Below are 144,179 nucleotides of genomic sequence, written 5' to 3'. Positions count from 1 at the left end.
GGGAGTGGGTAATAGCACTGGGACAAGGAAACAATACCGCGAGCTACGACCACACGCCTGGGCTACATTGCAATAGCATTGAGATGCACAGAGCCACGGAAGGCGTGGTCTATAAATAGATCAGACCGCGTTCACCGCATGGAGCGAGTAAGGGCTTCAGTTCTGGACGGCCATGTTGGAAGTAGTACGGAATGTAAGCCCCGTTGAGACAAGGACCAGGAGGTCCAAAAGGGGCCTGATCTGAAGTTCATGACATGCCTGAAATAGCAGTGTTGTTGTAATCCCAGGAGTGCAGCTCAGATGCAACGTGCTCCTCTTGGAAGCAAGACGATGCAGAGCAACACAGGTTCGGACCCTGGATCCGTTCTTAGAAACATCTGGGTATTAAGGGCATTATGAATTACCACTTACAATACTGTGGCTATTTTCATGCAGAGTACCATATAAAGATGTAGGCCGAATTTACAAAAGTGTTTTACAGTGGTGCATACCCGTTAACAACGATGTGTAAACCAGGGCCATGAAATCTTAACAAAGCAGCACTAGCGTAAACTTTCCACTGGTGAAAAAATCCTTGAAAAATGTATCTTTTTTGCACTTTTCCAGTGTGTGCCCTGTTATACTATCGCCGACTGCGCTTGTCATGGTGAACAGGTTTCCTAATATGCCCCAAGCGGTGTCCCTAGTGCTAATAGCGTGCACAATTGCACAGGTACAAAGTTTCAGTAATCTGGCCCCATTGTTCACCCAACATTTGGCATTGGCATATATAGGGACACTTCAAAAAGAAAAGTGCAATGGTAATCTGCACTGTTTCTTTAATTTAGAGAATTAAATAACTGTGTTCACTTTATGGGCAAATCAACACTTTTAGCTGGTATTAAACCATATTATGAAAATATAGAGAAAGACTTTCAGCATGCTTCTTTAATAAACGTATTGCATTACTTTTGAATCATGTTGGCGATATACTGGCAAAAGGGGGTTATCTTGTTAAGCACTGACTTGTGAAGAAAGCGCATTAAATACAATGTACCCTAACGTTGGTGTATATTTTTCGCATTTTAAAAGCATGCGTGTATGCGTTATTCATATGTCCTAGGTGAGGATGTAAATGCACTTGTTTGGAACGTCTTTGGTTCTACTGTAACTATATGAACCCTACCCATATCTGTTTCTTGAAGAGATCCTTGCAACATTTGACATAAAATACTAATAGACCATAATGTCACCGTGTATTTCCTGCACTTATTTGCTTTATTTGTCTCTTTTTCATATGTCGGCAGAGCACAGGGGCACAGACATGAAGTCTGACCAGGCTATTGAAAGCATTGTAACTGCATTAGTGCACTAGTACACTTTGGAAATTATTTTGATATAGACTTTATGAGTTCAAAATCCATTATGGGCAAATGATTATGCCATGAAATAGCAGTTCAAATGGAAGAACATGAGTTATTTCTGGATGAACTATCAAATAACATTCCTAAGTTACTGTTCGAAAAAAGGCTTTTTCACAGCATAGTAGAGGATGCTTATTTCTTGCTAATTCCAATGTTACAAATAAATACAGCCTATCCCGGGGGCCTACTTAAAAAAATAAAAATAAAAAAAAACAATAACATTGTGTAGACTTTATGTTTTTAAATATATAATTCTTACGGAATAAAAGAACATTACATTCCTTATGCTAGAAAACATGGCAAATACATATTACTTGTAAGAGTGACTGGGCCTTGAGTATTTCAGATGAGTAACGCACTATATAGAGGAAATACATGTCAAATGCAATTAACCATACTTAGTATCGTGCAGGGCGCCGACTATATGTTTAGAATAATGCCATGTTGCTTTTCTAAGCATCTTCAGGCAGGGGTGGACTTTATTTCTCAGATGTCAATATTCTGATCTGTGCAATTCCCTACAATTTTAGTTTTAGAAGTGTTGGATGCGACGGGAAGCTAGGTCCGCACTCAACAAAAACAAAACAATAATATTAATAATGATAATAACAATAAGGATCATGATATTAAGAATGTTAATAATAATAATAATAATAATAATAATAATAATAATAATAATAATAATAATAATTGCCCTTCCACTAATGCAACAGAATGATATTGTTCTGGTGGTTGTTGTCAGAATATTAGGCAGTTCATATATGTTGCCTGATTAAGCCTTTGTGAATGTTTCGGTCAGTGGTTATCAGTAATTTCCGAACTTTCAAATAAGAGATTCAGAGCTAATCTATCGATCCACTCCCAGTCTGAACATGTGATGGGTAGTCAGCACATCTTAATTCCTGTACAGGCGGAGTATGCATGGTGTCACTCTCCACGTATTTTGCACTATGCAACCATGCAAAGGGGTGCAAAGAAGCTTGTGGGCATGCACACAGTGCACTTGTAAAGCAACCAACACTGATCTGGAAGCCCCCTTCCCCTTGGTGAATAAAAACTAGCACAGATCTGCCACTGTTGTAAACATCATGCATTGGCGAATTAAGATACATGTAAACATGTGAAATGCGAAACATGGTATTTTGCACTAATGCCCAAACTGCATCTGTATCCCTTTGGTAGGGATGGAAACACATGCATTTTTCAGTTAATCATGAAGGTCCCTTTACGGGACTCAAGGAATAGCTGTGGCCTGCAAATGAAGCCAGTAAGCACACGCAATCCTACAATGTGGAAAGAGAATGTTAACCTGGAAGTCATCAGCAGGACTATATGTAAGGGACGGAAAATGATACCGGTTTGGATTGGCTGGCTCAAGAGGTTTTTGTGGTGAAGAGTCTATGGGGAGTTGGAAATGTTCACAGGGAAACCCGCGTATACCTGTGACTGAATCAGGGTCGATAGTTTCACACCAGTAAGGTTGCTGCTCCAGTCCAGTATCTCAGAGATGTATTGGCGATATACACGAGTTATTAGATTTCCATGGGAGTGTTGTCTGCATCACACAATATAATTATGTGCTGTATATCAACTAAATGTGTTTCTACTCCAACAGCATAGATGAATGATTAATAACTTGAAACATATGGGTGTGCTTATGTAAGATAAGGTATTAGAGGTTACCAGTAGTCAATTTATTTTTTAATCTTCGAAAATGCCCTTTGTGATACTGCATTCACATTCCATTACTCAGAGCACTTGTGCCCAAACAATCTCATTAAACGAACATCCTGTGTCACAGATGGCCTCAAGAACACACCAACTATCAAGGAAGGTTCAAGGAATTGCATTTTGATTTGCAGTGTAGGGGCTCTCTAAAGGCTCAGTAGAGAGGCTTTCTAATCTAGGAATGGGCAGTCCCCCAATAGCCAAGGTATCCCTTACCCCAGGTTGGCACCTACATATCTGTAACCCCTACTGTCTAAACACTGCCAATCTCAAAATGATGCCCAAACAGGCAAACCTTACCTTTGTAAACTATCTCAGGGAACAATCCCGGGGTAACTACTTGAAGAATCCACAAAGTGATTTAACAGAGAAGTCTTCCAGCCACTCAAACCACACATAAGCTCTTTTTTTTATCACACTCTGATATTCCTCTCCCTGTCTCTCTCTCTCAGTCACTCCACCTGTCCTCCACCTACTGGCACCCCTCTTATTCAACCCAATGTTTATCCTCTCTCTACCTGACACTTCATCCTCTATCCCTCAAATGGTCTTCTCTCCAATGCTACCCCCCACCTTTGATCTTACTCCCTACAAGTCTCTCCGCAAACTCCTACTACTCTCCCCTCTGTACACCTCTACTACTCTCCCCTGTTCTCACTACTACTCTCTCCTCACTAGTAGTCTCCCGTCCATGTGTTACTAGTCTCCCCACAATGCTTACACACTGTGCACACCTTCTCCCTCAATCGCCCCAACAGTGACCTTTTTACTCTCTCCATACTATCCCCACCACTCCATTCATAGACACGCTCTTTCAAACCCATGTACCACTTCCTCTCACCAACCAATACCTCACCTTGCACAAAGCCTGAATAATCCACCTCCATGCTCTTCTGCGGTCTCCATCTGCCTTCTCGCTTGCTCTGCCTCCACCTTCCCGGGTCTCTTTTTATCCTTCCCTCTCACCCTCCATTGGCTATCATCCCAGCTGGTTCCCCACGCCAAATGCTAAGTGTGCGTGCCCCTGGGTAGGTGTTTCAACTGACAGAAGACATTTCTCATGTGCTGGTCTGCCTGGGTTAGTGAACGGCAGCCCGCTGCAGCTTAGACTGGTAGTTCATGTCAAACTACCCGGAAAAATATTGACAGTTCATGTTTGTGTCTACTCTAGGGCTTGGATCATTTGTCTGGCTCCAAACCAGGTGAGCATAATGTCTCTGTGGAGCGGTTTGAAGAGTCCTGCATGCGGGCTGATATCCGCATGCAGGCCTGCGTCACATAGTTGTTTCATATCATTGTTTTGCAAGTTTGAGTGTGGATCCAGCAATGTTTCAGAGTCTCTGTCAGGCTGCTGTCTCATCCTTCCATTGATTGGCTTGCTGGAGCATTTAGTTTCCTTCAAAACACAGAAAGAAAATGGCCAGCATCATGCATGGCATGTATGGGGTAGATAACAGTGGGACTCTATGTAAACATGCTGGCACAACAAGGGAGAGAAATTGGGCCCCTCCAAACTGCCTCCTTCCACCTATGTATTAGGGCTTGGTCTGACATCAGCTCAGCGAGGTCTCCAACCCCCTTACTGATCCTGTCTCACCTGTTGGAAATACATGTATAGAATTTGAGTGCCTTGTCCTCCCAGGTTAGCCCATCCTTCTTAAATAGACCAAAATATTCTGGGCAGACATTACTTGTATTTCTTTACACCAACCCTTATTTGATCATTAAGGAATTTAGGAAGGCATTTAGAAATATATATGATTGCATGAACTCAAATACACTTTTGCTTGCTGCCATACAATGGTTAGTCAGGAGATTAGAGAGCGTTGGAGAACATTAACGTACGTTTCTACAAAATATAGATGTAATCCTGCTTGGATTTGAAGGTTTTTTTGAAGAATGTATCTACTTCCCAAAACCCCATTGATCATCTTGCTGGCAAAGGGCATAGGTCTGGATGTCATTCAGCAGTAAACTAATTTGCGTTGTGACAGGTTTTAACTCAAACCTTCATGTTGCTTAAATGGTTTTTTAGGTGTGTAAATTGCCTAGATTGCCATTTCTCTTGCATATGTGTTTCGATGCCACTCTCTCCATTAGGAACTGAAGAGTATCAGTGCAATCCATACGCCCACCTGTTAACCTCACCAGGCATCTGCAGCTCAAGGAAATGGTTTGGAAAGAGTGGGATTTAGACAGGTTATTCCCAGAAGGGAAGGCAAACCTGTAAGGGATGCACAGTCTAATCTGTATACAATGAATGACCACACCGTCATACTAATACAAGCATTTACCACCGCCTACCCCTCCTTGTTTGTGAAAACTCCTTTCCATTTTCTGACCCTCTTACTTCACCCATGCTCATCCTCTTCTTTGCAGCAGGCTATTTTCTGGTGAGAGTGAGTTGGCGCAAAACACTCTTCGGCCAAGGATGTGGTGTGTTCAAACTACTACGATAGTGATTTGGTGCATTATAAAAAAGAAGTCTAACATAACATAATATTTAGGGTGGATCTCACAGAGTGCTAACATTGGGAGATAGCTCCAAGCGTGGCAAACATGTGCACATCAATAACAATGCCACATCCACATCATTCTTCTAGTTCAACCTCCTCTTATTTTATTCTTCAGGGATCTCTCAAGGGTCCAATATGATGTAAACATTATGTAGATGTTGAACATGTATGGGGTTAGCAGGCAATACAATACCATTCAGCATATGAATGGATTGATTCCATACCATAGAGCAAAATAGTCTCAGTTTGTAAATCGTTGTCTTCTCACAATTCTAACAAATCACAATTTAATTTCCTCCTCCTCATTTCTTACCCACACCTCAATTTCCCTCTACTCAGATTGTAGTGCCTGCACCCCAATGCTACACAATAGCATGTGTTTGAAAATATTCTTCTGAATACCATACCTTTAGTGTAGCTTTCACTTTGTGGTCAAGTGACCATGATTAATCAGTTATCCCCACCTCTGAGCTTCTCCACAAGATTTAAGAAAGCCAATTACACTGTTGGCATATCTCTAATGCTGTGTACACTGAAAGGTAGGGAATATCATAGTCTGCTTAGATTTTATACCACGCTCAACAATGGGATTCCTACATTCCTGTCCACACCTTCTTGAAGTATTATAGGTGACCAGCCTTTAATATATTGCCTCAATATATCAATATATTACACATGTTCTGTTGAACAAAGGAAAATCCTTTACAAAGATGGCCGTCATGGAAAGGGAAGGGAGGGCTGTATACGGGCCCTCTTCCCTTTCCATGGCGGGCTGCAGGAAGCAAGGGGAAGGAGCGGATAAGTTAAGCAAGGGGGAATGAAAAAAGGGGCCAGAGGGTGGAGGAAGATGGCGGCTGGGGGAGCTGGCCATCAGATGGCATAAAACACAGGCTTTCACTAGCTGTCCAAGTCTGCGTTCCTAGCCACCTGATTGGCTGGCTCCCCCTGCCCTGGTGTCAATGGTTATCAGTCTATTGAATTCTATGTATTGAGCAAAAAGATGATAATTCAAACAGAAATTACTAATATTATATAGGTTTAGAGATAGATGAGGTGGTCCCCGAGTTGGAAAATGTACAGGATGTAGTGGAGTGAGCTAAAGGCTGATTGTTAGGGCACACCCACAGTAATGGTTGTGACAGAGGTGTTGTTAGGATCTCATAAACTAGGAGGTCGAGAGGTACAAATCCAACCATTCAAATGGGATGTCCTTGAAGCTGAGCGATGAGAGGGTATATAGGATGGAAGGACGATCCACAGTGTAAACGTCTGCAGAACGGTCAAGTAGCATGAGAATGGAGCAGCCGTGTAATTGATGAGAGATGGTCAGAAAGTTGGGTGATATGCGTTAGGGTAGTTTAAATGAAGGATTTACCTGCCCTAAGGGTAACAGAGAATGGGCCACCCCTTGGCAAATTTGCAATGCTATTAAATGTACACACTTGCAGAGGAATATGTTAAACAGGGGTTTGCAGGGGGTATGATAAGTTATGATAAGGTGGAAGGGACAATCTCCTTAATTAGATGTTGTACAAATAGGTCAATAGTAGCACAAGATGGATTGGCAGAATTGAAGATGACAAGAACAAAGTTATGGCAGAAAAAGTCACGAGTCCACAGCGCTTATACAGTGATTAAGAAAATAAACATCAAGGCTGCGTGTATCTGAGCGGTGTGGGTGTACTGCCAATACACATCCACAGGAATAGATTAAGAAAAACAAAGATGTTCCCAGTCTCACTGCGCCAAGAAATTATAATTAGTTGTTTGTGCAAAGAAAAGCCTTTATTGTTTGTGCGAAGAGAAGCCTGACACGTGTTTCAAGCTGTGTACAGCTTTTCATCAGAGGCTTAGGTTGCAGCAATAAGAACTCCACATTGAGTAGGACAATGCCAGATACAGTTTTCAAAATGCCTCGCAGTTGCGGAAAGCTCAATGACCGCTTGTTTCAGTCTACTCGTGTTACCATTGCACCTAGAATTGAAGATGGGCTGGGGTTCATTGGGGACATGGTTGTCTTGCATTTTGGAGGAGAAGTAAGAACCAAAATCATCAGCAGAGACAGATGATGCTGGGAAGTGATTTTTGGGGGTGAAAAAATTGACTGGGGAAGCATCAACAATACTTGTTTCTGTTTTTGATCATCTGAGAGTATTTGCTGTCATTATAGTAAGATAAGTCAATAGAGGGCTTGAAGGAAGGATTTGACTTTGCCCATGTATGGGACATGGAGACATGAGCACACTTTCTCCTGATAACCTATCAATGTTCGATGGAATCAAGGCCCAGTCAATTTTCAGGCTACCCTCAGCCTCCTCCTCTCCTGGACTATTGCAACAGCCTCTTTCTAAATCTGCCTACCTCTACTCTCCGCCCTCTGCAACTTATCCAGAGCAGGACTGCGAGACTTGTCCTTGGCCTCAAGCCCAGGGATCGTATCTCTCCAGGACTGAAATCTCTGCACTGGCTCCCAGTGGCAGCAAGGATTATGTTCAAAACCCTCTGCATTGTCCACAAGGCCTTCTGGGGCCTGGGGCCCCGTTACCTTCAACTCTCTCTTCCTAAATATCTTCCTTCTCAATCTCTTCGTTCATCTGCCTCCAAATCCTTCAGGGTCAGTCGCTTCTCCAAGCAACAAGTTGGTGGTCGATCTCTCTCTTTGGCAGGGGCCTCCCTACGGAACCGCATTCCTGCCTCCCTGAAACTTGAGGGGAACCATCTGCGGTTCCAGAGCACCTCAAAACCTTCCTCTTTGCTTCTGCTTTCTCTCCCCCTCTCCCCTGCTGAATTCCTGGCTGAAACTGCACTGGATACCTGGCCATGTCAAGAGTTTTGACCCATGTTGAATCCTTAGACTGGTTAGATGTGGGGATGAGCTGTCGCCGCCGATTATTCTATCCCAGAACAAACTAAATCAATAGACTGGGTAGATGTGGGGATGAGCTGTCGCCGCCCATTATTCTATCGCAGAACAAACTAAATCAATAGACTGGGTGGATGTGGGGATGAGCTATCGCCGCCCACATTCACGCCAGAATCCAGGAGAACTGCGCAGTTGGCACAAGACCACTCCAAAGATACAACCTTCTTGTGGGGTGTTCCACATCACCACTCTACTGTAAGGATGCCATCAAAACAATGTTAAGCAAGGGTCCTATACTATCAAGCAAAAGACCACTCTATTGAAATGCAGTAATTCAAGACAGATCCCAAAAATGGATGCAATACCGGTACTCACCACTATCAGAAAGCCGGCGTTTTAAAACCACCAGACTTTTGTGTAAAACTGAACAGAGGAACCCAAACCAGGCCAAGGAAAGACTTGCTAAGAGGTGGATACAATGTAAAACTATATTCTGAAATGACTTGAAGGAAGTAATTATTTAATGTATATGTAAAAATTGTAAGTTTGATTTGAACTGGGAACTAAAGTGACATTTAGCTGAATTCTGCCTGACAACTACCCCCGACAGGAGAAACCTGCTCAGCCACTCTTCCCAGGCCTAGCTGCATCCTGCTTCCCCACCAAAAGGAGTTGACACCTCTCTGATTAGATTAGGGGAGGGGCACCTGCAGGAGGTTGCACAAAGCCTTGTCCTGGACTCAGGCAAATGTTATATTGGGGGGGCCGTAAAGTGGCTTCCTCTTGGGAGAAGTGGGAGGAGAAGTGCCTCTGGGAGCCACCCGAGCTGGAGGCGGGGGCAGACAGAAGCTTCCCCCATGTGCTTTGGAACCTAAACCACACCCATCTGGGCCAGAGCATAATTTTAAAAAGATAGATAACTCATAGTGCGGACTTGTCAGAATTATATAAGTAATATCATTATTCTTGTGATTTTTCTGTGCACGTTTTAAGAGGTGATAGGACCCTGTGGTGTATGCTGGGGGATGCTAGCGGAAAATAGGGTCTGACTCCAAATGTCTGCATGCTAAAAATCTGACACTTCATCAATTAATGTCCATACTTTTTGGTAAATGTCCGATATTGGTACACCAGTTAAAAAGCGCAAAATGTTGTCATTTTTGAATGCAAGCCCCCAGGAAGATCAGATGCGGACAAGCATGGACCATAAGGAATATATAATGTGTACATGTAATGTCAACCACTTGTGTACCTGGGACATATGTATTTGAATCAAATATAGATTTGTGGGCAAATTGACCAGGGGAGGATCCTCTGACCCATAAACAGACCTCATCATGATGACAATCCATTTCGTTCCCCCAATCATGGGAGAGGGGAGAACTGGGCCAATGACAAGTAGAGAGGGGCAGGCTCAGTTATGCCACGCACACACCCACTTCCAAAACACATAAAAAGAGACTGCTGTGACAGGTAGAGACATTCAATTCCATTTGCTGCGGAGCGTGCTGACCGACGACATCACATCCAGAAATCCAACACTTAGACTTCCAAGCTAAACAGAGACTACAGAAATTTGAACCAAGAAGGGCCACTGCAAGCAAAAGTATTCTCAGCAGGCCTTCAGAATCCAGCAAACCTAACCAAATTATTCAACAGCCAGGCGAGCTGTATGAATTCTCTGCCAAGAACTTTTGCTGGAACCGCAGACCAGACCCAGACCGCTGTGAGCAGAACCAGAGATCCGGATCGCTGTGAGCAGAACCAGTGCCTGATTGACCCACCGAGCAGAGAGAACCGCCGCTGGACGTGTTGACCAGATCCGTGATGAGGCCTATTTCAAATGTATATTGTGAGTACCTAGCAGAACTGTGCAGAACCCAATCTCTTAGTTAAAATAATCTAATTCAAACTATTTTAACCTAAGTAGAACTGCCTCCTAGAAATCGTGTCATCTGTCATTTTAAAGCTGTGAGCTGTCATCTGTCATTTTGAGTTTTACTTTAAATCTGAAAATCTACCTTCACAAAATCGTCCGTATCTCTGGAACCGTTTGTCCTAGGAATGAGATGGTGACAACAGAGTATAGCATGGCAAAGAAAACTACTGAAAACGTAGGCAAGTGTCCAAAATAGCAAACCATAACGAACCTGGGTGGTCACATTAGAATGCTATTATACAAAGTAGTGTAATAACACAGGTTAGCGTGTGCGGAACAGCAGGCAATCTATTCTGTTCTGCAGCCATGGCATATGTTTATTGACAATTAATGTTTCACCCTTAACAAAAGCTTTCTGTATGTTTGACATTGCATACATTCTTGGAAATATATTATCAAAGCTTTGTACTGGTGCAAGCATGTGAGCAAATTCCTTTAGCACCGATTTTACTGCTAAAATAATTGGGAATGGAGCAAACAGATTTAGCCCAATTTGAATTATCTAAACACCCTTACACAAGGGTAAAATGATATGTGTGATGACTAACATATTTAGTTTTATGTTATGTAGAAAACGTAGTACAAAAGAAGATTATGCTTTACTTTAAATAATATGGATTTTGACAAAACATGTTTTCTCCATTGTATATTATGAACTTATTCTCTCGCTTTTTAGAACTTGTGCAAATGTTAGATAATATGGTGCCTGGGGTGATGGGCAGTTAATTATGAAGGTAAGTAAGGTGGCTTGGAGTGAACAAACTTTCAATTGCACTGTTCTTCAGCCACATACAAATACCTATTGGCATGGACACTGGTAGAGAGATTATTAAAGATTTCTGCTTGTGCAAAAAAGCAGAGTAAATTTAGCACACATGTTGCTGCTGTGTTAATAGAGAAAGGTGCAAAGGGGTTTAGCACCAATCAGTATTATCTCAAATGTTTTCACCTGGGGAAAATAGTAGCGTGCTCTTTTATTTATGATGTGTGTTATTTAACACAAAATACATGTAGTAGACACCTTTTGTTGTATGTTATTTAGCAATCATAGTACAAGAAAACAGCCTGAATCATTTTTGCCTGTGTCTAAACGTTTAGAGATAATATGGATTGTGACAAAATCTGTTTGCTACATTTTGTATGGTCAGATAAGTTTAACACATTTTACCACCAGTGCAAATCTTTGATAATCTGGCCCCAGTTCTTAAAGAGACAGTGTAACACCTCCTCCAACCCGCCCAAACGCACAGTGTGACATCAGCTGACACAAGCACCACATTGTTCACTGTAACATCCACAGTCACCCCTGACCCTGCCACCAATAGGGGCAGTGCAGTATCCCCTGGCACCAGACAGTGAGTAAATATTAAGTTCTGAAAGTCTATTAGCATGTCACAGTGTGGCATCATCTCCCAGCGGTCCCATCAACAGTGCAATATAAAGTGGCGGGCTCTGCAGTGTGGGTTGAAGGAGGATACCAGGACAAGGAAGGACCTGAGGCCAGTTTAAAGGAACTTTGCACCTGTGCAAATGCAAAGTTACACCATATTAGCTAAGGAAAAGTTTGCAGTAGTATCAGAAAACATTGGGGCTGTATTAGGGCTGTTTTAGAAAATATGTGCACTATGGCAAGTGCATTTCTTGATGGCATAGGCAGTGGGGCAAAAATTGCCCTAATGGAAAAAAAACCTGCCTTGTCAATGCATGTTGGTATGTTGTATTACATGGCCTGTGGCAGTGGGTGTGTAGTTAAGTTGATGTTTCTCAACTCATAGAAAGAGCACTTTTTGGGTGGCTTATAACTTTAGCACCATTGGATGAATCCTCCAAACATTGCACATCAAGTACATGATTTTGTGAACTTGGGTGTGGTTTTGTTCAGGTGGAGGGAAGTTATAGGGGCGTCCCAACATGTTTGAAATCCTCATAGACACAATGGAAAAAATGGTTTGCTCGCGCCTTCAGCCCAAACCGCTGGACGGATTTTCACCAAAAGTGCTCCAGGAGCAAAGGCTTGGTCTCAAAAGCATGCTTTCATAAATTTGGCATAAACCTGTCCAGTCGTTTTTTTTTTTAAATTGCCAAAAAGTAGGTTAAAGAAAACTAGTGATATCTGGGTCTGGAACGTCTACTAATTTTCCGATTCAATCAAAAATGCATGCTAATTAGATGTTCAAAAATGTGAGGTGCGTCTGATTTTTTTAAACGGTCGCCATTTTGTATCTCTGACAGCCGCCGTTGTCTGCAGACAGCGCCGTGAGAAAAGGTGTGATAAATACATTGGGGAGATAGATTTTGTGGCCAAAAGAGGGCCTGGAAAGGGTGGGTGAGTGGAAAAAGTTTATAGGGAGCTTTTTTATGTGCTTATGTAATCTGTATTTGTGTGTTTGTGAAGAAAAACAAAGGATAATAGTGGGTATGGTAAACGAAACAGTACAATGGGTTAAACAAGATAGTTTAAAATCTTTAATTGCATACAATTGTACGCATGTATTTAATTTGTTGACCCTCATAAGTAGTATATTCTATGTGATATGTATGGCATAACATTAGTGTCTGGTACACTGTTGTTGTATTGACGTGAAATAATCATTGGGAAAACAAATCCATAGTGGATTTAAAAAAAAAAAAAAAGTACTATAAATATATACAGTTTTTTGTATTTATATAGTTTTAAAGAACAGACATGTTACAGAATAGTTGTGTGCGGTAGCATGGATATATTATGTGAGTGTAAGTGTGGTAGGATGCTTGTTTTAAGTGTGTTGTATTTAAAGGTATGTTTAAAGTATATAGGTATTCATTGTCGTATTCTAACAATATTGGACTTTACAAGAGGTTTTTTAGTAACAGTAACTTTAATTGCATATTTGAAGTGTATTACAATGAAAGGTATTATGGATGAAGTTAGATAACCATTGGTGTATTCAAACTGTCTTGTTTTTTTTTTTTAAATAGCTATTGCAGTATTATAGATATAGTTAGATACCTGTTTTGGAGTAAAAATAGTGCTGTTACATTCAAACCAATCACTTCATTCCTTGACATATGCAGTATAGTGGCCTGAAGTGGTTGTGGCACCAGTGTGGTATATTATGCCTACTGTTGTGAAGGTTTTCTTGCCAATAGATAATTTGTTGATGTGTAGAGCTAGTGAACTTACAGTTAATGTTGGTAAAATCTGCATTGCACATTAAAAGCATTAGCATGACGTATTGACTACGTGAGTTTATTCGTATGCTGATACAAAAAAGTAGCAGACACCCCTCTCTAGAGATCACATGACATGATAACCTGTTCTGTGTTTTTTTCCCACTTTGAGAGTCCGCAGCCATCGCTTTTAGCAGGGCAAAGACTGATATGCAAATGGGTATTTCCCATCTGTGAAAGGTACAGTGAGCAAAAAAGCAATGGGTGCAAACTGTCAAAGTGGGAAATAAACACAGAACAGGATACCATGCCACCTGCTATCTTTTTTGTTTGCAAGGACCTTGGGGTTGGTCACCCTAAGTTATCTGGGGGAACCCAGACATGGACCCCCTGCTCACTGTGCTCAGAGAGGCACAGCTCCACCTCACTGATGAGAACCAACAAGGCTGAAACACGGATATGGGGCTGCTGTTGGTACTCTTGTTAAGAAGGGAATTGCCATAGCATTTTGGTGCTGGACTTCCCATGTGGGCGGAACAAAGACTGATATGCAAATGGATATTTCCCATCTGTGACAGGTACAGTGAGCAATAAGCGATGGCTGCAAACTCTCAAAGTGGGGAACACCACAGAAGAGGTTATCATGCCATCTTCTTTCTGGAGGGGGATGACTGCTACCTTTTTTGAATTTCTTTTTCAAGGAACTTGGGGTTGCTCACCCTGAGTTAACTGGGGGAACCCAGACGTCGACCCCCTGCTCACTGCGCTTAAAGAGGCACAGCTCCACCTCACTAATGAGGCCCAACACAGCTGAAACTGTGTATGGGGTTGCTGTTGGTACTCTTGTTCAGAAGGGCATTGCCTTAGCGTTTCGGTGCTGCACTGCCCATGTGGGCGGGACAAAAACTGCTATGCAAATGGATTTTACCATTTGTGAAAGGTGCAGTGAGCAAAAAGCGATGGCTGAAACTCTCAAAGTTGGAAAAAAACCACAGAACAGCTTATCATGCCATGTCCTTTCTGGAGAGGGGTGCCTGCTACTTTTTTTTAATTCATTTTGCAATGAACTTGGAGTTGGTCACCCTGAGTTACCTGGGGGAACCCAGACGTCGACTCCCTGCTCACTGTGCTTTGAGAGGCACAGATCCACCTCACTGATGAGGCCCAACAAGGCTGAAACACTTGTATGGGGATGCTGTTGGTACTCTTGTTCAGAAGGGAATTGCCATAGTGTTTCGGTGCTGCATTGCCCATGTGGGCGGGATATAGACTGATATGTCTGATATTGCCTCATCTCTGTTCACATGGGAAGAGCTTACGACCATGTCAATGCCAGAGCCTTGAATCACTGACGCAATGCTACACAAATGTTGCACATCGGGGACAATCTAACCCTTTTACCAGGGAAAATGTACTTTGGGACAATTTGAAAACACTGTGTCTCTTTTCGGCTCCATTAGAAAATCATATTTTACAAATGATTTTGAATTTTAAAATTGTCATGCATTCATTAGTCGTTGGCGGAACCCGTGAGCTCTAATCTGTAACCTCGGACAAAAAAATAACAATCATTGTATACTTCTACCAGTACTGGCCTGGGATCGAAGACACTGCATTAAATTAACTGCCACAGCGACTTTTTGCTCACACAAATACCGCTTTGAACATGCATCTTTATTACATTATTGTCTCCTATCATTTCATTCCCTCTGCAAATATTGTCTATGGCAATTGGGTTTCTCTGTTTTTGTTTATAAGCGTCTTCATTGAAATATGTTTCTGTGCTGCTTGTATGAATCCATTCACCTTCACAGAAGTTTGAAAAGGTAATATTGATATTGCCCATGTTTAGAAGTACTTTTCGTAATGTATTGATTAATTTAGTTACTGGTTTCATTCTGTTTAATTACACGGCCTGCTGTAGCGGCCGTGTAGTTATGGTTAAGTTGCTCATCTCAAAGCACTTTTTGGGCGGCTTATAACTTCGCTCCCCCTGGACGAATCCTCACCAAACTTTGCAAAAAAAGTATATGTCTTGGGAGGATAGCTCAGCGCAACGCGCTTGCCTTGGAAGCAAGATGAGAAGAAGCAACACAGGTTCCATCATCGGGTCCATGCTTAGAAACCTCTGGGTATTAAGCGTTTTATAAATAACCTATCATATCATATCATATCATATCATATATGGCCCGCTCTGAATTGCTAAGTTTTGTGAGGTTTCGTCAAAGGGGGCATTTTCTTTTCCCCATAGAGTTAATGGAGAAAAATGTTGCACATGCCTACAGCCCAAACTGCTGGATGGATTTTAACCAAATTTGCGACAAGAGCAGCGGCTTGGTCCTGAAAGCGTGCTTTTGTAAATTTGGTGGAAATCAGTCCAGTCGTTTTTTTTTAAAAAACAGGCAAAAAGTAGGTACAAAAAAATGTGCAATATCTGGGTTCAATCTGCGGACCCATTTCCTTGATTGGTCTGCGGACAGACACCCAATCCACTGATTGGATGGTGAAAAGCATGAAGTGCATCTGATTTTTGGAAATGCCCGCCATATTGAATTTGTGGACTTTGGCCGATGCCCACGGATATCGCAGTAAAATTATAACAGCTGTAGGAAGAAAAATCTATTTTTTAGCACCCCAGGTTCCCGCTTTGGGAACCCGGGGTGCTAATGGACTTTATCCCTCATTGCAGGGGCTGCAATGGAGGATAATGGTTCGGAGCCTTTGTTATTTATTTATTTATTTATAACGCTCCAAAGCCCACAGGCATCATGGCACACACAGACACACTTTGCTTGGGCCGATAACCTGGGCTGCCTGGGACTGGATCGGGGGATGAACGCCACATTATTTCCATTAGCATAACAAACACTGCTAATGGAAATTTTGGAAAGACATATTGAGTCTATGTATGATCACGTGGCACTATCCGGAAAGTCCACAGTGATGTCAGACGTTCACGGATGTCAATGGAATACAAACAAGCGAACAAATATAGAATTTTTAAAAATGATGCTAGAAGGTGGGAAATGGCAGAGTTTTAAGGTGAAACGTAAACTGGACAAAAATGTTGCTATATTGCGGTAAGTATGATAATAGTAAGTAACAGGAAAATAGAATGCACTGGTAAAAGCCCATGGAATTCTCTGAATTCTCTGAAAAAAACTTTGTTAAAGAGACGTTATGGTTAAGTTGCACGAATAAAAAACTATACAATTCAATGAAAAAACTTTGTTAAAGGGACTTTATGGTTAAGTTGCACTAATAAAAAACTATGAAATTCAATGAAAAAACGTTGTTAAAGGGACGTTATGGTTAAGTTGCACCAATAAAAACCTATGAAATTCAATGAAAAAACTGTGTTTGAGGGACGTTATAGTTAAGTTGCACTAGTAAAACCTATGAAATTCACTGAAAAAACTCAGTTAAGGGGACGTTATGGTTACGTTGCATTAATAAAAACCTACAAAATTCAATGGAAAAATGTTGTGACAGGGACCTTATGGTTACAGGTAAAACCGAAATACCTATGAAATTTGCCAGTTATGGTAAGCTAAGCAACCATAACTCCTGCCACCACCGTGCACTGCTAAGACTAACACCCAGGACATCAAAGATGACATCACAATTTGTGAATAGGTAGGAAAGCAGCAGCTGTAATAAATGTGTGTTTAAGTGCATAGGTCTGAGGATTGTGTGGGTGTAAAAGAAAAATGGGTGAAGAAGTATGTGTAGGTGTGCTAAAGTGTGTTAGTGATTTGGAATGCAATGAGTTTGAAAGTTGTTTGGTTGGAATTAGGACCTCATGTGCATAAGGGTGGTGAATATTAAGGAAGTGAAATAGTGGTATAGACGTTTTTGAGAGATGCATGTTTTGTTAGGAAGTAGTGAACGGGTCATGTATTGAAGAAAAAGCAGTGTTTAGATTGGAATAGAAAGTGTGTGAAGGTTGCAATATAATGAGTAATAGTGAAACACAATGCTGTTGAGTTGAACAGAATACTCTTGGCTAATGTCCAGTGAAAGCACATTGTTACAATTACAGAGATATACATGCTCTATTAATGAACTTACTTTCTATGATGTGAAGAGTGTTTTTCCGTCGGTAGCTTTCTTCTGCAATCTTCTTTTTTCATGTAATTGCAAAAGAAAGTTAGTGGGTATATGTGGTAATGGTGAAATACTTTTAGTAAGAGAGATTGTTAGTTATTAAGGGAAAAGGAGTTAATAAACTTGTGTTATGGGTGGTGCAGTAAAGTATGTTAGCTAGGCTGTTAGAACAATTGGACTATGGCCCTCATTATGAGTGAGTTGGCCAGTCCAGAAATAAAGTGCCGATAAAAGGATACTGCCACCTTTTCTGGAACGACTCACTCTGTGTTTGTCAGTAGGGGCACTGTACTCCGGCAGGCCTAACTTGCCAGGAGTTCAGTCCGGTACTGGCAGGCTTTTCACTGAAGCACTGGCACCGTTAATAATGGTGCCAGTGTTTCAGGGTCCCCATTTCCACGAAGTTCTATGGGACTCCACGGGAATGGGAACATACTGTACCGCCACTGCCTGTGATATCCTGGTAGCAATGGGATGCTGGGTGGTAGTAACAGTAATATGGGGTCACCCTCAACCTGCCAGCTACCAGTAGGTTTTACTAGCAACCTCGTAATGAAGCCCTATGACTAGTGGTGTTTGGGACATTATAAGGAACAGTGCAAAAATGGGTGTGTACAAAAGATGCATATCTAGGTTATTTTTGTGCTGGTGATTTTAATAAGAGAGGTGGTGTGTTTGTGGTGCAAGGTATTTGTAATGTGTTGCAGTGTTTTTCAAGGATAGGGAAATTGTGGCATAGTGTTAATGCAATGGCAGATTGTAGTTGGAGCAGTGTTTGGTGTCTTATAGTAGTGGTTGGAGAAGAACAGTAGTTTATATGTAAGGTGAAGTGTTGTATATAGATAGATTGAAAGTATACACATATGTGAGAGCAGGTGGAGAATGGTGGTACTATAAGGGATGTAATGAGAATGTTTGGAAAGTATGAGGTTCATATGGAATGAAAAATGGAAAATGCTGTGTGTTTTCAAATAATTATTTTTAGGAGCATTTTGTTGAAAGTTAAAAACTGCATATGTGCATTTACAGCAGCACTGTGTGTAACTTTTTTCTAAAAGAAAGGAAAATCAGATGCAAAAGATTTGTAGACATTTTTAAGTGGAACTTGGAATGTGAAGTTCAATATTTTGGCAGTGCATTTAAGTAACTTCCACTTGATGTGACCAGGTGCAGAATGCTGCATTTGATAGAGTGGTTACAAAAATAGAACATGCTTATTGAGAACCGTATTACAGTGTAAGTGGCAGCAACCCTACTCCATTGAGAGCCACATGGGAGCAGGAGCTCTCGCCACCTCCCTTGCTCCAGGAGCTGCATGGGTACTCCATCATTGAAAGGTAAGCCCTTTGGGCTTGTTGGGGCTGACCCAGGAAAATAAGAAATATTTTTGAAAAATTGTTGAAGCGGTCGCCTGCTCCGAAATCATCTGAGGAGGTGGTTTTTTTTCAACTAAATACATCACGTTGACCTGGGGCTGATATTCCTCATATGAGGTTCCCCTCCAAACAACCTGACTTTAATTACCTTTAAATAAGACAAAGCCAATTTCAAAATGGCTGATGCTTTCCTCTGCGAAGCGAGCACCACAGCACACTCCTGCTGTCCATCCCTGATTGATTGACTGTGATCTGAAGAGCTAATCAGGTTTTCCGGCAGGCAGAAGCTGGCCCCTCCAACCCAAAGTCCTGTTACCAAGGCTCCTGTCTGTGCTGGAGTCATTCGTTCATTCCAACTACATTGAGAGCCGTGTGAGACCAGGAATTCTCTCCACCTCCCTTGCTTGCTGCATGAGTAGCGTGGGCACTCGATCATTGAAAAGTAAGGCCTGTGGGCTTTTTGGGGCTACCCAATGAAATTAAGAAATATTTTTGGTAAATCGTGTGAAGTGGTCGCACACTAAGAAAACATCTGATGGGGTGTTTTTTTCAACTAAATGCATTGAGCTGACCTGGGGCTGATATTCCTCATATGAGGTTCCCCGTGAAACAACCTAGCTTTAATTACCTTTAAATCAGGCAAAGCCACTTTCAAAATGACAAATGCTTTCTTCGCTGAAGAGAGCATCACAGCACACTTCTCCTGCCCATCTGTGATTGGGTGACCATGCTCTAAAGAGCCTTTCGGGTTTGCTTGCAGGTGGACGTTGGCCCCTCTAACCGAAGGCATCATCACCAAGGCTCCTGTCTGTGCCATAGTCTCTTCATTCATTCCAACTACATCAAGAGCTTTGCGAGAGCAGATCTCTCCACCTCCCTCACTCACTGCAGGAGCAGCGTGGCACTCCATCATTGAAAAGTAAGCACTCTGGATGGGCCTGTTGGGCTGACCTATGAAATTAAGAAATATTTTTAAAAATCGTGTGAAGTGGTTGCATGCTCCAAAATCATCTGAGGAGGCATATTTTCAACTAAATGCATCACACTGGCCTGGGGCTGACATTCCTCATATGGAGATCCCTGCAAAACAACCTGGCTTTAATTACGTTTAAATCAAACAAAGCTACTTTCAAAATGGCTGATGCTGTCCTCGCCAAAGCGAGCATTACAGCACACTCCTGCTGCCCATCTCTGAATAGTTGATCATGCTCTAAACAGCCAATCGGGTTTGCTGGCAGGCAGAAGCCAGCCCCTCCAACCCAAGGCCCTGTTACCAAGGCTACTGTCTGTGCCAGAGTCTCTTCATTCATTCCAACTACATTGAGAGACTTGTGAGATAGAAGCTCTCTCCACCTCCCTCACTCGCTGCAGGAGCAGCGTGAACACTCCATCATTGAAAGGTAAGCCTGGGTGGCCTTTTGGGGCCAACCCATGAAGGTCAGAAATATATATTTTTTAATCAGTTGAAGCGGTTGCATACTCCGAAATCACCTGAGGAGGTATTTTTACTGCTAAATCCATTGTGCCAAACCTGGGGCTGATATTCCTCATATGAGGTTCCCCGCAAAACAACCTGGCTTTAATTACTTTTAAATCAGACAAAGCCACTTTCAAAATGGTCAATGTGTTCTTCACTGAAGCGAGCATCACAACACACTCCTGCTGCCCTTCCCTGATTGATTAACTATGCTCTGAAGAGCCAAAGGGGATTGCCGGCAACTCAATGCCCTGTTACCAAGGCTGTGCCTGTCCGGGCCTGGGAGGTTCCCACCATCTCACCCCAACATAAACTATGCAGCAGCCTGCTGTACATCCTGCTCTCCCATGAACTTGGGACTCAGCACCCCTACAAACTGTTGAACCTCCAGTGAGTGATGGCTGAACTTATCATTTGCCTTCTCCACTAACACTCTGAACTTTTTCTGTGCATGTCTCACTTTACTTTTCTTCATCTACTCTATTGCTGCTCTGTGTTCAAATCTGAAATTACATGTGTGTATTTTACATCCTGCACCCTAATTTCACTGCATTTGTGCCTCATCCTTGGAACTGAATTTAGCTGGGTGTATTTTACATCCTGTACCCTAATATCACTGCATTTGTGCCTCTTCCTTGGAACCAAATTTAGCTGTGTGTATTTTATATCCTGCACCCTAATTTCACTGTTTTGTGTGCCTTTCCATTTGGCCCTCAAATGTGCATTGCCTTTTTTGTTCTCCCTTTGTACTACTAGGCCACCTGTGAGATAAAACCAGAACTGTGCAGTGCAGTCACCCTTCTTCTTTCAACTTTCCTCTGCCGCCCTAATGGCACGCACCATCTTTCCTATCTTCTCTAACTTCTACTCTATCTCCTACCCCCCTCTCTCACCAAGTCTCGAATGGAAAAGCACAAAAAAGACATCCTGCATGCAAACCCTGGCCTTTCCATTGCTTACACCTATGTCATTGCAACATCTAGAGAGGTTTTCACAGATATTCTTTTTTCTGTCCCCTCTCCTGATCTATGGACTCCTCATCTCATCTCTTCTCTTTCCCCTTTAATTTCCTTGCCATTACAATGGCACCAAGTGGGAAGTCCTCTTGGCTGGATTGTCATCTTCACATTGCATCATTAATGTATACCACACTGGCACTATCCTGGTTCAGGGTCCTCAACCCAATCTCCTTCTCTTTGCCCGCCTTCCCTCATTAATTTCCTACCTTCTGCTGACTCTCCCCCCTCCACTCTCACTGTTCCTCCACCTCTGACCGCAGTACCACATCCATGTCTTCCTCCTCAGAAAACCTTAAAAGATGGAGACCTCCTCCATCTGGGACACGTAAAGCTCGCTCAGCCAACAAACACCCTGCTGACATTTTCCTCCTTCTTGAAGACAATGACCTCGACATTCTCATTCTCACCTTGGTTCAGAGTTAGTTCAGTGCCAGCTCATTCAATGCTGTTGACTACCTCCTCTGTGACGACTTCAAGATCATTTCCAACCCTCAACCTCACCATGCTGCCAGGGGGTTGCCTTAATCTATCCTGTGTGGGTTCCTTCTTCCATCATACCCACCAACTCTAATCTTCCTTTGAGAGCCAGGTTTGCAAGCTCGTCATCTATCCCTCCTCCGCTCTGACCATTGCTACCATTTACTGGCCTCCAGGCGCTACCCCTCTGTTCCACTCAGAATGGGCTGACTTCTGCTCATCCTTACTTACAACCACCTCCTCTTGGGTGACTTCAACATCCAGTTGGACTCTCCTGCCTCAGCATTGACTCTTTTCATTGGCCTATGTGCCTCACTTTCTATCATCCTTCTTCCCTCCAGTCCAACCCATTCGGCTGGTCACACACTGGACGCCATCACCAACTCGGACCTTTCTCTCGTTCCCCCTCTGGTCACCCCTCTCTCTTGGTCAGGCCATTCTCTCCTCTCCACCCACCTGGGCGCCTTCGACCCTCCTACCGCACCCTCAAAAGCCCTGCAAACTTTGTTCTCTAAACATCTGCCCAATGAAACAAGTGTCAGCTGCGGCCTTTGCTTTAATCTTCATCTCCCTTTCCCTCCTTACCTCAGACTCTACCACTGACTCTGCTTTCAGCAACTTTCACTCGACCATCACCAATACTCTTGTCATTCTTGCCCCAGTCAGGAGGATCTGCCTGAAACCAGCCTCTAGTGTAACGTCTGGCTTAACACCAAACTTGCAGCCCTGAAATGAAAGTGCAGAGCAGCAGAATGGAAGTGGCAAACCTCAGGCTCAACCTCTGACAAACTGGCATGCCGGCTGCTCCAAAGGCAATACAGATTGTCCATCCGTGCCAAGAAAAGGGCCCACATTCAGGCACGGATATCTGGTGCATCAAATAACATGGCTGAAATATTCAAAATCTGCAGGGAGCTAGCCAACCCATCCACAGCCTCCTCCTCTCTTCCTTTCCAGGCCTTGTGTGCGCACTCGCCACATACTTTTCTACCAAAACTCAGGACATACTGAACACCCTTATAACTCACCCGTCAAACCCTCCCCACACCCTCTTGTCTCACTTGGCCACTCACCCTCATTCTTCCGCCATATCCACCTTCACCCCTGTCACATCTGAAGAAGATACCAGAATTATCCACTCTTTGAAGGCTTCTTCCAAGCAGGTTTCCCCCAGCTCGTCCAGAACCATCAAGGACAAAATTGTCTCTCTTTCCCCTGCACCTGCTAACTTCTCCAACCAATCTCTCGCTGCTGGTTTTTTCCCCTCTTGCATCAAGCATGCCCTTGTGTGCCCCTCCTGAAAAAACATTCAGCAGACCCAACCCTTCCATCCAACTACCGCCCCATTTTAATCAACTCCTTTTTGGGAAAATTGCTGTAAAAGCTGTTTTTGCCCTCAACTGAACTCACACACTGAACTTCTCGTTGGTCTGCACGAACATTAATCTGGATTCCAAGAATCTAGAGGCACAATACTGCTCTTCTGAACACCTGTGAAGAACTGCTCACATCTCTGTACTCCAAATGCCCTGCTGTCCTCATCCTACTTGATCTCTCCTCTGCCTTTGACACTGTCAACCATTCCATCCTCATATAAAGACCCCATGATACCCTTGGTATCCGAGATTGTGCATTGGAATGGCTGACCCCTTTCCTAACTGACCGCTCCTCCAAAGTAATCTTGGGCACCTCCTCCTTTACTACTTCCTTCTCCACCTGTGGTGTCCCCCAGCGATCTATACCCTCCCACTGGCTCTTTAACATCTACCTTGCTCAGCTGGCCCTCCTCATCTCCTCCTTCTCCCCCAATTTTCAGTGGTATGCAGACAACACTCAACTCTTTTTAAGACTGCCTGCTGACTCACTTGCACCTTCCTTCATCCCTGAATACCTATCTGCCACCCAGGCCTGGTGCAATTTCAACAATCTCTGCCTCCATGCCAGCAAAACTGAGATCCTTTCGATTGGAACCCCTGTCCCCTCCTTCTTCCCTTCTCTCTGGCATCCCACCTTGGGCTCTCCCCCTGCTCCTTCTTATGAAGCCAAAACCCTTGGAGTCATCTTGGACTCCTCTCTCTGCTTCCTCCCCCACACTCAGGACATTGCCAAGAAGTCCCACTTTCAACTTTTCCTTCTCAAAGGAATTCTCCCTTTTCTCACTTTCCCCAGAAGCTCAATGTTTCCTGAGCCCTGCTTCTCTCTAGGCTTGACTATTGTAACAGCCTCCACCTCAATCTACCTTCTTCCACCCTGCAACCCTTTCAGCTAATCCAGAATAGAGCAGCAGGACTTATCCTTGGCTTTAAGCCCAGTGACTACATCTCTCCTGCCCTAAAAAGTCTCCACTGGCTCCCGGTTGCTGTACGGATCAAATTCAAATCCCTCTGCATCATCCACAAAGCTGACTGGGGCCAGGGACCACACTGTCTGCATCTCTCTCTTATAAAATGCTCCCCTTCTAGATGTCTACATTCCTCTGGCAACAACTCCCTGCGTGTAAAGCGTTACGCTAATCAGAGAGCAGGAGGTTGCTTGCTCTCCTCAAGTGGATTTCTCCTATGGAACAGCCTCCTCCTCCCATTGCGTCTTGAGCAGGACCTCCTTAAATTGCGAAAGCACCTCAAGACTTTCCTCTTTTCCTCCTCCTTCCGTTCCTCCCTCCTCTTCTAATCTCACGGTTGTAGTAATTGGTGTGTTGGACCCTTATGAATCCTTGAGGCCCCTGAGTCTCAAACTCAATCTCCCTAGCTTCTGTCTTCCTTCCTCGCTTGCCTCGGCATACCTTCCGCACTGAAGAGTTGCACCTTTCGACCCAACAATGCTCCGGGCCACATAGCACTTCCCATACATTTTACTTCATCTGTGGCCCATCCTCAAGAATGGACACTTCAGCACCTACCCAACTGCTCTCTTCCTTGCTGCACTTGCACGTTCTGAAAACTCACACTGCATAGTAGGTTTGGGCACCCCATTCCCCCACTATCATCTTTTGTATACCATTAATTTTACTTCTTTGTATATCTTTAATTGTACTGCAATTGCTTGTTCCCTCCCTGTTTCCCTGTGGGCGCTTTGAAACTGAATGTATTTGCTGTATAAGTGCCAAACAAGCAAACAATAAATAAATAGATAAATAAATAAACCCTGATTTGTTGTATATATTTGTAAAAGTGTTGAATATTGAATATCACAGTATTTCTTTTTTTGTAGGTGGCTCTGAGTAGCAGGAGATATGTAATCTGAGAGTTCAATAGTACATCTGTAGTGTTGAACTGAGATGATGAGTTTCATGTAAAGTTTTTGGATGTGATTGTTGGATGGATGCGTGACTGTTTGAAAGCAGCCAATAAAGGAGTGTTAAAAGCATACAAGTAAAAGGGTAGAAGGGCTGCCACAGTAGTACACGGACACCCGCAAGTGCCTTCTGGGTGCTTTATGGATGCCAGGCATGGAAAGGGGACAGTTGTGGTATCCGCAGACATGAGAGGATCAGCCAATCATTTTCTGTGGTTGTGGTGTACAGGTAGAGAAGGTAGCAGGTGTTTTCTTTGTTGTGTGCTGTGAAAATGTCTGTGGCTATGGCTATGAAGAAGCAGAGTGTGTGGATGGTGGGAGATTCTTGGATCCATTCATTGAAGATGTAGAGGAGCAGCCAAATGCCTCTGGAGGAAGTCCTGCCCCCCTCCTGCCTATATGCGGGGAGCCAGAAATCGTGCCATGCATGACACCAGTGGCTGTGCCTATTCCATGGAGAGTCTTTGAGAAAAGGTATCCACTAAGAAAACCCTGATGCATCCCCGTAGAGATGACAATCTCTTGGTAGAAATCCCCAAAGGAATATGAAGATGAAAGAAATAAAAGATGGTGACGTCACAAAAGATGAACTTGACCAGGTGAGAAGAGTAGCTGAAGAAGAAGATGTATGGACCTTAGGTAATCTGATGACGAAGTAAAGAATCAAGTACACTTTCCTATGCGAAATGAAGATGCATGTGTGAGGAGCACTGCAGAAAATGCAAGCCGTTTATTAACTGTACAGATGCAGCAATTAAAGTAGTGATCATAGAAGCTAGTTATACGTAGTGAATAGACTGAAGTTGGTGGCACCATTGTATAGAATCTGAAATTCGGTGTCAAAACTTTAGTATTTTAAGCCAATGGAGAAGATGGCTGAAAGCTGTGTTGCAGCAAGAATGCAGCTGGAGTCAAGGTTGAAAGGCTGTCTGGCCTGATGTCAAAGGCTGGAGCAGCCAAGAACTGGTTATCTATCCTTGAAGAACAGTGAACTTGAGAGGCTGACTCATCCCTTATTAAGGTCCAAAGAGTTCCAAACATTTTATTCATGTAATACTATTAAATGCTAGAAAATTAGCCAAATTGTGGTCTCCTGTCAGATGGGCTATTTATGCAAATAGTAGTTGGGCATGCAGCTGTAGACTTAAGATTCCACATGCTCACACTCCCATATATTTGCAAGGCCAAGTTCGAAGACAATCTGCGTAGTAGAAGGCATGGGTTATGAGATATTTTGGCTAATTGGGTGGGGAGACATGGTCAAAGTGCACCCACACACACCTGGGGTACCAGCTTACATGCTGCTAGTGAGCTGAATTTTCCAGAAGGGCACAGCATGCCAACCAATTGTAGAAAGCCACATAATGAAGAGCCTTGTAGTTTGATAGCCAATGATGAGCTGTGTGTCAAATAACTGTTGAAGATGACTTGCACTATGCATGGCCATAAGTTGTTCACTTGACTTAAGAGACCCGATCACAACCTGTTCCAGTATAGAAAGTGTACTTAGATGTTCCCCTTGAGCGTATCAAAACCACTTGTAGAATTTTCTTATTTGCCACATAGTATGATGCCACGTATGAGTTTTTACTATATAAATGTGATTTTTTAATGAAATGATTCAAATGAGATTATGCTGTGAGATGTTCATTGATGTCCATTGTAACTCCCTGTTTTAGACAATTGATATTAAAACAGTAAAACAACTTTGGCTTTCCTGAGTTGGTTTGATTATTTGGTGTCAGAGTTACACTCCATCCCATCTACTGCACGATATGCTACTTAATTAAGGGCCATAATCTCAAGTGATAGCAATTGTAGGATGGTTAGACACATTAATTAAGTTACTCCAGTATTTTGGACAATCGGATATCCTCCACCATCTAGCCAGAAGATCGGGGGGTTTCGAGTGGAGAGCGGGTGAATTGAAATCGTGCATGACAAATCGAGATGGTGGACAGTGGCCCTCTTTGATAAAGTCCCTACCTAGTTTCCACAGGCGCTTTGCGGACAGAAGCGAATGTGGTCTGTTGGAGGAGGAGATGATACAGACGGCCTCGAGTCAAATGAGCCAATGGTGAGTAGACTGGCGGGAATGGCAAACTAAGGGAACAGGCTCGTGGTCATTTTAAAATTAACAGGAGTAAAGATAGAGAGAGAGATATCGCCTGAGAATCCCGACACTTGGGGGTCCAGAAGAAGTCATCTCACACTCCTGCCAGGGTTCCTAGGCTACTTATGAACAGGTTCATATAAGGATATTAGCTAAACTCTGTGATCAGAGTATTTATTAGGGGCGAAGAGAAAACAGTGTGATCATCAAGGTTTTATGCGCAAAGTCGACTATTCTCTCTGCGTATTTTTGTGAAGGAAAGGTGTCAAGGAGTGATATATGTTGTGAAAAAATTGAGATAAAAGTCAAGAAGTTATACTATCTATCGAGGGGAATGGTTGCTACCAATCCAGAGGTAGACAGAGATTATTCAAAAATAGAGTTTTGAGCGGTAATTGTTGGCGTATGCTCATATTTGTTGTTTTTGGTGAAGGTCATTTATAAAGTCTGGTATTGACAGTCAATTGAGACTCATCACAATGGGAGACATTCCTCTGATGCATTTAGGTAAGACACTGCCAAAGCACATGCCCAAGCTTAAAAAGTATAGTGCGGAATGGGTGAAAGGCACGGCAGATAAAATGTTCATGCCGTGGCCTTAAGGGGGATCATTGTCAAAAGCGGTACTGCAACACATGACCACATACTTGCATGCTGTGCACAAGGGGAAGACATTGGAGAAAGGGTTAGCTATTTTAAAGCTTTAGAAAATGTATCAGGAAGAGAGGGAAGATCCGCCACCTGAATAGTGGATGCTTAAACAGTGTAAGGAGGAAGGTGTTGAGGCCTCAGCTCCCCTTGCCTCACCCGAAGTAAAAGATGCTATTATGGAAGAAGTAGGGTTGTATCATATAAAGGAAAGTGGCGACGGGGTAAAGTAATCCAATATATGAACCGCCTGCGTATAGCAGTGACAATAGTCCAGAGGAAAGTAAGATAAAAGAGGAGATCTTTAAGATCATACAAAACAAGAAAGATAAAAATGAGCGATCAAATGTATCGACAGAAATAGAGCGACAGAGTAAGAGCAGGAAAGGAGAGAAGGATAAAGCTCACGAGAAAACACTCATGCAGAATGAATGGACAGACATTACTCAAGCTAGATGGGAAAATGATCTAGGAAATAAGGCAAAGAGAAGATCAGGATGAACAGGATAGAAAAGGCATGGAACGAGAATAAAGATTGAAGGAAGATGAGCATAAGAGAAAGAGCAAGGAGCAACGAGAACAGATGTATCAAAAGGAGCGAGAGAAAAAACAGAACGGGCAGAGGAGCAAAGAAAGTATGACAATAGGCAGAGAGCACTAGACAATAGGGACAGACAAGAAAGGAAGAGAATAGAAGGGGAAGCACAGAAACTATGGACAAAAGAATACAGAGATGAAGAGAAGAGGAAAAAAGGAGAGCAGAAGCAAGGAGAGAAGAACAAACACAAGAAGAGCATTAGAAGGGAGGCGAGAAAGCAAAGAGAATTAGATGAAGAAGAGCAAGCGGGAGCTTGATATTAATGCCATTCAAAAGTAGCTAAGGGGACCAAGTCCAGCAATACGATGGGACAGAATGGAAGAGTTCCTCCCGTCAAAGGGAGCAATGTCAGGCTTATCAACAACTAAAGGAAGGTAGCAAATCGGAAAGCCGAGGGAAGGGGGCTCAATTCCTAGTATTTCAATTATGAGAGGAAGGAGAAAAATCTGTTCAACCTAGAACACAGAGCCTTATCCTTAAGTAAACTGAACTTAGATAAGGGTGAAGGGGACGAGAGTCATACTAGTTGGGGACTAGACATGTCAGACGAGGAGAGTGAATCCTTCCGTGGGGATGAGGGAGGAGGTGCATGAGCCCCTTGAGGGAAGACTCTAGGCAGACACAAAAGTAAGATGGCGTGATCTAAAGCAACCTAAGGAAAGGACGCCAGATCCCATAGCATATCCAGAGCATCCCAGAGGACAATTGTATAATGATAAAGGAGAATCACCACTGTATGTGAGTAGGTTAAGGTCGCTACCAGCGAGGTCATGGACCATTGTCCTTGCTATGGATAGACAGACAATGGGAGCTGTTGCATCGCAGGTTGGGGATCACACAGTTTCCCTTATTGGAAAATGGGGGAACAAGACCGCAGGATATTCAATGGCCAGGGATGGATAAGGATAATTTAAGATATAAACTCCTGAGTTTGACATTGGGTGCGGGAAAATGATTCATGAATTGAAAAAAATGACAGGAGGAAATACATTGGCTATAGGTGACATTAAAGGTTCTCTTGGCAGCCAGTCTTGGGGAAAAAGCTGATAACATATGGTGGTGAGCAGGATATTCAAGTGTGAACGCACAGAACACAGCGCATGATGGACCACTGTTTAATAATTGCAGAGCAGATGTTTTGAGGGCTCTTAGGGTACAGTATCCTGACACATCAGACGTGTGTAATTATGTCATCTAAGATGAAGGAAGATGAAGACCCTATTACTTACATTCAGGACATTTAAGAGCATTAGACTCTTGAAACAAGGGAACCGTGGTAAAAAACTTTGGCATTATTTTACCACATTTTATGTCAGTGTTTGTCCGAGCAAGTACAGAGGCAAATGAAGAAGCAAGTGGGGATGGAAGCGAAACCATGGGCTGAAATACAGTTGACAATAGTACATCACTGTCAGCTATTACAGGAGAAAAACAGGAACAAAGATGAGGCAAGGAAAATTGAGGAAGATAAATTAGTTGAGAAGAAATTGTCAAAGTATGCCATAGAAGGGGTGGTATTGACAAGCAGAGAAGGGTTGGGAATATGGTACACAGTGGGTATATCATAGGTGAATAATTAGCGCATGATGAACCAAGGAGGGAATAAGTTCATGCCACGAGGCAGATGCATGAGCTGTAGAGGAAGGGGTGCATTCCAAAACAATCAAGTTGGGTTTCAAAATGCACAGAATGAGAATCTGAATGTGCAAGGAGGATTCAACCAAGGGGGACTAGTCAGACAGGCTCCTCCTGTATGTTGGACTTGTGGGAAGACAGGACACATTGGCAAGGGAATGTACAGAATGACCAATTTTCAAGAGGGGCAACAGCTTATCCTCCACCCTATAGCACACAAGCTAGTGAAGGGTTTGTCCAAGATCAGACCGTGTATCAGACACAAACGCAGCAAATGCAAAAGACACAGCAACTAGAGCAAGTGCAAATAAATCCACTTCAAGGACAGTCGAACCACGCCCCCATGCAGACACAGCAGTATGTAAACACGAGGCAATTACTGTCACCCAGAATAGGAGGTGCCAGGGAAGTAGTGGCAGGGCGTCCTTTTACAGATACAGAGGTATGCAAATACTCACAATTGGACAGCTCACAGGGAGACTTGATGTGTTCAGTACTATCAGTGGCACAGACCCCAAGAGGAACCAAGGGTTGATGTGACAATAGAAGGAACAACTTTTTGTTATTTAGTAGACACTGGGGCTACTTATTCATGTATACGAGAGGGAAATTATCCAATGTCGGGAATTGCCTTGAATGCTCAAGGGTTCTCTGGAGCTACGAGTTAAAATCCTTTTACTGACGAATTACCAGTCTCTATAGGAGAGTGTGACATGTCTGTTTCATTATTGTATTCACAACAGATGCTGGTTAACATTTTGGGAAGAGATTTGATGACAAAATTTAACATGACGATTTCTTTTACTGTTGAAGGGATAGTGTGTTGCATTCCTAGAATACACTACATGAATGTGGGTGAATTTAAAGTGGCTCTGTGAGGTGTGACAATAGAGCCAGATGTTTTTCTTTATAGGGTGAGCATTCTATTGACATGGCTACCTGGCTTAGTGGGAAAGACTATGAGGATACCTGACAAAATCTTGTTAAGACCACAGATACCTATGGGCAAAGAGGGGGACAGACTGTCTCTCTAGAATTAGAAGCAGCCATAGTACAAAGGGGAATGGTGATGCTTGAAGGAACAGAAGACGAGGGTAGACATTGGAGAACAGTAATAGCTCTTGAAGAAGGATGCAGGTTCACTGACATTACGGATGATGATATGTTTAGAGATGACCCAACAGACGATGAAGTAGTGTTCTTTATGAGCATCACATACTAGATAAGAATAGAGAAGAGCGAAATCCTACAACGAATGGCAATAATGCGGCAGTGTCCAGCATTTTTTTGACAAGGACTTGTAGAAGGTGCCCAGCGTCTTATGGACAACAGGCTGTTATGACGTAGAACTATTGAAGGGAATAGGCGAGTTCAAAATAAAGCTGAAGCCAGGGGTGAGCAAAACAGTACCCCATTTCTCGAGATGCCGATGAAGGTATATTCAAAAATATTTTAGCACAGATTAAGCAAGTTATTCTGGTTCAATCAGAACCATTGTGCAATACTGCAGTGTATCTTGTGAAAAAATCAAAAGGAGGGTTGTGGCGATTTATACAAGATATGAGACCGATTAACCAGATTGTTGAGGCAGAGTTTCCTTTTGTTCTTAAACCAACAACGATACTATGTAGTATCCCAGTGGAAGCACAATATTTTATGGTGAATAATTTGATAAATGCACTTTTCTTCAATCCCGTCGCACAAGGACTCACAAGATTTGACCTAATTTACATTCCACTAGACTCGTCTGAAAACTACTAGGCTGTCCCAAGGGTACTGTGAGTCTCCATCAATCTTTAACAGGGTCCTACAAATGGATTTAGGAAACATTGATGTGAAAAATGTTGTGATACAGTACGTAGTTGACATTTTAAGATCTAGCACTACAGAAGATGAGTGCAGGCAGGACTCGATTCAGTTGATGACTATTCTAGCAGACAAGGGATACAAAGTAGACAAAGAGTAGTTACAGTATTGTCAAGAAGAATTGTTATATAAAGGGCAGTTGATTTCACATGAGGGAAAAAGGTGATACCCGAAAGGGCTGAGGCGATTATGAAAACCACAAAACCAGACATGGTGAAACAAATGCAACAATTTTTTGGGCTATGCAAGTATGTTAAAGCCTGGGTGTGTGTTTACAGTTTGTTCACAAGATCCCTTTTGCAGGCTTTAAAGAAAGCACAGGTGAATGATGTTACCAAAGAATGGACTGTGGAAATGGAGGAAGGATTTGAGGAGTTGAAAAAAGCAATTTGCACAGCTCCTGTTTTGGAAATCCCCAATTATGCTGAGGAGTTGTTTTTGTTATTCTCTCACACAAACAGGACAGTCATAACAGCAGTTCTTACACATAGGACTACATTAGGTTAGGGAAAAAATCTCTAGCGTATTACTGTGGGATTTTGGATCCAGTTATGAAAGGACACTTTCCTTGTGAACAGTCATTGGCAGCTGCATTTGAGAAATCTACAAGTATTGTAATGGGCTGTTCTATGACGCTTTTTGTGCAACATGCTGTTTTTGCCATTTTAGAGAAAGCCAAAGGTACATTCACAACCCAGAGAGCTTCTGCTTATGAAGTAATGATTTCGATTCCAACCATCAAAATTGTCAGATGTAAATTAATGAAACCGGCCACATTTGTAGCAGAGCCAGTGGCAGAGAGTGGTCATGTGCATCATTGTGTGAATTATGTTGAAATCTATGATGATATATTGCACAGAAAAGAAAATGCTTTGTCAGGAAGGGAAATTCTCATTATTGAAGTTTCTCTCAATTGAGTGGAGAAAGGCATTCTGGCGCAGTTGTAGTGAGGCATAAATCGAATGGGGAATTTGAGGTTGTAGTGAGCATAAGGTTACCATCTCACTTTTCAGCACAAGCAGCAGAAATAGTGGCGCTCATTGTCGCGCTCAAGAAACACAAAGGGCAGGAAGTGATGATGTATAGTGACTCCGCCTATGTGACGTCAACCGTACATGCATGGCTATCATGTTGGAAAAGGAGGGGCTAACTCTGAGAGGAAGGCACTCCATTGGTTGAATCCTCCTTGCGCATTCAGATTCTCATTCTGTGCATTTTGAAACCCAACTTGATTGTTTTGGAATCCACCCCTTCCTCTACAGCTCATGCCTCTGCCTCGTGGCATGAACTTATTCCCTCCTTGGTTCATCAGGCGCTAACTATTCGCCTGTGATATACCCACTGTGTGTCGTATTCCCAACCCTTATCTGCTTGTCAAATAGGACAGGCTTATTAAGGCACTGCAGCTCCCAACAGCCATAGTGACAGTTAAATTTGCATTGCATACTAAGTGAACAGACTGTATCTCTTGCGGGAACAAAGCCGCAGACGAAGATGCCAAAAGGGTTGCATGCTCTTCAGATACATTGAGTTTTGATACTCAAAGTATAAGTAAGGGAGTACCACGACTATGGTAATGCGAGAAGGGTTTAATCATTGACCAAAGACCCAATTAATGGAGATTCAAGGAGGTGCACCACAGGAAAGCATGAACTATGGAAACGAAGGGGGTATTTTTTAAACCCCACAGAAACATTATTGTGACACGATAGCACTGGAAAGCTAGTGTTGCCAGTAGAAATATTAAACATTCACTAGAACAGCTGCATTAACCCACGCATGTGACTAGGGAGGGTCTTACTGCAACAATTGTGAAAGACTGGTTAGTTCCAAATCCATTAGAGCATGTTGCATTCCATGTAGTGAATATCATTGTATATCAGAAGTTTACACCTGGACATAGACTAAGAACAGGTATCTAATAGTGGTGGTGTGTCCCTTCTCCAGGTGGATTGAGGCAGGTTGGTGTACACACCCTGATGCCACTTGTGCAGCAATGTTTTTAGTAGGTGAAGTATTTCCAAGATGGGGTGTGTGTGAAGTGCTTCGATCAGATAATAGGCCACATTTTGTCAATTAAGTATTTGAACAGATAGGACTATTGTTAAGCATTAAACACACATTTTCTTCTGCTTATTACCCGCAAGCGAATGGAATATGTGAGAGACTCAACTGCCTCCTTAAAGAAAGAATTGCAGAGCTCAAGCTAATGTTGAAAAGGGAATGGTTTTATTGCTTGCCCTTAGCTTTATATGCCCTTAGGAATCAGCCTGGGTCGGACCACCACCTCACACCCCACAAACTAGTAACGGAGAGGTGAATGAGAATGCCTCTTACAACCCCATCGATGAGTAGAAGTGATGCCCAGAGTACTGTGCAGTTGCCAGGTGATGAGCTGCACAAGTATTTGACATATATGACCTCTAGCATCTCTCTCATTTCAGATCAACTCAAGCGTCAGGGGGGTCAGTCTCAGAACACAGATGAACACCATTCAGCAACCGGATCTTTTGAATTAGTAACAGCAGCTAGACTATTTGTAGGCAATAATACCATGCTAATCAGAATCTCCACTAGGAAGTGACACAAACCAAGATTTAAAAGTCCAAGGCAGACGAGCTTGGATTAATTTAAACAATGTGAAGTTATACACTTTGGAGACCTCACCACCCCCAGCTGTCAATTCAGAAGCAAGATGTAGAGGAGCAGCCGAATGCCTCTTCAGGAAGCCTCGCCCCCATCCTACCTATATGTTGGAAGGTAGAAGTCCCGCCATTCATAACACCAGTGGTTGTGCCTATTCCGCAGAGAGCCTTTGAGAAAAGTTATCCACTAAGACAACCTTATCTGATGTATCCCTGTAGAGATGACAATCTCTTGTAAGAGGTCCCTGAAAGAATATGAAGATGAAAGAAAGAGAAGTTGGTGACGTCACTGGAAATGAGCATGACACACTGAGAAGACGGTGAGAGTATATAGACCTTATGGAATCTGATTACAAAGTAAAGAATCGAGTAAACCTTCATATGCAGTTCTGTACATGATGTTAGCTAGGGCCATTCACAATACTCACCCCCAGGTAGTGTTCTGACTTTGTGTGGGGTGAGTTGTGGGGTCCGGTCTGGTGTGAAGGTAGCCAGTATTACTTCTGGAAAGTGATTGTCCAATAAACACCTTTTAGCGCCTAGTTTGAAAAATACATCGTCAATACTCCGGTTTGAATGCCGTATTTAAAAGAACATAATCAAGTGCTTGGGTAACGCTAAAATATGGTATTGCAACATGTGATATATTTCCTCTGTGTGCTGGCCATCCATGCTCATAAGAATGTTATACCATATTTCATTAATGGGACATATACATGAACTCGAGGTGGTCCGTGCCGCTATTGTAGTGCATAAAAATGCTCTATAGCTACTTAGTAAAGTCATGCATCGTGCGGGCAGCAGAGGGGCTGTGTTGTTATTCAGGGGGGCCGTAATGTTAATGACTCCAATCAAGCATTCCCACTAAGTCAGTGCCTTGTCTGGGATTGCTCAAGGGAAGCCCTTATTTATATATTTTTATGACAAGTTATAATCTGGATGATAAACCCTTGTATAACGCCCCTCTCTTAGAATCCCCCTGACCCCACTGAACCAAGAAGTAGGTTTGTTTTGCAAATTAAAAAGGTTTATTTGAAAATGTAAACAATAGATATATATATCACACTTTTATAATAAATTAATATTTGGTATCACACTTATGAGTATAATGTCGATCAACAATGGATAATGTTATACTAGCACACTTATTTTATTACTTAGGAGTTGGTACAGAAAGAACAAGGTAGCTGGGAATGCTTTATGGTTTCAAGGAGATGCAAAGATGAAGAAAAGGCAGTACAGAAATAAACTTGATATGATTTCAGCAAAAGATAATATGATTACTTTTTCTCTGACAATTCACTCCCCCCTATGCAATGTAAGGAGATGGAAGTAACACACACAGCATTCAGGAATACAATCACAGTACAATCCGAATTCAGTTCCCCCATAGCAACCTTAGAGAAACAGGGATGATTTTAAACACTGGCAAAGTACTTTAAAGGTGGTATGCAAAGAAGTAAAAAATATGCTAAAAATGATTTTAATTCCCTATAAGAGATTCAGGGTGGTTGATAGCTATTTTAAATTAGTTCAGGATCACTTTAGCAATGCTCTATGAATGATTGTCAGGTTGCAAACGAATTTCAGCAAAGGAAAGCAAGAAGCTGCTATTTTGACAAGTGAAGAAATTTGAGCCAAATCGGAAATCGCAGCACTTTTATCCGAGCCGTCGAGCGCGATTACGGAAAAAGTATAATGAAAAGTCGGTTCTGGGTTCTTTGGAAAGCCTAGAATCTTAGCTTTAAAATCTCGCTTCTAGCACAAACGGTTCAAGAGATACGGACGATTTTATGAAGGTGGTTTTTCAGAAATGAAATAATGATTCAAAATGGCAAATGACACTTTTACAGGTTTAAAATCGGAGAGGGAACACACGATTCCTATGATGCAGTTCTGGACAGGTTCAAATGTTTTGAATCAGATTATTTTAAGCCCAGAGATGGGTTCTGCACAGTTCTAGCTGGGTACTCACACTATAAATTTGAAAGGAATGGCCTCGTCTCGGATCTGGTCAACAAGTTTAGCTGCGGTTCTCTCTGCTCGGCTGGTCAATCAGGCACCAGTTCTGTTCACATCGGTCTGGGTCTGGTCTGCAGTTCTGGATACAGTGGTCGGTCTGGCACTCGGCACTGCACGGATCTCTGGTTCTGCTGGTCTGGATCAAATGGATTCTGGATATAGCACTGCTTTCTGGGTCTGGCACAGGGTTCTAGGCCAGAATCAAACAGCTCCGCCCGGCTGTTTCAATGATTTGCAAATGATTTTGAGGCCTGCTGAGAATACTTTTGCTTGCAGTAGGCCTTCTTGGTTCAAAGTTCTGTAGTGTATCTGGAGTCAGTCTGGATCTATGGAGTTGTAGAGTCTGGATGTGAAGTCGTCCGTCAAAATGCTCTGCAGAAATGGAAAATGAATGTCCCTGTCTGGCTTCCAGTGGCTCTTTTTATGTCTTTTGAAAATGGGTGTGGATGCTAACTTTCTATGCCCAACCCACTCACGATTTGATAGGTCAAGGATTCTCTGTGACCTGATTTGAGAAGGGATAGTGTGTCAGAGTGAGTCAGAGTTTTACAGTCTATTTAAGAAACGCCCCTTTGCTTTTGTTTTAGAAAATCATTTTCATAACTAAACATATTCCCCAAATACACAAGTGGTTGACATTGCATGTACATATCATATATTACTTTGGGTAGGTCTCTGTTCCAACTCTGATGTTTCTAAGAGCCAGGGTTAAAAAATGGCAACTTATTTTCGTTTTTAGTTGGTTTATCAATATTGGATTTTTACCAAAAATTACACAGATGTACACCATCTCTCTACACATATTCCAGTAAATTTTCATTTTTCTAGCGTGAACCCTGTGTCTGCAATCTCCATAATTCATGGGGTTTTGCCTCCGAACATGGTACAGAGTCCTAACACCTCTTAAAATGTGCACAGAAAAATCACAAGAATAATGATATTAATTATATAATTTTGACAAGTCCGTCCTATCAAGTGTGGTTTTCCAAAGCACATGGTTGAATTTCTGGTTTGTCCACTTCCTCCAACTGAAGTTGCTCACCTGCTTCTCATCCTGTGATTTACATGTCTGGTGTGTTCTGTTCGTACCACCCTCTCTTGCGTGTGACCCTGGGTGACTGATCCTGACTGATCCTGCCACCATCCTCTCGATCTCCCTCTGCCTCGTGGTTGTTGAAAAACGTGGGCATTGCCCCGTCGGTTCTGCTCCTGGTCTTCAAACCGCAGGTTTCTTGCTGGTCTGTTTGTGTTGCATGTAAACCACAGGATGAGAAGAAAAGAAAACCACACAGTTATGAGAAAATCTTTAGTGGTAAACCTCTCCAATACAATACTCTCCCCTGATGAACTTGGGGTATTACAAAAAGGACTATCTTTTGGACCAACCATGAAACATGACCCATTCCAGGTCAGAATAGAACTAACGCAACTTATGAGAAAAATGTGTCTAAAACAATTCTTTGCGAATAACATTACCACACCCACACAGGACACCACCGGCCTGCATAACAAATCTACATTATACCCTCCTCCCAATGCAATTACGCCAGAGTCCATTACGTCTGAGAAAGCAATAAAGAAATAGAATCAGAGGATCACACTCCCTTCTACAACTTGAGCAAAATCGAACAGAAGGCACTTAAAGACCTACAGAACAACTCTGAAATTGTAATAAAATCTGCAGACAAGGGAGGCGCCATTGTGGTTATGGGTAAAAATGAATATCATAATCTGGTCAACACCTTGGTTGAGGATAGAAATACCTATAGACAATTAGGTATGGACCCGACAAGTACCCTTAAGAACCTGATTGACCCTATAATTGAGGAAGCAGTCGCATAAGGCCATATCAGCAGAGTTTCTCTGTCCTAAATATCCTAGATGCCCTGCTTTTTATGCCTTACCTAAAATACATAAGGGTACCACACCCCCACCAGGAAGACCAATCGTCTCAGGAATAGGATCCATTTTAGAACCCCTGTCACAATTTGTAGATTTTTTCCTCAAAGATGAGGTTGTATCTATGCAATCTTACACCAAGGACACAACAGCTGTCCTACTTAACCTTGAATCCCTGATTCTACCGAGTGAGGACATCATTATAGTGGCAATGGATATTGAGTCATTGTATTCAAAAATACCACAATGTGAAACACTGAAAGTTGTTGAAAAGACACTAAGAGCGATGCAACCGCTCATTGAAATGCACATAAATCTAATTATGCAATTTGCGGAATTAGCACTAAGCAAAAACTACTTCATGGTTGACCAACGGCATTTTGAACAAATTGAAGGGACAGCAATGGGGGCAACATTCGCACTGTCATTAGCAAAGCTATATGTCGCCGACTTTGAAGAGTGACATATATATGACCAACTGAATCATATGCACAGAACATCTTGAGCTGGCGACGGTATATAGACGATATCCTGATGTTTTTTGCAGGAACTGAAACAACCCTACATGAATTCCTGAACTGGCTGAATGGACTAAATCTATACTTAAAATTCACCACAGAACATAGCAAGAACACTGCAACGTTTCTGGATCTTAAACTGACCAGACAAGGACACAGGGTGGAAACAACAGTTTTCCAGAAAACCACAGGCAGGAACTCATTACTTGACTTTACAAGCTTCCATCAAAGGACTTTATGTGAAAACTTACCGTTTGACCAGTTTCTGTGATTCAGACGGAACTGTACAACAAGGCAGGAATTTGACGCACAGGCAGAGAAATTGAGCCACCAATTAAGAGAGAGGAACTATCCCACAAGGGCAATACGACATGCAAGAAAAAGGGCACGCAATATACCTAGAGAGGTTACACTCGCCAAGCACCCTAAGAAAACCAGGGATGAGAACCAAATAACAGCAGTTTTTAGTCATTCACTCGTGGTTAACAGGATCAAAAAGGAAATCACGAGGCATTGGTATCGCCTCAACATTGTAGAAACTAAGTTAAGTACCCCCCTATTTGCAGTTAAAAGAAGGATGAACATAAGAGACAGCCTTGTACATACGTATAAGGAACTACCCAGGAATGACAACCAACCATGCCTCTGGCAGCACTCAAAAGCCACAGGACATGCACCCTGTGGGATATGCTCAGTATGCCAATTTACAAAACGATCTACATCCATTCATATAGGATGGAACGCACCATGGGAGCAAAGAACCTTTACCAACTGTAACACCACACACGTAGTATATTTGATTCAATGCCCCTGTGCTAAAAAATATGTGGGTATGACCACACAACCAGTAAGAATAAGAATCTGTGAACATAGATCTAACATCAGACGTAAGAGACTTACAGCTCCCCTGGTAGAACATTATATGCTCAAAAAACACTCAGAGAATGATATCAGTTGGACCATCCTTGAGAAAGTAATAGTACCAAAATGTGGGTGGAGGGAACATCAGAGCCATACTACTCAGACGGGAACAACAATGGATTTTTAGACTGGGTAGCCATCAAAACGGACTAAACGAAGAAATATGCTGGCAGACTTTAGCAGTCCTATGAAACCATAGCTCTTTAATAGTCCGGTTGTTAATGAAAGAGAATGTGGAATGCATGTATATCCGCACTGCAGTGCAACAATCGCAATCTCATCTGACTGATCAGAGCATGCACAAATTATCAAGGATAATTTATGTATTGCTACTACAACCCCAATTGATTGACTATATCACATATACTAAAGCAAAATGATAGTATTTAACAAACAAGTGCACATGCTCTGCCTGATTTAATATTGATGTTCAATTTATTTTGAATCTGTATGAAAAAACAAACAAAAACTAATCATAAATAAAATAAAGAAGAATATGCGCGTGCAAACTTGCAGGTACAAGTTACCTGACATGGAAAAACTATTCTGCTGCCTAGGCAGAGATAGTTTAGTAATTAAGATCAGGCATCCAGCACACAGGTGGTGCTGATTCAAGAACAACAACAAACACATCTAAGCTAATACTATAACATCCATAAACACTAAAAAGGGACTAATAGAGTGACGCCGCCACGCAATGTACACCAACCAACATAAACGTTGGACAACCAAGATGGCGAATGAGACGCTGTTTGGAATAGACACTGGTTGCCAAGACGGACACCAAACTCACAGAGGTAAGATCCGAAAGGAATACACCCCATGCGCCCCGCAGACCTCAGGGTCAGATTACATTAAGCCTGGCCCCCGGCATAAGATACGATTAATGAGAACCTTTCGCCTGTTTGTAAACACACACAGACGAGCGCCTCTTAATATTACGGCCCCCTTGAATAACAACACAGCCCCTCTGCCGTCCGCACGAGGCATGACTTTACTAAGCAGCTATAGAGCATTTCTATGCACTACAATAGCGGCACGGACCACCTTGAGTTCATGTATATGTCCCATTAATGATATATGGCATAACATTCTTATGAGCATGGATGGCCAGCAAACAGAGGAAATATATCACATGTTGCAACACCATATTTTAGCGTTACCCAAGCGCTTGATTATGTTCTTTTCAAAACGGCATTCAAACCGGAGTACTGACGTACGTATTTTTCAAACTAGGCACTAAAAGGTGGTTATTGGACAATCACTTTCCAGAATATTACCGGCTATCTTCACACCAGACCGGACCCCATAACTCACCCAACACGAAGTCAAAACACTAACTGGGGGTGAGTATTGTGAATGCCCCTAGCTAACATCATGTACAGAACTGCTTTAGTGCCCAAAGGGTTCATATCTTGAGAAAATAAGAATTCACTTGTTTCCATGTATAGATATAACCCAAATGAGAGGACCTTGGGAGCACAATCAGAACAGTTAACTCAAAGATTAACAGCCGCTCTCAGAGATTGACATATGAAGAGGTAAGCGGTCCTCATTGGACAACAGGAGCTAATGCTTGTAGACACACACAGTATTGATAGTTGTCCTTTTGCATGTACTCCCCTTCTAGGGACAAGAAGATTGAAGAGTATGCAGTCCCAGAATCAGAATTGAGACGCCCTCCACACAGTGAATGAAGGAACACAAGACAACCATTGACAAGAGTGTCTTTTTTACTAAACTGTTTCCCTGTACAATTAAGAGCTATAGGGAAGTCCTGAAGAAAGTGGAGAGCGGGTCCATATCCGCTGAAACCGGTAGAGAAGAAGTGGTTTGGTCTGACGAACCAACCCCCAGAACCCATATAGAGCACAAATGGGTCTGTAACACTATCAAGTCATTTTATTTTCCAATGAAAGAAGAATAAGACATTGAGAGGTCTATGGAAGAACTACTCTCCATATGACTTTAACTTTTAAAATAGTGGGATAAGCCACACCAAATGGAAACAATGACATTCAAAATATTTACATTGATTTCAATTATCAGTGTGCACCTCTTTTTTAGTATATTAGTAAAGTAGTCAGAGAAGATAGGGCGAGCTCTCTTCTATTCCCTAACCTTTGTAGGTGATACACCAGCGCACTACTAGGGCAAAAACACACACTCAAGGGATAGAAAGAGCTTTTTGTTGGGACAGTGAGTTATTTATAGGGAACTAAGCTTGAGGAATAATTTGAATAGTGACATAAACAGTGCCATACATGTTTTGTTATGCTGGGCTTGTTAAACTGCAAACATGAAAATATATATGGCGTTGAAGCGTTCAGGCAATCTTATGCCGGAAACCCCATAATATCCCCTAAAGTACGATGAAGTTGTCCCTCAGAACCGACAGGACGGGGTAGATGACAGTGCATATCACTCTACTCTTACAGCTTGCAGGGTTTATCACCTCACGCTGTTTGCACATTTTACAATTAGACTGCAGTAGAGAATGTGTTTTTTTTTTACTATCATCACAATGCTGCCCTACATTTCTGAAGGTGCCATTATATGCGCAATGCTATACCTTGTCCAGTCTTGTTGTGGCCCTTTTAGCGGCTATATTATCTGAAACCAGATTTTTTAAATGCATCACTTCTTCTAAAAAGTCTTTGCAAAAAATATGTAAACTCTGAATGCGGCAAAAGAACCTAGAAACACAAACCACAGTAAGTCTTGATGGAACTGGTTATTTAGCTTCTTTCTTTCTTGTTTCACTTTCACTAATTGCATTAATTGACTCCAAAAGTTATATTTAATTTGTTTATAACCTATACTGTAATGAGGAAAAGTATTCTCAACCTGTGTGGGGAAATGGATACATTTTTTCTTCTGGGGCAACATGTCTGTAATGAGTTATTCTGCTAAATGAACCATGTTTTGCATATTAGGACCTTGAGGATAAATGCAACATGTTTCATTCAGTTTGTTGAATGTCCTTAGTGGCAATGTCAAAATGAAAACCATTAGCCCTTACCTACCCTCCATCATATGCACCCCTCTGCAAGACTTGACTGCTTAATGATTGCTTAGTTAAACTGTTTACTGAAAAGCCCCAGAATGAATTTTTCACATATCACATCATTCTTTGACCAATGACCTAGACCGGGGACGATTTGAAGAGCATGCCCTTTAAAGAGATGCAAGTGCCACCCAAAAAATAGTTTATAGAATATTACAATTTGCAAAGGAGTCCCTGCACAATATACATCCATGAATCAGCAGACAGGTGCATTTAAATTAGATTATTATTCTTAATATTATTTTTGAATAGAGTGAGTATATTGTATACCTGCTTCAGGAATGATGGATGCCAGCTCCAAACAGCCAAATCCAGGATGTAAATATATTTTCTCCATTTTCTATTATTCATTTCTCCCCATTTCTAATTCACTTCCCTTTTATTTCGAAAAAGTGGCGTTGGCTCTTTCATCTTTTCTCACTAATTCACTTCCCTTTTCTACATCTACAGTTTCCTTTCTCTGCTTACTATTTTTTATCTTTCCATTTCTGTTCCCCTTTTCTTTTATAGTCTGCTCTTCTTTTCATTTGAATTTTATTTTCAAACCAATTCACCCATGTTTTCATCTTGTTACATTCTTTTATTCATTCTTTATTTTGTGTTTCTTTTTTCTAGCTCTGTTCTCACACTTTGTTTTTGTAATCAACAACTTCCTAAATAACTTACACAGTCTGTTATGACTCTCCTCCTTAACGCCTCATTTACATTCTTCTTTAGTTCCTCTATCACAGGACTTTCTCTATGTTAGATAATTACAAATACCTGTTCCACGCTAATCATTAATAATTTAGCAATGACCATATCATAGGATGGAAAACACTCTCATGACCATCTGGGATGCCATTCTTATGAAGATCAACAGCAAAAGCCTTTCATTCCGTATTCTATTATGTCTCCCTTTGGAATCTGATACTTTGAACCATAAACTATAGGTTGGAGTTAATGGTCAATTTCCTTACTGGCTGATTGTGAGTTGAGGGTTCAGTTGGGTCCTTTTCAATCTCCTTTTTTGCTATTGACCTGTGCAGTGCCCCAGGGGTGTCCCCTGCCACTGCTCCGGTTTAATGTCTGTCTGATTCCTTTACTTAATTTGCTTGACTCCTTGCGGTTACAGCATCTGTTGTTGGCAATAGCTACGGAGATCCTGCTGCGGGTGGATGGCCCCTGAGAGGATTTCATGGAGGCAGTTTCTGATGTTGATCGGGTAAAGGGATGGATGTTGGACTGTGCTTGAGCTGAATCCACAAAATACTTCTGCAACGTGGTCTAAACCCAAATAATCTGACATATCGATAGGGCAAACACCCTTTTACTAGGCTTCCAGCCGTGCACCTGCCCCACCTCAAGGTATTCCACCATGCTGCAGTTCACCATATTAAAGTGTTAAAGTTAACCCACTAATCCAAGTCCTGAAACATCACTATGCATTACTGGCAGCAGAAACATCATAATGGCTGCCAGAAAGCATGCTGATTGCCAGAAATCACCAGAAAGTGCGCAGTGAAAACCTGAAAAATGGGCCACCATCTACTTTTGCCTATGTCAGTGGTAACACAGGAGACCAGTGCCAAAACCTGTCATTTGGCTGCTCACAGAGCAAAAACATTGCAAAAGAAACAGAGTTGGTTTCAAAAATCTGTTTTTATTTGGTGTCAAATTTGCAAATATCATGGCTCACAAACCACCCAAAAAGATCCAATCTCCTTGTTGGGTGGTCAACATCATTCTCCCGCAAGAATCTACATAAATATAAGGTCCACAGAAGTGTATCTATATCTGAACAAAGCATACTTTTGAGGATTGCTTGCTGGAAGAAATCTGTCAAAAATGGGTGTAATATCATTACTCACCTCTACCAGAAGCTGGCGTTTTAAAACCATTTTGGGTAAAGTTGAACATGGAACTCAAACTATGCCAAAGGAAGACTTGCTATCAGAAGCCTAAGAGGTGGATTCAATTTAAAATTAAATTCTGAAAAGGCTTGAAGCAAGAAATGGTTTAATGGATGTGTTAAAATTGTGAGTTATATTATAAGATAAGACAGTTTTTGGACATTGGGTTTCAGAGTGAAAAGTTTCCCACACTGTGTTCAAACAAATTCCACACATTCCCCCTGGACAAAGGAGACTTCCCCCTTCCCTTGGCTAAGAGATTGACAGGCTGGTGTCAAAAGGAACTGGGAGTGGCATCCTGGCATGTTGCTCTGAGTGCATAGAAAGGAGGCCTTGAACTGAATAGAAATGCTAATTTGGGTGTGACTGACGACAAACTGCTGGCAGGAAGAAGGACATGTGACCCTCTGAGTCAGCCCAGCTCTGGAGGCGGACCAGACTGAAATGTGTATTTAAACATTGGATTAAATATATGTTTTAGAAAAATGCTTATAACAAAGTGCATTGAACTGACAAAATGTGAAACTTTGAGATTGTTAAAATGAAAAATTTGTTTAAGACTCAGCTCAAATCCGTGTGATGTTCTGAGACTGAACCCCGGAATTTATTCATATTGTAGCAGAATTAATATTGAGAAACCCACCAAAAGCGTGAAAAAGTTGTCATTTCTGAACCAAAGCTCTTAGAAAGATGTGAATTGAACAGAAATGTACCTTAATTAATCTGTGATGTGTATATGTAATATTAACAATGTGTGCCTATTGTAAATATGTTTTGTTATGAGAAATAAGATATACTGTACAGAGAAAAGGGGAGGGTCTTTCCCCTAAGCCATAAACATGACACATGATGACACAGGATGACACGCTGCTCCTTTCTCCAATCAGGGGACAGGGAATCCTCTGCCCTATCAGTTCTTTAGAGGGCTGGGCATAGAGAATCAGCCTCCCACCCACTTTGGAAATACATAAATAGGGACTGCTGAGGACAGACAGGACACACACTTTTCCACTACTCAACTGATTTCTTGGCGAAGCACCCTGCAAGAAGATCCAGGCCAGATCCAGACAATACCCAGACAGAGACTCTAGAACCAAACTCTAGAACCTTGAAGCAGAGAGGCCTAACCCACAAGCTGAACCATCTCAGCAGGCCTTCAGAATCTTTTGCAACCTGATTCTAACCCCTAAGCCTCCAAGGGGCATCTCAAAATCCAACAGCCTGGCTGAGCTGTTTTGCTGTTCTAGCTAAGAACCCTGTGCTAGAACCAAGATCCAGACCTGCAGAGCAGAGCTGTAACCCAGAGCCTGTCAGATCCAGTCCAAGAGGCCGCGCAGACTGCAGTGCCGTGCTGAGACCAGAGTGCCTGAGACCTGTCCGGATGCGAGAGAATCCCAGCCAAACCCTTGACCAGATCTTTGACGGGGCCCATTCCACTCCATTCCAAAGCCATAGGAGTGAGTATCCATTCTAGAACTGTACAGAATCAATCTCTTAGTTTAAAGTAATTCTATTCCATCCATTTCAACCTGTCCAGAACTGCATTATAGAACCTCTTTTGTCTATCCTAAATTCTTCTCTCCTCCACATAATTCTTGATAATTGTAACGATAATCATCTATGCGTTGATATTTTTTTCAAATGTCTTGATGCACAACAATCAGAGCGGAAGGCGCCCTGTTTCTGGTGGTTGTCCATTTGGGTATCTTGTAGTTTCATAGACCTTAGTATAAGTCCATATTGATTCCAAATCTTTAAAACACACTCTGTCATTTTGAAATCTTGACTTTATTTCTGAAAAATCTACCTTCACAAAAACCTCTGTAACTTTTGAACCACACGTCCTGTCATTTTGAAGCTAAGATCCTTAGCTTTCTAACAAACCCAAAACGACATTCCAATACCTTATAGTTTTTCTGTAATCGCGTTTCCCGCATGTGGAGAAGTTGCCGCGAATTGCAATTTAGCTCAATTTCACCGCATGTCCAAATAGCTGTTTCTTGTTTCCAACTGCTGAATTTCGTTTTCAATCTGATAATCATTCATGAATCATTGCTAGTGTTGACCTGAAGCAATCCAAAATAACTCTCACTTATCCTGAATCTCATTTAGCGAAATAAAGTAATTTTTAGCATTTTTCCTTTCATTGCCAATCACATTCAAAAGTATTTTTGCCTGATTTAAATCATACCTGTTCTCTCCTAGCTTGCTGGGGAAACTGGGATTGAACTGCATTATTGATTGTATCCCTGAAACCTGTGTGCCTTCATTTCCATCTCTTCATATTGCATAGTGGGGGGAGTGAGTAGTCACAGGGGAAAGAGTGATCCTATTGTCTTTTGTGGAAATAATATCTGGTTTTATTTCTGTGTTGCATTTTTCCCGAATTAAATTTGTGACCTTGTGACTGTCTTTTTTTAATATAATGGTTTTGTAGCATTTCCTTGAACCCATACAAAGTATTCTCTGCTACCCTTTTCTCCTATTCCTACTCCTAACTGATTAAAGAGATTGTTGATATTGTAATATTACCCATTGCTGATCACCGTTCATATTCATAAGTGTGCTATTGAGATATTATTTCTGTTCATAAAAGTGTGATATATATATATATATATTGTTAAATTCTTCCAATTAACCTTTTAATTTGCAAAACAAACCTACTTCTTGGCTCAGTGAGGTCGGGGAGATTCAATGAGAGGGGCATTATATAAGGGTTCATCATCCAGATTTAAAGAACTTTGACATACAAATATATAAATAAGGGCTTCCATTGGGCATCCCATACTAGGCATTGACTTAGTTGGAGTGCTGGATTGAAGTCACTTACGAATGACACTCGGAATTTCCACCCAAGCTCTCATACTATGCTTCACTGTCTCCCGTTCCTCACAGGATCATAGTAAAAACTGTGTGTATCACCTATAAGGCAGTCTCAGGTAGAACGCCAACATACTTGGTGGCTAAAATACACACTTCAGGAGTGCCTGATGCATTCAAACCATCAAAACCTTAGAGTCCAATCTAACCCCTAAAGAAAACACTCAGAGCAGGCCATCTCCTGCCATGGCCATAACATCCTGAGCTCAATCCTGGCAGAGGCCTGAAATTTCCCCACAATCTTCCTGTCTGCAAAACCCTAAAAACATGGCTCTTTCAAAAATACCTGCCTAATGAAGAAAAATACCACCCTCCCTCCAAAAACAGTACTGTAATATTGCGTAAAATGCCAATCCTAATGCTGGCCCCTTCCCATTGTAAATTGCTCCATTGCTCTCTTGGTAGGTCGGTGCTGTGATAGAAATACAAATAAAGTACCATCAAAAGTATTCTATTTGGACCTTGTCACCTACTGAATAAGTTAGGGTGCCTCCCTTCTCCACCAACCCCTCTTAGTCATGAAGTCACCTTTCCTATCCAAGGTACACACTTGGGGCTGCTTTGGAAGGCTAATGGCTACCTTAATGCACATGGCTTTGCTGTTGTGAATCATATTTTCATTCATGCTTTTCCAATTGGGACAGATTTTTCCAATGACTCACAATGAAACACATTTGTATCATGGCAGTGGCTCTGATTAACTAAAGCTTACATGATGCGGTTTACCCTGGGTTTCAATTGAAATATCTCCAGTTTATTTAGAACTCTGCTAGCTTCGTTTATTTTTGGATTAAAATCAAATCTGCTGTTTTTGGCCTCAGGAGTGAACTGTGGTGGCTGCTCTTTAATGGCCAGATTGAGTTGAAGGTCTGTTATCTGGTCTTCAAATGCCCCCATGACCATGCACCAAACCGCATGGCTTGTAAGACCCACCCACATGCCACTTTCAGGACCATGTATTCTGCTAAATGTCATTACTGGGTCACCCATTGTCTAAATGTAAGTTTCTCTGTTGAGAGCCCTCCAGTCTGGAATGAAGGTACACTTTGGATTAATACTCTTGACGTTCTGTTCTCTTTAGGAAGGATATTGAAATCTCATCTTTTCAACTAACTTTTTTATTCCAAGCTTTTCATTCTTAACTGAGGGCTAAGAGGAACATTGTTTTTCTCTCATTGTCTTTTTATCCGGCCGATATAAATTATTAAATCATATTAAATCAGTCTACCACCCTTATCACAAAAAATGCCTCCTGTGTAAACAAACATCTGCCAGCACTGTGTACCATCCAAGCAATTTCAATAAAACTCGCAAAGGAGGAAGGGTCTTCACCAAGAACATTAAAATACTGTGTCCGGCGCAGAACGCTGCACTGAGTGGTGAGTGTAAGTGGTCTGCGGTACCTGTGAGCAGTCCTACCTGTGGAAAGGTGTTTTTTCCATTGCACTCACTGCACTCACTGAGGAGGAGCGGATTCAGCAAGAAAATTACAATCCTGTTTCTGGCGCAGAGTGCCGAGTGGAGTGGTCTGCACTGGTCAACGGAGGTGTCAGTTTACTTGGGAAGCTTTTAACTTGTTATTTTACACTACTTTCTGCGTGTGGTGTAAGGGTGAGAAAACCTCAGATCCTTTACGAATCAAATGGCAAGAACTGAGAACGAAATGCAGGAAAGAAAAGGATGTAAACCCCCCCCCGCACCCTCAGTCACATGCTTTGCAAAGCCGAGGCAAGCGAGTGCATATGAATGCATGTAAACAGAAGCCCAGGGTCTCGCTGGCTGTGACAGACATTGTACATAGTACCATTGAGTCTGTGGCTTCGGATGGACAAAGTAAGAGTGCAATAATTAATCCTATGGCTTACGAGGTGTGCTCCACATCACGAAGTTTGAAGAATGGGAAAATCACTACATTTTTCCCCCCAGCTCAACAGTCCATGGACATATTGCCTGCATCCGATATTATTGTACCAACTGCAGCGAGTTCCCCATTGTCAAGTAACATGATTGACAATGACAATTCCCTTTTAAATTTGTGTTTAAACTTGCGATGAAAATATCTCGGAGGACAGGGGTCGCCTGTTGAATTTCCCGAGATGTTACTGAGTACGAATGTGTCCGCTGGTACTGATCTGATTGCTATTGTTGGTAGACTAAATGAGGTTACAGACTCGTTTATTATACAGTCGTGAGAGGCTTATATATAATATTGTGGGCGGGCAAGAATCTGCATATGTTCCCAGCCTTAACGCGGCGACAGTGATGCCATTGTCGGCATGTGTGCCACCTTGGCCAGTGAACAAAGGGACATTAAAAATATACTTGAAAAGGTTACTCCCTGAGATCAGACTGCTGTAAATTTGATGGAGGAAGGAGGAGCGGTGGTTGAGGAAGACCACTATTTGAGCAACACTAGTATGGATAATACTTCACCTTCAGTCGTATTGTGCTCAGCTGGGGCAAAAAAAGATAACAGGGTCAGAGTAATAGGCAGGGGCTCTGACTATATAACACCACCTAAAATCACTACACAGACTGGTACTTCTATGCAACAGATCACTATGCCCAGCAATAACCAAATACCAGTTCATTCAAAATTACAACTTATCAGTATGCTTAGGTGTAGTATTTGAATAGAAGAATTGGACACTATGGATTGCAGTTCATTCCTAAACAGAAGCAATCTCCTACATATATTCCATCAAATACAGGCTTTAAAGATAATGGGCCTCATTACGACCCTGGCGCTAAGTGAAAAACGATGGCGGTAAATGGTTACCGCCATCGTTTTCCGCCAGGTCCGATCATGACCCGTGACCGTTAACTACGAAGCCAATAGCGGCATCGTAGTTAACGCTGCTGCTAACTGCGCTAAGGGTGCGCGCACGCGACCGCCCACACTGTACTTAGCACCATGGCGGAAAGGTACGCAAATGCCGACCCAAGCGGACATGCACCTAACGCCATCACCCAGGCCGTTAAGTACCTTACCGCCATGGTGCAAATAACGCCATCGCGAACCAACCGTAAAGGGCCATGTTAAGTGAATGCAGCTGCCACAGGTGCACAGAAACAGCACAGGTGAAGGCAATACAGACTCAGGGGAGTACAAAAAGAGCACACCCCACCCCTTCCCACACCCAGTCACACTCCACAATGATACCAATACGACTAGCAATGTTGGGGCTGGAGGACCTGATAGCAATGCATGTGCTACAACAGCAACAACAACAACAGGCAGCACAGAGGAGACGCAGGAGGAGAAGGAGGGCAAGGCAGGCCCAGCAAGCCCCACCAGCACAGCCAGTGCCACCACGCAGGCAGCCCCCAATCCCACGCATCAGAGCCAATCCATTCAACCTCACTGCTGAGCAGATCCACACCCTGTACCGTTTGGACCGGGACACCATCACCGCCATCGTAGACATGACACACAACGACATCGTCAGCATGATAGAAAGTCCAACCGCCATCCCCCCCTACTGAAGGTAGTGGCCGTACTCCACTTCCTGGCCACAGGCACCTACCAGCACACAGTGGGGCACCTGCATGGCATCTCACAACCATTATTCTCACGAACACTCATCCAAGTGCTCGATGCCCTCCTCAAGCACACAGACGACCACATCTCATTACCACGGACTGCCCAGGAGATTGCAAACACCAAAGTGGGTTTCCATGCACTAGCCAGCATACCCGGTTGCATTGGTGCCATCGACTGCACCCATGTGGAATTGGTGGTTCCATGTGCCATGGAGGTACCGTACCGCAACCGGAAACAGTTCCACTCAATCAACGTGCAAATGGTCTGTGACTCCAACAAGATCATCACACATTGTTGTGCCCGATTCCCCGGATCAACCCATGATTCCATGGTCCTGAGGAACTCCACAATACCACGCTACATGGAGCGACATGCAGGGCCAAGATCCTGGCTACTCGGTGAGTGCAATGTCATGGAAGTGGGCAGGTGAATGACGTACCGGGGGGGGATGATGCATACTCCACCAGGCAGAAAGGGGGGGGATGATGCATACTACACCTGGCAGAAAGGGGGGGGGGTGATGCATACTCCACCTGGCAGAAAGGGGGGGGGATGATGCATACTCCACCAGGCAGAAAGGGGGGGGATGATGCATACTACACCTGGCAGAAAGGGGGGGGATGATGCATACTCCACCTGGCAGAAAGGGGGGGGGGGATGATGCATACTCCACCTGGCAGAAAGGGGGGGGGATGATGCATACTACACCTGGCAGAAAGGGGGGGGGATGATGCATACTCCACCTGGCAGAAAGGGGGGGGGGATGATGCATACTCCACCTGGCTGTGAGTAACACAGGGAACGGAGACAGAGGAAGGGCACTCACAATGCACACAACCCCTCTGCATACATTGGGTGATGGCATGCAAAACAGGACATGGGAGCCATGAGCACATACTGGTTGCATTGTGTGAATCAATTAGTGCATGTAGAAGTGAGCCAAAGTAACAGTTGGATGCGAGCCATGGTGGAACATCATGTTCCTGATCAGACAACATGACTGACACATACATTCTCGCCTACATACAGGTGATGCAGCCTATCCCCTGAAGAGGTGGCTCCTCACACCAGTCCGGAACCCGCAGAACCAGCACGAGGAGGACTTCAACCGTGCACATACACGTACTCGTGTGGTCATAGAGCAGACATTCGGCCTCTTGAAGGCACGGTTCCGAAGCCTCAGCAGGTCTGGTGGGGCACTCCTGTATGGCCATGAGAAGGTGGCAAAGATTGTCATGGCATGTGTCATGCTACACAATATGTGCGTCAGACGGAATGTGCCCCTGCCCCCTGACGCAGAACTGCAACCACCTGACGATGAGGATGAGGAGGGTGCAGATGGGGCGGCACCCCATGGAGGAGGCGAAGCACAGGAGGGGAGTGCCATGCACCAAAGTATCATCGACCACTGCTTCTAGCACACACGGCTGGTGTTTATCGCATGGAGACTGCACTTGGGGCACTGTGTGTCCCTGGGACATGCACACTGTGGACTGTACACCAATAAAGCATACATACGCAATGAAAATGTCCACACATTTCTTTTTTGGAAAGAAAAAAGTGTATTGAAACTATGAACTGTCGTGTCACACCCCCTCCCACCTCCCCCTGCACACCCCAACACACCCCCTCCCACCTCCCCCCTGCACACCCCAACACACCCCCTTCCACCTCCCCCTGCACACCCCAACACACCCCCTCCCACCTCCCCCCTGCACACCCCAACACACCCCCTCCCACCTCCCCCTGCACACCCCAACACACCCCCTCCCACCTCCCCCCTGCACACCCCAACACACCCCATGCAGGTGTCAACAGATGCCTGTGACAGTGGCCACAGGCCGTCACAAGCCCCCTCTCCCGGCCCCCGGGGCACCCCTGGCTGTGGAGCGCAGGTTACGACCGGAACGTCGCACGGGGCTGCTCTGCGCAGCACTGGCAGTGGAGGATGTCCCTGGCTGCCCCTGTGCATGCACGTCCTGTTGTGTGTGGGTGAGGCCAGTGACCGCACGACGCAAGGCCGCAAGTTCTGCACAGATGTCCCTGGACATGGCCTGCATGGCATCCCTCAGGGTGGCAGTGCTCTGCGCCACTTCGGCCCTTAGGGTCTCCGTGGCCTGTTCAATGCTAGACCTAGCCCCCACACATTCCGCGGCATGCTCATCCAGCATTGCGGACAGTTGATGCTGCCGTTGAGTGATGTCCTGGAGGGACTGCTGGCCGTGCTGGCCCATGGCCAGTGCTGGTGGAGTGATGGAGGGGCTGCTCCCCTCCTGTGGAGTGTGGACAGGGCATGGGGTGGATGGCCACTCCTCTACCTCTGTGTGCCCCTGTGAGTGACCCTCATGGGGGCTGGCGTCTGAGAAACAGGGGGAATGTAGCAGGTCAGTGGGGCTTCTGACCTCGTGCTCCATGTCCGAGTCTGAACATGCAGCTGTTGCAGCTGTCTCCCCGATGTTGCTGCTGGCCGCTGACCCCCTGCCTCCTGTGGCAGGCAATGTCGGTGGAGGTGGAGCAGCTGCTGCTGGCCTGCTGCCGACAGGGGTGCTTGCTGGTGGGACCTCCGGTATGCCTGCAGTGGGACCTGCTTGTTGTGGGGTCTGCCTCACTGCAGCTGAGGTTGAGGGTGCAGGGACGTTGTTGATGGCCTTCTTGGCCCTCTTTGGCGCAGGGGTGTCCTGGTCCTCTGGGTGTGAATCTGTGCCTGTGGTGGAGCAAAGGAGGGAGGGCGTTATTGATGGGTCTGCGGACTTTGGAATGAAATGTTTGACATTATTGTGGTCAGTGGATGAGGAAGATTTCAGGCAGTGCCATGCAGGTTGTCTCCTTTTAGTGTGGAATGTGGATGCAGGTATGCGGGTGCCAGCAGTGTATGCAGGGTGGTGCTCGCATGTGGCTATGGGCAGTGTTGATATGTGTTGCATTTACACTCTAGGGCAAACTTGTGCTACACATGATTGGACTGCTGTGACTATGGCATGTCTTGTTTGAGGCACCTACCTTCATCGCCTGATGTCGGAGCTCCCCTTTCCATCCCTCCGACGCCTTCAATGGACTCCATGCCAATCGTGGTTGCACAGATCTCCTCCCACGGTTGGAGTTTCAGGGGGGATTCCGACCCTCCACCGGTACCCAGGGCAAGGTTGCGGTTTGCTGAGATGACGGCTCTGACCCGTATGCGTAGGTCATCCCAGCGCTTCCTGCACTGCTGTGGGGTGCGGGGTACGGTCCCCACCGTGCTGACGCGCTCAGCCACCAGGGCCCAGATGGCCTTCTTTTTCCCGATCGCTGTCCTGGTCATGTCTGGGGAGAAAACGACACCTGCGTTGTCTTGCAGGGTCTCCGCAAGCATGCAGAGTTCCTCCTGGCTGAATCTCTCCTGGCGCTGGCGGTCACATGCCTTTTTCACACATTTAGGCATTTTCGGGTACTTGGTAGGGTGGGTGATTGGTTGGGACAGGTGTCAGGGTTGGGTCTGGTGTTGTTTTGTAGGATGGCGATGGATTGTGTTTTTCAAGATGGCCGACGGGCTGTTTCCCGTTCCGGCGCGATGACGCTATTTCCGGTTCGACTTTTTACGGCCGCCGCTAATTACGGCCGCCGCTAATAACGGCCGCCGCTACTTACGGTGGCCGCTACTTACGGTGGCCGCTACTTACGGTGGCGTAAGTGCACCTTGCTCGCTTAACGATGCCGGTAGGGGCCTTTTCCGCCATGGCGTTAATTGCATTACCGCCATGGCGTAATGCTCGTGCGCGATGGGTCGTAATGTGGCGCTCTTTACGCCATCGTCCCACGGCGTAAACGCTCATTACGCCATGGCGGTAATGACGGGCGATTACCGCCAGGGTCGTAATGAGGCCCAATGTCCTCTGTCGATATTGAGGCAATGGAATTGCCGGCTTTTCATAGTCACAGTAATAGGGATGTGGTGACCTTTGTATCACCATTGATAGTGGAGCGCTTGTGATTTGTAATTGAACTGCGTGTTTTGGATCTTGATCTGCAAATACGTCTTGGGCCTCATTACGACCCTGGCACCTGTCCCAACCAATCACCCACCCTACCAAGTACCCGAAAATGCCTAAATGTGTGAAAAAGGCATGTGACCACCAGCGCCAGGAGAGATTCAGCCGGGAGGAACTCTGCATGCTTGCGGAGACCCTGCAAGACAACGCAGGTGTCGTTTTCTCCCCGGACATGACCAGGACAGCGATCGGGAAAAAGAAGGCCATCTGGGCCCTGGTGGCTGAGCGCGTCAGCGCGGTGGGGACCGTACCCCGCACCCCACAGCAGTGCAGGAAGCGCTGGGATGACCTACGCATACGGGTCAGAGCCGTCATCTCAGCAAACCGCAACCTTGCCCTGGGTACCGGTGGAGGGTCGGAATCCCCCCTGAAACTCCAACCGTGGGAGGAGATCTGTGCAACCACGATTGGCATGGAGTCCATTGAAGGCGTCGGAGGGATGGAAAGGGGAGCTCCGACATCAGGCGATGAAGGTAGGTGCCTCAAACAAGACATGCCATAGTCACAGCAGTCCAATCATGTGTAGCACAAGGTTGCCTTAGAGTGTAAATGCAACACATATCAACACTGCCCATAGCCACATGCGAGCACCACCCTGCATACACTGCTGGCACCCGCATACCTGCATCCACATTCCACACTAAAAGGAGACAACCTGCATGGCACTGCCTGAAATCTTCCTCATCCAATGACCACAATAATGTCAAACATTTCATTCCAAAGTCCGCAGACCCATCAATAACGCCCTTCCTCCTTTGCTCCACCACAGGCACAGATTCACACCCAGAGGACCAGGACACCCCTGCGCCAAAGAGGGCCAAGAAGGCCATCAACAACGTCCCTGCACCCTCAACCTCAGCTGCAGTGAGGCAGACCCCACAACAAGCAGGTCCCACTGCAGGCATACCGGAGGTCCCACCGGCAAGCACCCCTGTCGGCAGCAGGCCAGCAGCAGCTGCTCCACCTCCACCGACATTGCCTGCCACAGGAGGCAGGGGGTCAGCGGCCAGCAGCAACATCGGGGAGACAGCTGCAACAGCTGCATGTTCAGACTCGGACATGGAGCACGAGGTCAGAAGCCCCACTGACCTGCTACATTCCCCCTGTTTCTCAGACGCCAGCCCCCATGAGGGTCACTCACAGGGGCACACAGAGGTAGAGGAGTGGCCATCCACCCCATGCCCTGTCCACACTCCACAGGAGGGGAGCAGCCCCTCCATCACTCCACCAGCACTGGCCATGGGCCAGCACGGCCAGCAGTCCCTCCAGGACATCACTCAACGGCAGCATCAACTGTCCGCAATGCTGGATGAACATGCCGCGGAATGTGTGGGGGCTAGGTCTAGCATTGAACAGGCCACGGAGACCCTAAGGGCCGAAGTGGCGCAGAGCACTGCCACCCTGAGGGATGCCATGCAGGCCATGTCCAGGGACATCTGTGCAGAACTTGCGGCCTTGCGTCGTGCGGTCACTGGCCTCACCCACACACAACAGGACGTGCATGCACAGGGGCAGCCAGGGACATCCTCCACTGCCAGTTCTGCGCAGAGCTGCCCCGTGCGACGTTCCTGTCGTAACCTGCACTCCACAGCCAGGGGTGTCCCGGGGGCCGGGAGAGGGGGCTTGTGACGGCCTGTGGCCACTGTCACAGGCATCTGTTGACACCTGCATGGGGTGTGTTGGGGTGTGCAGGGGGGAGGTGGGAGGGGGTGTGTTGGGGTGTGCAGGGGGGAGGTGGGAGGGGGTGTGTTGGGGTGTGCAGAGGGGAGGTGGGAGGGGGTGTGTTGGGGTGTGCAGGGGGGAGGTATGAGGGGGTGTGTTGGGGTGTGCAGGGGGGAGGTGGGAGGGGGTGTGTTGGGGTGTGCAGGGGGGAGGTGGGAGGGGGTGTGTTGGGGTGTGCAGGGGGGAGGTGGGAGGGGGTGTGTTGGGGTGTGCAGGGGGGAGTTGGGAGGGGGTGTGACACAACAGTTCATAGTTTCAATACACTTTTTGCTTTCCAAAAAAGAAATGTGTGGACATTTTCATTGCGTATGTGTGCTTTATTGGTGTACAGTCCACAGTGTGCATGTCCCAGGGACACACAGTGCCCCAAGTGCAATCTCCATGCGATAAACACCAGCCGTGTGTGCTAGAAGCAGTGGTCGATGATACTTTGGCGCATGGCACGCCCCTCCTGTGCTTCGCCTCCTCCTTGGGGTGCCGGCCCATCTGCACCCTCCTCATCCTCATCGTCAGGTGGTTGCAGTTCTGCGTCAGGGGGCAGGGGCACATTCCGTCTGACGCACATATTGTGTAGCATGACACATGCCATGACGATCTTTGCCACCTTCTCATGGCCATACAGGAGTGCCCCACCAGACCTGCTGAGGCTTCGGAACCGTGCCTTCAAGAGACCGAATGTCTGCTCCATGACCACACGAGTACGTGTATGTGCACGGTTGAAGTCCTCCTCGTGCTGGTTCTGCGGGTTCCGGACTGGTGTGAGGAGCCACCTCTTCAGGGGATAGGCTGCATCACCTGTATGTAGGCGAGAATGTATGTGTCAGTCATGTTGTCTGATTAGGAACATGATGTTCCACCATGGCTCGCATCCAACTGTTACTTTGGCTCACTTCTACATGCACTAATTGATTCACACAATGCAACCAGTATGTGCTCATGGCTCCCATGGCCTGTTTTGCATGCCATCACCCAATGTATGCAGAGGGGTTGTGTGCATTGTGAGTGCCCTTCCTCTGTCTCTGTTCCCTGTGTTACTCACAGCCAGGTGGAGTATGCATCATCCCCCCCCTTTCTGCCAGGTGGAGTATGCATCATCCCCCCCCCTTTCTGCCAGGTGTAGTATGCATCACCCCCCCCCTTTCTGCCAGGTGGAGTATGCATCATCCCCCCCCCCCTTTCTGCCAGGTGGAGTATGCATCACCCCCCCCCTTTCTGCCAGGTGTAGTATGCATCACCCCCCCCCTTTCTGCCAGGTGGAGTATGAATCATCCTCCCCCCTTTCTGCCAGATGGAGTATGCATCACCCCCCCCCGGTACGTCATTCACCTGCCCACTTCCATGACATTGCACTCACCGAGTAGCCAGGATCTTGGCCTTGCATGTCGCTCCATGTAGCGTGGTATTGTGGAGTCCCTCAGGACCATGGAATCATGGGTTGATCTCGGGAATCGGGCACAACAATATGTGATGATCTTGTTGGAGTCACAGACCATTTGCACGTTGATTGAGTGGAACTGTTTCCGGTTGCGGTACGGTACCTCCATGGCACGTGGAACCACCAATTCCACATGGGTGCAGTCGATGGCACCAATGCAACCGGGTATGCTGGCTAGTGCATGGAAACCCACTTTGGTGTTTGCAATCTCCTGGGCAGTCCGTGGTAATGAGATGTGGTCGTCTGTGTGCTTGAGGAGGGCATCGAGCACTTGGATGAGTGTTCGTGAGAATAATGGTTGTGAGATGCCATGCAGGTGCCCCACTGTGTGCTGGTAGGTGCCTGTGGCCAGGAAGTGGAGTACGGCCACTACCTTCAGTAGGGGGGGATGGCGGTTTGACTTTCTATCATGCTGACGATGTCGTTGTGTGTCATGTCTACGATGGCGGTGATGGTGTCCCGGTCCAAACGGTACAGGGTGTGGATCTGCTCAGCAGTGAGGTTGAATGGATTGGCTCTGATGCGTGGGATTGGGGGCTGCCTGCGTGGTGGCACTGGCTGTGCTGGTGGGGCTTGCTGGGCCTGCCTTGCCCTCCTTCTCCTCCTGCGTCTCCTCTGTGCTGCCTGTTGTTGTTGTTGCTGTTGTAGCACATGCATTGCTATCAGGTCCTCCAGCCCCAACATTGCTAGTCATATTGGTATCATTGTGGAGTGTGACTGGGTGTGGGAAGGGGTGGGGTGTGCTCTTTTTGTACTCCCCTGAGTCTGTATTGCCTTCACCTGTGCTGTTTCTGTGCACCTGTGGCAGCTGCATTCACTTAACATGGCCCTTTACGGTTGGTTCGCGATGGCGTTATTTGCACCATGGCGGTAAGGTACTTAACGGCCTGGGTGATGGCGTCAGGTGCATGTCCGCTTGGGTCGGCATTTGCGTACCTTTCCGCCATGGCGCTAAGTACGGTGTGGGCGGTCGCGTGCGCGCACCCTTAGCGCAGTTAGCGGCAGCGTTAACTACGATGCCGCTATTGGCTTCGTAGTTAACGGTCACGGGTCATGATCGGACCTGGCGGAAAACGATGGCGGTAACCATTTTCCGCCATCGTTTTTCACTTAGCGCCAGGGTCGTAATGAGGCCCAATGTCACGATCATACACCCAGGAACACATCCACAAACCCCCCAGGTGGTGAGTGCCATGGGACAATGCCAAAGAATGACCCATTTAAGTCCCTTTGGGACACACAAACACAGGGGGCCCGGCCGAACTCTGTCCTGGCGCCTCTGGCGCCAGGCTCGTGTAAAGAATTAACATTGGGCTTCATTTATTCCATTTGGGCCGCTTTTATTCCAGGCCTCTTGACGTGCAAACTGCTGGGTGTGGCTTTCTAGGCCCAACTTCACATGCCAACTACTGGATGTGGCTGGGTGTGGCTGGGTGTGACAGGCAGGCCAGGCTAATGGGTGTGGCCAGGAGAGCCAAGCTATATAAACCGATTCATCCTCAAAGCCAGTGCTCCGCATTATCTTGCACTTAAAAGCAACGTGACGCTTACCAACGCACGAACCTGCAGAAGGGACAGAATACTCACCCTGGAATCCTACGATCCTCGCTCTGGCATCTCTCCATGGCATTCTCCTTCCACGAACTCGATCACTGCAAAAGAAGAAGAAGACAAGGTTAGAATGTCTCACCATCCGGAAAGCTGCGCCGCATTCATAAGCATGCACACAGCTCTAATACAGCATACCTGTTAGCTGCAGCCATGGTGGATCCAGTTCCTCACTGATCCGGTCACAGCAGTCGCGCTCAGCAGCTTCAGTGCCCCGCTTCCATCACCTACATGGGGAAATAGCAAAAGACCCAGATTAGAGAAGGAGCAGACAATAACACACAGAGCGAACAACATAAGAGGAACAAACGAAACAAACAGTAACGGGAGACAAACGATACAGAAAATCAAACAAGAGAAGGCTGAAAACAATAACGCAAAGGAGGACAGACAAGAACACAACTTACCAGAAGTGGATTAGTCGCAGCTGGACTGGACTACCGCCCGCATAGGACCAGTGAAGGAACTCGGTCCTTAGCAATTAAGCACCCCTGCCAGAAGTAGCAGGACGCTGTGCCCATAGACATTAATAACAAGGTTAGCCTTCTGCGACAAGTGCACCTACAGGGTGCCACGCCCCCGGGAAGGGACGAGAAGGGCACAAAGTCACTGGCTAGCATCACTCAACGCCCTTTGTGTTTACACAGGTGCGTGGCCCTAAGAAGCATCTTCTTATCTACCACAGCCACCGGTGCAGAAGGCGAGCGCAATCCCGGGACGAACCTCACTCCTGGGAGGGCTGCAACCGTGCCCCAACGTCACCGCAGAGACAAGGTGAGCGTAAAAGTCAACCATCGGAAGCATCCATTGATTGTACTTTTAACCCTCTTTACACCATGATGGGCAACAAGACTGCAACTGAGGAACAAGATAGACAGGAAACTTATACAAATGATTGTAATACGCAAAAGTCTAGTCTAATACCGATGGCTCAAAAGGATAGAGGCTGGCTGTCCCTAGTGGGCCCCCTGGGTACTGCTATGCAGGGGGCTCCTCTCAGTGGCAGGTCCTTTCCTGAAACACAAAGGGTTTTACATCTTTTACCTTCCATATAGAAGGGTTAATTGTTCTCCGCTAGTGATATGGGTATCAAGATAAACAATTTACCATGGAACGATTGTGTGTTCATTCTGAATGTATATGACCCCCCTGCCCGCAGATGGTACCCAAGATCAACATTGACATCTAGGCTTAAACTCATAATAGAGAATTGACAAACAACACATCCGAAAGGAGAGGTTTTGGTGGGAGGTGATTTCAATGCACATTGTATTATGTCATTAGATGAGTGGTTATTAGAGAGTGACATGAATAACACAACACATGAGATATCCAAAGGAAAAAAAAAATATTTAACTAACCTGTTAAATAAAGGCAGGCATTGGTCAGAAATATTGTTGGAGCATCGCTTGGAACCCCTCACGAGTTAGAATTTGGCAAAGTGGAGATAGCTCCTCTTGCTTACATAGCATTTTTCTTACCCGTAAACTATTGAAGCAGGTTTTACCCTTTGAGATCAAAAAGAGAACCCTTAGTGTGCACTCATTACATGGGTACATGTAAGGGCGATTTAAATATGTTACTGGAAATGATATGGCCCAGTCACAGCGGCATTTTCCGGTGCAGTTGAAACAGGGAATATGTCCAATGTGTGATGCAGATATACATTAAAAATAAATCAGCCTTCGTAGGTGTATTTGCATGATTAAGCATTCTAGAACTTATACTCCAGCTGAGCAAAAAGCTTTGATTGCTGCACAAAGCACCAAGTGCAACAATTGGTGCCGAGGTCATACGCATGGCATTACTTCTCCCAGCTTGTTTAAAATGAACGACACTCGTATGTTTTGCTACCTTTATAGCAAACATCTTGCTGTGGCACCCCCAGAGACACTTGTGGATTAACTGAGTCCCAATTGTCTGTGTGTATTCAGGAACTGTAATGGGACTCGACTTCATGCACTCTGAAGGCTGTGCCCGTATATCCGGCCGAGGGATGTCTGGAGGAGGAAGAGCTAGATTTAACTATATATGGCATCATAATTAACCTTAAAACCTCCACGGCCCCTAGACTGGAGGGATTGTCCAACATTGTTTTGAAGAGAAATCCTGTCTATTTGTGCACATTTTTAGCAATTATATACACTGACATTCTTATCACAGGGGTTGTTTATGCAAGTTGGCGTAGTTCGGTATTAATATTGGTTCACAAGGAAGAGGAATATGCTGTTCTGAGCAATTATCTCCTATTGGTGATGTCATGGGTGGATAGGAAGCAAGAGTTACATTCTCAATATTTTGGCTTTCGGAAAGGCCTCTCCACAGTTCATGCTATGCGGTGTTTACAACTGCTTTACGCTGACACTTATTGGGGTGATGGTGATGAAGCTTTATTTTTATGCTTCATAGATCACACTGCCATTTTAGATTGTGTTGCCAGGCCAATACTTTGGCGGAAGCTTAAAAAATGGACCATCGATCAGCAGCTGTTACGTTATATTATACAGACACCTTGGTGGTGGTTAGAATGGATCAGGATGGTATAGTGACTGCTACCATGCTACTAACAGGGGACTTAAGCAGGGGTGCGTTCTTGAACCCTTGCTTATTAATCTTTATGTGGCTGATTTGGACCACATATTAAACAATGCCGTAATGTTCCTCCCTGCATAGGTGATGTACCCACAGTCTGGATTTCATATGCAGATGATCTGGTCCTCCTGGATCGGACATTGGATGAGTTTACCAAGTATCTCAAAGATAACCAGGAAGTCCAACATACTTCAAATCCTTAGGAAGGGAAAGGGAATATACAATATAGATGGTATGTGGGTGGGGACAGGTTAGAGGCAGTTGACACATATTTGGGCCTTCCCATTCCATCAGCTCATAGTATGGGGTGCATTAAAAATGTTATCACAGTTAAAGTAATGAGGAAATGGCCGGTAATTAGAAATTGTATTGACAGCATAGGAGAGGATTCTGTAGAAGGATACCTGGAAATATATAGCAAATCCATTACATCTATGTACCTTGTATGAACTCGAAACGCTGCCTGCAAAAGCTGTCAAATGGCGGCACAAACCTGAGGGTAAACTTCTAAGATCCTTGCTTGGTCTCCCTCGGACTGTGTCTGTTGCAGCACTTAGATTAGAAGTGGGAGTTACCTCGCTCCGTACGGTATGGAAGGTAGTGCATTGTGAGTGGTTACTAAAGATCCTAGAGGCCATAATACACCCTGATACAACGCAAGTACAATTGGTACGACACCATGCCTGGGCGAAAGTGGGCAAGGTTGCCCATCTGGACATGGTAAAAACTGTAAAGGAGCATTTGGAGGCCATTGGTTATCTGCAAACGAATTAGAAAATCCAGGTTGTTTTCTTCAGAAATTAAAAGTAAAGTCAATGCCATGGGACCGGAGTGCATCTATTGATGAATTGTCAATGAAACGTTGATATCATGATTTTGTCCAACAGAATTTTGAACCAGGTGTACCCCGTAGTTAGCTGAATAAGATATGCCGACCGGCTTTGGAACAGTTCATCTTGCAAGACAGATTACATTGGCTTCCAGTCCTTGAAATTATGGGTTCCTGTGCAAAAATACCTCTCTCAGGTAAAGTCTGTTGGTTCTGAGAGAAGCAAATAGATTGCAGTAGGCACATCCTGACAGGTTGTGGGTGATTTAGAGTGTATTATGACAAAGGTTATGAAGGGTTTTGCTTTTTGTATCAGGGGTACCAGACAGACCAATTATGGTCGACTATTTTTGCCGGGAAATCCTCGGTAATAACAGCCAGGGCAAATTAAGTTTGGGAAAAAAATAGTGGTACTGGTGTAAAATCATGAAACACAGATGCAATGGAGAAGTTAATATGGATGTATTCTGTTTATGATGATACACAGTTGTGTATTGTTATTAATGATGGTAGGCATCTTTTAATTGTTATGTTTTAGTACATATTATAAATATTTGTTTTAAGAGTTATTAAATTATCTACACTATACATTGAATTTATATATATTTATATATATATATATATATACATATTTTTATATATATATATATATATATATATATATATATATATATATATTCAGTAAAAAAACATTGTTTAAGGGACGTTATGGTTCAAAGTAAAACCGAAAACCCCCTGAAATTCACCAGTTATGGTAAGCTAAGCAACCATAACTCGTGCCACCACTGTGCACTATTAAGACTAACACCCAGGACATCAAAGATGACATCACAAATGACATCACATTGACACTGTGTGGTTCATTCATATAATTTGTGCACCAAAAAAAACATCGATTTCTGAACCATTTCGCCCACAAATCTGCATTTATTAAACAGAGATTAGAAGGCAGAATGGCACACAAATCCCTGTTTTTTTGGAACACAAATAACATACTCAACCCTTAGAATATTAGTACTACAAAAAAAAGAATTGTTTTAATTTTATACCATTACGTTTACTATTAATGCTTCTCCTCACCACTAGCTCACTTTCTACTCTCATCTGAATCGCAGCATAGTTACATACAAACAGAAGAATAGCCTTACCAACTCATTGTAACTGCCCAATGCACATTCACACACCACCACATACATCTTTCCCATCAAACTCATTCACGCATGCACACAGCACACATACATTGCAAAACAAACCAACCCATATCTTCTTTTTTTTTAACAGACCCCAAAGAATGCCTACCAAAAAACATGTCTGTAGAAAGCAATGCAGAAATAGACCAAATGAAAATAAAAGTGTCCAAAATAAGCATCCATCTCTACCAGAGTTTGTACAAAATGTTCAAACACAACAGCTAATGCAGTCATTAAATGAAATAAAAGAAGCTTCGAGTACAGAAATTTTGCCTCCTCTATCAAAATGTAAAACGAAATAGAAAGTGATTAACAAGAATTCATCTACCACTACTGCTAGCACTGCTCCTATAAATCTTGATGTAGTGGCATGTAACCATACCAAAAAAAGTATTTTAGCAAAAAAATGTTCTGCCACAGAGTCCTTCAGAATCTGATTAAAACAGGAGCAAAATCATGAACAACCCTTAAAACCTACGATAGAAAATTAATTCTAGAAGCTCTTCTCAAAAGGAAGTTATTTATTTTAGTTTAAAACAGGATGAAACTACTAACAAAACTAAGTACTAAACTACAAAAAAACATTTCAATAAACGCAAAGTCAACAAAAATAACTTCTAAAATATCTGTGAAGGTGAATGAGTCACACCACAAGCACAGAACCATATTTTAATGAAGGAGCATACAAACAATACCAAACAAACACAATTGCCATCCATAGCAGTGGACGAGGTTATGAAAAAAATTAATAATACCATCAAGGAACAAGAAACATTGCTTACAAAAATATCCCCAGAAAACTCAGAATTACCTCTCCATTCGACTGAACCAGAACGTCCAGAATACAAATGGCTGTGCACGTCAATGTGTAACATTCCCACCAAACCTTTACAATCTTTACGCCAGTTCCTCAATCAGTATGTGAAAGGTAAAGACAAAATCAAAATGAAAGTGCTGCAAAATATGGATACGTGTCCAGTGCACAAATACACAGGACTACAAGGACATTCATTAGCCTGCATTTCAGGACCTATTTGTAAAAGCACCTTCCATTATATCAAAATGATATCAACACATCATTCAACTGTAAGAAATCTAGTCTATAAACTAAAAGAAGAAATCGACCGTAGCCAGAGAAAATATTTTGGAAGTGAAAGCCACTTACAAAATGTAATAGCTTTAGAACAGACTAGCAACAATTCTGCACATGGCAATCTTCTACTACACAAATACAAAAAAGAAATACTAAAATGTAAAAGTACATCCGCTGAAGTACCAAACCATGTGTGTGTGTGTTGCCGCAGAACTTTTCACAAAACACAAAAACTATAGATGTAACATACAAAATAGAAGACAATGAAGATTCCAAATGGTTTGAATTAGCTCTCTACCTTTTAGCAGAAAACAAATATGAAATAAATGACCCCTTAATGCTTTGCAGTTACTGCACTACAAAACTTAAACTCCTTCATGTGCTATCACAAATAACTTGAATTATTCCCAATACCAAAACACCTGCAACAACTCAATTTATATGAGAGCATCATAATTCAAACAGTACACCCATTTCAAGCAATAATATACCTTCAACCAAAAACAGCAAAATTACCTCCCTCTGAATTGGTAAAAGGCATTTGTGGCAAAGTAGTTTATTTACCATTAGATCCGACAGACACATTGCACACTCTAGGAGTGCAATTTCCAATAGAGCAATCTTAAATTGTCTTAGTAAATGGTGTACCAACAAAAGACAACAAAATTTGGCAACAACTCGTGGACTTACACAAAGCTAGACAAGCCATGGAATATCTAAAAGACAATAATGAGTACTACAAAGAAATAAATATTGAAGAAAATTTAAGGGGAACAACTGAAATAATTCAAGAGTCACCAGAAACTGGTCAACTTGAACTTGCGGCAGTATCCAGTATTTTAGACCATTATACAATTCATCCATTGCACTCTAAATACAGCATAGATGATGCACTAGAAACGTACCAAATGCGACAAACCAAAAGATCACCAATGAGCATGTGGGAAAAAAGTATAGAAGCACGTGCTTTTCCTATACTATTTCCTACTGGCAAAGGAGAAAGGTACGATGATAGACCCACTCAGATAACAGCATCAGTATACCGCTCATTACCAATGTATTCTGAAGATCCCAGATTTAGACAAAATATGGAATACAAATTCCACCTACTTTTTGAAAGTGACCTAGCAACTCTATGTTACGGATTTGTACTCATAGTGAAATCGGGAACCCACTTTCAAAATATGTCAGCTATGCAATTAATACAAAAAGTGCAAGAACACTATGAGGTTTTACAATCAAACATTACAAATCTGTTTGAAAACATGTGTGGTACAAAAGAATATTGGTTCCAATGTCACAGAGATGAACATTGCAGGATCAGAAATCTTGGCCCACCCACTTGGTTTGTTACATTAACTTGTGCAGAATATGCATGGGAAGATTTACATGATTTCCTACGCATATCAAACAAAAACAAAACAAACATAGCTATACTAACACCTGGAGAACTTTGCTCTCTAGATCCTTTTAATGTTTCAAGATATTTCCACCATCGTTTCATTGCCATGCTAAACTTAATTTGTATCCCCTTGGAGAAGTGCAACACTTCTTTTGGATAAAAGAATACCAAGCCAGAGGAGCACCATATATCCACATGCTTTTAGCGATTAAAGATGCTCCTACATTTGCTCAGGACAGTGATGCCACTGTTTTTCAGTTCATCCAAAAATATGTCACTTGCGAAATCCCTTCACAAACGCGACATAGTGACCTTCATGCACAAATTGTATACAATTTCAAAGACACAAATGTCGCAAATATTGTCATTGAAAATACAACAACAAAGGGAAATACTACACCAAATGCTGCTTTGGGTTCCCTAGACCAGTTACAGAAACAAGTGAAGTGAACAACTTCATGTCTTCAGTTAGACATAGTGGTAAAGGTAAATCACATAAGAACACATATTATATAAAAAGAACAGAAGAATCAAAATATATCAATGATTACAATGCAATCATTGCCCTCTTATGGAATGCAATCATAGATGTGCAGTACATTGCAAACAATTCCACTGCAGTTGCACGATATGTTACATCCTACTTAACAAAAGCAGAAAAAACAGAGCTTCAAGACCTCTGATATGACCTATTATCAGACAAAACACTGTGTCAGAAATTGTACAGCTTAGGCATAAAAATGCTCTCTCATAGAGAATGTGGTGCCTACGAAGCTGCAGATCGTTTAACCTGTACTGCTTTGTTTGGAAAATCTGAAAATATAGTATGGCTAAGTCTTAGTCCTGCTAAATCTAGAAAAAGAGTTCTCAAATCATATGATGGCATAGAAACAATAGCCACAAATGATCCCAACAGCCAAGACATAAAGAAAAACAATTTACTCGACACATACTACCCGAACAGGAGTACCACTTTGGAAAACATGTGTCTATGCCACATAGCCCAAAACTTTGCATACAAAAATAATATAAAACCCGATGAAAACAAAGGTAGTTATAGAGTGACAGATTGTAAAGGGAGCTTAGTGAAACTTACCAAACAAAGTTTAATTAATCATATCAAATTGTCATTAAAAACTCCTCAACAGAACAAACTATATTACATGTCCCTGCTACAACATTTTAAACCATGGAGAAAAGAAGAAGAGATACTAGATAACTATGACTGGTATGAAGACGCTTTCAAAGCAAATGAAAGCACTATCACCGATGTGAACTTTATGCAGTACAAAACAATGTTGCAAAATGAACAGCAACACAAAGAAGAACTCCAGGCCCAACTAGATAAGGACACTTCTGACAGTAGTCACCCTTCTGTAACAGGAAACCAAGAAAAACTGGGACAGCCACTAATAGCAAATGAGGCAGAATTATAAACAGTTAGAATACGCCAACAGGTATCTAACTGGCCGAAGATTCTATAAGAACCAAACAGATACATGAATATCACTAAATTGTAACAAAAAATATACAGGTAGAATATGCCAACAGGTATCTAACTGCTTTGGAAATCTGCAACAATCCAACAGATAGAACATTAACCAGAAACAACAAGTGAACACTGAAAGGAAACAAATAAACTGTAGCATAACAAAAAAAGATTTTTTTTTTTTTTTTAAATCCGACAAGGATTTTTTTTTCAACAGACCCAATGATTTGACAAACAAACACAGAAACTGAGCAAAATGCACTGTACACTGGTTTGTAAACCAAATATGAGGGTCCAAAAAAAAGCTGAAATGTCTATTATGCAATGTAATAAGTCTTTATAGAATACATACACTAACATGTTCTTTTCTTTTATCACAGAAATTGAAAAAGAATATTTCCTCCAGGTAACAAACTCATGTAAAAAAAATATTGCATCTTCGGCCATGCACCCAAGACTCTAGCCCTGCCCACAACCACCGTAGCATATCACACCCATGGTGGTTTATAACTCATTATCACACCCATAGAATGAAAAATTTTAACTGTGGCATTTACTAAATTTGCACCCAAGACTCTAGGCCCTGCCCACAACCACCTAATAGATATTCGATTCTATGGGTGTGATCTATAGGTGTATGGCCTACAGCCTACGGTCTGCAGCCATGCACCCAAGACTCTAGGCCCCGGCCACAACCACCACAGCATATCACAACCATTGTGACTTATAACTCAGTATGACACCCATAGATTGAAAAACTTTAACTGTGGCATATATACTCAAATTTAAAGTCCGCTGACACCACACGTGTCCTTAGAACAGTTTCAACGTGCCTGCGCATAGCACGGACGGGAATACTATCCTTAGAACAGCCCTCATTTTCAGTAATTACGAACATCCCAGACAGCGCGGGCATGGCTAATACATCAGTACACCTGCCACCTAAACAAATATAGCATTTCACCCATCTCTTCCTCCCTAAACCTCCCCAAGCACTCTTGCACACCAAAACACTCCCCAAAACTGCATTTTGCCTCTGTTCGCCGCTGCCATGCAGCCAAGACTCTAGGTCCTGGCCACAACCAACGAAGCATATCACAACCGTTGTGGCTTATAACTTCAGTACTTATAACTTTGGTCTTGGGTGCATGGCCAGAGGCCATGCACCCAAGACTCTAGCCCTGCCCACAACCACCTGATAGATATTCGATTCTATGTGTGTATCTATGGGTGTGATATGCTACGGTGGTTGTGGCCAGGGCATAGAGTCTTGGGCATATGGCCTACGGCCTACGGCCTGTGGCCATGCACCCAAGACTCTAGGCCGCGGCCACAACCACTGCAAAATATCACACCCATGGTGGCTTATAACTCATTATTACACCCATAGAATGAAACATTTTAACTGCGGCATATACTCAATTTGCACCAAGGACTCTAGGCCCTGCCCACAACCACCTAATAGATATGTTATTCTATGGGTTTGATCTATAGGTGTGATATGCTGTGTTGGTTGTGGCCAGGGCCTAGAGTCTTGGGTGTATGGCCTACAGCCTACGGCCTGCGGCCATGCACCCAAGACTCTAGGGCCTGGCCACAACCACCACAGCATATCACAACCATGGTGACTTATAACTCAGTATGACACCCATAAATTGAAAAACTTTAACTGCAGCATATACTCAATTTTAAAGTCCGCTGACACCACGCGTGTCCTTAGAACAGTTTCAACGTGCCTGCACACAGCACGGACGGGAATACTATCCTTAGAACACCCCACATTTTTAGTAATTATGAACATCCTGGAAAGCGCGGGCATGGCTAATACATCAGTACACCTCCCTCCTAAACAAATACAGAATTTAACCCATCTCTTCCTCCCTAAACCTCCCCAAGCACTCTTGCACACAAAAACACTCCCCAAAACTGAATTTCGCCTCTGTTCGCTGCCGCGCTGTCGGCGGATCCAAGATGGCGGGTGCATCGGAACAATCTGATGCACATCATGCCTCACTCCAGCCAATCAAAGGACATGTTGCGTGTCCGCGGACATGACGCAAGCCCACTAGCCAATTGGTGTCCTGCCCGTGGAGCGAACAGGGAAGTGTCTCCGCAGAGTGGACATAGATATCACTAATTTTTTTAGACCTACTTTTTGATCGTTTTAAAGAAAACTACTGGACGGATTTTCACCAAATTTACAAAAGCACGCTTTCGGGACCAAACCGTCATGCCCTCATATGGAAATACCCTTACATATGTTTGATATGGTGGGTGATGGTTCTCATAATCATTACAAGTGACATCTGTTGGATAGCATACCAGTTTCAACACTGTGAGCTCATAACACCTACAAAAGGAACTGACTGATTTCCAGTGAATGGGACTGAGGACAGGATGCCTGCCTCTGTTGACATTCTGAGAGGTAGGGACACTCCTCCAGGCCAAGCCCTGTGACTCTCAACAGGAGATCTCATGGGAGCCGTGTCTCAAGGAGAACAATCCAAAACAAATGTCAGTCTTACAATAATGCCTTTGATGTACAGGGCTAGCAAATGGGTTGGGTTGAGGCAGATAGAGCACAAGGGGGGGAGTATTTATTCTTCTGTCTTTTTCTATGGGCTTGTCTTTCCTTCATGTCTCCTGTGTTTACCGCACAACAAAGCACTTTGGGTATGAAGCAACAAGGCAGAAGTCACATGTTACCTTATCAAGGATTAGAACTATTAAATTAGGCTTGACTGATTCCCTGTGGTTCGTTGCCTTTCTAAGGGAGGGGTTCCCCCTCTTTCCTGGGGCTTCAAAATATAAATGATATGGCCCTCTTTTGGGGGAGCAGACTTTTCCAAAGAGCTCCACCAGTGAAGTGAAGGATTGTTCCAAATCAGAGGCAAGCACTATCCCCAATAAACATTGGGGGTGAACTGCTGCTAGAGCAAGACCTGCCACTATGCCGGATACACTAGCACCTAGCCAGCTCCTCACTGGAGGTGAAGGAATCCTGTACATGTTAGTCAATCTCCCCTTGGTTGGAATAACAAGAACACAGACTTACTTCTCCCTAAACACCTGGATTTGGACTCACATTGCCAGAAGAAACGAAAGTTGGTTTATTGCGTTCTACTTAATCAAATCTCCATTGAACTTACATCAACCATGCTCAAATTAATTTCGAACCAAGATAATCCATGGTGCTGCTTTCACACTTCTTCAAAGTTCTGTCATCCACAGTTGCTTCTCCTCAAACCAATTCACCACTGCACCGCACCTGCTGAGCATGTCACTTGCCCCAGCTCAAACTGGAAACTTGCTAATACAGAAGTCTTCAAACTGCCACATCTCAAACTACACCTCAAACTACACCTCAAACTACCAACATCTTCATCATCAAACACCAAACTGACCCTGTGGACTCATTGACCCGCATCCTTTGAAAGGCTGTACCAAACCAAGCAAGCTCCTTCTTGACCCGACTTGATGCCCGCTCCACCCTGGAAAACTGCAATTTGCCACTTCTGAACCTGGTTCAACACGATTGCACAATGTTAAGTAGTCTGGCTTGGCGCCGGAAAACAACTAAATATGGAATAAGGTTCTCTTGGAAGGCTGCTGTCCCCCAGTCCATTTGTTGATTCCCTAAAGAATTGTTATGCCCCAATAAGAACCTTTTTACAAAAGAAATATCCCTTTGAACAGCATTGTAATGACGTGTTGCCTTTTTCTCCCGTCAAAGCATCACAGTGCTTCCATCATTACAATCTCTATGTCTCTGTCTTCCTTTACAAGGATGGGTTGTTGTTCGTGTTTTCTAGGGCAGCTGTTATTGCCTATTTGTGTATTTAATTAAAGTATTAATATTTTTATAGAACGTTCATTGGGCAGTTGTGCATATTGGCCTGTTGTAATATTGCTGTTTGAGTTGCTACAATCTCACAAACGCACCCCCTTAAGCGCATAGCCTGCCCTCTGCCCATTTTACCACAAAAGGCAAAGGAGGTATATATCTTATTGGTGCCTGTTGCACCTTTATGATTGGGATTGTTTTTATAGGTCTGAGGGATAGGTTGGTGGTTCAACTACTACTCATCCTTGTACCCCTGTGGTGCACTAGTCATTTTGTCACAGAATGACAACTGGTTCTTTCATATAGGGCATTGGAGAGAAAAAAGAGCTGGCCCTACCTCCATCTCTCGAAAGCAGTTAGAAGATGTCTCTGCAATGCATGTGATCCTTCTAACAGCTCTAAGCTGTCTATTAGTCACTATGAATTGTTTGGTTATTGAAAGAAAGTTGCAATTTTACAATTCACTTCAATATAAATAATACAATATAGGGATTTGAATGTTTCACACACTACACCAAGCGATAGCTCAGTGAATTAGATGTTCGCCCTAGGAATTTGTTTTCAGCATACTGGGCAGAGGCTTGAATTCAGGTAGAGCTGACTCAGCTTTCCATAATTCTGGAGCCAATAATTTGAATAACATTACATTTGGAAATAATAAAAACTATAATAGTGCTTAGAAGTGGGACGAATATGGTAGATGCACTTTATAAATACAATATACTGCCAAATCGTGTGAACTGACGTGGAGGTATGCTCATATATTTCACTCCATAGGGATATTTAGCAACCCTCACAATGGTGTCCTCTGGATCCGGTGCCCCGGTCTTGCACAGTGTCAGCACATTGGCACAGCTGCAACTTGAACCACCCTCGATGTCTTTGGAATGCATCCTTGTAAGCATGAGAACCCAAAGAGGTGAAGGGTGACTGCGAGTGACGCCGTCTGATTCCTGGCAGCAAATGATTTTAGTTCTCCTAAAAATTCAATAACAGATCAAAAAAGGCACTTGCAGAAAGAAGCATAATTAGGTTACAGGGGAAACCTGTCCATAATTCTCAGCTAATGTGGATTTCCAATTTGACCTGTTACCATTTTGCATTGATTCGATCGCCATCCCATCTGTTCAGCTCATCTTTGTGCTTATATAGCACTTTGGCGATGATGGCAAATGGAATGCCTCCTAGAATGAATATTTTGTCTAGGTTAAAGAAAATGTTCAGGTTTTCACTTCCTTGAGAAAACAGCAGGATAAGATTGTTTGTGTATGTATTTACCTGTAAATGCACCACTCTGCAACGCTCTTCGAGGAAACAGCTTGCTTTTTAGATGGTTCCTTAGCCTCATGGTTAATTGTTTGCTAGTTATTACTAATTTATACACAATAATTTGTATTCCATTATTAGCGGTTCTCAAGTATCCCAACACGAATAAACAAATCAATGGATGCATTTGAGTATATTGTTGATGCTCACACCAAACTCAAATCGATAATAATGATAATGATGTGTTATTTATATAGCGCCTTAATCCAAAGCGCTTTACAGGGCACATATTTACATACAATATCACCCAAACAAAATTGGTACTCATTTATCGACCTCGGAAGGATAAAAGGCTGAGTTGGCCCTGCTGGGGTTCAAACCTGTGACTTACAGATCACGCTCAGATGGCAGCAGCGAGCGTTCAACCCGCTGAGCTATCTTACCAGCAATAGATGGATGTTATTTTGATTTAGAGTTGACTGCTGGGTGGCGATAGCCAACGATGCGTCTGGTGGGTGGCAGCTTGGGGCAAATCCATGAAAATGCTACATTTTATTATGTATATTCTTGTTTTCATATTTGAGTTATTAATAGAGTATGCATCTTGATTCCAGGAGCCTCTTTGCAGAAAACAGACTAAAAAGCAAATTAACGTCAGCCACGGGAAGTGAATCAAGGAGTGGTTTGCAAGAAATGACCCTGTGGAGCGGAATCTTGAAAATGCATTGGAGGGAGAAGGATAAGGAACTCTCAAGAGGATTTTAATTGGGGTTCAAGCACTCTCAGTTTAAGGGCTGTACTAGGAATAGGCAAACTGCTTGAATCACATTGAAAGCACATTGAAAGAGTGGGGTGTGAATCAGTTTGAATCATTCAAGCTATTTGGTGCTGAATCTGCAAGGGCCTGATTCACCATAATTGTGCAATCCCATAGGAAAACGATCTGGACTCATGCCCTGAATGAGCGGCTCACATAGGAAACAGCACTGGATAGCTTTACCCACCCTGAACATTTGTTACAATTACTTAAATGTGTTCAGGTTTTTTAGTTTGCTTTTGTGTACATGTTTATTTTAAGTGATCTAACATTATTTTATTGTGTTCATTTTTCGGTTGCATGAATTCCAATTTTATTCCAGATGATTGGGGGCTATAGTTTGAATTAATTCAAATAAATCTAATACACAAATGAGGTGAAACGGATATGTAAAGGTTTTATTTGTTTAGTTATATTCGCATGAAGAGTTCAGCCATTGGGCCTAATTCATAGAACGTTTAGTGCAGAGCAAAGAGACTTACACTGCAAAAAAACATTTTGCACTGGGTCTAATTCACAGAGGTGAGAAAAGTGACTTTGCACTGAGAAAATACTCTTGGAAACTGGGCCTAATTCAAAATAAACGCAGCCTTGGTGTTTTTTTTTGTAAATTAGGCCCATTAAACGTGGAGCAAAGAGTACTCATGCAGTGCAAAGACACTTTGCTCTGCAAAATCTTGGCCAGAAATACTATCATTCATCATTGTAGGCGCTACCTCATCTAGTAAATTGGTGACATCACCCATAGGTTTGGACATAGGATTTGGAGAAAACGAGACTTGCGAAGCTAGCATTGCAAAACGTAGGATTGGAAGATGAGGTGAACAAGTGGCGGTGTGAAAAGGCGCATGCGCAAGATTTTGGATGTGCATGATGAGGCAGCGATTATAAATAAGGCGGTGTGCAAAGCACGCCGAAGACGTTGTGGAGTCAGAGAGACTTGTAGTGAATTAAACGCATTGTGGTTCCCTTTTGTTTCTCCCTTAACAGCAGACTATTGAAACTCTCAATTTGAGGTCAGGTAAAAACAAAAGCAATGTATCAAGAACCTGTGTAAGACCCTCCCACTTTTTAAAGACAAGGGGCCTCATTACGACCCTGGCGGTAGGGGGTTAATGGCGCCGGTAGAGCTGCCAGCGCCGCTAACCCCCTACTGCCTCATTACCAGGTCTGTTCGTAGTTCCTGCTATGGATGCCTGGTAAAACCAGGCTTCTTTAGCGGGTCCTGCGAGCAGACCAGGATGCTAACAACGGGTCCATCATTAACAGGCCCGTTGTTAGCATCCTCCCCATTCCCATTGAGCCCTACAGGGGCTCAATGGGAATCGGGATGTACCAGGGCCGGGTTCTTTGAATGGGAAACTACCGGCCCTCCAATGTGGGAATGGCCCGGTATTTCCCCATTCAGGGAACCCGCTACCCGGTATGGGGGTAGCCATGCCGCTAAAAGCGGCATGGCTACCTCCATATTCGTAATGAGGCCCAAGATCTTCAAATATAGCATAGAATGGACTAAAAGCACTGAGGGGAAATTAACTAAACCATGGCCACCTTGCAGAAGTTTCTTCAAAGATGTGCAGCAATCACTACTGACACACATACAGGGTACCTACAAAGGGGAAAAAGCTAGTAAGCCACATGGCAATATTCAAATTGTGGAGAACGTTCCAGGAGGATGAGGGGGACGCAGCAAAGCATCAGTGGATGTTGAGCCAGCAAGAGGTGCAGAGGCCCATGGCCCCACCCTCCGTGCCCCCACATATCCCTCCAAGCGTGGTCTCTGACAACATAGACGATTAACAGGGGATGTACCCATTATAAGAACTAAGAGCAGCAGAGGGATATTCAAACCTGACATATAAACCACCATAATATACTAGGGAAGAGGGACAGGGAGGTACAAGGCAGCAGATCACTCAGAGGGGGACGAGCAGTGAGGCACAGAAGGGCAGAAAGGAGGGGCTAGAGCCACGAATGAGTGACAGATCCTCCTTCAGCTGGAAGGGAAGACAAATGGAGAGACAGAGGGGGCAAACAGGCAATAGAAGGCCTTAAGGAGAGCATTGAAGCAGCAGATTGGGCTGAGATCATTGAGGAAGTGGACAGGAAGGAGAAGGAAAGAGAAGAGCGGATAGAGAGAGAGTAGGTAACAGAGATGAGAGGAAGAGAAAGAGCAGGTGCAGAGGGAAAGAGAAGAGAGGTCAGAGAGGGAGCGCAAAAGCAGGAATAGAGATGAGCAGGGGCAGTGGGAAAGGAGAAGAAGAGAACAAGAATAGATCGAGAGATGGTGGGAGGAAGAGGAGAAAAAAATAAAATAGAGAGGGAACAAAGAAAGTTGCAGGTGGAGAGACTAGCGAAGGTGCAAGGGAGCAAGGAGGAGGAGGAGCATGCAATCAGGGGCATAAAGGCACGATGGAGAGTGGATCAGGGAAATGATAGAGCTGGAGGGGGCAGACAAGCAGAAACAGATAGCACAACCACACAGAGTAGTATTATCACAGAATCAAACGGAACAGGCCTAGAGGCCTTTGGGGGACAGATATGACTTGTGTGACATCAACATTACCATGAACCCCGACAAAAAGACACAGCCACTAGGAGACTGAGCTTTGTGGATGACTTTTGCAGTAACATGGGCTCGGGGTCAGACAATGAAGGAAGACACAGTCGGGATGAGGGAGTTGATCAATGCAGGCCTCCATCCTTGGTGACAGGTGTGGACAAATGGGTGACATGGGAGAGAGGGACCAGTGCAGGTGGAGGAGGAGACGGAAAGGATGAGTGGACACCATGGTCATTGAACGAGTTATGTAACATTGACGACTTAGCACCATACGTAGAGAGATTTAGAGACCTCCCGGGATGAAGGAAGGGGGCTATAGCTATAGTATGCTCTTGAGAAAGGCTAATGGGGGGTGCCAGACGACAGTGTTCAAATGCCCATAACAGAACCAATAGACCTGTACACTGACATTAGATCAGACTGACTCAAAGTGCGAATGGGAGGTAGGGTTCACACAGATGCCCCTGCTAGAAAAGGCAGGGGGGGCAACCTCAATATGTACCATGGAAGCATATTGAGATTGACAAAGAAAACGTGAGATGTAGGTTACTATCTTTGTCAGCGGGTGCTGGGAAATGGATATATGAGATGGAAAGGATGACTGTGGGCCAGGAGTTAGCAGTGGAAGATGTAAAGGATTGTTTTAGTGATCCTCGGGGAAGCTGCTGATGACATGTGGAAAAGGGTGGGGCTTCCCAGAGTGACCACTCAGACCACGTTTCCCAATAGTTCGCCATTTGCAAATTGTAGAGCTGCCGTACGAGAAGTCTTAAGGGCACAATACCCTGACAGGTCAGATATTGGTGCAATTATGTCTCACAAAATGGAGATAGACGAAGACCCCTTACACAAGAGCTTTGGTGCCTTGATTCGCGAGAACAGTGGGACAAAACAGTAGCCGTATATTATCACATATATGCCAAGGGTTATAAAGACCTGTTCAGAAGCAGCTAAGGATGTTGGTAGGCATGGAAGCAACATTGTGGCTGTAAATACAGCTGCATACAATGTATCATCATTGTAGGCTATTGCAAGAGAAACTAAAGAAGCAAGTGTAGGAAAGGGAGCTAGAGGAAGCAAAACTAGTGCAGAAAAAATTATCGAAGTATACTTGGAAGGGGCGGTGCTGCCAATCGTGAGCGCACAGGGGACACCGCTGCAGCAGTACCCACCGTCGTGCACGGGGGAGGATTCATGGGCTGGGGGACCATGCAGCAAGGGTTCAGAGGAAGAGGGGAGCCACCGAGAGGGTTTTTGGGATAGGGCTGCAGGTACAGCAGGTACCAGGGAATTATGCAGAGGTTTTACAGGGGCAAGGAAGAGACCCACTGAGGTGCGGGTCATGGGGGCAAGTGGGGCATGTAAGTGATTTCAATCCGGCACACACCCAAGTCAACGCCTAGCGTGTAATGCACAACTGAAATCCTTATTTATTTTTGTCTAAAAGTTAAAATATTTATTTATGTATTTACAATTTAATCACACTATGTTTTAATGGATACACAATAATCACCAATGGGGTGATGTAACACATAATAATCTCTTCAATACACAAGGAGTAGTAGTGAGCAAAACAATTCAGCACGGGTGTGTGTGTGTGCAGATCAGATAGCACTGTGGTTAAAGGTTCCCCCTGCACACCCCTCAGCCCCCAATAGGAAATGTAAAGAGATAGGAGGAGAGAGCAGGTATTCAGGAATGGCAGAATTCAGACCAAATATCAATCCCACTTCCCCCGAGCAAACACAAGAGAAAGACGGAATTGTCTGTCAAGCTGTCAGAATGGCTTTTAAAGTTATCTTAGAATGGACTGGGCAAAAACACTAATATGGCCTGAAATTGCTATAAATTCTTATGGGAGCCACTTTGGATGGTTGAACATAAATACAAGCAATGATTTTATACCAAGAAACAATTTGAAATCTTAAAATTCAAGTCGGGAGCAAAATTCGTCGCAAAGCTTTCACTGTGCGATAATCGCGTAATAACGGGAGAACCGTATGGATTGGGATGTCGTTTTTTCCTAGAATGGAAAACAGGAATGCACTTTTAAAATGACAAAAGGATTTCTTACACTAGAGGATGACTATGAACAAACGAATACCACACAGGAACACAGCCACTTGATCAGATTGACAGCCTGCAGAGGAAACTCACCATTTTCAGATGAGAAAAGATCAGCACAGAGATAGTTTTATCAATACTAGCACAGGAGGAAGATAGGAGGGATTGGATAGAGGGTTCAAACAATTCAAAAATACTCCTAACAATACAGGTTCTGAATACAAGACAGGATGGGATTAGGCTAGGGATTAACTAAGCAAGGTACATATGCTAGTGACACAGTTCTATCTATAGGTACTCACTAGATATGTTTTTAAACAAACCGTCAGCATTCTGGTCCGTCAAGATTCTGATCAGGTGTAACGCTCACCTGATTCCCACGGAGGCGCAGATCTTGACTGGTTTGTTACCGTGTCTTCAATTGTAAAGCGCAGGACTCGGCTGGTTCCCTGGGCTGGACCTCTTCTCACGGTATGCCTGACTTGAAGAGTGAGGTGTCTGCAGGCAGAAGAACAAGGGGTTAATAAACGGTGGTTGGACGGACTTCTGTTCCTCACTCTCTCTTTCCTTGAGGCCCAAAGGATAGGTGTGCTCACATTAAGTAGGTCAATGCTGGGCTCTCCATCCTGAGACTCGTGCAGGGGCGCGGGTACCAGTTACTCCACTGATGATATTGTAAACCTCATACTTGCAGAGGACAACTTTGAGCCCGAGGCCGTCGTTAACTGCACGATCGTTTCCTTATATGTATCTGAACACCTTTAATGAAGTCCTTTTCTCTTACAGGCTTTGGATGCGGTAGGCATTGTTTAATGGACGCCAAAGTACGTGAAAGCGTGTAAGTAGGTGGATGGCGTGCGTGAAGGCACGTAAGTTGAATGGCTGCTGATGGTTTTAAATGCACTCTTTAATGTCTTTCTTTATTTGCAGGTGTGGGTATGCAGCGCTTGTTGGAATCCGGAGCGTGCGTCGCACAGGTAAGCAGATCAAAATATGCAAAATGACTGATCAATGTTCTTTGCCTTTACAGGGATCGATGGACTGCCAAGGAATGCGGCGTGAGGATTGGAAGATGCCGATGGATCGGGTTAGTAAAAATGCTGGCTTTTGGCTTTAAGTTGGCTTTTGCTAACCTGTTGTTTTTTTGTGCTGGCAGGTGCGGCTGAAGACAGGATCCCAGGAAGGTAAGAGTTTGTTCCCACAGGTGCTGGAGCTGGAGTTTTCACTGGAAGACTGGAGGAGCTGGAGTTTTCACTGGAAGACTGGAGCTGACTCGGTGAGCGTCCTGCTGCTGATGCAGAATAACGCGAAGCACGTTGCATCAATCGGGCGTGGTTTAAATAGTGTGCAGGAGTGCTTAGGCGTCTTCTTCCACTGCCTCGCCTAGGTAAGGAAAGAGTTCCAGTTTCCAGAAGAGTCCCAGTGTTCCTGATCCAAGGAGTGGAGCCTGCCCCACCCAGGTAAGAAAGTAGTCCCTGTCAGAAGAGGATGTGGACGTCATCTTGTTGGTGAGTATGCAGCATGGTCTGCTGTAGGTAGGTCCACCCAAGCACTTTTTACACATCTTATGAGCCCGACGCTTCCAGTGCCGGGACCGATGATCTTTATGAGCCTGGCGCCACCAGCACCAGGACAAGGTCCAAAAGGTCCCAATAGGGGCCAGCTGGTGCCCGGAATGAAGGTTATGAGCCTGCTTCCAAGGATGTTGGGCAGGTCCTGCATTCTTGGAAGTAGTGATCATGACAGCACCCCTCCTCAAGGCCCCTCCCAAGCTTTTCTTCTCCGGGGGTTTTGGTTTGTTGGGGAAAGTTAGATGAAACCTTTTGATCAGCCGAGGTGCGTGGACATGTTCTGAAGGTTCCCAAGACCTTTCCTGGGGACCGTAACCTTTCCAGTCTATCAGATAGTATAGCTTTGAGTTGGAAATCTTGGAGTCCAGGATATTTTTAACTTCGTATTCAAGTTCTCCATTAACTTGAATAGGTTCTGGGGATCTGGTCAGTCGGGTCTCAGGTTGCATAGGTTGTAGGAGGGATACATGGAAAACTGGATGTATCTTCATGTGGGAAGATAGGCCCAATTTAACTGCCACTGGATTTATTATGGCTGTGATAGGATAGGGTCCCAGGTATTTCGGGTTGAAGGTGCGTGGTCCTTTTAATGGTAAATGTTTAGTGGACAACCAGACTTTGTCTCCCACTAGATATTGGGGGGCCTCTTTTCGATGTTGGTCTGCTCCTTTTTTGTATTGCTCCTTAGCCCGTTGAAGATGAGTAGTGGCTTCCTTAAAGGCTTGAGTGATAGCAGAATGTAGATGGTCTACGGCGGGTGTTCCGAGATCCTGGGGTGGATCAAGGTTGGGGGTTCGAGGATGGATTCCATATAAGAGGAAAAAAGGGGTCTTTCCGGTTCCAGAATGGATTGAATTATTATAAGCGTACTCGGCGATCCAAAGGATGTCCTTCCAAGTGCCTTCTGACTGCTGCAGCATGCAGCGTAAATACTGTTCCAGAGTTTGGTTAGTCCTCTCGGTCTGTCCGTCGGTCTGGGGGTGGTGGCTGGTTGAAAGCCTTACGTCAATTTGAGCTAGTCAACAGCAGTTTCGCCAAAAGTGGGAGATAAACTGACTTCCTCTATCAGAGACCAAAACTGAGGGGAAGCCGTGCAACCGAACTATGTTTTCGAGGAATTCTCGGGCCAGAACTGAAGCTGATGGAAGACCTTTCAGTGGGATGAAGTGAGCCATCTTGGAGAATAGATCCACAACTACTAAAATTGTGTTATATCCAGAGCACGGAGGTAAGTCAGTGATAAAATCCATGGAGAGGGTATGCCAGGGACATGGTGGAATGTCTAATGGATGTAAGAGGCCTGCTGGTCTTTCCTTTAGACTCTTATTTTGGGCACACACACCACAGGAAATTACGAAGTCTCTAATGTCCTTCCTCCAAGACGGCCACCAGAAGTGTCTTTTGATTTTCTCTGAGGTTTTGGCAATACCGGGATGCCCTTCCATTAAGGAATCATGATAACAAGAGATTATCTGTTTTTGTAACTCTGCACAAGGTCGATATAGTCGTCCTTGGGAGTACAGTAGGTTCTTATTCACCGTGAAGCTTTCTCATTTAAGTGGCCAGTTCTGTAAATCTGTCGGAGTTACGAGTTGTTTGACTTTTGCTTCAACATCTTCAATGGATTGCGCGACGACCAGACCTAGAATTCTTTGTTCGGGAATTATAGGTACGGGTTCAGGATTGACCATGTGTTCATCAACTCCCATCCGGGAAAGGGCATCAGCTTTGCCGTTCTTGTTGCCTGGTCGATAAGTGATCACAAAGTCAAACTCAGCGAAAAATAGTGCCCAGCGGAGTTGTCTCGAGGATTGAGCTTTGGCGGTCTTTAGATACTGTAAATTGCGGTGATCTGTGATTACTGTGACTGTGTGTTCGGCTCCCAGAAGGTAATGCCGCCAGGCCTTGAAGGCGGACTTAATAGCCAAAAGTTCTTTATCTGTGATGGTGTAGTTGATTTCGGGAGCCGAGAACTTGCGGGACCAAAACGCCACGGGGTGTAACTGGTTAGTTTCTGGATCTCTCTGCGATAGCACTGCCCCCATTGCAAGACTGGAGGCGTCAGTCTCAACGATGTAGGGAAGCTCCGGGCGGGGATGTTTTAAAACCGGTGCGGAGGTAAACTTGGCTTTTAGTTCCTGAAAAGCTTGCTCCGCTTCTGCAGACCACTCGAAACGTTTGTTCTTTCTTAAAAGGGCTGTAATGGGCTGGACTACTCGGGAAAAGTCTGGAATAAATCTGCGGTAGAAGTTGGCAAAACCCAACATGCTTTGGACTCCTTTTACAGAAGTTGGTGAAGGCCACTTGATGATTGCGTCAACTTTTCTTGAATCCATGTGGACTCCGTTGGGTGATAGAATAAATCCCAAAAATTCGACCTCGGTAACATGGAAAACGCACTTTTCCAGCTTGGCAAAAAGTTTATGTTGGCGAAGCCTTTCAAGAACTGCTCTGACGTGTTTCCGATGGTCTGCCTCAGAGGATGAGTATACAAGGATGTCGTCAATGTAAACAACTACACACACGTCTATAAGTTCCCTAAAGACGTCATTCATGAAGTACTGAAAGGCGGCCGGTGCGTTGCATAAGCCAAAGGGCATTACTTGATATTCAAACAGCCCATACTTGGTGTGAAAGGCCGTCTTCCATTCATCGCCCTCTTTAATTCGTACCGAGTGGTAAGCTCCTCTGAGATCTAACTTCGTATAGATACAGGCGCCTTAAACTTGGTCAAGGAGTTCAGGGATCAACGGCAGAGGATATCTGTTCTTTACGGTGATCTGGTTCAGGGCACGGTAATCTATACAGGTTCTAAGGTCCCCTTCCTTTTTCGGGACGAAGAACAGAGCTGAAGAGGCTGGGGACTTTGAAGGACGGATGAACCCGTTAGCCAGATACTGGTCCAAATACTGTCTCAGGTGAAGATTTTCTGGCTCGGTAAGGGCATAAATTCTACTGCAAGGAGGAGTGGATCCGGATATCAGATCTATTTGACAGTCATAAGACCTGTGAGGAGGTAGAGAGTTAGCTTGATCTTTCTGGAAGACGTCTTGGAATTCCCTGTAGTCTGGAGGTAATTGGGGATCCTCGGAAGTAGTTGCTGCCAGCTTAATGTCGAGCCGAGGATAACAAGTGGGGACACACTCCGGAAACCGAATTGTCTTTGCTCGCCAATCAATTTGGGGATTGTGTTTCTCTAACCAAGGAATTCCCAGGATAACCTGAAACTGAGGGGCCTTGATCACATCAAACACGATCACCTCACGATGTCCATCTTGGCTTAACAACGTCACTTCCGAGGTGGTATGAGTTACTGGTCCGGAAGCTATTTCCGTGCCATCCACTGTGGTAATAACGTCTTTAATTGCCTTGGGACAAAGAGGCAAATTCATCCTGGATGCCATTTCGCGGTCCACATAATTACCGATTGCTCCGCTGTCAATGTATGCTTTAATAGCATGCAAACGAGCCGGTCGCTCTGGGCTTATGAGGACCATTGACACTATGAAATGCGAGGTGAAAGAACTGGTTTTTACGCTCGGCAAGCGGACCTCTACACTTGTCGGGCGAGGTCGTTTCCCGGCTCTGGCTTTTCGGTACCTTTATCGGAAGCACCCACTGTCTTCTTCGAAGGTTTCACTGGGCATTCTCGAAGGAAATGTCCTGAGTTTCCGCAATAGAGGCACAATTGCACTTGTCTTCTTCTGTCTCGTTCCTTTTGGGTTAATGGTCCTTTTACGACCCCTATTTGCATAGGTTCTACGGTATCAACTCCTTTGGTGGAACTCTGTGGTCTTGAAAAAACTTGAGCTTCGAACCTGGAACGATCTGCTTTCCTATTCTGTAATCTGTGGTCCAGTTGAACCACCAAGTCAATATATTCAGAACAGTCTTGTGGAGGATTCACTACCTGGGCTAGAACATCTTTGAGTTCTCCACACAAACCTCTGTAGAAAAGCGTAATCCTCTTATCCTCGGGCCATCTGGTTTCAACTGCTAGTCTGTTGAATGACGCAATATAAGCCAGGAGATCCTGATTACCCTGTCGTAATGAAAGGAGTTCATTATCCAAGGCCTGCCCCTGTGAGTGTCTTGCAAACAGTCTCTCCATACTGGTCTGGAAGGCCTGGAAATTACGGAGAATTGGGTCATACTGTGGTACCAGAGGAATTGACCAGTCTGCAGCACTGCCACTAAGATATGAAAGCACGAAAGCTACCTTAGTCTGGTCCGTTGGAAAAGCATCTGGTCTACACAGAAAGTGCAAGCAGCACTGATTGATGAACACTGCAAACTTTTTTGGATCACCTGAGAAGCGTTCGGGCGGAGCCAAAGGCACATTTCAGGGTAGATTAATTTGTACCGGATTAGGTGAGGTTGCTGAAGTATAACTTCCCCCCGAAGCAGGCAGGGGTGTTTGACCCGCTTGCATTTGTAACAGCTGTCTAGCGAGATCATCTGTTCGCTCTTTGGATATAATTAACTCTCTCCTCAGAGCATTTGTTTCCTGACGGGCTGCCTGTACTTCTGCTCTTAATTCCCCTAATAACTGGGCTAGTTGGTCAGTGTCTGAGGTTTCCATTGCGCCCGGGTGGGAGATTTGCGGTGGGCTTCGCGTTCTGTAACGCTCACCTGATTCCCACGGAGGCGCAGATCTTGACTGGGTTGTTACTGTGTCTTCAATTGTAAAGCGCAGGACTCGGCTGGTTCCCTGGGCTGGACCTCTTCTCACGGTATGCCTGACTTGAAGAGTGAGGTGTCTGCAGGCAGAAGAACAAGGGGTTAATGAAAGGTGGTTGGACGGACTTCTCTTCCTCACTCTCTCTTTCCTTGAGGCCCAAAGGATAGGTGTGCTCACCTTAAGTAGGTGAATGCTGGGCTCTCCATCCTGCGACTGGTGCAGGGGCGCGGGTACCAGTTACTCCACTGGTAATATTGTAAACCTCTTACTTGCAGAGGACAACTTTGAGCGCGAGGCCGTCGTTAACTGCACGATCAGTTCCTACCTTTAATGAAGTCCTTTTCTCTTACAGGCTTTGGATGCGGTAGGCGTTGTTTAATGGACGCCAAAGTACGTGCATGCGCGTAAGTAGGTGGATGGCGCGCGTGAAGGCACGTAAGTTGAATGGCTGCTGATGGTTTTAAATGCACTCTTTAATGTCTCTTTTTCTCTTGCAGGTTTTGGATGCAGTAGGCGTTGGTTCATGGACGCCAAAGTTCGTGCAAGCGCGTAAGTAGGAAGATGGCACGCGTGAAGGCACGTAAGTAGAATGGCGGCTGATGGTTTTAAAAGCGCTCCTTACTGTCTTTCTTTATTTGCAGGTGCGGGTATGCAGCGCTTGTTGGAATCCGGAGCGTGCGTCGCACTGGTAAGCAGATCAAAATATGCAAAATGACTGATCAATGTTCTTTGCCTTTACAGGGATCGATGGACTGCCAAGGAATGCGGCGTGAGGATTGGAAGATGCCGATGGATCGGGTTAGTAAAAATGCTGGCTTTTGGCTTTAAATTGGCTTTTGCTAACCTGTTGTTTTTTTGTGCTGGCAGGTGCGGCTGAAGACAGGATCCCAGGAAGGTAAGAGTTTGTTCCCACAGGTTCTGGAGCTGGAGTTTTCACTGGAAGACTGGAGCTGACTCGGTGAGCGTCCTGCTGCTGATGCAGAATAACGCGAAGCACGTTGCATCAATCGGGCGTGGTTTAAATAGTGTGCAGGAGTGCTTAGGCGTCTTCTTCCACTGCCTCGCCTAGGTAAGGAAAGAGTTCCAGTTTCCAGAAGAGTCCCAGTGTTCCTGATCCAAAGAGTGGAGCCTGTCCCAGCCAGGTAAGAAAGTAGTCCCTGTCAGAAGAGGATGTGGACGTCATCTTGTTGGTGAGGATGCAGCATGGTCTGCTGTAGGTAGGTCCACCCAAGCACTTTTACACATCTTATGAGCCCGACGCTTCCAGTGCCGGGACCGATGATCTTTATGAGCCTGGCGCCACCGGCGCCAGGACAAGGTCCAAAAGGTCCCAATAGGGGCCGGCTGGTGCCCGGAATTAAGGTTATGAGCCTGCTTCCAAGGATGTTGGGCAGGTCCTGCATTCTTGGAAGTAGTGATCATGACATCAGGTAATTGGATCTGGTTCTAAGACAGACTCCTTGGCACATTGGATTGGATCTGCAATCACCAAAGTGCTCTGGTCACAGCACGGTACAGGACTGGACTGGATCTGCAATGGCTCTGGTCACAGCATGGTACAGAACTGGATTGGATCTGCCCTTCTTGGTTCTGATGATAATTCTTTTAGCAGGCAAGCAGTACAGTGAAGGCTGGCTGTATTTTGATGCTTCCCCTTAGGTTTGTGGAATTCTGGTTCTGGAATTTGTGGCCTAGCTGAAAATGGTTCAGCTATGCAATGGATTTCTGCTTTGCCAAGTTTCTGGAGTCTGGAGCAGGGAAGATGTCAAGTTCATTAGCAGGGTGCTCCGCCAGCAACGGGATAGTGAGTGAATCTGTCTGTCCTGTTGAGTGATGAGCTGTCTCTAGTTATGCTATGATAAAGGGGTGTGTGGGCTGGTTTATCCTAAGCTCGCCCCTTTGACAGTTGATTGGGTCAGAATCTCTTCTCTGCCTTGATAGGAGGAAAAAAACAGTGTGTCACCATTATGGTGTGATTTTAAGAGGCTGAGGATCCACTCCTGGCCCCTTGAACACAAAATCTACTTTTGGCACCATACAAATTTACACATGTGCAACCTCTATAAGAATCACATATATAGATTACATATTTTATATAGCAGCTATCCCTCCTAACCCAGTAGCGGTGGGATCTTGTCTCGGCTTTTCACTGAATTTTGCCCTTTTCATCAGGAACACAATGTCCAATTTATAAGCAAATTTCTACAAAAGTGTGCACGTTTAACATGGGCATAAGTGTATAAAGTTTCATACTTCTAGCAGCAATACATTTTGTGTAAAATCAAATGTTCTGCCGTTTCTTTCCAGAACATGTCACATGATTTTGCTGCCTCTCGAAACGTGCAGCCAAAATTTAGATTCACAAATCTGTGACTGCTATATTTTATACAATTTTCACTGGCAAATTATAAGTCTTTTAAAAAGTGTTCTTTGTGAAGGTTCAGCCACAGATGGTTGTTTGTCTCCGCCTCCTTCGGTCTCCCTGCAGTTCAGAAGCAGTCAGAAGCAAACTACACGACTGTCCTCACACCCCGCATTTCCTTAGTGGCAGCTGTTCATTGTTCCCTTTTGCCTCTGTAGACCAGGTTCTGTCCAAACCCGATAATTATCACTTTGGTGTGATTTCCTGGTGGGGGAAAGACCATCCTTCTGTGGAGAAACCTGATATTCCGGTTTGGTAACTTTTAGCCAGGCTTGATTTAATTGTTCATTCTGTTGCATTTTCCCTTAGCTTTAAACAAACTTGTGATTTCAAAATAGCAGCTAGAATACTTATTCAAGGTTTTAAACCATGGGATCAAAACAATTACAACATAGGTTACTCACAGTAACAGGTCTCTTAGATTGCAAGCATTTGATTTCAGTTTATATACATGTTTAAAGTTTAATCAGGCTGGCTCCTGACAGCTGTCATTCAGGCGGCCCAGGTTAATGAACCCAGATTTTTGACAGATCCACAGAACGGCCACTTTTGCTGTGGAATTTTCTTTATGCTCTCAGCTTTTCAGGACCTTGCAAGTTCACAATGGTTTCCTAAACTAAGTGAATTGTAGCACCCAGCAAGAATTTGGGTGCTTGAAGGTGTTTTGCACTGGCTTTCTGCAGTTTCAGTAACAACGAAAAAAGGATTTAAAGCAAGATTTTGGGGTTTCATTTAGCAACACTGCTTTTTCCTTTTGTGCTCCATTTTTACTTGTTGTGGAGCCCAGTGACATATTCCAGGAGTGAGATCTCTGTTTCACCACTGACAACATTCATGGCTGATTGGGCTGCCTTCTTTTTGTGCATTTCAAAGCATGATTTTCACAGGTTTTGGCTCGCACAAGGGATTTGCAGCCATTTTGATATTTCTGGCACCATCATAACACAGTGCTGCAACATAACAGAGCAGAATGTGGGTTAAAACATTCCACAAGCACATTTCCAGAGCTTGCAGAAACAGAGGGATGCAGCAGAATTGGGGAACGCAATACCAGCAGACATATCAGGGGTACCAGGATGACTATTACACACAGGCCCAACCACAGCAACAGCAAGGACAGACACAGAGTTTACACCCACAGGCACACCAGCCCATTACACATATACCACAGATGCAAGCACCCTGCCCACAGTATTTTCAAGCAACACAGATTCGAGGCAGCACACAGCAAGTGCCCCAGATACAGAACAGTGCACAGCCGAACGATGGCACAGTGTCACGCATAGACTCCATGGCAATGACCCCCTTTAGAAACCTGAAAAGAGTCACCATGGTGGGGAGCAACCCACTTACAGGGAATAGGATGTCCTTATACCCTCAATAGGACAGCCCACAGATGGACTTTATGTGTTCCATCCTGTCCATCACACCCAACCCTGCGGAAGAACCTCGCATAGGGTTGACGTTAGGTGACAACACTTTTTCCTTTCTTGCAGACACAGTGGCAACTAGGTCCTGCATTCGAGAAGGAACATTAAGATTGTCAGACGATGCCATGAATACTCAAGGATTCTCTGGACTTGGGAAGTGTTTCCTTTTAGAGACAATATCTCCCTTTCTATGGGGGAACACAATTTATCTCTACCTTTACTTTACTCTCGACACTTGTGAATATACTGGGACGAGACATTATGAGCATACCAAGCATGAAAATCTTGTTCACAGACAATGGCATAGCGTGCTCTACACCAGGAATACACATGCTCAATGTAAGAGAGATCATTCTAGCATATTGTGGATGGAAGGTACAGAGGAGGTGCCAGTAGATGAGGAGCTGTTCCAGTACGGGACTGAGATTGTAATTGCATGGCTCCCAGAGATTCAAGGGAAGATTTGGCGTGTCCCAAACGAGTATTTGTTCAGACCAGAGATACCACTGATGAGGCAGAAGGGACAATAATACCAATAGAGACCGAGGCAGTGGTTTTAAGTGGTTGTAAGTGAAGAATGGATAGCAGTACATGGGATTGACGACACAGGACGATCATGGTGAGTAGTTATTGCTATAGGGTATAGGCTAACTACAGTGAGAGACTAAGAACTATTCAAAGACGACCGGTCCGAGCACGAGATGATGTTTGAAATGAGCATGACATATTGGTTAAGAATGCACTACAGGGAGGTACCACAGTGGATGGCAATGCCGCTGGAAGCATCACCATCATTCTGCGAAGAGGATTTGGCCAAGGTACCCAGCATCCTATGGACCACAAGTGCCTATGATGTGGGGCTTCTGATTGGAATAGGGGTGTGAAGATAAAGCTGAAGGAAGGAGCAATGTTACCTAGAGTGAAACAGTATCCACTCTCAAAAGAGGCGGACAAGGGTATTTATGAAACGATTGCAGCACTAGTCGATCAAGACATTCTGGTACCATTAGAGTCCCTATGTGACCCAGTTAAGAAAGCAAAAGGGGGTCATGATGTTTTATCCAGGACTGGCTCCCCCTAAATCACATTGTAAAAGCAGAGTATCCTCTGCTTTCCAAATCCAGCAACAATTGTGTGCAGTATTCCAGAAACCAGATGTGGAAACCTACAAGACTTCCTCAAGGGCACTGTGAGTCACTCTCCATATTCAACAGGGTCCTCCAGATGGACCTAGGCAATGTACAGATGGAGAGCATGGTAATGCAGTAGTACATAGGCAACATTTTGATTTGCAGCATGACAGAGGACCAGTGTAGTAATGACTCAGTGTACATGCTGCCAGTGTTAGCTTACAAGGGATACAAAGCGTACAAAGCCAAACTACACTACTGTCAGAAAGAAGTGCTTTACTTCCGCTAGCCATGTTGATTTTGTGATTCATTTTGCTCAGCTGGTGGCCAATTTGAGTCTGGTACACCCTAATGTGTTGGTGTTGGGTGACTTTAATTTACATCCTAATGATCCTTTGGACCGCTATACCAATAATCTAGTGACATGTTTATCAGATCTTTCTTTGGTTTTGTGTAAGCATCTCTCCACCCATGAGAGCAGCAACACACTTGATCTTATTTTTGCATAGGCTGGAATTATTTCTAGCTTTACCCCTGTTCTAGTGGCCTGGTTGGATCATTTCCTGTTTCCTTTCCTGGTTCAGATCCTGTTTTGCCCGTTGAAGGCATCTCATGGCATTCAACTTCATAGACAGTAGCACAAAGTTGATTTTACTGACATGATAGAGCTACTTTCTGAGTATTTAGGATTTTCAGGGAGAATCCTTTTTCCTCTCTCCTAAACTCCCTTGAGATGGCAGCTGATAAAGTAGATACTAGTCTTCCTCACTTTGGCAAAACAAAGCCTTCTGAGGCGTGGTATACTCCTGAACTGAGAACTCAGAAACAGCTGTGCAGGCATCTTGAGAGAAATTGGCAACAGAAATACAACATAGAAACCTCCAACCTCTATAAGCAAGCAATGCTTTGTTATCACCAGATGATTAGATCAAAAAAAGCCAAATATTATGATACCCGCATAACCAAAGCAGCCTGTGCTTCTAGAGAATTATTCACAGTAGCCAAAGAGCTATTAGTTTGCCCTGCGGGTAATTAAGCTGAACCTCCTGATGTCCAGTTAAAATGTGATGAAATCAGCATTTTCTTTCAATGAAAACATTCTTGATATTCGCAAGGGCATCAGAGACCGTCAAATGGTTGAGGCTACCTTGCAAATTAGGCCTAGTAATGGTTTCTCCTCTTCAATTTTGACAAATAATTTTAAACTTAACCCAATAAACGATTAAACTATTAGGAAAGCTCTTAAGGGCCTTAAATCGGCTTCACCCCCTTGATGCGGTCCCTCTTCACATTCTAAAAGCTCTTCCCCAAAGAGCCATGGGTATGTTGACTGTTGCACTGCAGTATTCTTTTTCAATGGGCATTGTGCCACCTGCCCTTAAACATACAGTAGCCCTGCCGCATTTGAAAAAAGCTAACTTGGATCCTCGAGTACCTGCCAATTACAGGCCCAGTTCCTTGCTTCCAGTAATGATGAAGCTGTTGGAGGCAGTGATTGCCTCTCAGATTTCTAAATTCCTGGAAGATAATGACTGCCTTTACTCCTTTTAATCGGGCTTTCGTCCCAAGATGTGGACTGCACCTGTAATTATATCGTTGCTAGATGATCTTGCGCTGCTTCAGGACCGTGGAGAGACTGAATTAACTATTCTCCTGGATCTCTCTGCAGCCTTTGACATGGTAGATCATGACATTTTATTGACTAGGTTAGAGAAAGCTGGTGTCACCGGTTCCCTCCTAGTATGGTACAGGTCTTTTTTGGAAGGCCACTCTCAAACCGTGTCCTTTCAAGCATGTCTCTCTTGTCCTGTGGAGTTGTTTTGTGGAGTCCCACAGGGGTCGGTCTTGTCCTCCCCTTCTGTTTAATTTGTATGCTGGCTGACCTCATTACAGAATGCAGAGTACTCTTCTACTTACGCAGATGACAGGCAGCTACGATTCCGGCTGGACTCTTCTCAAGCTGCATCCCCCAAGTAACTGCGAGACTGCTTGGAGAAAGTGGATAGTTGGATGTCGGTCAATTGGCTGCAACTAAATTAAAACAAAACAGAGGTACTGGTGGTCGGGCCCCATGGAAGGGACCACCTCTGGAATACACAATATTGGCCTGAGTCACTTGGTTCATGTCTGGTCCCCTGTGCCTCTGTAAAGAGTCTTGGAGTGAAACTCCTTCTAAATGGATCACACGAAGCCCAGGTCTCTGCCATCTGGACGATTGAAAGTTTTGAGGAAAATTCTTCCCCTGCTTCCATCAGAAAACCGCATTACAGTGATTACTTCTACTATATTGAGTGCCCTAGATTACTGTAATGGTATCTATTTGGGACAACCTAAGTACAAGATCCAGAGGCTGCAAGTCCTTCAGAATTCAGCAACGCAACAGGCGCTAAAGGTACTCCTTCTGTTGTGCTTTCACATCGTTTGCATTGGCTGCCGGTGGTAGTGGTGTTCGAGTTTAAGATTCTCTGCATTGTCTCCCGAGCCGTGCACAATGGTGGGCCTTATTATCTTAAAAAGAAACTGGAAAGGTACTGTCCAGTAAGAAATCAACATTCTGAATCTCATGTGCTGCTCAAGATCCCTAAATATCATCGAAAGCGCCTGGGTGGCCGTTCTTTTTCAAGTTTGTGGCATGCTCTTCCTTTATATCTGAGAGCATTGTTGGAGTATCTTCCTTTCAGAAAAGCACTGAAAACTAACTTTTTCTAGTTCCTTTTTTTTCTTTTGGTTTAACTTGAGGCAATTGATTGTGTGAGCTGTTCTCCTTCCAGCAGCTAGATGCCCTTGGTCCATAGTTTGTGCTTTATACATTTTATAATAATAACAATATAATATAATAATATAAATTGGACAGACTATTTCCCAAAATGGACGACAGATAACACCAGAAAGGGTGGAGACAGCACAAAAGACAGCCAAACCCACGACAGTTAGAGAAATTCAGAAATTCTTGGGGTTGTGCAATTACTGCAGAGCATGGGTTTTTGACTACAGTGCGTACACCAGGCATTTATTGGGCACTCTGAAGGAAGCTCAAAAGGGACACAAGACAATAAACTGGACGATAGAGATGACTGAGGCATTTGATGAGCTGACAGAAGCAATATGCACAGCTCCAGTGTTACTGATCCCGACAATAAAAGGGAATTCTTCCTGTTCTCACACACTGATGGAGTAGTGACAAAGGCAGTACTGTCACAAAAGACAAGCTTGGGGCACAAGCCAATACCTTACTACAGTGGGAAGCTTGATCCAGTGATGAGAGGACACAACCAGTGCGAACAAGCTTTGGCTGCTGATGCATTTGCGGTGGAGAAATCAGCAGGTACTACCAAGGTGTGCTGCACCACTCACTAGGTGGAGCACACTCTCTGAGGGATACTGGAGAAACCAAAGAGCACACTGACAACACAGAGAGAATCAGGGCATGAGGTGTTACTATCAAAACCATCCCTTAAGGTCGTGAGGTGCAGAGTTGTTAACCCAATCATCTTTCTGGCAGATGTCTAACAGGAAGGTGACTACGCACATGACTATGCATAAGCATACAGGAATTCAGTGACACCCGCAAATTACATGAGGACGCAATTGACGGGGGATATGTGCTGTTCATTGACGGGTCTTCAACAATTGATCAGACAGATGAGGTTAGGCATACAGGAGCTGCTGTGGTGCGAATGAGGGAAGATGGAACCAGTGAGGTAGTGGCCAGTGCGTGATTGCCATCACATTATTCAGCATAAGCATCAGAATAAGGAGTTCTAATACTTGCCTTGGAACACAGCAAAGGAAAGGAAGTTACAGTGTACTCAGACTTCGCCTATGTGACATCAACAGTACACTCAGGTCTGGCAAAATGAATGAGAAGTGGTTTCTGGAGAGTAGACTGGTCACCTGTACAGCATGCACTTTTATTCGGTAGACTAATCAAAGTTATACAGTACACCATGTAGATAGCCATAGTGAAGTGCCAGGCACAAACACGAGTGGAAGATCCTATCTCAATGGCAAATGAAGCATCAGACTCAGTAGCAAAATGCACAGCATATTTTGAAGAGCCAATAGAAATGGAGACAGCATCACATACCTGAGATTATGCAAGAACAATGGTACTGAAAGAAGGGTACAATGCATTACCAGAAACACAGATAATGGAATTGCAGGGAACAGAAGGAGTGGATGTACAGTATCACCAAAAGACACCCTATGGCAGTAGAACAACATTGGGAAGGTGGTGATGCCAATAGCATTATTAAACACTTCACTGACACAGCTACACTATCCGAAGCACACAGGAAAGGTGGTCATTGTCGCCCATATGGGAGAAACATGGTTCTGTCCCAATTTGGCAGAACACCTGGCTGAATTCATAAGCAACTGTTTGACATGCAAGCAGTTCACTTCAGGACATACATTGAGAGTTGTGCGAGGAGCCGTTCCTCACCCAGCAGGCCCATTCCAGCATCACCACCTCGACTACGTCGACATGATCCAGGTTTGCATGGACACCGATATATGATAGTGGTTGTGTAACCATTTTCTCGGTGGATTGAGGCACATCCCTGTTCCCATCCTGATGCCCTCAGGGCAGCAAAGTTCTTGATCTGGGAAGTATTCCCGCGATGGGGCTTGTGAGAGGTCCTGTGGTCACACAATGGCCATCACTTCACCAATGCGATGTTCAAGCACATTACTACTTTGCTGTGCATTCAACATACATTCTCTTGTGATTATCAACCACAAACAAATGGGGTTTGTGAATGCTTAAATAGCCTTTTGAAGGAAAATATTGCAAACAAAACAGAGCAGAACAAAAACTCCATTGCCTGCCCCTTGCACTCTTTCCACTGCACAATAAGCCCAGATCCAACCACCATTTAACGCCCCATGAAGTGGTGACAGGACGGCGCATTCAACTCTCACTGGCTCCTCCCACTAGAGTGCTGAAAGATTCTGAGAGTAGTGCAGATGTGTTAGGCCAGGAAATGTATGATTACATTACTTCCTTAATTGCTAGTGCCTCTTTTATCTCTCGCCAGATACGACACAGGGAGGCCCAGAAGACAGCGGAGAAAGCAACATTGACAACAAATTAAAAGACTCTGGGAAAACAAGACTTGTGAGCGTTGGTGAAACAGTGTTTCTGAGGAATTTTGTGAGAAGGTGGGATGCACCAGGATTTACGGGCCCCACATGTCGAAGAAGTAGCAGATATATCTGTCAGGTTGGCAGGTAAAACAGTATGGTACCGCGTGGCAGACATCAAGCCCTACGAAGCAGCGGCCTCGCTTGGCAACGAGATCAACAGGACTAATGATCAGTAGCAAGAGTAGCAAAATGATAATTCTGAACTTGCACTGCCGAGTGGAGGACACCCAATTGTTACTCGCTCAAGGGCAGCAGAGTTAGGGCAAGGACTGCCAACATATCCAGAGTGAGGATACACTGTCTGTTTGTTAATTTATTCTCTACATACATTCTTCGAGAAAGCCAAATGTAATATTTAGTGATTTTTTATGTTAGCCACTGATTTCCACTCTGATACCTTCATGAACCAATTTGTCCACAATGTGAGAAGACCCTGATTTTGGGCAAGTTCGCCCAGAGTATACTATCTTGCCTTTATATCATATCTAGCTCAAGTGTGCCCACACTTGGACAGGGAACCCCTTCTGTTCTTTCCATAATGAGGGTCCCTGAAATTAGAAATGTGTGGGAGCAGTTTTTATCTTTGCGATAAACGATTATAGGGTTTACAGGGCTTAAGTATTAAGCTGATGCAAACACAATAACACTTATTTTTGTGCATTTCAGGTGGGCAACTGTACCTTCAAGCAGCACAAAGATCTGGCAGCACAGGTAAAGATGGTTGAAATAATACAAAATGTGCTTATATTGTCATGTCTCTTTATTCCAAGTGGAGTATCTGTATTTATATTCTGGGGAATTTTGCTTGTTGCTGGCGAATCGGCTGTCTCCATGTCAGGTGGACAAGCACGGTTAGGAGAGGTAAGCACAATGTTGACACAGATATGAAAGGGATGGATCTCTATCTCACCAACACTGCTTGAGTGTCTAATAACATGTGGTACAAGCACATGAACAAAGTAGGTAAGAAAACTGCCGGGGCGAGCTGTTATGTCTGCTCATTAATTCCCTATGCCATGAGTGCCTCGAGAATGTTTATAGCAACTGAAATACCAGCAGCAAGAGCCCGATTCCTGATGTACCTGTGTATGGTAACAACTCGAGGAAGATTTCAAGGGAAAACAGCAACATTGAGAAGGATGTCTCAAGCAAAGTTCCCGTATGAAGATAGTTACATAAAGACTCTCAGCATGATGGACAATTATTGGCAGTTAGACAAAACAATACAATATATAACTGATGGGCGGCTTAAAGGAGATACAAGCAGCATATTAAGCAGCACGCAAATGTTTTTTCGCATCAGTAAGGACAAGCTCAATAAATGAAGAGCTCCGAGCAGTAAGGTTGATGGGCTGCAGCATAGGTATTTTCTGGATCTGCTCACAGTATTGGAAGGAGGAGTTTGAGCACAAATTGGGAATTTCTGTTGCACCTTCACACCTGCCAAAAACAAAGATAATAGCACACTAACCGAAGCGTTAACTCAGCTACCCGCATCGGTCAGTGTGCCATTATCTTCATCGTTGGCAGATATGAATGTGCAACAGGAACTCCAAATTTGAGAGCAAACTCCTCCTGCTAAAATGCACGTCAAGATGGAGGCAGAAGCCAAGGGGACCGGAAAAGACCAGACCTGGATAGCATACCTGTGGTCATGGAAGCCATCGTGGCTATCAGACGAGCTGAAGGTAATATTAGAAGCACTGATATTGGCACTAGTAACACTATGCCTGGTGAAGATTTGTATTGCCCAGTGCCGAAACACAGTACAGAAAACTATTGGTATGAAGGTGCTGAGCGATGTGAACATAGGTGGAACGAAGGTCAAAATACTGGAAGAAAGGGACAACTTGAGAGAAAGAATGGTAAACTGTCCACTATTCCCACTTGAGGTGATGAAGCTAGATAATCCATTTGATGCTATGATTTATGAAGGAAAATGTATGGTGCAAACCAGGAGTATGCAGCTATATGGACTGGACTTTCAACAATCATGTGAATTATTATGGACACCTTGGATGGCAACCAATAGCAAAGGGCGTGAAATATGAGGATGTGGTTGAGAGGTCGACTTGAGGGGGGACTGAAGAAAAGGTCTTGAGAATGCCTCTAATCAGCCCTAGATTCATGTCAAGGCAAAGAGCCAGAATTGCTGACAGCCACCCATCCTATTTCGGACAAATCCCAAGTGCACCAATGATTGACAAGTACACAGAAAGGTATCCCCTCAGCCAGCCATATCGACTGAATGCCATACTCATTTTTTGCAGGTATAGGAGAATAAACTGAGATTGTGGATGGAAACACCTATATGGACAGTCTCGACTAAGCACCAAGAAGCCATGGTGCTGACTTCATTAGTGACACCACGGCGTAACAGCGTGAGACATGAAGCACATTTGCAGTCCTGCACTGCATCACACAAAGACACATCCGCATACATGAAGGACATGCATACACAGTTCTATAGCTAGAGGACAGATACATATACATACTGTCAATGATTTATTTATTTTTTCATTAGCCAAATGCATTAACGAAGAACCACAAGCACAAGAGATCCTGAGCAAGCATGCGGATGTTTAACGCAAAACAACTGACTACAGGGACATATATGGAACCTTATACGACTGAGTGTGACTAACATATAGAGTACTTAGAATAACATAAACAAGCAGAATTTATATTATATGTCTAAGGAAAATTACAGAAGGCCCAAAAGCCTTGAAACACAGACGATGAGAGCTGACTCAGGTGTCACAGAGCACGAAGCGGGCTCCCAGCCAAGGTAAGAGATACACAGACACATTCCAATCTCCAAACGACAAAGGGACCAACTGCAAAGAAACTGAATAAATCCGCATAAATGGAAGCTGGGGATCTCGGTTTAGTGGTCCCTTAGCATGTGGTACAGCCAAACGAGACAATGGACAGTCACCCGTGGTGGGAGCCGATCCTAGCAAGGCAGACGCAGACAGCAACACGTGTTGTAATGTAAGGAACTCATTCTAATAGGCAAAGGTGGTGCACACAAATTGCAAAACAGACACAAAATCGTTCACATCACCTTGCAGAGGTTCCATGTGTTAAAATTGAGGCAAAATGTATTACTGCATACCCTTGCAAAGGTGAATAGAGGTTTAATAACTCAATCAAGTCCCAGGCCTGGGGAGATAAGCTCTAACCAATCACAGCTTAGAAACTCTGCAACAATGTAACAGATAGTTTCTTGGGCATGGGACATGCCAGCCACCTGACATGCAAGGACTAGTAGAATAACCTCTATTGTAGGGTTCTCTTATAGGTAATAGTACTCTCGATACACAATCCATTGTGATGATAGTTTTTTTGGGGAAGGACCCAGGTGATGATGACATCCTTGTACAAATCTGTACCACATGCCTTGGAGAGCTGAGATGTAGCAGAGAGTTCCCATTTTCTTGCATTGATCTCAGTTGGTGTTATTTGCAATAAACTGCAGTTCTAACTTGCTCTTGGATGAATCCTCTGTTTATTCTGGGTAGGGTGTTGGGCCTTTAAGGTCAGGTGGACCCCCAGCCATTCTCCTGCATACCTGGGAGTCCCACACAACAAAAGAGTGGAGGAAAAGAAAGTGTGTCTACACTTTTTTTCCATATGCTCATTGGGTATCCTTTGTCTTGAAGCATTTGATATGTTTCTAATTCATCTTCAATAGTGTCTTTGGAGTGTGGTGGGTAAATTGTATACTGGCCTAAAATGTTGGCTGCAGTAACAGGATCTTGTGGGATGTATTGACCCACTAGGCTCCGCCCTGCAACATCACTGTGTGCTGTTGGCACCAGAACCAGCAAAATGGGCGAAAAAACCCTATGCGCGCTAAACCTCTGAGAATTGCGCAGTGAAACCAGAACGTTGGCTGCCGATCTACTTTGCCTGTGTCAGTAGTGGAACAGGAGACCACACTGCTAAAACCTGTCATTGGGCTGCCCACAGAGTGAAAAGGGAAACTGCATGAAAGGCAGTGCTTCATTGAAAGGAAACCCAGAAGTGCTCTGAAATCCGTTTTTCTTTGGTTGCTGAAATTACAAAATAATGGTTCCCAAACATCAGAAAAGATCCAACATCTTTGCTGGGTGTTAATCGTCACTTTATTTAAAGAATCCACATAAGCACACACTGTCAGGAAAAGCAGATTCCATCACAAGAATATCCACATTAAAAAGTGTGCTGGTCTGTAAAATCTGTCAGAAATGGGCGCATTGCCGCTGGCTGCCTGTGTGACAGCTGTCAGTTAATTCCATTGGAAGCTTAACTTGTGCAGTTAAATCACATGGTTGAAATTAAGTGACTTGCCATCAAAAACAATATAGGTTGCAACTATTTAATCTTTATGTTTAAAAAGACTGGAATTAGAGTTGTTTGCCTTTTTTGAAAATGTAAGTTTATTATATCAAAGACAATTTTAACCAAATTGACTTTAAAGTAAATCTGAGGCCAGCCAAAGAGCTTCACAGCAAATTCCACAGTTTGCTCCAACAAAAGGCATCTCTCCTGCTTCTCATTAAAGCCCAGGAACTCCCAGTCAGGTGTTAATGAATAGGGGAGTGGATTTTGCTCCGCTGCTCTGGGGAGAGACAAAGTACTCCCTTGATTGAAAAGATATGTAGATGCAACTGTAAACAGAAGCCCCTGCTAGAGGAAAGGGGCGGGGATTGCTCTTGACCCACCAAAACGTTGTGGGCGGGGACAGACAGTTATGTGTATTCTTAAAGCACAAGAAAGTATATTTTTGTATAGGACTGACAGAGGACTGTGCAAAATTGTAAAAATGTGTAAAATGACAGTATTGTTAATATGAAAATTCTGGTCACGTTTTAAAACTACTCAGAACTCTGTCCTATGTTCAGGGACATGACTACAGAATTTGTGGTTTTGTGGCAATTGTGGTGATGCCAGAAACATGAAACTTCACATGATTATGCCCAGATATAATGTGCACATATTTGTAAAAATGTGGACAAATTTGACATTGGGTACCAGAACAAAAGTGCAAAAAATTGCCAAATCTAGACCCAAGCTCTCACCGAGACGGGACTGGGATGAATACTTACTCCACCAAATCTGTGATGTCAATATGCTGTTGCTAGCAAGTTTTTAAAATTGTAATATGTCTTGTATGAAAAATAGATTTTATTTGCAGAAACGAAGGGGAGGTTCTCCCTGGATCATAAAATACAGCATCATCATGACACCCTGTTTTCTTCTCAACTCAAGGGAGAGGAAAGACCCTAACCAATAGAATCCCTAGGGGTGTGCCTAGTAGAAGTCAGCATACCCACCCTTTTTAGAAAATACATGAATAGAGATAGCTTAGGACCTAGACACACACACATTCACCCACCATCCGATTGCTGGCGGAGCACTTTGCAAGAGAAATCCATATTCCAGACTCCAGAACTTTGAAAGCAGAAAGGCGCATTTCCAAATCTGAACCCTTCTCACCTTGGCCTTTAATAAATCCTGAAACCAGATTTTACCCCAGACCTCCAAGGGGAACAACAAAAAAAAACAGCCTGGCTGTGCTGTTGCTGCTTTCTTGCTAGGAATTCTTGCCAGAATCCAGAGATCCAACCCAGTAGAGCAGAGCTGTGACCAGATAGCAGCGAACCAGAACCAACCAGTCAGATCCAGTCCAATCCAGTGTCCAGAGTGCCGTGCTCAGTGCAGAACCAGAACGCCTTGAGTCCAGTCCGGTGTGCTAGCAGAATTCCATTCCAGAAAGTATCCCTGACCAGATCTCTGACGGGTCCATTCCAAACAGTGGTAGTGAGTATCCACAGCATAGGATTGTCGCTAGCAAATATATTATCTATAAGTAATCCTATCCAAACCCATTCTATTATATCCAGAACTGCATTGTAGAACATCTTTTGTCTTACCTGAATCTTTCTCTCATCCCTATAGTCCTTTGGTAATAGTATTGTTAAAATCATCTTTGCGCTAATATATTTGTTGAAGAAAGGCAAGCGTCTCGGTGGGCAAAACCATCCAGAGGCGTCGCTGGGCTGGTGGCTGTGCTGTCATGTAGTTTGTGGCTTCATAGTCTCCCTAGTGTAAGGAAATCTTGTTTGTAATTTTAAAAAATGCATCTTTCTTTTGCAAATTTTGACTCTTTCTGAAAAAAATAACCTCTACAAAAACCTTCATAACTTCTACACCGTTTATGCTAGAAACGAAATTTAAGTGTCTACTTAAAGCTAACATCCTCTGCTCGAACCCAATTTCACATTCCAAGTCCAAGTAGTTTTTCCGCAATCGCACGTACGGTGTGTAGAAAAGTTTGCCACCCATTTTTCGTTTGACTCAAATCTGTCACTCAATAATCATTGCTAGTGTTTATCTGAAACTATACAAAGTGGCTCCTACTAGTATTAAATCCATTTTAGTGAATTAAATCAATTTTCAGTGTTTTTACCATTCCAGACAAAGCCACATTCATAACCATTTTGACAAGTTTGCAATCATTCCTGTTTTTCTCTGTGTTTGCTGAGGTGAAATTGGGATTGATACTGTATTTGTTGAGTGTGTATTCCTGAAACCTGTTTTCTCTCCTTCCATCTCTTTATACTGCATATTGGGGGGTTGAGTAGTGTGCAGGGGGAAAGAGTAATTACATTGCATTTTGATTGAACCCGCACAAAGTATTATTCTATGCTGCATTATTTTCCCTATCATTACTCTGTGTGATTAAAGAGAGTTGCTGTGACATCACCCCATTGGTGATCCTTGGTGGAATATTAAATAGTGTGATATGTATATATATATATATATATATATTGTGAAAATACATAAAATAAATATTTTAACTTTGCAAACCAGCCTGCTTCCTGGTTCAGTGTGACCGAGGGGGATTCAAAGAGAGGGGCGTGATATAAGTGTACATCGTTCAGAAATAAAAGAACTTATAGACATAAATAAATAATTAAGGGTTCCAGCTGTGCATCACGCACTAGGCATTGACTTAGGTGGAGTGCCGGGTTGAAATCACTTACAATCTACACGTTCAAATTTACGAGTTGCTGGTGAATCTTGAATTATTTAGGTGGTTTCTCTTCATTTTTCCTCTATGTATATTTACTTGTAGTATTTAATGTTTTATTTCAGATATTGTACGGCTTGTCTAACTTTGTTTAAGATGACTAGATGTTACCAATTGTTTTGTCTTTTGTTGGTACACCATTAAGTAGCAAAGTCAACGATATACCTACTGGTTGTTGTACTCATAGATTTTCTATATTTTATTTAAGATCTAATGGCATATATACTACTTTGCCATGGATGCCCTTTATTAACTCAGATGGAGGTAATTTGGCTGTTTTCGGTTGAAGGCATATTATAACTTGAGATGGGTGTACTGTTTGGATTATAATGCTCTTATACAAGTTAAGTTATTAGTGATTGCACATGAAGGCATTTGCTTATTGTCAAGCTATGTTTTGCAGCACATGCAAAGTATTTAGGGGTCACTTATTTGTTATTTATTTTCTGCTGTTAGATATAAAGCTAAATGCAACCATTGGGATGCCTCATTGTCCTTTATTTTGTAGGCCATATCTAATATTTGTGTGCATTTTTTATAGAAATATCTGCAACCACAGGCACATACTTGGTCTGGTATTTCAGCAAATGTGTTTTGAAACTTAGCTATTTCTTTTTTAATGTGTTTACTACAAGGTTGTTTTTTTGAGGTTTTCGGTAATGTCTTCTTAAGTTAACTTCAGTTCCATACTTTGTATGTGCTCTATTTTCTGAAGGAGTTCTTTAGCTGTTCCATGTTGGAGAATGTTATTTATATTTTACAGTTCTAGAGCAGGATGTCTTGCATAGTATAGTCTATGCACATGATTCCATTTAGCGGAATGGTGTGTTGCAAACATTTTGATGTGGTGGAAGGTGCTTTTGCAAGGAGTTCCTAAAATGCAGGCTAATGAATGTCCTCGAAGTCCAGTGTGGCTGAGCACTGGACAAGAGTCCATGTTTTGTAAAATTTTCATTTTATTTTTGTCTCTTAGGTTCACATACTGACTGAGGAATGTTCATTGGGATTTAAAGGATTTTTGGCATATGTTCCCCTTTGAGCTGCATGTCCATTTGTTCACTGGACGGTTTGTTATGGGTGGAAGATTTGGTTGAACGTTTTTTGGGGATGTTTTTTCTAAAACGGATTTGTTTGCAATAATGGTGTCTCCTACCTTGTCATACCCTCGGCCATCACTGTCTATGGCAATTGTTTTTATTTTCTTTTCTTGTTTATAAGCCTCTTCAATGAAATATGGTTCTGTGCTGATTCTGTGAATCCATTCACCTTCACCGAAGTTTGAAACAGTATGCATATTGACTTTGCGCATGTTTAGAAGTACTTTTTGTAATTTATAAATTAATTTTGTTAGTGGTTTCATTCTGTTTAAAATCAATATGAACAATGTTATCATTAGTATAAATGCATTGTCAATTAGAGCTTCCAGGATCAGTGTCAGTAGTTTTTAAGAATAAATTGTGTTTTTTCAGCTTTTGTTATAAGATCGTGAAGTACTCTACAGTGGAAAAATGTTTGTAACATACACTTTTTGAATTGCTTTACAGTGGCTATGTTACCTCTGGTAGATATTGGCCCTCATTACAAGTCAGGCGTTAAGGGTTTAACGGCGCCGTCGGCGCTGTTAACCCTTAACGCCTGATTCACACTTTAACGCCTGCTTTTTGCAGGCGTTAAAGTCCAAGGCGCTAAGCGACCTTGGTGCTAATTACGGCACCGTAATTTACGGTGCCGTAATTAGCGCCTTCCCCATCCCCATTATGCCCTATGGGGCAAAAATGGGAATGGGGAAGGGCAAATGGTGAATGGGGAATTACCGCCCCACTCACCTTGGATTGGGGCGGTAATTCCGCCAACCATCATGGCGGAATCCGGCATGGATCATGGTGCTAATAGCACCATGGTCCACCGCCTGATAGTGTTAGGTCCATTAGTAGGTCTGCTTTTGTTTGTACATCTTTTATTACTTTTATTTTTTGCAAGTGGGACATTTCCATTTTTAGTCGTGACTGGTTTTGTTTTGTTGAGTGAGGTCATGTGCTCTTTTGTTTTAATGTTTTCAATTAATAGTTTTAGAGGTGAATGCTACATGGCTTGCTTTTGTTCTTATTTGCTCTATTTTGTCTTTGTTTTTCATGCAGTCACTTTTTAGTATGCATTTTGTTGAGTCTGTTGGGAAGAAATTATGTTTGGGTGTGAAAGTTGTGGAATGTATGTGCATGTATGTTGCATGGGTGTGTGGGTGTGATTGTAGAGACAAATAGAGCACTGTTTGATGGTAAAGTAACATACTAGGTGTGGTTGGAAAGGTTGGAAGAGAAGAGTTATGATGGGCTTCGGTTAGTGGGGAAGGGAGTGGTGGTGTGATTGAATAAGTAGGGACATTGTGATGTTTTGAGGAAAACAGAGGGTTCTGTAATGGTGGTGTTTGGATGCGAGTAGAAAGAGTGTGAATAGTGCAATATAATGAGTTAGAGAGAAATAAATCTTGATTCTAAAAAAAAATAATCTCGGATAATTTATAGTGGAAGTATAGTTACAATTACAGAAATATACATGGTACATTCATTAATTTATTTTTTACATTTGTAGAGCGCCTTAGCCCAGGGGCATCAGGGCACTATAAAGGAACCATTTACACATGAACTCTTATAGCTTATGGGTTTAGTCTTTTGTTCATCTTGCAGTGTCAGTTAGGCAAAGAGCCAAGTCTATAGGGTCTTTAGGAAAGGCCAGTAGGATTCTATTGCTTTCAGTGTAGGTGGGAGCGCGTTCCAATGATGTCCTGCAACTGCAGGCAGGAAAGCTGGACCCTCTTCCTTTGGCTAGTTTGACCAAGGGAGGGACAATGTGGTGTATGTGGATCAATCTCACTGGTCTAGTGGAGGTAGGTCTCATAATTCTTTGGGACAGGTATTCTAAGGCAGTGTTCAGAAAGCATTTATGGGTGATGGAGAGAGGTTTGAAGAGAATTCTTTCATGGATGGGTAGCCAGTGTGCTTCCTTTCTAGTGGCTGTGATGGAATATTTCTGGGAATGTTGACGCTGCATGCAGGGCATTGTTTTGCATCACCTGTAGTCTCTTGATGTTTTGTTTCAAGGTTCCAGTGAATAGGGTGTTGCAGTAATCAAGCCTTGCACCAGTGATTGCTCTGGCGAAGGTGAGGCAGCTGGGTGGTGTGATTAAATGTCTGGAAGCATTGATTAGCTTGGCTATTTAAGCTGCAGAGGAGGCAATAGCGTTTACTTGCCTCGTGAGGTTGAGGGAGGCATCCAGATAGACACTGAGAGTTTGGACTGAAGTTGAGACGACAGTGTAGATGCCATCATTGGTGAATGTTGAGTATTGGGGATCTAGTTTTTTCAGTATGGTCGGCGATCCCTCCAGGAGGATCTCATTTTTTGTTGTTGTTGAGGCAGAGATGATTCACGGCCATCCATGCAATAGTAGCATAAATATTGTTGATTGTGCAGTAATCTGTGTCATAGGTGCCGTTGAGGAGAGCAGGATTTGGATGTCATCGGTATTGTTGGTATAGGCTATGCCGATGGAATCAAGGAGGTCAAAGAGGGGTTTGGTGAAAATGTTGTAGAGGGAGGGGAAGATGCAGGAGCCTTGTGGGACACAACATGGGATGGGCGTGGGAAGGGTGCTGGCAATGTCTGAGAAGACTCCCATGGTTCTTCCTTCCAAGAAGGAGGATATCCAGGTTGTGGCCTCTTGGGAGAAGTGAGCTGCTGACATGAGGTGGTGGCAGAACGTGTTGTGGTCTACCAGGTCAAATGCAGCAGACAAATCCAGGAGGAATAGGGCTGGCTTGCTGTTCTCTGCAATCTTCTTCTTTCCTGTAATTGTAAAAGAAAGTTAATGGGTACTAACGGTGAAGTATTTTTAGTAAGCTAGGTTGTTATTTATGAAGGTAGGAGGAGTTCTTGGTAAAATGAGTTAATGAAGTTGTGTCATGGGTGTTGTATTAAAGTTTGTTAACCATGTTGTTGGAAGAATTGGAGTGCAAGTAGTTGTTTTTCAGACCTTGGAAGGAGCAGGGCAAACATGGGTGCGAGGTAAAATGCATATCTAGTTTATTTTTGTGCTGCTGGTTATAATAAAGGAAGTGCACTGTTTGTGGTGGAACATATTTGTATTGTGTTGCAGTGTTTTTAAAGAGTAGGGAAATTGTGGCCTAGTGGTAATACAATGGCAAATTGTTGTTGCAGCATTGTTTCGTGTTGTGTATTAGAGGTTGGGAAAGAAGAGTACTTTATATGTAATGTGAAGTGTTGTATATAGATAGTTTGGTGCTTCACACATATGTGTGAGCGGATGGAGAATGGTGGTAGTGTAATGAGTGTGGTTGGAAAGTGTGCCATTTATATTGAATGAAAAATTGAAAATGCTGACTGTTTAAAAATGTTTCTTTTTAGGAGTATTTTGATGAAAGTTAAGAAATGCACATGTGCAGTTATAGGGTCTTTGAGTGCAACTTGTTTGTATAAGAAAATAAAAGCAGATGGAAAGGATTTGTAGCACCGGTGTGTGTAAGTTTACTATGTTGGCATTAGATGCATACTTGACAGCATGATGCATTCCAATCTGTAGATGCTTATGTAGTCCTTGTTTTTTTGTTTGAGTTCTGGGAGTAGTAGTTAAAACCTGGACTACAAGTCTCAGATTGCAGAGACAGAATCCGGACCGGATTAGCACCTACAGATTGGAATGGCTTATGTTAGCAAATATGCATGTACTGCGAACATATTAAACTTTCACACACACATGTTCTACACATGTTTTGCAAATGCTTTTTCTTTCTTTTAGAAAAAAGGTTACAAGCAGTGCTGCTATACATGCACAAATGCATTTTTTAAAATTTTTAGCGAACAGCACCTAAAAGGAAACATTTTTAAATGCACGTTATATTTTCGATTTGATATAAATGTCACACTTTCGAATCTTCCATTCTTGTTTTTTTCTTTGCATTCTGGAGCTTGTAGTGTGAGTTTTATAATGGGAGAAGTAGAATTAAAAGTCACAGAATGCAAAGAAAACAAATAAGGTTTGATAAGCACCTACATATTAAAATGGGGGATGTTGGCAAGTATGCATGGTTAAGCGGAAACCTGTGCAGTTCCCTCTGGGACCACTGCAAAAGATTTAGGCCTACAGGTGTTTGGCAGTAAACCCACTTGGTAGCTTTCTGTACCACACAGATTCACCTGGTAGCTGTGGCTGAGCAGTCAGACCTCTCTCAAGAAAAGTTAGGCAGTATGTGGAGTATACAAAATAGGGCAATTTACACAGTAGAACAAGCAGACACGGAACAGAGCTTGGGTGTAAAGATATAGGTATTTATTTATAACAACACATCTATGAAAAACACTCTGGCACTAATACGGCAAGCAACTTCAACCACAATTACTATACGTAAATCAATCCCCTAACAATAGTTCGACAAGTCTAGGTTCAATGGCACCACTTATTTGCAGACAGAGGTGAATGCTTTAACCTAGATGGCACTCTAATATTCGTTAGATCGGGAGAGAAAAGGCAGGGTATGAAACCAACTCGGTAACAACACTTTCACGAAATACATGCAAGGCAAGTAAGGCAGGGTCTACTGTAGATCACAAAGTTCAGAGGCCAGGCCCACTCAGAGAGAGGCACGGCGATATGTCCCAACAAGTATCACAGTGGAAATGCACTTCGAGTATTTGTCGCAAATTGTCACAGAAAGATTGGACCAGTTCAGAACAGAAAGTTAAGAAGGCTTGGAGGCGACCCAATGGGGAGGCAAGGATTAAGACACCTCACGCTAACCGTCACAAGGGAAGCCAGGCAGACACGGTACCTTGTATGTGGAGAGACAGCTCCGGCGGGGGCAGTTGTTCCTGGTGGTGGATGCAGGTCAGGGCTTTGCCAAGAGATGAGATGCTCTCATCGTCGAAGGAAAGTTGAAGATCGTTGCACCACCAGGGAAGAGACCAGCCGCGGAGTGCTCCATCACAAGGCACCACCTTTTGGGCGCGGTACAGGGGTTAGTGGCTATCTGGTTGCCGGGGTGCTCTGCATGGGCAATTCGACTACTAGGTCCTGGAACGAAGAAAAATCAAAGGGGGACTGGTTCTGCCCACCAGTCAGGGGAAGAAGACTCTCCGGCGGGGAGATCACCTCTGTCGTCGGGAAGTGGTAAGTCGGTTCAGCAGGGCTCCACCGGAGGTGTCGTCGTTGCAGGTCGGCCCAGCTTTACCCTTGTCGGATTCTTAGGTCCTGTGGCGACTTCTGAAGATCCAGTCCCAAAAGCCCTGCTTTTATGCAGAAAACCCCCATTCCTTCAGCCTAGCTGTCAATCACAACACGCTTAGTGGTGAGCGGGGTGGCTCACCACTTGGGCCAATCACACCGGAGTGCGACTTGAGTTGGCAAGGCAACTCAGTCCAGGGTGCCTAAACCCCCTCCCGCACCCCCTGTGGTACCCAGACAGAATGGTACCACTTTGGAGGGCTTATGTGCAGAAGCCCGCCAAAAGTGGAACAAAGGGCTCAACCTTTGGTTCAGAGTTACAGAGATGAACACAGACGCCATTTTAAAAACTGAGTTCTGGCAGAAAATGCCAACTGGTAGATTAATTTAAGACAAATAAACCGGCGGTATGTTAGAGACTAACGGGAAAAAGTATTAGCCCCCAACAATGGGAAGAATCCCATAGAGTTATATTTGGGGTCGAATATAACAAGTAGTTTCCACTGCCACCAGCCAAAACTCGACGAGGGGGGAAGGGGACAGTGCCCCCTCGAACAACAGACCCAGGGGTAATCGAATTACCCCTACCAGTACATCCACAATAGGATGGTTTGTACTAGTTCTGTTAGTAAATTTAGGTCTAGTAAAGCCAATGGTGACTTTACATGCCCTGGGAGACAGTGTTCAGTCCCAGGGTATGGAGTCTATGGTGGGGGTCCTCTAGGACACCCCAGTGTTACAGCACGGATGGTGCGGTGTAACACACATAGCAAAACATATGAGACCCTATGGAGTAAAAGACCCCATAGCCCATAGAACACATTGACACTCAAAGGAATTAACCACATTCATGTCCAAGAGTGGGAAAAAAGAGTCTCACTCTTGGCAGGATGGAAAAAACAAACTCCAGAAATCCAGCAAAGCTGCTGGGGGACTCACTAGGTTAGGAAATTCAGCCTAAACTGAGAATTCTCCCTAACATGCATGCACTGTCAATGGGAATCATACAATTACTATGCTGGGTTTACTGCGCCGGCCGAAAATGGTGACTTTATTTTTTCTTTTTTACCCCATTTTTCAGAATATATATGTGGGGGATGGGATAAAGTAAATGATTAATGTTGGGGGGAGTATGGTGGGTTGCGGGGGTCATCCCCCACATATATAGTCTGTGAAGAGGGGGTTAAAAAAGAAAAAAGTTGGCATTTTCGGCCGGGGCAGTAAACTGGGTCGCAATAATCACATAGATCCCTGCCAACATATTAAACCGGCACACACTAAGTGCCACTTCAAAATGGTCTACAAATCTATTCTGTCTGCTTTTCCTTTCCTTTATAAAAAAAAGTTACACACAGTGCTGCTATAAATGCACATATGATTTGTTTAACTTCCATCAAATGTCTCTTAAAAATAAACATTTTTAAATACACAGCATTGTAAGTATTTACTGCTTGATATGAGCAGGTGCTGAATCTTGGAATGCATGGATTTTTTCTGCAGCGATTAAAAAATAGAATATGTTTATTGAGAAGCTTATTATAGGATAATTAGCAGGAACCCTCTATGTGTGTATATATATATATATATATATATATATATATATATATATATATATATATATATATATATATATTATATATGGAACAGAACAAGAAATCTTGGAGTGTTTACAGTAGTTTCTGATGCAGATGGCTGTGATTAACAGCAGATATGTATTCTCAAGTGTACATCTGAAGTGTTAACTGAGTAGAGGTTTTGGATGTGATTGGTGGATGGATGTGTCACTATTTGAAAGCAGCCAATGAGGGAGTGTAGAAAGAAGATAATAGAAATGGTGAAAATGCTGTCCTGTGCTACAGTGTCTGCAGACACTGGGTCTTTTAATGATGCCTGGCATCAAAAGGGGACTTCGGAGACCGTGGACAGTCATGGATGTACTAGGTCACTGGGGGATCAGCCAGCCAGGCTTCCTGGGTGTGATGTACAAAAAGAGAGGGTAGCAGGAGTTTTGTTTGGTGAGAGCACTGAAGATAGCTATGGCTATATCTTTGAGGAGGCAGAGTGTATGGGTTGTGGGGGGCTCTTGGGTCCATTGGCTGAAGGTCTATTCTGAGCACTGTGGATTGTCTGAAAATATTGGATTCAGTATAGAGTGTGAGAAATGAGAAATGAAGTGGGTGGACTTGCTCCCGTTTTGTGAGATCATGGTTCATTTGAAACATCTGGACATCATTGTTGTTCACTGTGGTGGGAACAGTTTGGGCTATGTTACCGGAATTTCATTATAATTTGCAAGGAAAGATACATTTGGAAAATTGATGGAACTGTTTCCACATTCAAAAATTAGTTTTTCTGGCATTGCTCAGAGAGAAATGTGGTTGTGTTTAAATTTATTTTGGCCACAAATGGAAAAATCAAGGCACAATGTGAATAAGCTGTATGTGCTTTTTTGCAAGATGTTGGCATGACATCTTTTTATAATGAAAACATAAAATTTGATATTGTCAACATTTTTCGAAGAGATGGAGTGCATCTAACTAATGTGGGCAAACATATTTTTCTGGAAATCATTCAAAATGCATTGAAACAGTTTTTGTGAATGCATACATTATGGATTCAAGTATTTGTTAGAAGTTTCATTAAAAAATGAAAAATAGACAAAACAATTAGAAGCACTTTACGTTTTGTAGAATCTTTGTTTGTTTAGTATATATAATGAAATAATCAAACAAATAGTTAAAAGTCAAAAAGACCAAAACATATGTTCTTTCAAGAGCCACCATTTTGGCACGAAAACCAATTAAAATGAATTCCAATTCCCCACCCCACACCTGAAAGGTTGGATTTGGTTTGGTGCCGCATGGAGGTGGTCCGGTAGAAGTACAGCCCAGGTTTTCTGTGTCTGAGTATGACGCGGCAGTGTATGTTACTTTGGATGCCCGAGCCTTTGGTACGCCTGCAACAGTGGTGACAAACCACCACACCCAGCACTCACTCCAGCTGCTGGAGATAGCGACTTCCTCTACCTCCTCTTCATCTTCCTCTTGATCCTCATCTGTATCGCCATGCCAGTTCTTCTCTCAAGGCCCTTCAGGTTGTTGTGGTGGTGGTGGCCCCTGGGAAGGAGGGCTAGCAATGAGTGAAGCCATTGATGCAAATAAAGGTAGTCTGCAAAGCAGGTGTTCCTCCTGATGCTATCTCCTGGAAAGTAAGCTTGGGAATTACTTAAAGTAATGGGTGGGTCCCTTCAGAGGAGCTCTCCATGGACCGTGCGAATGTCCACGGACAATCGAGTCGTAAATTGGCCTTGCCAAGTTGTAAAAAGTTGCCAGGTTAACTAAGAATGGGTCTATCACCTCTGGAAGGGTAAACTTTCAAGTTGAAACACCCTATAGTGGCTGAAAATGTAGTTTCAAACTGCGACATTTGTGATGTCATCTTTGATGGTGTGAGGTGTTGATGTTAGCAGTGCACGCTGGTGGCATGAATTTTGGTTGCTTAGCTTACCATAACTGGTGAATTTCTGGGGGTTTTTGGTTTTAGTTGTAACCATAACGTCCCTTTAGTAACGTTTTTTCATGAATTTCATAGGTTTTTATTAGTGCATCTTTACCATAACATCACGTTAAAAACAATTTTTCAGTGAATACATATTTACATATATATGTCACACAAAAAAGAGGAAAACCGCCATAAAAATGGAACGGTTTAACCTGCACTCCAAGTCTTAGAAGATGTCACGGGGTCCCATTCACAAAATGATGAGCCAGAAACTTGTAGTAAAGTAATTTACAAGTTTATTAAATCAGACAGAAAAATATGTAATAAAAACACCATTGACAGACAACAGAGGCAGGACACCATGAGAGCAGTTCTGCATTGACGCGTTTCACGCTCTACAAAGCGCTTGTTCACTAATAAGGGAGAGAGGCAAAACATGGTATAAATAACATTGTACGTCCCTTCATTGTCTCTGCCACTCGGCAAATATGTATATACATGAGTCAAACCGGTGGCGGACATCTTTTAACGTGGTAACATAGTACTACATACTGATAGAAGGGTTCATGAAAAATGCATTGACCTTGGAACATGACACAGTCTGATACAATATATATATATATATATGCATTTTGAAATGTGCACAGACTATGATACGAATGCAACATAGCAAACAAAGGGTACCAAAGAAAAATCACACTGAAGAAAGCAGCTGGAAAAGTCCAGAATTAATTGGTAAAATACCAATAAAATGAAATGTGCAAAACTATGCTTCTCAGTATTCAACCGTGGTACAGATATATGCATATTCAAAAAAGGGGCCATATTTAGACAGATTTGAAAGTGTCAATTGCATAGATCTTTTAGATATTCAAGAACTTTCTCTTGAAATACAATAGTATGGTGCACAGCAGTTAGACAAACAATATGTTAAAAAGTTGTGCCCAACCAACCTGCATGACTACGGAAGCAGACCAATGAAAAGTAAAGTGCAAATGCAACAGAGCAGCATAGTTGAACCTTCAGTCAGAATACCAGAAATAAGTCAATTAAGGTGCAAATGCAAAACAGCAGCTGTATACTCAAATGAATGAACAGACAACATTTTACCCATGAAATTGGAGTCACAAGCCAAAATAAACTGCATGTGCAAACTAGCATCTCAATAAAGGAGCATCAGTCAGAATAGTAGCAGCAAAAAAACAGAGGCAAAGTGCAAATGCTTAATAGCAGCATAGCAGTAGCAATAAGGTGCAAATGCAAACCAGTGTCTCAATAAAGGAGTCAGAATAGTAGCAAAAAACAGCAGAGGCAAAGTGCAAATGCTTAATAGCAGCATGGCAGTAGCAATAAAGTGCAAGTGCAAATCAGCGACTGAATGGAAGTGCATCAGTCAGAATAGCAGCAGAAAGCAGAAACAAAGTGCAAATGCTTAATAACAGCATGGTAATCAATAACTGTAGTTACTGGCAAGAAAGATAATAAGAAGATCTGAAAGATCATAAAGTGCAAGTGCAAGACAGCGGCTGGATGAAAGTGCAGCAGTCAGAATAGCAGCAAAGCCCAGAGACAAAGTACAAATGCTTCATGACAGAATAGTAATAAATAGCTGTTGTTAATGGCAAAAAAGGCTAAAGGAAGATCTGATGGATAATAAAAAGGTCTTAAACCAAAGAAAGATGGGTGAGCACAACATTGAAACCAGAGACAAAAGACACATTGGGCCTCATTCCGACCCAGGCGGTAAGTTACCGCCTGGGTCGTACCTTTACCACCATGGCGTAAACTACGTTTACGCCATGGTGGTTGGCGGACTTACCGCCCCATTCCGAGGTTGGCGGGGCGGTAAATCCCCAATCCCCATTTACCCTTCCCCATTCCCATTTTTGCCCCATAGGGCATAATGGGAGTGGGGAAGGCGTTAATTACGCCACCGTAAATTACGGTGGCGTAATTAACATCAAGGTCCCTTAGCGCCATGGATTTTAACACCTGCTGAAAGCAGGTGTTAAAACCTCCATGGCGCTAAGGGACCTCGGAATCAGGCGGTAAGGGTCGGCGCTGTTTACGCTGCCGTAAACCCCTTACCGCCTGGGTCGGAATGAGGCCCAATGTGTAGAGACATAAACAATTACCATGAAACTTAAATGACCCCTATTGACACATAGACAACACAACTAACCAGTACAAGAACAGAGGTTAACATTTTAATAAAAGAACCCCTACTGAAAGTCTAAAATGTAATAAGACTGTCAGCAAACAAAGTGAGCAAAAAGCTGAGACTGGAACCGACATGAGATATCAACTACATGTCTCAATTGTATACAAAGCCAAAAGATACGTGATATAAAATAAAACATCAGCCAATGCAAAAGAAACCCCTCTAGAATGACAAATTTAAGTATATTACTCCTCATCAATGTTGTGACCGTTGGGTGTCTTAGTATCAAAATCCAAAATATACTTGGTTTTGAGCTGTCATAGTTTTAAGACACGATCGCCACCTCTGGGGTTCTTACTAACATGTGCCACTGCAAAAAAAGTTAACAGACGAAAGTCATTATAATTTTTTTCTTTCAAATGTTTGACCATTGGATGGGCCGGGTCAGAATCTTTTATGGCCCTTAGATGTTGCAGCACTCTAAGCTTCAATTTACATGTGGTACTCCCTACATACCATTTTTTGCAGGGGCAGCAAATAACATAAACCACAAATGAGGTATCACAGGTCATCAAAGGTTTGATATCATAATGAATAGAGGTCACAGGGTGAGTAAAGGATTTGTATATGACAGCATGTGCACATACTTTGCATTTAGAACACTTTGTGAACCCAAAAGGAGAGTCAGCAAGCCAGTTAACAGCCTTTGAAATTTGGGGAAAGGTGATGGAAAGCTGGATACCCACTTGTCTTTGAGAGGCAGTGCTCTTTTATATATAAGTGTTGGTCTTGTGAGCAATATAGAAGAAAGGTCTTTGTCCAGCCTTAGAACACGGCAATGTATTTCAACGATTTTTCCACATGAACAGATGAATTGTCATAAGTGATGATCAGGAATGGATCGTCATTGGAGACAGGTTTGGTAAATCTCTTACAATGTAACAATTCATCCCTTGGCACAGCATGTGCCTTATTGTAAGCAGTTTCAATCACGTTTTTGGCATACCCTTGTCTCAAGAAATGCACCGCTGCTGAGGCGCAAAAGTGATCAAATTGCACTACATCAGTGCAGTTGCGACGGTAACGGATAAACTCTCCGTATGGAATGCTTTTCTTGCAGCTCGGTGGATGTCTGCTACTGGCATGCAATGGTAAACCAGTATTTGAGGATTTTTTGTGACGAGAAGTGTGTATACCTGAGATGTCTAGAGTGACATTGGCATCCAGATACACAATTTCAGTGATGCTATGCACCTCTGTGAAAATCAAATTCACCTGGTTAATATTAATGTGTTTTACCAGTCACTTTCAGTGCCTTTCCAGATAAAAAAAAAAACATTGTCAATATACCTCACCAGGAAATAATCTGTGTGGAGAAATGAACAGAAATCAAAATCAGACAATGATGTAGCCTCCCACCATCCCATCATGAGGTTGGCAAACGAGGGCGCAAATGTACTGCCCATCGCAGTACCTCTCATCTGACAAAAAAGGAACCTTCATACAGAAAAACATTGTTGGACAAACAGAAAAATAAAATTTCCAAGATCATCATGGTGTGACTTAATACATTCAATTCACATTCATGTGTCCAAAAAATGCTTGCCGGCCCTCATCCCAATATCATGATCAATGGAGGTATATAACAAAACAACATACAATGTGGCCAAAATAGGACCCTCTTCCCATGCTATGTCACTAATATTTTGCAAAAAATCTTTGGTATCACGTAAATAGGATGGCAAAACTGAAACAAACAAAATCAGAGTTTCATCTATAAACTGTGCCAAATGCTCCAACAATGAACCACATAAAGTGACAATGGGTCTACCATGTGGATGTTACAATGATTTATGCATTTTTGAAAGAAAGTAAATTGTGGGTATTGTAAAACAAGAAGGAACAAGAAACTTGCATAAATCCTCATAGCGCAAACCATTCTCCAACCACTTGGTACATAACGAAGTTAGTTTCAACTGAATTTCAGAGAAAGGATTGGTTCGTAGAGAAAGGTAACATGAGTGATCACGAGTTGCCTGTTGGCTTCGGCAACATAGCTTGTACGTTCCTCTAATACAATATTGGAACCCTTGTCAGCTTGTTTAATCACTATATGGGGTTCATTTTCCAACTCAGAGACAGGGTGAGATTCTGTTTAGAATGAAACGTACAATTTCTGCGTAATTTGCAAAGATCACTGACACAGAGATCATGAAAAGCTTCAATGCAACCACCAACCAGAATAGGTGGATTGAATCTGTATTTCAATTTGAGTTTAGTTCGAACATCCCAATTCGGATCAATATCAAAATCAGAAAAGTCAAGATTTGAGTGATCAAAAGAGTCATCATCTAGACAGGCCAGATCAACCAACGAGGTAATATCGAAATACAAAGATCGGTGTGGCCTGTGCGTAGTGTGGATGTCCTGTTGTTACCTGGGTTCATTGCAAAAAACTTTTTTAACTTAATCTTTCGAAAAAAATTGTCAAAATTGAGTTGTGACTGTACATAATCAAAAGGGGTAGTGGGACAAAAGTTCAATCACAGAGACAAAAGTGCCTTTGTGAATTGGTAAGAATGTGAGAGTAGAGATTTATGATCTGGCAGAACTTATTCATGGTGGGTTTCATTGTTTGACTCCAGAGCGTGTTAATCTGCCCTGTTGATTGATTTTTGAGCCGTCTCCCACGCTGGCATCGGCGGGTTTCCTTCCCGCCGGATGGTTGTATCCCCTTCCTCTTCCTTTGCCTCTTCCACGACCCCTGCCTCGTTTTTGATTTTTCCCAACCTGGCACAGGAGTCGCATTTCTTCTAAAAAATTAAGCCATACTATAGGCTCCTCATTTTCTGAATTCAAAACATCAGATTCAGACGAGATGACCCCAGCCTCCAAAGGCTCCGGCACTAAAGGTGGCTGTTTAGTGATTTTGCATATATATATATTCAGTGAAAAAACTTTGTTAAAGGGACGTTATGGTAAAGTTGCGCTACTAAAAACCTATGAAATTCAGTGAAAAAACTTTGTCAAAGGAACGTTATGGTTCCAGGTAAAACCGAAAAACCCTTGAAATTCGCCAGTTATGGTAAGCTAAGCAACCATAACTCGCGCCACCACCGTGCACTGCTAAGACTAACACCCAGGACATCAAAGATGACATCACAAATGCCATTGATGACATCACTGATGACATCACATGTGTATGTACTTTTCATGAAATATGTGTACAAGGGATTATTATTATAATGTTGCGAAACAAGTGTCAAGGATCATTGCAATAAATATCATACCCTAATTAGTGCATTGAACGATGAATTGATATAAATAGCATTCTCTTATGGGGTTCTATCTAGTATACTAAGCTACTGATACAGAAACATAACATGGTGTGCAGTGTACAAGATGAAGGTATAATATTCGTAACGTTAATATGTTGAATAATGAATTGATAATTGATTTCTTAATAGATTTTTGTGTACTGTGAAATATGTAATACGTAGCTAATAAAACATTACTATAGACAAAACACAAAGACACAAGAACACATACCAATATGGGTATATACAGGGAAAGTGAAGTTAGCAAAAAAGCACAAGTAGTAGCAGAAACAATTCATAACTTAACTGATTATTTTCATGCAAATAAATTATTGCTCTGTTTCAAAGCTGCTATTCACCCTATGTATATGTATCACTTGATGTGATTGGACCCACAGGGAAAGTACAGCCATGAAAAAAAAAACAACAGAACTATCAGAAAGTGCTCATAAGTCTATTGATTATCTTTATGCACAAAAAGGATTGCTGTCTTTCAAGCTTGTGTCTTCCCGTATGTATATGTTTCATATAATGTGACTGGACTCTAACAGAATTACTGTAAGAACCTACTTGAAGGATACGTCTACAAATAAAATAAAATGTTTAGTTTCTGACTGTTACTGAAGAAAACCATGTGGCCTAGATATGTCAGCAAAAGAAAAAAGAGTGAGCCAGACATATGATGTCATCAGTGATGTCATCAATGACATTTGTAATGTCATCTTTGATGTCCTGGGTGTTAGTCTTAGCAGTGCACGGTGGTGGCGCGAGTTATGGTTGCTTAGCTTACCATAACTTGCGAATTTCAAGGGTTTTTCGGTTTTACTTGGAACCATAACGTTCCTTTGACAAAGTTTTTTCACTGAATTTCATAGGTTTTTAGTAGCGCAACTTTACCATAACGTCCCTTTAACAAAGTTTTTTTTACTAAATTTGAAAGGTTTTTATTAGTACAACGTGACCATGGAAAGGGAAGGCGGGGTGTATAAAGAACACAACGGCGCATGAGCGGGGTTGGGGGGGCACAGGGGAGACACATGGGCATGAGAGGGAACAGGGTACAAATGGGGCATGAGCAGGGGGTGGGGGGAATAGGAAGGAAACACAGGGCATGAGCGGTGGTGGGGGGAACACGAGAGAGACACGGGGCATGAGCAGCGGATGGGGAGGAACATGAGGGAGACACGGGGTATGAGCAGGGGGTGGGGAGGAACACGAGGGAGACACAGGGCATGAGCAGGGGGGTACAGGGCGCATACGGGACATGAGCGGGGGTGGGGAGGAAAGGAGAGAGACACGGGGCATGAGCGGGGGGTGGGGGGAACAGAAGACAGACACAGGGCATGAGCGGGGAGTGGGGGGAACAAAAGAGACAGACACGGGGCATGAGCGGGGGGTGGGGGGCAACAGGAGAGAGACACGGGGCATGAGCGGGGGGTAGGGGACAACAGGAGACAGACACGGGACATGAGCGGGGGGTGAGGGCAACAGGAGACAGACACGGGGCATGAGCAGGGGGTGGAGGGGAACAGGAGACAGACACGGAGCATGAGCGGGGGTGGGGAGAACAGGAGATGGACACGGGGCATGAGAGGGGGGTGGGGGGCAACAGGAGACAGACACGGGACATGAGCGGGGGGTGGGGGGCAACAGGAGAGAGACACGGGACATGAGCGGGTGGGGGGAACCGGAGACAGACACGGGGCATGAGCGGGAGGGGCAACAGGAGACAGACACAGGGCATGAGCGGGCGGTGGGGGGTACAGGAGACAGACACAGGGCATGAGCGGGGGGTGGGGGGAACAACAGAGACAGACATGGGGCAGGAGCGGGGGGTGGAGGGCAACAGGAGAACAGGAGACAGACACGGGGCAGGAGCGGGGGGTGGAGGGCAACAGGAGACAGACACGGGGCATGAGCAGGGGTGAGGGGCAACAGGAGACAGACACAGGGCATGAGCGGGGGGTGGGGGGCAACAGGAGACAGACACGGGGCATGAGCAGGGGGTGGGGGGCAACAGGAGACAGACACGGGGCATGAGCGGGGGGTGAGGGGCAACAGGAAACAGACACGGGGCATGAGCGGGGGGTGGGGGGAACAGGAGACAGACACGGGGCATGAGCGAGGGGTGGGGGGAACAGGAGACAGACATGGGGCATGAGCAGGGGGTGGGGAGAACAGGAGACAAACACGGGGCATGAGCGGGGGGTGGGGGGAACATGAGACAGACACGGGGCATGAGCAGGGGGTGGGGAGAACAGAAGACAGACACGGGGCATGAGCGGGGTAGTGGGGGGCAACAGGAGAGAGACATGGGGCATGAGCGGGGGGTGGGGGGGTACAGGAGACCGACACGGGGCATGAGCAGGGGGTGGGGGGCAACAGAAGAGAGACACAGGGCATGAGCGGTGGGGTGGGGGGGTACAGGAGACAGACACGGGGCATGAGCGTGTGGGGGGAACAGGAGACAGACACGGAGCATGAGCGGGGGGTGGAGAGAACAGGAGACAAACACGGGGCATGAGCGGGGGTGGGGGGCAACAGGAGACAGACACAGGGCACGAGCGGGGGTGGGAGGAACAGGAGACAGACACGGGGCATGAGCTGGGGGTGGGGAGAACAGGAGACAGACACGGGGCATGAGCGAGGGGGTGGGGGGCAACAGGAGACAGACACGGGGCATGAGCGGGGGTGTGGGGGGGCAACAGGAGAGAGACACGGGCATGAGCGCGGAGTGGGGGGGTACAGGAGACAGACACTGGGCATGGGTGTGAGCAAGAGGATACAGACACGGGGCATGAGCGGGGGGTGGGGGGCAACACGAGAGAGACATGGGGCATGAGCAGCGGGTGGGGAGGAACATGAGGGAGACACGGGGTATGAGCAGGGGGTGGGGAGGAACACGAGGGAGACACAGGGCATGAGCAGGGGGGTACAGGGCGCATACGGGACATGAGCGGGGGTGGGGAGGAAAGGAGAGCGACACGGGGCATGAGCTGGGGTTGGGGGGATCAGAAGACAGACACAGGGCATGAGCGGGGGGTGGGGGGAACAAAAGAGACAGACACGGGGCATGGGGGGGGGTGGGGGGCAACAGGAGAGAGACACGGGGCATGAGCGGGGGGTGGGGGACAACAGGAGACAGACACGGGACATGAGCGGGGGGTGAGGGCAACAGGAGACAGGCACGGGGCATGAGCAGGGGGTGGGGGGGAACAGGATACAGACACGGAGCATGAGCGGGGGGTGGGGAGAACAGGAGAAAGACACGGGGCATGAGAGGGGGGTGGGGGGCAACAGGAGACAGACACGGGGGCATGAGCGGGGGGTGGGGGCAACAGGAGAGAGACACGGGACATGAGCGGGTGGGGGGAACCGGAGACAGACACGGGGCATGAGCGGGGGGGGCAACAGGAGACAGACACAGGGCATGAGCAGGCGGTGGGGGGTACAGGAGACAGACACAGGGCATGAGCGGGGGGTGGGGGGAACAACAGAGACAGACACGGGGCAGGAGCGGGGGGTGGAGGGCAACAGGAGACAGACACGGGGCAGGAGCGGTGGGTGGAGGGCAACAGGAGACAGACACGGGGAATGAGCGGGGGTGAGGGGCAACAGGAGACAGACACGGGGCATGAGCGGGGGGTGGGGGGCAACAGGAGACAGACACGGGGCATGAGCGGGGGGTGGGGGGCAACAGGAGACAGACACGGGGCATGAGCGGGGGGTGAGGGGCAACAGGAAACAGACACGGGGCATGAGCGGGGGGTGGGGGGAACAGGAGACAGACACGGGGCATGAGCGAGGGGTGGGGGGAACAGGAGACAGACACGGGGCATGAGCAGGGGGTGGGGAGAACAGGAGACAAACACGGGGCATGAGCGGGGGGTGGGGGGAACATGAGACAGACACGGGGCATGAGCAGGGGGTGGGGAGAACAGAAGACAGACACGGGGCATGAGCGGGGTAGTGGGGGGCAACAGGAGAGAGACATGGGGCATGAGCGGGTGGGTGGGGGGGTACAGGAGACAGACACGGGGCATGAGCGTGTGGGAGGAACAGGAGACAGACACGGAGCATGAGCGGGGGGTGGGGAGAACAGGAGACAAACACTGGGCATGAGAGGGGGGTGGGGGGCAACAGGAGACAGACACGGGGCATGAGCGGGGGTGGGAGGAACAGGAGACAGACACGGGGCATGAGCGGGGGGTGGGGAGAACAGGAGACAGACACGGGGCATGAGCGAGGGGGTGGGGGGCAACAGGAGACAGACACGGGGCATGAGCGGGGGTGTGGGGGGCAACAGGAGAGAGACACGGGCATGAGCGTGGAGTGGGGGGGTACAGGAGACAGACACGGGGCATGGGTGTGAGCAAGAGGATACAGACACGGGGCATGAGCGGGGGGTGGGGGGCAACAGGAGAGAGACACGGGGCATGAGCGGGGGGTGGGGGGCAACAGGAGACAGACACGGGGCATGAGCGAGGGGGTGGGGGGCAACAGGAGACAGACACGGGGCATGAGCGGGGGTGTGGGGGGCAACAGGAGAGAGACACGGGCATGAGCGCGGAGTGGGGGGTACAGGAGACAGACACGGGGCATGGGTGTGAGCAAGAGGATACAGACACGGGGCATGAGCGGGGGGTGGGGGGCAACAGGAGAGAGACACGGGGCATGAGCGGGGGGTGGGGGGCAACAGGAGACAGACACGGGGCATGAGCGGGGGGTGAGGGCAACAGGAGACAGACACGGGGCATGAGCAGGGGGTGGGGGGGAACAGGAGACAGACAGGGAGCATGAGCGGGGGTGGGGAGAACAGGAGACAAACACGGGGCATGAGAGGGGGTGGGGGCAACAGGAGACAGACACGGGGCATGAGCGGGGGGTGGGGGGCAACAGGAGAGAGACACAAGACATGAGCGGGTGGGGGGAACCGGAGACAGACACGGGGCATGAGCAGGGGGGCAACAGGAGACAGACACAGGGCATGAGCAGGTGGTGGGGGGTACAGGAGACAGACACAGGGCATGAGCGGGGGTGGGGGGCAACAGGAGACAGACACGGGGCATGAGCAGGGGTGTGGGGGGCAACAGGAGAGAGACACGGGCATGAGCGCGGAGTGGGGGGGTACAGGAGACAGACACGGGGCATGGGTGTGAGCAAGATGAGACAGACACGGGGCATGAGCGGGGGGTGGGGGGCAACAGGAGAGAGACACAGGGCATGAGCGGGGGTGGGGGGCAACAGGAGACAGACACGGGGCATGAGCGGGGGGTGAGGGCAACAGGAGACAGACACGGGGCATGAGCAGGGGGTGGGGGGGAACAGGAGACAGACAGGGAGCATGAGCGGGGTGGGGAGAACAGGAAACAGACACGGGGCATGAGAGGGGGGTGGGGGGCAACAGGAGACAGACACGGGGCATGAGCGGGGGGTGGGGGCAACAGGAGAGAGACACGGGACATGAGCGGGTGGGGGGAACCGGAGACAGACACGGGGCATGAGCAATGGGGCAACAGGAGACAGACACAGGGCATGAACGGGCGGTGGGGGGAACAACAGAGACAGACACGGGGCAGGAGCGGGGGGTGGAGGGCAACAGGAGACAGACACGGGGCAGGAGCAGGGGGTGGGGGGCAACAGGAGACAGACACGGGTCATGAGCGGGGGGTGAAGGGCAACAGGAGACAGACACGGGGCATGAGCGGGGGGTGGGGGGCAACAGGAGAAAGACACGGGGCATGAGCGGGGGGTGGGGGGCAACAGGAGACAGACACGGGGCATGAGCGGGGGGTGGGGGGAACAGGAGACAGACACGGGGCATGAGCGAGGGGTGGGGGGAACAGGAGACAGACACGGGGCATGAGCGGGGGGTGGGGAGAACAGACACGGGGCATGAGCGGGGCGGTGGGGGGCAACAAGAGACAGACACGGGGCATGAGCGGGGGGTGGGAGGAACAGGAAAAAGACACGGGGCATGAGCAGGGGGTGGGGAGAACAGGAGACAAACACGGGGCATGAGCGGGGGTGTGGGGGGCAACAAGAGAGAGACACGGGGCATGAGCGTGTGGTGGGAACAGGAGACAGACACGGGGCATGAGCGGGTGGGGGGAACAGGAGACAGACACGGGGCATGAGCGGGAGGGGTGGGGGGCAACAGGAGATAGACACGGGGCATGAGTGGGGGGTTGGGGGAACAGGACACAGACATGGGGCATGAGCGGGGTGTGGAGAGAACAGGAGACAGACACAGGGGATGACGGGGGGGAACAGAAGACAGACACGGGGCATGAGCGGGGGGTGGGGGAAGGGGAGAGAGACACACGGGGCGTGAGCGGGGTTGGGGGGTGTTTGGGTTTGAGAAAGACACAAGGGGCAAGAGCGGGGTTGGGCGGGAGGGAGAAAGACACAAGGGGCAAGAGCGGGGGTGGGCGGGAGGGAGAAAGACACAAGGGGCAAGAGAGGGGGTGGGCGGGAGGGGGAAGAGGGAAAGAGACACGGGGCAGAGCGGGGGTGGGCGGGAGAGGGGGAGGGGGAAAGAGACACAGGGCAAGAGCGGGGGTGGGCGGGAGGGGGAATGAGACACGGGGCAAGAGCGGGGGTGGGCGGGAGGGGGCAAGAGCGGGGCTGGGCAGGAGGGGGCAAGAGCGGGGGTGGGCGGGAGTGTGAAACACACGTGGGGCAAGAGCGGGGGTGGGCGGGAGGGGGAAGATGCGGGGGTGTGCGAGGGGGGAAAGACACGTGGGGCGGGTGGGGGAAAGAGACACGGGGCAAGAGCGGGGGTGGGTGGGAGGGGGCAAGAGTGGGGGTAAGAGCGGGGGTGGGCGGGAGGGTGAAACACACGCGGGGCAAGAGCGCGGGTGGGCGGGAGGGGGAAAGACGCGGAGGTGGGCGGGAGGGTGAAAGACACGCGGGGCAAGAGCGGGGGTGGGCGGGAGGGGGTAAGAGACACGGGGCAAGAGCGGGGGTGCGCCCGAGGGGGAAGAGACACGGGGCAAGAGCGGGGGTGGGAGGAAGGGGGCAAGAGCGGGGGTGGGCGGGAGGGTGAAACACACGCGGGGGAAGAGCAGGGGTGGGCGGGAGGGGGAAAGACGCAGGGGTGGGCGGGAGGGGGAAAGACACGCGGGGCGGGGGGGCAAGAGCGGGGAAATAACGGGGGTGGGCGGGAGGGGTCAAGAGCGGGGGTAAGAGCAGGGGGTGGGCGGGAGGGTGAAACACACGCGGGGCAAGAGCGGGGGTGGGCGGGAGGGGGAAAGACGCAGGGGTGGGCGGGAGGGTGAAAGACACGCGGGGCAAGAGCGGGGGTGGGCGGGAGGGGGAAAGAGACACGGGGCAAGACCGGGGGTGGGCGGGAGGGGGAAAGAAACACGGGGCAAGAGCGGGGGTGGGCGGGAGGGGGAAAGAGACATGGGGCAAGAGCAGGGGTGGGCGGGAGGGGGAAAGAGACACGGGGCAAGAGCGGGGGTGGGCGGGAGGGGGAAAGAGACACAGGGCAAGAGCGGGGATGGGCGGGAGGGGGAAAGAGACATGGGGCAAGAGCGGGGGTGGGCGGGAGGGGGAAAGAGACACGGGGCAATTCCGGGGGTGGGCGGGAGGGGGAAAGAGACACGGGGCAAGAGCGGGGGTGGGTGGGAGGGGGAAAGAGCAGGGGTGGACAAGAGCGGGGGTGGGCGGGAGGGGGAAAGACACACGGGGCAAGAGCGGGGGTGGGCGAGAGGGGGAAAGACACACGGGGCATGAGCGGGGGGTGGGGGAAGGGGAGAGACATGCGGGGCATGAGCGGGGGGTGGGCGGGAGGGGGAGAGACACGCGGGGGGGAGGGAGAGAGACACACGGGGCATGACTAGGGGTGGGGGGAAAGAGAGACACATGGGGCATGAGCGGGGGGTGGGGGGGAGGGGGAGAGACACACGGGGCATGAGCGGGGGTGGGGGGAGGAAGAGAGACACACGGGACATGAGTGGGGGGTGGGCGGCGGGTGGGAGAGACACACGGACATGTGCGGGGGTGGGCGGCGGGTGGGGAGAGACACACGGACATGAGCGGGTGGTGGTAGAGACACACGGGGGTGGGAGAGACACGCGGGGCAAGAGCGGCGGGTGGGCGGGAGGGAGAAAGACACACAGCGTTCGTGTGCAGGCGGCAGATGCCGCTCCTCGGTCCTCCGCTGGCCACCGTGTGCCGATGGCGTGAGCGGGGGGCTGGAGGAAAAGGGAAGACACTTAGCATGAGTGGGAGGGGTGGGAGGAACAGGAGACAGACACGGGCATGAGCGGGGGTGGGGGACTTACTGTGCAGGCGGGATACCAAGCCTCTCATGCGAGGAACAAAGATGGCGGGCGTCTCTGAAGCCAGACGCACTGCACGCTTCCACGCATCCAATGAGAGAGCACGTCAGATGTCCACGGACATCACGCAAGCTGCTTGCCCAATCACCGTCCTGTCCGCGGAGCGAACAGGCAAGTGTGTCCGCCAAGCGAACACAGATATCACTAATTTTTTTGACTTACATTTTTGTCATTTTTTTAAAAACTACTGGACGGATTTACACTAAATAAAGCAAAGCACGCTTTTGGGACCAAGCCGCCGCTCCTGCCGCTAATTTGGTGTAAATCCGTCCAGCGGTTTGGGCTGTAGGCGTGAGCAAAGTTTTTTCCCATTATGTCTATGGGAAAAAAAGTTTTGGGACCCCCCCTATAATTTTGCTCCCCCTGGACGAATCCTCATCAAAAAAATTCAGAGTGACCCAACTACTTTTTTTGCAAAGTTTGGTGAGGATCCGTCTAGGGAGAGCGAAGTTATAAGCCATCCAAAAAGTGCTCTTCCTATGGAAACAGCAACTTAACCATAACTACATGGCATATATATATATATCCTGTGAAATATTTCATACTTTCAAGCTGTGAAAAATATGTGTGCCTGCTACTATGCATACAGTGAATGTGACATGACTGTTCGAGTATATGTACTCCAGGCATGCCTTACATCTTGGTAGCCACCTTGAGCTTTCTTAGATCGGGATGTTGACCTCGAGGCTTGAATGCAGGCCTCAGGAGATTCCTTCCTGAAATATATGTATTTATGCATTTAATATGTATAGTGCGTCTTCAGTCCATAGGCTAAGATGTGCACATAAAGGACAAAGGCAGCAACAGAACTGAAGAACAGAATAAACAAAACATAAAACATCTGTTATTTGCATTCCTGAGTATATGTGCTGCAGAAATATCTAGTGGGCACAGAGGCAGTGCATGTGTTTTCTAGCAATCAAAATATCATACCCAAAATGTTCTCAATCCTCCCAATGTGCCCTTTTCCTTTCACCATTTGTACAACTATATTACATTGTTTCTTCTCTGTTAATGTGTTATTAGCAAAACCATAAATAGACGTTTGTGTTTGGGACAGCTCTGTAGAGATGGGCCAGAGTCTGGGGTTACCTAAGGTTTGAGAGTAAATCAACAGAGAACTGGACACCTTAACCTCATTAGGTATACTTCACAGGAAAATAGTTATTTTCTATTCACACCTGGGGAAAGGCGCTCAGACAATCAGGTGGCTGGACTAGCGGTCGAGAAAACGCAGTCCCTGCCCGCTGTCCTAGCCACCGAGGCCCTTCCGTGAAGAGGCTCCCTGTTGTCTACTCACCCCCTCCACTTACCTGCAGGCCAGGGTCATTGCGCTCCAGCACCAGAGCTCCTCTCATCTGGCCACCTCCATAGACATGGAAAATGCCCTTTGTCACCGAGTTCCCCCCCGCTCTGAGAAGTCATGGAAGATCTTCATCCCTCTGAAGAAAACCACATTTGGCAGAGGGCAGGTGATTCACTTAAAGAAAAATACAGTGCCCCGTCTGTGATCAGTGACTCTTAAGAGCTCTGTTCCCAGTCAGTTTATGAGTGTTTGAAAAGTGCATCAGGAATTTAGCACCATCATTTCAACAGCTAGATAGCACACAGATGGCTAGAACCTACAAACCTGAATGCTTGCCATATCAGTAGCCTCTGTAGCGTTTGAGCATTAACATGTGTACACTTCCCGAGTCACATCCACCATAAGTCTTATTTGGTGCAACGTAATTGATATAAACTGTCAGCTTCTCATGGGTTTCATATAGAGGAACGTCAGTGGACACAGTTTAAGGAGGCTATACACATCATAGGCCACACTGTGGAATGAAAACACAGGAGCCGTTATGGGGATCTTTATTCCCCACCGTGGCGAACTGCCTGCCGCGTGGGCTTCCTCATGTGCTTGCGCCCACCTCGCGCTATCCCATTGGATGTCACTATGGTGACAGAGCTTCCTGGCTCCATTAACCGCGTCCTCTCCAGGACACTGCATAAGCATTCTTAAGGAAAGTGCCAGATTGCCTGCAGTATATCGGTGTGAAGTGCAAGAGCCCTGTCTTAACACACTCAGGCCTGATTTACAAAGCCTTTTTCAGTGGGATTTTGCCACCAAAAAACGCTTTTGTAAATCATAATAAAATGCTTTTGTTTTATCTGCATAAAGCAACACACATTCGTGAGTGTGGATGCAACACAGTGAAAAGAAATAGAACTAGGAGGGAGAAAACACCCACTTCTGCCTAAGCATCGAGGGCAGGGTTTACTAGCCAGAGGTTAAGATATATGTTAATGTGATGAGTGCAAAATGGACGACAATGACAGTGCAAAAGTCATGCAAAACTGTTGCAGATATTGCCAGGTAAAACGGGAATAATGTCTACACATACACGAGCTGGAATATTGACAATAAAACGTTCTCTTTTTAAAAAGACACTCGAGGCAGCCCATATCCTGTCACACAGCATTATCACCCAGCTCTTCTAAAACTCAATCATTTGAAATGTTATTGCCCTGCTCTTCCACTGCACCAAAAATGGCAACCTCGTGCCACCCTCGCCCGAACTACCGAGGACTGGAAATGCATGCTCAATACACCATATATTAGTCATGAAAGCATGAAATAGTATATGAGGGCCAGCAGAGGCATATGTCTCAAAACAGGGTATCTCATTGCTATGGACATATTTACATACTTTTCACCTACCAAAATATCAGCTGATGTCCTCTAACAGGATTGCAACCCAGGCGGGAAGCATCGTTGGCGCCCCCACCCCCATTCATCAGAATGCACCCCTCCTCCCCCGACTGGCTCACGTCACTCCCAAACTACACCTCTATTGTGCAGCAACACCCTGCCTCAATATGAATAAATAATTGCTATATAAATGAAGCTAGTTTCATTACATTGTAATTCAAGTAATTTACAGAAGAATTCTAATGGGAAAACACAGCTGTTGCTGCTCATGTAAATGGATTTTCTGTCACCTGCTCTTAGGGAAGGCCTTGCCTGAATGCAGTTTCAAACTGTCCATACTGGCACACTGCAGGGTCTGAGGGCCACTGCTATCTATCCGTGAGCACCACTGTTATCTGGGGTAAATCTTGGGGACAAGGCTGCCTTTGCGAGCTCGGTGGCCACTGGCTAGACCAGTATCAACGAGCCAATGCAGGCACCACTACTTGTGTATACAGCACTTTTGGCGCCAAACCTCTCTTCAGGGGCTCAAATTGGCCTATTGGTCAATAAATGCCCAAAAGAGCTGGTTTAGCATCTTACTATTGGGTATTTTGTTTTGGGGGGGGGGCAAAACTGGTCTGTTTAAATATACTTTAAAATGCACAATATGTCACAACACCCCCTCCTAGGTAAATAGCACTCCAAAAGTCTGTCCCCAAAAGTATCTAAAAGAGATTTTGCGATTGTGGCTCACTTTTCATCGCCACCAGGACACATTTAAATCCCAGCCCAGCCCAACCCGGTCTGCGTGGTCTTATTTTCCTTGGCTCATTGTAGAGTGGGTACAGTTGGTAACTTAGAAGAGCCCCCACTATGACCACCGACCCCGTGATGAAAACCCAGCTATGTACAGCAGCAACACGAAGAGGACAGGGGGATGAGGGGGGAAGAAAGAAAGAAAGAAAGAAAGAAAGAAAGAAAGAAAGAAAGAAAGAAAGAAAGAAAGAAAGAAAGAAAGAAAGAAAGAAAGAAAGAGCAGCCCAGGACGTGGAATAAGAGAGAACCCGACAATATTCTGGACTAGCAGCAACACAATGCAACAGCGTGCGGTGCGGAACAGAAACAACAACTGGAGAAATCAGAGTAGAAAACATTTTATACAATTATCTGCATCTGTGAAAAATCTGCCTACCCTTTGACACCAGTTTTGCTGCATCTTGGACAGATGTCCCCCCAAGTGCCTTACAGGAACTGTTACCTCACAAACTGCCATACCAAAGACACTCGCCTAAGGGCTCCCTCATGCTTGAGCATAATCAAGCTGAGTTGACTGGCATGTTGGCCGAGTGTGAGGTGTGAAGATCAAGAGAAGGCTGAGTTTGTTGAGTGTGAGTCGATGCTTGGTATACCGCACAGGTAGAGTAGTGTGAGGGGGGTGATAGCAGTTAGAGGCACAGGGTCCCCTCAGAGTGATAGTGTTGAGGAACTAGACTGGATTACAGGGAACCCCTTGAGAGATATTAGTACTGGGTCACTGCCAATAAGCCAGTCGGCCAGTCACTCTTCAACACTAACCTTCATGATCTGCAGGGCAATGTGATGGGGCTAGGGCTAAGCATAGGAGGGTTTAGGGTGCAGAGGACCCCAGACTGATGTGCAGTATGGCTGAACCTGTTTTGGGAGCTTTTACACACTTTCTTTTCTGAATGTACTTAGGGGCTGGTCTGCAGTCCCACTGGCATTTCTGTATATTGTTTTATTGTGTATTAAGTGTGTCCACGTCTGGTTTTCCAAAAATCTAATCACTCGTTATGTTTTCAAGGTGGGGGTCAGCTCTCCATACATTGGATGCATATCATTTACTACAGCAGCACAATATTGCCCAAAAAGCGCAATTATCTTTTTCCATGGCACTCCGTTCTGATGGTGCGCGGAGACCCCCAATTGATCACAGAATGCATGCAATAAGAGCCTATGTCTCGGGAGGAGGTGCAAATTGCTCGCCTTTTAAGCAAAACGACACTGAGCAAACACAGGTTCGATCCCTGAGTCGTTGCTTAGAAACCTCGGGGTATTTAAGCACGTTATAAATAACCTATCGTATCATATGTAATATGACATATACAAAATAGCTTGTGCATCAGAACTGCATAACGCCTCTCCACCATTAGCAATGAAATATATGTGATATTACACAATGCACTAGTGCAGATAAACCACGGGTGAGAGAGCGGAGGAGGCGATAGTAAAGCGGATAAATGAAGGGAATTTAAAGAAAAATAAATAGGAGTTGTGGAGATGGAAAGAGAAAGTGGGCCGGAGAGGAAATCACAGTTCAGAAAGAAAATGCGGGTGGCTGCAGTCCGTGAACATCAATCACTGTACACTGCTCTCCGATCAATGCTTTCTACCTTTCCCTCCTGCCACTGTTCAATTTAATGACCGCCGGGCGCCAGAAAGGTAGGTCAGCCTGCCCGCTTGCCTAACCCTGCCCCCCAGCCGCAAACACTTACCTGCGCGCACGGTTACACCACACGTAGCACTACCCACTCCTCTTTTGCAAAAAGAGGTTTTTTAACTGCAACGCCATCGCCAACGCCAGCAGCCCCCACTCCCAATCCGTGTCAGAGTAGCAGTGCACTTCAGTGTGTGCGCACATGGCCTGAAAAAGGGCACGTGCGCCGATGGGCCTGGCTGGCGCCAATAGCGCTGGCGCCACCCGGGAAGTCAATAAAGCAACACATTTTGCAAATTGGCCTGCCAATTGCTGCCCTGCCTGTGGGACGAGGCTGCCGCCCGCTGCAGTGTGGAATAAGAACGTAAGTTAACAACACATTCAAATGACACATCATTAGGCAGTTTTAGGCTGCCTAATGATGCATAATTTTAATGTGTTATTAATTTACGTTGGTATTCCTAGGCTGGCTGGCTTTTGCTGGTGCGTACGACCTGGCCCAGTGGCTTCGCACTGGCTTGAGGCTCAGGCAAGCACCCCCTAGAGGCTGACTGATGCCAGGCAGCCACCTGAGTTGCCTGACACAAAGACCGGCCCTGTCCTATAATGACTTCTAGCAAGGTCTAGAAGCCTATTGCCACATACTGGTAATACTAACAATTGTTTTTGAGTAGAAAACATGTCTGTGGGTGAGTACTGTATAGAAAATGAAATGTGTAATTAAATTAAATGTTTTTTTTTTATTTTGTAACATTCAACTAAAAAAGTTATCTTTAAATGGCAATATTCATAATTGACATTTATATAGCACACTTTCCCCATTAGTATGGTGTTAATGTGCGTTGTGGCTGGAACGCGCTCGGAGACTGAAGTCCACGATGGGAAATTCTAAGAGTTAAAGTTAAGGTGCTTGTGTGCATTTTGCCAGGTTAGGACTTAGGAGGGTTGGCTGGTCCCCAGTAAGCAACCCAGAGGTCAGGCACGTGGGTGGGTGCTGTTGTTGGTAGATTAGGATAGTGCTAGTGCAGGCGATTTGATGTGTGTCCAGCTAGACTGAATTTGTTATGTAGGTTGTCGCTGTATACTAATGGCAAAACTTTTGAGTTGTGTCAGCGGTTTCAGTTTGGGTGGCTATGTGACCTTCTAGACCGGATTCGCGTAGCCATAGCTGCATTCTAGAAGGCATGGGTGGGGAGCCGTGGCTGTGGCATGTGTACACAGACGTGGTGCGAGTTATACATACCTTGGTCTTGGACAGATCTTTGTTCGGTGCCATTTTCTTAGGTTTCTCATGATTGCAGATTGGTAGTTTGAGTGCATCTTTGGTGGTGTTAGCATACTACCTTTGTGGAGGACCTGGATGGTGCCTTTCTTTGAGTGCAATAGGAAATAACTAAATCAAGTAGATCTTGCAGGCAATGGCCGAGACCAAAAGTACTGTTCTTGTCCTCGACGGAAAGAACTGTTTAAGTGCTTTTTAGCGTGTCTGTGTTCCTAACCCCATAGCTATTAAAGTACGTTCCGTGCCCAATAGCCCCGGTTCAACTGGTGCATTTTCTCACTACCCCCAATGCGACCTACGTGTTTAGTATTCTGTTTGCTTGTGTAAACCCTTTGATAATTAGCTAAGGACCTGCAGCTGAGTGCGTGAATCTTACCAGCAGGGACGTCATTTAGGGGTCACCAGAGGTCGCAACTGCGACCACTGAGGTATCCCTTGTGACCTCTGTGGTCTCCCTTGCGACCTCTAAAAAAAAATGTTCTTTTTCTTTTTTTTTTGGAATGCAAGCTCCTGAGCTGTGGCCAGCAACATTTGTGGCTCTTTACTTCTGGAGTGGCTAGCTTTCTTGTTCAGGCTCTTAAAAAAAAAGAAAAATAAGAACAGGAGTGCCACAAATCTAACACTTTCAGCACTGACCCTAAATAAGAAAGAATAGGAATACCGAATAATCTGTCTTTCTGGAATGCTATACAATAATTTTTAGACATACTTAAAGGTTTATTTCAGTCACTCATTTAGTCTGTTCTTAAATGCCTCAACTCAGCCTTTCATCCTCCTAAGGTCGATAAATGAGTACCAACACAGGTTGGGTGATATTGGATGTATATTTTTTCTATATAAAGCACTTAAGCATAAGTAGTGCTATATAATAACACATCATTATCATTTGGCCATGGGCGCCTGCTTGCATTCATAGTAATTTGGTAATATGGGCCTGTACACACTGATCTTAACAATACATATGGCGATCCATTCTTGTATGAAATGTACATCACATTATAGTGATATCGTACCCATAGTTTTCGTAGTGTCACAATGCTTATGTGATGCCACTTCCTGTTTTGTCAACGGGTGAAAGGTTGTGTTCCATCGCATCCCGCGATATCACTTCGGGGTGAGGTCAAATGACGTCATCAGGGGTCAAGGGTCGTGTGATGTCACTTCCGCTACACCTGGCATTTTGGTGAAATGACGTCCCTGCTTACCAGTCCCCTGTTCAAACTGATCCTGCTACCGTTGCTATCCCTAGTGGTACGTCTGAACACACATTCTGTCCCTGCATCTTTAAGTTGCCACTTCCAACTTGCTTCAGATTTACCAGCGTTATTTAGTGACCATATTGCACTGGGTATAGAGTTGTTGGTTTGGGCATGGGCAGGCGTGGCCTCGGGAGTGTAGAGTGAAGTATAATCGTCTGTGAAGGGAGAAAGAGTAGATTGCAAGTATCTCAAGGTGTGCTGCTACGAACGCTGACAGCATCAACAGTGGTTTGGAAGAGTATGTGTTTGGCTGGGTCTGGGCCAGCATATGAAAGTGAAAGCATTGTTCCAATGTTTTAGCATTCACTTGTGTGTGTTAAATTGGATGTTGTCAGGTTGAGGTTGCAGTGAAAACAAGCTTTTCACAGAGAAGCAGGGTGTTGTGGAAGAAATCTTGCTGGGGACATGGATTGCCGTTTCTTGAATGCAGTACAATGTTTTCTGTTCTTTCGGCTTCTGAAGTCAGAACATGTATTTCACCCACACTGTGGATGTGGCCATGGCTGGTAGCCTGAGCCAAGGTAGGCCCAAGCAAAGCTGTGGCCGCCCAAAGCCATTCGCACCACAGGGTTTAACCAGGGTGCCAATGGTTTTCGTTTTTTTCCTCCAGAGATATTATCTCTGGGGGGAACAAAAATAAAAGATGTTCACCGCCCTAGTGAAAAGGGACTAAGTTCCTTTTCCATTTCTATGGGGGCGATGGGAGAGGGAGGAGATCCAGGACTGGAGCACAAAGCTCTGGTGCAGCCAGTAAGTGGGGACAGAGGAGTGGGGGAATGGTTGGGTTTGTTTTGGGGTGTACGGAGGAGGGGAGACAACAGTGAGAATCTCCCTGTTGCCTCTGGACATTACACAAAGAAAAAAGAAATGGCACCACCAGGCGAAGGTCCTCGGGTGGCTGGAACAGTGAGCAGAGAATGTGTATTCTCCCTTTCTGTTCCAGCCACCTGATTGGCTGAGTGCCCTTTCCCAGTTGCATATGTTTGAAATGTAATCACTACCAGTAGTTATTGCTTTCTGAGCATTCTGATGAGCTGAGAAGAGGTCACTAGCGACAACTATGTACTAATAACGCATAATTTCTACAAAAGGCAACATTTTGTGGCACTATGAGGCCCATTCTATGTTTTCCGGTATCCTGATGGAAAAAACGCCAGGTTACCAGCAAACAAAATTACCGTTACTACCACTTGGTCCGGCAGAATTACTGCTGGATTACAAGTAGCAGTAAGGGATGCAAATCCCCATTCCATGAAGTCCCATTGAACTCCATGGGGGATTTGCCTGCATTAAAAGCACTGGTAATACCGGTGCCAGTAATACAGGCTATTTTAGCCTGTAAAGGTGCCTGTCTTACCTCCAGCCATTGGCCGGAGGTAAATCCGGTGCCCCACTGGAAAATGTATAGTTGGCCGGTGCAATAACGTGCCGGTATGTGTGAAAACTGGCACACTATTACTGCACCGGCCAACATAGAATGATCCTGTATATTCTCTCTTTCTTAATTTTATTGTTACCACACCCAGGGAGCTTTGTATGGAGGAAGCATAGCAGATCTTCATAATCCTTTAATATTCAACATGTTCTTTGGGTTCTTTGGAATAAATGTTTCCTTATGGTGAACCGTCCTTGCAGCTACAGGGAGTAAATGGGAAACCGTGATAGATTGTTTCCGGAGTACTGTTATGTGTCAAGTATCTTACCAATGATGAATTTAAGAAAAAGCCAGTTTATTTCTTAAGCATTAGTGGCCGAGAAAGGAGGGAGAATGCTCTGTCTGACTATGACTTTGTTTTATAAATCCCACCCTTAACTTGTAACCTCCTTTTGACCTGTTTCAAAATGAAGTTTCCAAGAGTAAGACTAGCTTTCCCTTGGGCGGATGATTCACAAAAGAAGATCCTGAGATTAAATCTGACCTACAATCACTTACTGCTAACATACTACAAGTAAGACTGGAGGAGTAGATGGGGAGCCATGTGAAGTTTAGGGTCAGCCACGGGTAGCATTTATGGCAGGAACAGTAGAGGAACATGCTTTGTGTTAAGGATTTCAATCAGGCAATACACTCTGGTCTCAGCCTAGCATGCAATGCACACATTAAATACTTATTTGTGTCTATAGGTTCAATATTCTGAGTGATATACCACTCATATCACACCCCTTACACAAATACCTCCAAGTCACAATGGACCAGGAATTAGGCTGGTTGCTGAAGGTAATATTTATTTATTTATTTAAAATTCAAATCATACACAGGTTTTAATATATGGGTCAGCAATCACCAATGTGGCGACAATACAAATAAGAGAGTACGTAAGGCAGTTAAAATCACTTTTTAACAAACAGAAGATAAAACACAGGGAAAAGATAATGTTGGCTTGTTGAAAAGATAGCATTTAGGTTAAGATTTCCCCCTGCAAATTTCTCAAATCACAATGAAGCAATTCTACACAGATGTAAGTAAACAGCAGGTATTCAGGAATATAGAACAGTGTACAGGGTTTAAATGCAATCTTCCCTCCTCAAGCAAGAGAGAAAAACGTTTTGGAAATTTTACTCTTTTAAAAATGACACTCGAAAATGGCTTAGAAAAACAATGAAAAGTGTGCAAAACTCCTTAAATTGATATAAATCTCGATGGGAGCAACAATGAAAAGATCCTAACAAACATAAGCTATCATATGAACAACAGTAAACACTTTGAATCATAATGGAAGTTTGGAAATACTTTGAATGTGAAAACACACGTGTAAAACTTTTGCAAAATTGCGAATTCCAGCCTAAATTTCCCTATGCGATTTTTAAGAAAAATCGGTCAAATACACTGTTTTTAGGTGTGTAGGTATGGATGGAGCTAAAGGCCTTAGGTTTAAGTCAGAGCTGTCTCTAGCTATTAAATTGAGGAAGATATGCAAGTTTTAATGAGAGGTGTTTTTAGGAAAATAGAACAGAAAAACTGAAAATCAGCTTTAAAATGACAGGTTGATTTTATTTAAATTAGAATAATGGCTAAGAAAAAGAAGAATGCCACCTGTGAATCTCCACAGTTACTTGGCCACTGTAACCATTCTCGTGGTGGATACCCATTTTCTTTATGGGAATTATTTTAGCTACTCAAAATCATTAATGGCTTATGGTCTAGTAAAACAGAATGAGAAGAAATCAGCGCTAATGCTAAGAATTACAAATAGGGTTGCAAGAGTGGTTCTGACAATATTACAGGTTCCTAAGTTAAAGATGGGATAGGTTATAGATGGGGATAGGACAAGGCAATATATACTATGGTTCACTATGATTCCTTTTCATACTTACAGTCCACTTTAATTTAAGATTTGGACCGTCAGGTTCTGTTCATCACGGATCGGGTCTACAGACAGCAGGGCACCTCTGGTGGGATAGGTCAGCTGGGCGGTTCTGGTCAATTGGACTGGCACCTCAGATTGGACTGGATTGATAAGCACTTCTGGTTACTGGACACTGTAGATCAGCGAGATGGCAAGTTTCAGCAGACAAGCATTAATGGTAGCAAGCCAAACTGGATCAGAATTTCTTCCCTTAAGTTTTGGGATGGTTTCAGGATTTGGGCCTAGCTGAAAAAGAGTTCAGCAGATGCTGAGGCCTTGGTTTTGCAAAGAAATCTGGATTCAGGAACCAGATGGAGAATTCAGGAACAGGGCGTCACGCTGGAATCAGGATGGAGTCAGGAATCAGTGTGTGTCTGTGTGTTGTTAGGTTCCCTTATTTATCATGCAAAATGACAACACTAAGTTTATGGCAGGGGCACACTTACAACCCACACCCACAAGGCTATGATTGGTCAAAGGCACAGTTCCCACCTTGCTTTTTGCTGGTAGGATGACAGAAAGGGTTATCATATTTTATGATGTGACTTGGGACCCTCCCACAGTTATTTGGAACAAAATTTTACTTTACCAAAAATACATATTTATGTACTTGGCCCTCTAAGAAAATCGGATACATAAATTGCATATTGTGTGGGTCACAGTTACCTCCAACTCCTCAGTCGGTGGGACCTGGTGTTGCCTTTCTATTGAATTTAGGCAATTTTAACTGAAAGGTTTGGCCTAACAATTCCTAATCCGGTACATATATGTGCAATCACCCCTAGCACATGGGTACACAATATTAGATTTGCAGCATTAATAGTTTCTGCACAATTAGTCTTTTTGCATAACTTTGTTCTTTACGCAGTAAGAAATCCTACCAAGTCTTCAAATGGAAATTAATAGATCTAGCGCCAAAACAGCACTTTTTAAGGTTGCAAAGCTAACATTTTGAAGGCAATTTCGGTTTTCAGCACAATTCTGCTGTTTTGCTCCATGTTGAATGTGACAGAGCCCACCGGCATGCTCCTGCAGTGAGAATTCTGTTTTTCATCCCCCCTGATTGTGTCTGGAGGGTGTGCAGCATTTTCTAGTGGTGAACCCAACGTAGTTTCAGGATTATGGCGTGCACAGGAGTCAGCGCATCCATTTTGGGCTGTTTCTTTCACCATTTGTAAAGTGATGCAGTGGGGCACATAGGAATGGGTCATAATATCCTACAGAAGTCCGTCCCCCCCGACTTTGGCTTGACTTCCAGTCATGGGGAAGTCGGGCACGTGGGATTTTTCTTTCTTCTCGTGAAGAACACAGGTTTCTTCAGGTGCAAGTTCTTCTTCCATCAACAAATGATACGACCTGTTCTCCTCGCCGGCTCTGGTTGGAACTGGAACAATACTCCCGTCTTCTCTCATGCTTTCTTTTCCATTGTGGAGCAACACTCTGGATTTCTTTGGTCTTTCCTCCCGGGTCCCTGAGGATGTCCCTGAGGATGTACTCCTTGGTTATTAGGTATGATTTGTGCAAATACTAGAAAACAGAACACAACCAAGTTATGAAAATGTTCCCACTACTGCCTCCAATAAGAATGACAGCCGTAGGATATACATATGCATTCAGTGACAATTTACAATATTCCCCGCATTTATTTACTGCAAATTCTAAATTTTCCTAGGTTTCATCATCCTCTCCCTCTGGGTTTTCTGTAGGCTCCGCTATTTGCCACAAAGTTTGCCTAGGTTGGCAACTCTTTAGCTGGTTGATGTGGACCCGCTTTTTCTTTCAGCAAGTAACATCTGGGGTTGCGGATTCTGCAGTGAGGCCTGGGATGGGGACTTCTCCTCCATTTCTGAACTTCCATTTCCAACCATAGCACTAGGGCTGACCGGAAGTCTTTCTTTAGGATTGCCAGGACCCTGGGATTTACTCTGCAGTTGGGACCGGGCTTGACAATAACTGGGGACCAAATTAATCTCGAGTTGGTTTAGGAGGTGAATACCCATATTAAAAGTGGAAGGAACACCTTTCACGACCCAACAATTATGTACTATGCTTTTCTCATCTCTAGAAATTTTGATCATGCAACTGCTAAGCAGAAGATGTTTGGAACGGGGGATACCCATGGACCAATTGACTCAACAGCAGGGAGGGTCTGGGTTTTTGGGAGTTTCTTGAATAATACTTTGCTGATGAAGCTTTCTTTACTATTCAAGTCAACTCGGTCGAGGACAAACTCCTTCCCGTCATTTAACTTAATCGGGAGGAAGAGCTGTTTGCCCTTCTTCAGAATCCCAGCTACACTTGGTGCTGTTTTGATATCAATTTTGGCTATGGAATTGGGATTTTCTTATTGTGAATTAGTATAGAATTTCAGAGTATTTCCTTCCAGTGTGGAATGCCACTTGAGACTGGAGGGAAGGTTGATTTGCAGAAATCGAGAGGAGTTCCCATCACCAGTTTTTTGTCCCACAGCTATGATGGTAACGTCGGGGATTTAATTATTTTGAAGATAAAACTTAATTTGGTCCGGTTTTTGTTCAACCATGTGGCATGTGCCATTTAGACTAACAAGGTTGCCACTCTCTTTTAATTTGATTGGCCTGTGAGTCTGGGTCCAGAGTACCTTGTTCACACAGTCTATTAGGGGAGACAACCTACGGAGGATGTCATTCCCTAATAGACAGGGGGCGCCCTCTGGCGCCACGACTATGACCGGGTGCTTTATCTTGTGTCGCCCAATTTTTATTTCCAGCTCTGGAGACCCCTCCGCAGTAATTTCCTTCCCGTCGAACTTCTGGAGTTGTCCAGGAAGAGGGATGAGAGGGATCTGGTATCCCTCCCCTCTTCTTGAATTTAGCTGCTCAAAGGTCTTCTTTGACAGCAAAGTTGCTTGGGATCCAGTGTCCATCAGTGCTGGAATTGCACATTACCCTTGCACTTGGATGGAGGTGTAGAATCTACCTTCTTTCTCCTTTAAAGGGCAAAGGTAATGGGCGTTCTTGGCAAGCTGGATGGTCAATTTACTTATTTCTGATGCCGACACTGGGATAGTTGTGTCAAGAGTCGGTGTTGAGTTGGGGAATCTGACAAAGAATTTTAACACACCGCTATTTGGGGAGTTTCGGGCTCCCCTTTTTTGGATTCTGGGCTGCCCCCCCCTTTTTGGAGGCAGCCAACAGAAGTGGTTGGTGAGGTGTGGGGTTCCTCTTGGGCTGGTTCTGGGCTGCCCCCCACTTCTGGGAGGCAGTCCCCAGAATGGAGTTGGGTAGTTTGGGAATCTGAGCAGGAATTTCCACACTCAGTGATTCGAGGAGTCTCAGGCTCCCCATTTTTGGAGATAGTCACCAGAATTGCTTTGGGGAGCTGTGGAATCTTCTTTCTCTGATTCTGGGCCGCCCCTCCCCCCCTTTTTGGAGGCAGTTACCAGAATAGGTTAGGGCATGATTCTGTGTGGGAGCTTGGGGATCTGCAAATAAAAATAGGACAGTTGGATAATGGGGGAGTTTTGGGCTCCCCTCGTTCTAATTCTGAGCCGCCCCCCCCCCTCATTTCAGAGGCTGTCCCCAGAATAGGTTGGGACAAGGTGGTTTTCTGGATCATCACTCTGGATCCAATGATGGGAGATCCTAACTCAGTCCCCATATTCTCCTAGTCTTTCTTAGGATCTCTCGGGACCCATTTTTCTTTGGGAGGAGTTCCTCCATCCCTGAAGGAGAAGATCTTTTTCCCAAAGTCATCTGAGGATCCCTCTCCTTCAAATTGGAGGACACTAACCTCCTCCACAAAATGGGTCTTTTTAGGTCCTTTATTTCTCCTACCCCCTCTCTCTTCCTTAGGTTGCAGACTTTCGTGAGCAGGAGATTTTGGTTCTGGTTCCTGGGTTTCCAGGGTCTTTTCACAAGTGGGGAAGGAAGCTTCCTCTAAGGCTTTGCACCCTCCTTCCCCCTGTGCCTCCTCCTTTGGAACCGGTGAGTTGTCAGGGTTCTCTCCCCGTCATTGTTCTGGAGTACCAGACCTTTGGTTTGTGGAGTTCAGAGCCGCCTTGTTCATCTGAGGTTTCTGCTGAGCCCTCAACATGCGACCCCGATCCTGGGACAAGTTCTGGACCTGGCGCTCCAGTTGAGACACCCGTTCTGGCTGGTACGGGGTCTTTGGTCCATCCTAGGTGGATCACGGGAAGGGTAACTGTCCCTTCTCTCATAATACCCCGGGATTGGATAGTTAGAATAATCCTCCCCCCTTGGTCTCCCCTCTCCCGGATTGGACTGTCTGGGCTCAGGAAAGTGGGGAAAGAAAGGAGGGTTATTTTGTGGGGTGAAGTTTTCAAGGTATCGGGGAAAGAAACTCAAACCAGCATTTGGGGGATTACTGCCCTCCTGGGGAAAGTTAGGAGGGAACTTTCCTGGTTTGGTACCTATCTGTTTGGATCCCCCCTTGTGCTGGGGGAGGCCACACAAACCCCAGGATGGGTTTGTTGCCCTTGTATTGGGGGCTAACGTAATCAGGGGAGTTAGGTGTCCCATTTGTGGGATTACTTCCCTGGCTACCTGTTTGTTATTGGCCTGAGGGCCTTCTGGTTCCTTGATTGGATGGGTTCTGTGCAGGTAGATTTTAGGGCCCCCATCTCCAAATCAAAAATGCGGGCAACCTTTACCTCTGCCACCTTAGCAGCAGCATGGGTGTTGGCTGGTTTGGGGTTTTTATTGGTATTTTTGTTCTCTACTGGTTTCTGCACCTCATAAATACGGGTTGCCTGTTCTATGAGGCAGTCCAGTGATCTCTTCTCGTGAAAGTCCCTCACCAGCTGAGTCATGATGTATTTGGGGAGTGCATGGAAAAAGGTGTTAATGAACTCCTTACTATCTGTGCGCACCCTCCTGGTGGTCGGCGCAAAGGCACGTTTCAGTTCCTTCACAAATTCTTGTGGGGCCTGATCTACCGCCTTGGGGGCCTCTTGGGGATGTCTATGGACAGAGAAATGTTTGAAAATGGCCATCCTATAGGTGGACCATCTTGAGTGGTTCTGATCCTCCAGCCCCACAAAGAAGCTGGAGTACTCAGGGGAGAATGTCCATTTCACATATTGGATGCAATTCTGACTATCAGATGAAAAATATCCATCATCTGTTTGTATAATTCCAGGTATTCCCAGACTAAATACTTAGCATTTTTGTGATAGGGAGTTATAACACTCCTAATGGCAATGATCTGCTTCAGGGGATCTTTTTGTGTAGCCTTCTTGACTTTGTTGGCCTTTTTGGTCTTAGTCACCGGCATCCACTCATCCTCTGACTCAGAGGCACTACTACTGGAGGTGGCTATCTGATCCTCTAGGCACTCCCTGATTCTGCGAGCTTGAGAAGGGCTTGCAGAATGTGGGGGCCTAGTTTCACTATTCTTGTGATGCTCATAAGAGTCTTCTGACTCTCCCCTGCTCCCAGGATTGGCGGAGTACACCCCCACTGCCCTACCTGGGAAGAGGTCTTGAGGATACTCCTTTTGGGTTTTATTTCCTGGAGTTCCCCACCAAATTTAACAAACTGATCTTTTGGTAGGTGGTATTTTTGAAGATCCAATTCCCTGACTCTCCCTCATAGGAGTCTTCCTGATCAGAGATGTTAGCCCTAACATTTGGGGATCTGTAAAGGGACGCCCGTCCATCCATTTCTGGGAGGCGCTGATCTGTCAGCCCCATTTTCCCAAATCTCATCCACATGGCCCTTGGTTCATATGAGCCAGTGGATATGAATCTGGCAGAGTCCATGGTACTGAAGGGGTCAGAGTCCCTGATTACAGGGGTCCTGATGTTATGCTCAGGGGTTTTCTCTATCCCTCCCTAACTCTTCTCTTTCAGCCCCCGTTACCTGGTGACATGCCAAAATCTGAATCTTTTTTCCTCTATCATGGCCTTACTAGTCTCAATAATTTGCTCTTGCATTGCTATCTGTTTGTGGAGCATATCATTCTTTTCACAGAGAGCCTCATTGTCTCTCTGCACTACCTGCCTGGTTGGTAAATACTGAGCCAATTTCTGCTGCAGGAGACTCACCTCCTGAGTTTTGTCATCATTGGTCTGGGTGTTCTTTTCCAGAGCATACTCCACCCGCCTGGTGTGCTCTAGTAGCTTCTCATGTTCTGTGTTTACTTCATTGAGCTCCTGGATGGCCAGCTTTCATTCCTCTAGCTTGGTTTTTAATTGGTTTACTTCCTGTCCTAAGGCGTCCCCCTCCTGACTTAGAGTGCCCCTCTGTTCAGCCAGGTCCTACCTCTGTTTTTAAAATGCACTGGATTTCTGACGCTCCTCATCAAATTCTTCTTGAGAGTGAAGGTCTTTAATAATTAATGTATTATTTTCCACTTTCAAGGATTCTACATGGCTTTGTAAGGTAACTATCGGTTCTGCGCAGACTCTATTATAATTTAATTGATGTGCCAGTTTCTGCTGACTCTGTTGTAAAGAGTCAACTCTTTCCTGACACTCCTCTTTCAGTGCCTGTAATTGGGTGCCTTGCTCTTCATTCTCTTGCTGTAAGAGAGCCAGATCTTCTTTAAATGTTGTCAGATACTGCCTAGATTTTGTCTCTAATTCTTGGCT

At 44.9% G+C, this 144,179-nt stretch overlaps 1 long non-coding RNA gene across 1 annotated transcript; it reads right to left on the bottom strand.

Moving 5' to 3' along the window:
- Nucleotides 1-35,280: 35,280 nt before the first annotated feature.
- Nucleotides 35,281-128,011, bottom strand: LOC138481638 (uncharacterized). Its single transcript, XR_011274304.1, has 3 exons — nucleotides 127,878-128,011; nucleotides 37,919-38,116; nucleotides 35,281-35,393 (listed from the first exon to the last, which is right to left on the bottom strand). It is a non-coding gene; the product is annotated as an uncharacterized lncRNA (long non-coding RNA).
- Nucleotides 128,012-144,179: the final 16,168 nt, after the last annotated feature.

Source organism: Ambystoma mexicanum, chromosome 5p, assembly GCF_040938575.1.
Source record: "Ambystoma mexicanum isolate Mex_15411 chromosome 5p, UKY_AmexF1_1, whole genome shotgun sequence".
NCBI lineage: Eukaryota > Metazoa > Chordata > Amphibia > Caudata > Ambystomatidae > Ambystoma > Ambystoma mexicanum.
This window is presented reverse-complemented; position numbering and strand designations above follow the sequence as displayed.